This window comes from Notamacropus eugenii, chromosome 4, assembly GCF_028372415.1.
Source record: "Notamacropus eugenii isolate mMacEug1 chromosome 4, mMacEug1.pri_v2, whole genome shotgun sequence".
NCBI lineage: Eukaryota > Metazoa > Chordata > Mammalia > Diprotodontia > Macropodidae > Notamacropus > Notamacropus eugenii.
The window spans coordinates 24,218,271-24,340,166 of record NC_092875.1 but is presented as its reverse complement, the minus strand read 5'-3'; the positions used below and the strand labels follow the sequence as shown (position 1 = coordinate 24,340,166).

General features: G+C 43.5%; 5 protein-coding genes and 1 long non-coding RNA gene across 10 annotated transcripts; 1 reads left to right on the top strand and 5 right to left on the bottom strand.

Moving 5' to 3' along the window:
- Positions 1 to 17,942: 17,942 nt before the first annotated feature.
- On the bottom strand, positions 17,943 to 28,976 carry LOC140499165 (uncharacterized). 3 transcript variants are annotated; one of them, XR_011965292.1, is made up of 4 exons: positions 28,785 to 28,976; positions 27,914 to 28,071; positions 26,518 to 26,659; positions 24,648 to 25,875 (listed from the first exon to the last, which is right to left on the bottom strand). It is a non-coding gene; the product is annotated as an uncharacterized lncRNA (long non-coding RNA). The 3 variants fall into 3 exon arrangements; XR_011965293.1 differs by lacking the exons at positions 24,648 to 25,875; positions 27,914 to 28,071 and adding an exon at positions 17,943 to 22,384 and having other exon boundaries at positions 28,785 to 28,975; XR_011965291.1 differs by lacking the exon at positions 27,914 to 28,071 and having other exon boundaries at positions 28,785 to 28,974.
- On the top strand, positions 23,327 to 50,131 carry HNF1A (HNF1 homeobox A). 2 transcript variants are annotated; one of them, XM_072600241.1, is made up of 10 exons: positions 23,327 to 24,656; positions 39,973 to 40,172; positions 41,475 to 41,661; positions 42,488 to 42,723; positions 42,883 to 43,046; positions 44,853 to 45,054; positions 46,649 to 46,840; positions 47,293 to 47,414; positions 47,514 to 47,607; positions 48,880 to 50,131. In XM_072600241.1, the coding sequence occupies exons 1-10, from the start codon at positions 24,340 to 24,342 to the stop codon at positions 49,005 to 49,007; spliced, it is 1,842 nt and encodes a 613-aa protein (XP_072456342.1). In that variant the 5' UTR covers positions 23,327 to 24,339; the 3' UTR covers positions 49,008 to 50,131. The 2 variants fall into 2 exon arrangements, with proteins under 2 accessions (XP_072456342.1, XP_072456343.1); XM_072600242.1 differs by having other exon boundaries at positions 47,514 to 47,661.
- Positions 50,132 to 51,088: 957 nt separating this feature from the next.
- On the bottom strand, positions 51,089 to 56,218 carry C4H12orf43 (chromosome 4 C12orf43 homolog). 2 transcript variants are annotated; one of them, XM_072600244.1, is made up of 6 exons: positions 55,942 to 56,218; positions 53,682 to 53,727; positions 53,439 to 53,537; positions 52,609 to 52,682; positions 52,415 to 52,505; positions 51,089 to 52,022 (listed from the first exon to the last, which is right to left on the bottom strand). In XM_072600244.1, the coding sequence occupies exons 1-6, from the start codon at positions 56,117 to 56,119 to the stop codon at positions 51,647 to 51,649; spliced, it is 864 nt and encodes a 287-aa protein (XP_072456345.1). In that variant the 5' UTR covers positions 56,120 to 56,218; the 3' UTR covers positions 51,089 to 51,646. The 2 variants fall into 2 exon arrangements, with proteins under 2 accessions (XP_072456345.1, XP_072456346.1); XM_072600245.1 differs by having other exon boundaries at positions 51,089 to 52,019; positions 55,942 to 56,131.
- Positions 56,219 to 62,919: 6,701 nt separating this feature from the next.
- On the bottom strand, positions 62,920 to 77,519 carry LOC140499162 (2'-5'-oligoadenylate synthase-like protein 1). Its single transcript, XM_072600240.1, has 6 exons — positions 76,676 to 77,519; positions 73,691 to 73,967; positions 68,939 to 69,114; positions 65,405 to 65,646; positions 64,443 to 64,590; positions 62,920 to 63,461 (listed from the first exon to the last, which is right to left on the bottom strand). The coding sequence occupies exons 1-6, from the start codon at positions 76,856 to 76,858 to the stop codon at positions 62,928 to 62,930; spliced, it is 1,560 nt and encodes a 519-aa protein (XP_072456341.1). The 5' UTR covers positions 76,859 to 77,519; the 3' UTR covers positions 62,920 to 62,927.
- Positions 77,520 to 80,078: 2,559 nt separating this feature from the next.
- On the bottom strand, positions 80,079 to 97,750 carry LOC140499160 (2'-5'-oligoadenylate synthase-like protein 2). The gene is made up of 6 exons (XM_072600238.1): positions 97,471 to 97,750; positions 95,906 to 96,203; positions 93,729 to 93,940; positions 90,761 to 91,011; positions 85,278 to 85,425; positions 80,079 to 81,310 (listed from the first exon to the last, which is right to left on the bottom strand). The coding sequence occupies exons 1-6, from the start codon at positions 97,666 to 97,668 to the stop codon at positions 80,780 to 80,782; spliced, it is 1,638 nt and encodes a 545-aa protein (XP_072456339.1). The 5' UTR covers positions 97,669 to 97,750; the 3' UTR covers positions 80,079 to 80,779.
- A 2,095-nt stretch (positions 97,751 to 99,845) lies between these two features.
- Positions 99,846 to 117,502, bottom strand: LOC140499161 (2'-5'-oligoadenylate synthase-like protein 2). The gene is made up of 6 exons (XM_072600239.1): positions 116,930 to 117,502; positions 114,546 to 114,843; positions 112,921 to 113,096; positions 106,798 to 107,039; positions 105,367 to 105,514; positions 99,846 to 103,730 (listed from the first exon to the last, which is right to left on the bottom strand). The coding sequence occupies exons 1-6, from the start codon at positions 117,125 to 117,127 to the stop codon at positions 103,260 to 103,262; spliced, it is 1,533 nt and encodes a 510-aa protein (XP_072456340.1). The 5' UTR covers positions 117,128 to 117,502; the 3' UTR covers positions 99,846 to 103,259.
- Between the last annotated feature and the right edge of the window lie 4,394 nt (positions 117,503 to 121,896).

Below are 121,896 nucleotides of genomic sequence, written 5' to 3'. Positions count from 1 at the left end.
ATATGGCATAGGCCAGCAAAGTATGAATTAAAGAGACGTTCCATGTGGACAGTGAAGCCATCTTTATGTTCCTTTGTTTTGGATGACATTGTCCCAGTTACATCAAACCCTGGAATACAGCAGAGTCTCCTAAATGAGATGCTAATCACTCAAAAGAATTTCATCTCACTGTTCACTCATGAGAAAGCCCAAGTGAATAAAGAATTGTCCAGATAATCAATCAATGAGCATTGAGCAAACGCTATTTGCCAGATACTGGGAAGATCAAGAATAAAGGAAATCAGTTTCTGCCCTCTAGGAACTTATATTCCAGTGGTGTATGTAGTACCATGATATGCAATAATATAGGAGGTGGCTTTTTAAAGGAGTTCTGTGGTGAATCCCATAAGAAAAGGATCCTTCTAAAGCATGAATAACCCTCCAGTGATACGTTTATTTAGGTTTTTATGTGTCTATACTGCTTAAAATAGACATAACTTGGTGAGGTATGCAGAGAAATTTGGGGAAAGTCCTAAGGAATTTAGGCTTTGAAGTCAGGAAAAAAATTCCTGACAGAACTATCCAAGACTGGACAGGGTTACCTAGAGAGATGGTGAGTGATTCATCCATAGGAGTCTTTGAGGAGAAGTTGGACAGTCACTTGTCGGGTGTGTCAGAGTGGGGATGGACTCCTTTTGTGTATGAGTTGGACTGAATCACCTTCCAACTCTGAAATTCTGATTAGAATGTGGAAAAATACACAGCAACTATAATAATATGAGCTTCAAAGTGAAAAGGAATGCTCCCTATTGCCTATAGGATCAAATATAAAATTATCTGTGATATATGAAAAGTTCAAGAGATATAGTTTCTGGGAAATTAATAACTTTATTAATTATGGCTAGCAGATAATTAATAAAATGGTCACTTGGCTTTCTCTGGAAACCAAAAACTCTTCAGGGAGACTTTTTGATGCTTATATGCTCTTGGAAGAGTGAGTATTCCTGACAGGAGGCAATCAAGTCTGTTTGGTCAACAATTAATGAGAAAATGAATATTATAATGAGAGGTGGACCTATTCTAATAAAGGGCTGGTACTTGACTCTGAACAAGTCACTCATGGACAAAGGGAGATTTATCTCAAGTGACATCACTCCCCTACCCTTGCTTTAGGCAATCCACAAAAGGATTTATCCTTTACCCAGTGAGTGAACAATGACGGTGGCATGAGACTTTCCTTGTTAGGTCTTTTAGTTGGGTAGGACAAGAAGCATAAAGTCAGAGGATTTAGATAATCTTATCTATCAGCAATATCCTTCACAAAGATTTTTTGAATAAATCACAGGGGTTTATTTATGAATAAGAAAATAGAAAAAAACCCAACAACCTGGTTCACCTAAACCCTGATATTAATTGGTTATTAATATATGAGAAGGAAATAATAATTTATCTCACTTGTTTCTTATTTCAAAAATATTTTACTTTTTCTTAATTACATGTAAAAACAATTTTGAACATTCGTTAAAAAATTTTTGAGTTTCAAATTCTCTTCCTCCCTCCCTCCCCTCTGCCTTTCTGATGCAATAAGCAATTTGACATAGATTGTACCTGTGCAATCATGCAAAACGTATTTCCATATTAGTCATGTTGTGAAAGACACAGAACAAAAAACAAAAAGTCCATGAAAAAAATAATGAAAGTGAAAAATATTCTGCTTTGACCTGCATTCAGACTCTGTCAGCTCTCTCACTGGAGATGGATAACATTTTTCATCATCAGTCCTTTGGAATTATCTTGAATGATTTTATTGCTGAGAAAAGCTAAGTCATTCACAGTTGATCACCATACAATATTGCTGTTACTGTGTACGATCTTCTCCTGGTTCTGCTTACTTTACTTTACATCAGTTCATGTAAGTCTTTCCAGGTTTTTCTGCAGTTATCCTGCTAGTTATTTCTTATAAAACAATAGTATTTCATCACAGTCGTATACCATAACTTGTTCAGCCATTCCCCAACTGATGGGCATTCCCTCAGTTTTCAGTTCTTTGCTGCCACAAAAAGAGCTGCTAGAAAAATTTTTGTACAAATAGTGTCCCCCTCCACCCTTTCAAAATTTTGATCTCTTTGGGATACAGATGTAGTAGTGTTATTGCTGGGTGAAAGGCTATATACAGTTTCATAGCTCTTTGAGCATAGTTCCAAATTGCTCTCTAGAATGGTTGGATTGGTCTATTTCTTCTTTAAAAGCCTTTTGTAACTGGCACCCCCTCCTACCTTTCCAGGCTTCTCATACTTTACTCTCCTCCATATGTTCTATGAGACAGTGTCACTGACCGCCATACTGTTTCTTGATCAAGACACTCCATTTCCCAACCCTTGTGCTTTTTCATTGGCTGTCTCCCCTGCTAGAATTCTCTCCTTCCCCATCTCTGCCTCCTGGCTTCCATCATGCTTCAGGTACAATCTTATATTTTACAAGAAACCTTTCCTTATCCCCTTAAAAAGTAGTGCCTTCTCTTTGAGATTATCCCCATTTATCCTACGTATATCTTTGGTATATAGTTGTTTGTATATGTCTGTATATTTCTGTTTGTATATAGTTGTTTGCATATTGTTTGCTTCATGAATCTGTGAGGTCCTTGAGAACAGGGACTGTCTTTTGCCTTTCCTGCTATTCTTAGCACTTAACACAGTGCCTGGAACATAGTAAATACCTTAAGAATGTTTATTGATGACTTGTAAGATGAATCAACAAACCAAGAATCCTGAAGAGTGACCAAAAAATTGATATGGTGCTTTACCCACTGAAATTAATTAACCTAAATGTTAATGTTCAGTTCTAGCCAACAAATTTCTTTTTTTGTCCTGTTCTGTAATTTATTCAGAATAAGGAACTCCTGATAAGGAAAATGACTTTACCAAAGCAGATTGGCATCAACTTATACCCTTAGGGAGCTGAGTAAATGAATTGCCCAGGATCACCTAGTCAAAATGGGTTGGAGCCAGGTCTTTCTGGCTTAGAGGTTATTTCTCTTACCACCAGATCACACTGCTTCTCAATCTTAATTTTTTTAAAATTAAATTTATTTATTTAACTTTTAACATTCATTTTCACAAAATTTTGGGTTACAAATTTTCTCCCCTTTTTTCCCCTCCCCCCCCAAAACCCCAAGCATTCTAATTGCCCCTATGACCAATCTGCTCTCTCCTCTATCCTCCCTCTCTGCCCTTGTCTCCGTCTTCTCTTTTGTCCTGTAGGACCAGATAGCTTTCTATACCCCTTTACCTGTATTTCTTATTTCCTAGTGGCAAGAACATTACTCGACAGTTGATCCTAATACTTTGAGTTCCAACTTCTTTACCTCCCTCCTTCTCCACCCCTTCCCTTTGGAAGGGAAGCAATTCAATATAGGCCAAATCTGTGTAGTTTTGCAAATGACTTCCATAATAGTTGTGTTGTATAAGACTAACTATATTTCCCTCCATCCTATCCTGTCCCCCATTGCTTCTATTCTCTTTTGATCCTATCCCTCCCCATGAGTGTCGACCTCAAATTGCACCCTCCTCCCCATGCCCTCCCTTCTATCATCCCCCCCACCCCGCTTATCCCCTTATTCCCCACTTTCCTGTATTGTAAGATAGGTTTTCATACCAAAATGAGTGTGTATTTTATTCTTTCCTTTAGTGGAATGTGATGAGAGTAGACTTCATGTTTTTCTCTCACCTCCCCTCTTTATCCCTCCACTAATGAATCTTTTGCTTGCCTCTTTTATGAGAGATAATTTGCCCCATTCCATTTCTCCCTTTCTCTCAATCTTAATTTTTTAAAAAAAGGCCTTAAAAATGCACTCAACCTTTATTATTCTCACATGAGGGAAATGATTATTTCTCTCTTATTTTAATAACCATTTACTACTGAGGAGATTCCCTTCCTATTTCCTCACATTCCACTGGGTCAAATCAGCCCCTGAAGAATAGGGCTGATAAAGAGATAGGATTAATATTCTCTTCCATCTTGTTCCTCACCCAAGTGGGTTTGGGGTAGAACTTTTGTCTAGATTACCTGGGACTGGAGATGGTCTGGGGAAAAGTGATATAATCAAAGTCACATTCCCCTATCCCTCATTGGAATATCTCTTTTATAATATTCATTATTCTTATTAATTGTTAACCATCCATACGTGGAACCATCGGTTACAACAAATGGAGAAATTTTGAATGCTGTGGATAAGTTCAGTTACCTTGGTAGTGTACTTGCCAGGGATGTACACATTGACAATGAGGTTGACCCATGCATTGCCAGAACTAGCTCAATGTTTGGGAGGCTTCGAAGGGAAAGTTTGGGAGAGAAGAGGTATTAGACTGACTACCAGATTGAAGGTCTACAGAGCCGTTGTGCTGACCTCATTGTTGTATGCCTGTGAAACACGGACAGTCTACCAGCACCATGCCAGGAAACTGAATCGCTTCCACTTGAACTGTCTTAGGAAGATCCTGAAGATCACCTGGCAGAATAAGTTACCAGACATTGAGGTTCTTGCTCGAACTAAACTGCCGAGCATTCAAACTATGCTTCAGAGAGTGCAACTCTGGTGGGCTGGTCACGTTGTCCGAATGCAAAATGCCAAAAAAGACTTGCCAAAAAGACTATTTTATGAAGAACTCACAAGGGGCAGGCAATCACATGGTGGCCAGAAGAAGCAATACAAAGACTCTCAAGGTCTCTCTCCAGAACTTTGGATTTGATTGTGTGACATGGGATACACTGGCACAGGACTGCTCAGCATGGTGTGCCCACATCAGAAAGGGTGCTATGCTCTATGAGCAAAACAGAATTGAAACAGCACAAAGTAAACGTAGGATGTGCAAATTTGGAGTAACCACCCCAAATGTTCACTCGGACTACCTGTGCCCAATCTGTGGTAGAGCATTCTGAGCTCATATTGGTCTGATCAGCCACAGTCACACTGAAACTTGGCTTTGGTCCTCTTCGAAAATGAAGGACAACCACCACCACCAGTCAGAATTAATTGCCATCAGGAATACCCATTCTTCCAACGGCACATAAACACCAGTAGGCCACCATGATCCCTTTTTGATACACAAGAGATAGTCAAATGACCATTTTTTTCAAAAAATACTCATTAGCATAATTAAGAAAATGATTAACTACTCAGAAAATTACTCATTAACATAATTAAGAAAATGATTAACTACTCAGAAATTATGTCTCTTGAACGCACCTAAGTTATTACTCTAGCACATCTATGATAGGTGGACCCTGTAGAATGAATACAGTACTTCTGAAAAATGAAGAAGTGTGCAGATATGAGGGGAAAGGGAGCAAGTGGGTACAAGTCTCCATCGGTCCCTGTTGATCCTCATTCCTTCAATGTGTGACCACAGGATGGTACCTTGATTTCTGGTACCTCCTAAACACCTCTGGCTTGTGGAAGTGTTCAGAGGGGAGCAGGGAAAGGGAGCAGGGGACAAGTGTGTGAAAGAAATTTGATAAGGAGCAAGAGACCACATGGCATAGTGGATAACGCACTGAATATGGAGTCAGGAAGACTGGAGTTTAAATCTCACCTCAAGTGTTTATTAGCTTTGTGACCCTAGCCAAACCATTGAAACTTTCTCAGCCTCATTTTTCTCAGCTGTGAAATGGGGGTAATAATAACACCTAAAGTCACAGAGTGGTTGTTAGGATCAGTGAGATTATGTTACATGCTCTGAGAACCTTCACAGAATCATAGAATTTGACAGTTGGAAGGGACCTCATAGGCTGCCTTGTCCAGGACATACTTTAAAGGAATCCCTGCTATAATGCCCCTGACAAGGGGTCATTTAGCCAATGCTTGAAGCCATGTAGCATTTACATAAACTTTGAACATCTTTCTCCCAACTCCCAAATTCGAATTCTTTTTTAGTCCTATCAGCTAAGTCTTTTGGGGATTACTTCAGACCCAGCGTGTTGCTTATGTTCAATCAAGGTTCTTATTGTCTCTTGTTAACACTCGCCAGGAAGGGAACTCACCACCTCCCAAAGGCAGCCTATTTCAATTTTATACAGTTCTGCTTAGGAAGTTCTTTTTTAAATTAAATTTTTTTCCATGTGATCAAACTTTACCTTTTCTCCCACTGCCCCTCATATTCCCAACTGAAAGAGAAAGAAAAACAAGACCTTTGTAACCAATATGTAAAGTTAGGCAGAACAAATACCTGTACTGTCATATTCCACACCCTCCTCCTCTTCCAAAAAAATCAAGTTTAAATTTGTCTCTGAGAGCTGCAACATTGCTTCCTTTATGCTCGATATGTCTTGCCCCGTGGAAGACGCAAGTATTGGTAAATATTGTGTTCTTCCTCTGGTTCCTTGAGACTTCTGAATTCAAGTTGCAGTTAGCTAGTGCAGTACATAAAGCGCTGGATCTGGAGTCAAGAAGACTTGACCTCAGACACTTCCTTTGTGATGTTGGCAAGTCACATTTGTGTCTCAGTTTCCTTCTCTGTAAAATGGAAGTACTAATAGCTTCTACCTCCCAAGGTTGCTGAGAAGATGAAATGAGATCATATCTGTAGAGTGCTTTGCAAACTTTAAAGCGCTATATAAATCATCATCATCATCATCATCATCATCATCATCATCATCGTCATCATCATCATCATCATCGTCATCATCATCATCATCATCGTCATCGTCATCATCATCATCATCATCATCGTCATCATCATCATCATCATCATCATCATCATCGTCATCATCCTTTTCTTCCTCCTCCTTATGAGCCTTTTTCAGCCTCCATCTTTCCTTCTTGTTCATTAAGAATTTTATTCTCAGTGGGTCCAAATGATAATTGGATATCATCAGAGAAAGATTACAGGAGATGAAGGGAATGTTTAATTTGTTTTTTGATGGAGTCATAGTTTGGGGTCATTCATACATTAAGAGCCCAGCTAGGTGGTGCAGTGCTAGTGTCAGGCCTGAAGTCAGGAAGACTCATCTTCATGTGTTCAAATATGACCTCAGATACTTGCTAGCTATGTGACCCTTATAATTAACCCCCATTTTAAAGATGGAGAAATTGAGACAAATCACTTAATTCTGTTTGCCTCAGTGTCCTCATCTATAAAAAAATGATCTGGAGAAGGAAATGACAAACCACTTCAGTATCTTTGCCAGGAAAACCCCAAATGGGGACAACAGAGTGGGACATGACTTTATGTGACTAATAACGTGTTTTGAGTTGACTCTTTTAATTTGGACTCCATACTAAGCTCTTTTTAGAAGAGGTGATAGTGGACTTGAGGCTAGGTGGAAACTCAATGGACTAAAATAGTCTCCTTGAAAAGTGCTACATTTCATATTAATTTTTTGGCATTATTGGCTCCATGTTTTAAATGGAGAACAATTTTCCATGTGGATATAAAATACTTGAGGGTACCCACTATACTTGGGTCTGTTTTATACATTTATTGTATGTGAATATACCATGAGGGTAGAAGCGAGTCAAAGGCTTTGTGATAATTTCCAAAGGTGTTACATACATCATGGGGCTTTTGGTTAGCTTGTATAATAATTTGCTGTTCAGTTGTTTTCAGTATATCTAACTCTCTGTGACCCCATTTGGGATTTTCTTGCAAAGATACTGGAGGGGTTCACCATTTCCTTCTCCAGTTCATTTTACAAATGAGGAAACTGAGGCAAAAAGGGTAAAGTGATTTGTCCAGGGCCACATAGCTAGGAATTATCTGAGGCCAGATTTGAACTTGGGAAGATGAGACTTCCTGGCTCTTTGGTCTTGGTGCTCTGCACTGCCACTTGTACCACCTAAATTTTCCATTGTTGTAAATATTCCACATATTATTCTCCCAAAATCTTCCTGCACTCCTCCGTATTAAGCCCATTTCTTAATTCTTCCAGCACAATAATATTCTGTGATGTTCTTGTACCATCCCAATTGATGGACATCCACTCTGTTCCCACTTTGCTACTTCAAGAAGTAATGCTACAGAGCTTGTTTACTGAGCCTTTCTTTAGGTCTTTGATCTCCTTGCGGTGTATTGAATTCCTAAAATGTTCTAACATTCTCTATCATCTATGGGTTGGGAGGGAGGAGAACAGTCCTTGAAGCTTTGCTGAAGCTACCAAATGTTTTAAAAGATTTTATTTCCCTGGATTTAATGCCTTTTTTATGTGAAAACAAGCATCTGGCTTTTTTTTTTTTTTACTGGACTGCAAGGTAAATAAAAATTAATTAATCAATAAACATTTATTAAGTGCCCAGCATGGCTAGACACTGTGCTAAGTGCTAGGGATCCTCTCTCAGGGAACTTACATTCTAATGCGGGAGACAACAGGGATATGTGTAACATAAATACAGGAATGGATGGTTGTGAATAGAATGGCTACACATTTCAGGGAGACTGGGGTTCCATTCTAGTGAAGACTGGGCTTCTCTGGAGCAAGGGATGATTTTGGCTAAGCAATCCCTCTCTCATTCTCCTACCTTTAAGAAATAAATTGAGTGTGGAATGATATCTCTCACAATCAGATGTTTGTAATCTAGGGATATCACCCTTTTTGGCGTTGAGTATAAATAGCCACTTTCCTTGCAGTAGACCTCAAACCTGGAAGGTAACAGTTAGCTTAATCTCAGTCTGTTTAACTCCACTTCCACTAAACACTAAACACACAAAAGACAATTATGGAGAGCAAGCACGCATATTTATCAAAGCTAGCAAGCAAAACAGTAATTGAGAAAGCTATCCAGGTAAGTTTAGGCAATGAAATACAGAAGATTAAAGGAAGGCTTTGTGACCTGGGATGGAGCTGAAATCTCAGCTCAACTGGGTAGACAATGATACTTAATACACCAAAGACAAACTTGGAGAGCAAGCAAACAGATTTTTCAAAGCTAGAAAGCAAAACAATAATTGAGGAAGCTATCCAGATGAATTTAGGCACTAGAAAACACAAGATTAAAAAGATGTCTTTGTGGTTTGGGCATGAGATGAAATCTTAGCTCAGCCAGGTAGAAAATGATCTCATCTGAGAAGTCTTTTCTTGGTAGTCTCTGGAGGTACGGGCATTTCAAGGGACATGCTAGGGTGCAAGTTTTCCTCCTATTCCAGGAGCTCCAGGAATCTCCAATTCATGATTCCAGTGGTTCTCGTTCTCTCTCTCTCCCTCTCCCCCTCTCTCTCCCTCTCCCCCTCTCTTTCTCTCCTCTCTCTGTGTTTTTTATTTTTCCTCTCTCTCTGTCACTTTGTCTCTCTGTCACTTTGTCTCTCTCTCTCTCTCTCTCTCTCTCTCTCTCTCTCTCTCTCTCTCTCTCTCTCTCTCTCTCTCTCTCACTCTGTCTCTGTGTGTCTTCTCTGTCTCTGTCTGTGTGTCTCTGTCTGCTTGTCTGTCTCTCTCAGAAGCTCTCAAAGAATCAGGAGTCACATTTCCCTACATGTATACAGCTATTCTTTAGGTAAGTGGTATCAAATAGAGATGGATTCTTGAGGGTCACATGTTGACTTAGAAAACCACAAATAAACATTATCTATGCTGGGTTTTAATTTATTCTTTAAACATTTTCCAATTAGATTTTAACCTGGTTCTTGCAGTGCTCGGAAGTTTGTTGGTCCTGAAGTTGGCATCTCTGCCTTAGGGGACCACCAAACCCATCTGTCTGGGGTGTTAATGATACATATGCATATTCAGAATAAATATAAAAAGAATAAATGCAAATAAATATAATGTAGTTCTGGAGGGAGGGTAATAAGAATAGTGGGCACCAGGGAAAGCTTCATGGGTTTCCTACTCTGCGTCTTGAAGGAAGGGAGGGACACCATGAGGCATTTATAAGGGTGGAGGATGAGGGAAGGGCATTGCAAAGGCATGAAGACTAAAAAATGGAGTATTGTATGTATGAAACAGAAAAAAAAGGTTTAGTTGGACTGGATCACAGAATGTGGAAAAGAGTTCAGTTGTTCAGTCACATCTGAGCTTTCATGACCCCATTTGAGGATTTTTTGGCAAAGAGACTGGTGTGGTTTGCCATTTCCTTCTCCAGCTCATTTGACAGATGAGGAAAATGAGGCAAATGGTTAAGTGACTTACCCAGGGTCACACAGTAAGTGTCTGAGGCCAGCTTTGAACTGAGGAAGATGAGTCTTCCTGATTTTAAGTCCAGTGCTCAATCTATCATGCCACCTAGCTGCCCACGGGAAGGAGAGTAATGTCCAACGAGACTTGAAAGAGGCTTGGATCAGATTGCATGGATCTTTAAAAGCTAAAGAGAGGTATTTGTATTTTACCCTAAGGTAAATTGGGAGCTGCTGAAGTTTACTGAGTAGAGGAATGACATGGTCAGTCCTGTGCTTTAGGGAAATTGCTTTGGTAGCTGCATGGAGGGTGGGCTGGCATGGGAAGACCAAATAGCAGGCTATTACAAAAATCTAAAGTGTTATGGCGCGGCAAAGGCAATGATATCTCTGGGCGTGTTGAAACACATAGTGTCCAGGGTGAGGAGGAGGATGGACCCAATGTACTCTGCTCTGGTCAATTAACCAACCAATCAATAAGCATTTATTAAGCTACTACTATGTACTAGGCACTCTGCTAACTGCTGGGGACACAAAGAGGCAAAAGACAGTCTCTACCCTCAAGGAGCTTATATTCTAATGGGAGCATGGTGTGTTCTGGATGAGACATTTTAAGAAGGACCTTGACAAGCTGGAGATCATTTAGATGAATGTGACTGGGAAGGTAAGGGACTGGATGATCATGCCACATAAGGATCAGCTGAAGAAACTGGGGACATTTAGCCTGGAGAAGAGAAGACTTACAGAGACTATAGCTATCTTTATGTCAATAAGCATTTATTAAGTGCTTACTGTGTACTGGGCACTGTGCAAATCTTTTAAGTATTTGAAAGGTCTTCAAGGGAAGAGAGATTAGATTTATTCTCCTTGGCTCTGGAAGAAAGATCTAAGAAGCAGTAGTAGAAGGGGGTAGAGAGGTAAGTGCTCAGCTCCCTCCTCCTTGGAGATCTTTCAGCAGAGTGAGAGCATGGACAAGCTCTTGTTGGGTATTTTGGGGAGGGTCCCAAACAACTCTGAGATTTTGCGAGAGTTCTTGCCCAGGCTTTCTTCATTCACCCTCCTATTCAACCCTCTGCTTCATCACAATAAGTGTTGTCGTGGGCATCTGAGTGAGATCTCAGGATGTTATCCCTATAATGTGCACACTCAGCTTTTTAGACTGGAGATTTGCAGTGTGTGTGAGTATGTGCATGTGTGGGGACATGCCAGAGAGAGAGAGACAGAGATAGACATGCACAGAGACAGAGAAACATGGAGAGAGAGACAGACAGAATGAGAGAGAGAGAGAGAGAAAGACAGAGACAGAGATAGAGAGAAACAGAGAGATGGAAAGATATGGAGAGAGATGGAGAGAGAGAGAGAGAGAGAAAGAGAGAGAGAGGGAGGGAGGGAGGGAGGGAGGGAGGGAGAGAGAGGGAGGGAGAAGGAGGGAGGGAGGGAGGGAGGGAGAGAGAGAGAAAGAGAGAGAGAGAGAGAGAGAGAGAGAGAGAGAGAGAGAGAGAGAGAGCATTTCACTTTTATTGTTAGATTAAGACATTTGTATAACTGTAGAATTAGAGCTTGGTCAGGCACCAAAGACCCCAAAGTCATCCACTGCTCCTGGGCTATCACCAGTCATCTTGACTTTGGCTTGCCAATGGACTTCAATGACTTCAGAAGAGAGTGAAGCTGAAGATTTTGTGCAACTCTATCCCTTAAACCCAATTCACCCATGAGTCAGAACATTATCCTGTGATGTCATTGGTCCTCTTTAAAAACAAAGGACAAAAACAACAGCGACGATTGTAAAATGTTATTGACACGTGCCCCATTATTATCACAACTCATGCTTGGTGACTCTGGCCATTTTCTCTGGCTGGCCTCCTTGCCTGGAATTTTCTCTCTCTTCATCTCCACTTTCTGCCTTCCCTGGCTTCCTTCAGGTCCCAGCTAAAATTCCTCCAGCTGCAAGAAACCTTTCCTGATCCTCTTGTTGCTGGTACCTTCCCTCTGTTGCTTATCTCTAATTTATTTTGTACATGTCTTGTTTGGACAGAGTTGTTATCATGTTGTCTCCTCCTCTAGGCTGTGAGTTCCTTGAGAACAGAGACTGTTTTTTGCCTTCCTTTGTATTTCTAGTGTTTAGGACAGTGCCAGACACATAATAGGTATCTAAGAAATGCTTGTTGAATGGCTGCCATCCCATTGAAAGTATACTAATCCCATTGATTTATGTTGGGGATACATGACTCTTTTGGAGAGAGAGATGATAATGTAGCGCCCTCTGCTGTCTGATAGGCTTAAAAATTTGGATTCTGGGAGCTGAGCTGGAAGAAGGTCATCTAACTCAAACCCCTTTTTTTACGGAGGAGGAAACTGAGATTAAGTTCTTGGTCCAAGGTTACAAAAGCCCCTCTGGGATGACTCTCTACATAGCCCCAACCTTACTTTGGTGCTCCCAATCAGTATTTATCTAATAACTAGAGGATAACTGACCTTGCCAACTCTGGTATTGGCACCATTCAGTCTGCCATGTTCAAAACTTTGGTGTTAATTTTGACCCTTCTCTCCTTATACGCTACAATCACCATGACTACCTGTAGTAGAGTGTCGGGTTGGTTTATTGGATAGTGTGTTGTACTTAGGGTCCAGAGGACTTGGGTTGTAACCCTGTCTCAGATGTCTACTAGATATGTAACCCTGGACAAGCCAGTTTCATTAACTGTAAAATAGGGGCAGTAATATTTCCACAGGGTTCTTGTGAGGATCAAGTGAGACAATATGTAAAAAGCACTGTATAAATGTTAGCTCTTTTACCTTTCTCTATGAAACTCTAGGATTTTAAGGTTTGCAAAGCTCTTCTTTTCCAGCAACCCTGTGAGTTAGGTGTGCAGCGGATTGGGTGCTGGACCTTAAAAAAGACCAGAGTTCAAATCCAGCCTCAGACACTTAGTAACTATGTGATGCTGGGGAAGGTAGTTAACCCCTCCTAACCTTAATTTCTTATCTGAAAAATGGAAATGTAAGAGCACCTACCCTTCCAGTGCTGTTGTGAGGATAAAATGAGGTAATAATTGCACTTTGTAAGTCATAAAACATTATATAAATGCTATTACTATTACTGTTGTTACAGATGAGGGCACTGAAATCCAAAGAATTACCAAGTCTCGTTGATACCACCTTCATCATACCCTCACCAGGTATGTTTCTATGTAATTTCTCTAGGATCAACAATATTCATTATGTAGTTGGGTGTCTGATACAGGAACAGAGTACCTTGATGGTGTCTCCTCCTGTGGACAGACTAAGGAGGGAGGCTTCTCCTGGGATAGTTATGAGGACATGTAATAGAAGTGCTTTGGAGAGACATTGGACCATGTTTAGACATAGTTCAATCTGCTAACTGCATAGTTAATAGGGGGCTCTTTGACTGGCTGTGGAGGCATTGAAGAAGGACTAGGCACCAGAGCCCTGGACATTTTCTCTTCAGCTGTTACATTTTCTCTTGGGTTTTCTGTTCTTCATTGGACTCCTTTGCTGTTAGCATCTGTTGAAATACAATGTTATAAGATGAGAAGTCTTGAGCCTTCCCCACTGAGGTCACTATATGACTCCATGGAAATGGGTCTTACTCCTTTTGCATCAGCACTAGCTCTTTTCCATTTTAGGACAAGGGGATTGGAAACTTCAACTTCCCAGTGAACATGTATCTGGCTCTTTCAGTCAGCTTGGCATTGGTTCCCTGAGGAGTGAGGAGTTTCCTTTGGGATCCAACCCAATGGTAGCTGAGATAAGGACTCATCTGGCAGTCATGCCACATCAGGATGTGAACTTTGTGGGATCAATGTTATGTAGGAAACAAATTAAATTTGTGCCCTATCTCGAGACCAAGATAGAATAGGAGAGAGTGTGACTTTGAAGGACTGGGTGGAAATGTTCATACTTTCCCCCCCTTTCTCTTTGAAGAAAATATCCCTTTGTAAAAATTAATGGACGTTAAGAAGTTAAAAGAACTGGCCGGCTAGTCACTGGCAGCTAATATTGGAAGGAACACAACTAGCGGGGTCTTGCACCAATGACAGTAGAGAAGAGACACCACTAAACCCTTTAATATACCCCTAGAACCTTGAGGTTCTATAGATGGAGTTAGTTCTAGATGGAGTCAGTTTCATGCTAGGAGAGTGAGTTAGAATATATTTCCTAGAGTTAGAATTCATCAGGTCTTTACTGTTTAATGATAGATTATTCTAGTTATTGTCCTCCATTTTGTTTTCATCAGTCTGTGTCACTTTATACAAGTTTAAAAAATGTTTCTATGAGTTCCTTATATTTGTCATTTTCTCCTTCTCTTCTCCCACTATCACCCTAATGCAGACATTCAATATTGTGGCTTAGACTGTTATATTTCACGTCTTCCCCCTTCTACTTCCTTTTGCTATGAATCGTTCCCTCAGACCACTGCCAGTTTGATTTTGTTGGTAGTGGTGGGACAGCAATTTGTGGCACAATGGAGGAGTTCCAGAACAAGCAGTGGAATCATGGGACTGAGTTTCCTGGACGTAGAGCAGGAGCTCCTGTATAGCAGCAAGTTCTAGGACCAAGTGGGAAACTGGAGCAAGGGCTTGAGCCCTTGGAATCAGTCAATTATTCAGTCTTCAAGTATCTATTAAACATTTACTTGGGTGCCAGGCACTGTGCTAAAAGGTGGTTTCTCCTCTTATGGTTCTCACAGACTAACAGGGAAGACTACATGCAAGCATCTAGGTACAAACATGATAGAGACAGGATATACTGGGGACAATTGACAGAGGGAAGGAAGAAGCCAGCAATGAGGGGCACTGGGAAGAATAAATAAGAATGTAGATGGTGAGTTTTTGACTAGGATTGGAAGGAAACCAGGAAAAGTGGGAGGCAAGGAAGAAGAGGGAGAGAGTTTTAGGAATGGGAAGGATAGTCTGTGAAAATGCTCAGAGTTGCAACAGCTAGGTGGTCTTGAGTCAGGAGGACCTGAGTTCAAATATGACCTTAGACACATCTTTGTGTGATCCTGGGGAAGTCACTTTATCCTGTTCACCTCAGTTTCCTCATCTGTAAAATGAGCTGGAGAAGGAAGTGGCAAACCACTCTAGTGTCTCTGCCAAGAAAACCCCAAATGAGGTCACAAAGAGTTGGACACAACTAAAAAATGACTGAATAATAAAACTCTTCCTTGATACGCAATCTGGAGCTAATTCCCTCGTAGATTTCACTCATAGTATTTCACAGGTTTTGAGCATTCTCTCTCTCTCTCTCTCTCTCTCTCTCTCTCTCTCTCTCTCTCTCTCTCTCTCTCTCTCTCTGTCTCTGTTTCTCTGCCTCTCTGTCTCTGCCTCTCTCTCTCTCGCTCGCTCTTTCTCTCTCTCTCTCTCCAGCTAAATGATGCAGTTGATAGATCACTGGATCTGGAGTCAAGGAGTCCTGAGTTCATTTTTTGTCTCAGACACTTACTAGCCGATCCTGGGCAAGTCACTTAACTGCTATTTGCTTCAGTTTCCTCACCTGTAAAGTGGGGATGATAATAACACCTACCTCTCAGATCAAATGAGGTAAATTATTTGTAAAGTGCTTTAGAAAATTTCTGGCAGATAGTAATTCCTTATATAAATTCTCCTCCCTTCCTTCCTTCCTTCCCTCCTTCCCTCCTTCCCTCCCTCCCTCCCTCCCTCCCTCCTTCCTTCCTTCCTTCCTTCCTTCCTTCCTTCCTTCCTTCCTTCCTTCCTTCCTTCCTTCCTTCCTTCCTTCCCTCCCTCCCTCCCTCCCTCCCTCCTTCCTTCCTTCCTTCCTTCCTTCCTTCCTTCCTTCCTTCCTTCCTTCCTTCCTTCCTTCCTTCCTTCCTTCCTTCCTTCCCTCCTTCCTTCCTTTTGAATTCTTTCAAGTTCTTTAAGGTAAAACTCAAATGTGACATTTTTTGTGTGTGTTTCTTCTCCATCTTAGTCATGACCATTTATGTCCCTTCCCCAATCTTACATAATTATTTTGGTCTTTAATTAATTATCTGAGTATACTGCATCTAGGGTATAGAGTGCTGACTTGGAGTCAGGAAGACCTGATCAAATCTGGCCTCAGCCACTTACCAGCTGTGTGTAACCTCTATTTGCCTCAGTGTCAACATTTGTAAAATAGGGATAGTAATAGCACCTAACTCCCAGGGTTGTAGGGAAGATCAAATGAGACGGTACTTATAAATTGCTTTGCAAATCTTGAACAGCTATACAAATACTAGCTATAAGAATAATTATTATAATGCCATTATTAATTATTAATATACCATCACATTAATACACATGTATTAATATACTCTTGTCAATATTATATTAATATTGACATTAGTATAATAATATAATACAATATGATAGTCGCAGTATATTAATGTGTCATTACTATTATTTCTTCATTCTCAAGAGACAAAGGAAAGGTTCAAAGTGGACATGAGTTGGTTGCAGCACATAATCAGTCGAGATCTGAGCAAAGGAGATGGCATAAAGGATGTCATTAAGGGAGGGTTTTGAGCAGTAAGGTAAGTGGGTCATAAGATGAGAGGTGACCAATACACATTCGATCCAGCTCCACTGATACCTGTACAATATGAGCAGAACTAGGGAGAGGCCCTCAGATTACTGGGTGGAAGATTTACAGCTAGACATAGACAGAATTTAAAAAGGTTATAAATGGGATATGATATGCCCTGTTGGAGGGGGTATGACACTGAGGAGCTCCTATATCCATCCCAGTGTATGTATCTTATTCATTTGCTGGACTCTAAGTTCAGTAAGGGAAAGGACCCTGCCTTATTTAAATCCTCCATCTATGCCAGGCTCCTGGGCTGTGTTTGGGGCTCTGATGATTCTTAAGAAACGTTCATTTCATGTAAATTGTCTTCAAAGGCTTACACTGTAATGAGGGAGATGGCACATTAGCTGTCTAACTTGGCACATACAAAACACAGTAGTACATGGAAAGAAATCTAGGAGGGGAAGGCACTAGTGGCCCAAAGGGACTGGGAATGTCTCTTGAAGAAGGTGAGATTTGAGCTGAGGCTTATAGGAAGCTAATAAGTGGTTATGAGGAGGGAGGGCCTCTGGGCACGAGGAGTAGCCACTTCAAGGTGGGGACACATAAACAGAGGGTGGTGTTTGAGGAATTACAAGCAGGCTGGCATGACTTGAGTGTAGATGGCATGGACAGGAGGAAAATGTAAGAAGATTAAAAACGGTAGGGAGGAGCAGGTTGTGAGAGACTTTAAATACCAAACACACCAAAACTTTTCATTCTTGGGTAATACGTGCACACATACATATATGCATACATGTGTGTATACATATATTTCTTTTTTTGAATCTGTTTTCAGTTTTCTACACTCACTTCCATAAGTCTTAGATTTTCTCCCCCTCCTTTCCCCCTCCCTCCCCAAGAAAACATGTAATCTTATATGGGTTCTACACATACATGCTTATTAAATACATTTTCTCATTGGTCATGTTGCGTGGAATAATTTTTTTAGCTTCACTGTCACCTTCCAATACCTGTCCTCCAATGTCTACCCCAACTACCAAAACTATGCTTTGTAAAAAATATCTAGTTAAGCAAGATTGGCTAACACATTGCCCAGGTCTGGAAATGTATGCCTCATTCCACACTTGTAGCCCACCACCTCTCTACCAAGTGGAAGAGAGTGTGCCTCATCATCTGTCTTCTGAAGTCAAGATTGGTCCCCATGTTCTTCAAAGCTCTATGGTTTTTCTGTGTGGTTTGCACAACAAGCCTAAGTACCAAGTACTGAGATTTCCTTCATTGAATCTTCTACTCATTGTTACCTGGAATTGACTCACTCAACAAATGCCTACTGTATTACAAGTCAATAGGCATTTATTAAATGCCTACTGTATTACAAGTCCACAAGCATTTATTAACTGCTTACTGTATTACAAGTCAGTAAACATTTATTGCATATCTACTGTACACATCATATGATATACATACACTGTACTATCCCTGGGGGATACAGAGATAGGCAAAAGCAGTCCCTGCCCTCAAGGAGCTCACAATCTAATGAGGTAGATCATAAATACATGCCAGATCCATCCAGAGTAGATGGAAAGAACCTTAGGGAGGAAGGCTCTAACCCGTCCTCCTCACCTCCTTCCGGTAAGATTCCTTCCTCCTTTCAAGACTCAGCTCAAGTACCAGCCTCTACATGGAATATTTCCTGATGCTACCAGATGCAAATGCTTCCCCCCAATTACTTTATATTCACTTTGATATAATTTTTATTGACTAGACAACATGACCTTGAGCTGGCTCAGGTCCCTACTGTGACAGACTGGTTGGATGGTCCTGGTCAAATCTCTCACTCTCCATGTCTCCAGAGACTCTCCAAGACTATGTTTCAGAGAGGGTGCTGACCTGCATTGGTAGAGGGAGTCTCCTTACTAGACAGTTCTGTGTATATGTATGTGTATGTGCATATGCACATGCATGTGTACAGGTACATGTGTTTTAAGTACACATACACACATATATGTATACGTACACGTATGCATAAATAGGCACCATAATGCATGAGCTGGAGAAGGCCCCCAAAACTCCCAAACAGAGTCACGCAGAGCCAGACACGACTGAAATATGTATATGTCTATGTGTGCATATGTTTATGTGTATACGTATAGGTTTATATGTATACCATAGTTCAGATGTGTCTGACTCTTCATGACCTTGTGGGTCATAGCACATCACATACTGTTCATGGTATTTTCTTGGCAAAGCCACTGGAGTGGAGTAAGGAGCCAGTAAGATAAGGAACCATTTTCTTCTTCAGTAGATTAAGGTAAAGTGACTTGTTCAGGGTGACACAGCTAAGTGTCTGAGGCTGCATTTGAACTCAGGTCTTGCTGACTCTAGGCCCAGCGCTTGATCCACTGAACCATCTTGTTGCCTATTATATAATTATATATTATAAACTATTGTTATAATCCTCATTTTACAAATAAGGAAACTGAGTCTCTGAGAGTTTGTGATCTGTCCATAATCATATCTTTAGACCTATAAGGGACTTTGGAGGATATCAGGTCTGATTCTCATTTTGCAAATGAAGAAACAGAGGCACAGAGGTTAAATGACTTGCCACACAGAGAAGAAATGAGCCTGAGGCAAGATTCAAACCCTGGGCTCCCCAGTCCAAGTTGAAGTCTCTTTCCACTACTCTATGCTCTATACTTGGCACCACCATATGTGCTGGTAAAAACTGCTACAGAGTTGCTAGGAAGGAATGATGACTATAGGCTGGAGTGGAAGATGGAGATCTTCATGGAGGAGAAGAGATTTTAACTGGATTTTAAAGGATAGAAGAAGTTTGGCGATGCAGAAAGAATTTGAATCAGAGGATCTGGATTTAAATATCCCTTTGTAGTTATTATGTCAGTATGACCTTGGGAAAGTCACTTCAAGTATCTGGAATATAGTTTCCTCATTTGTAACATGACTGAGGTGAATCCAGTCCTCTCTAAGGTTCCCTCCACCTGCTGTGATCCTTTCTAGGAACTAGATAGATTTGGAGATTGGAGGTCTGGAGTTTGAAGGCTGGCTTTGCCATTCACTTACCATGTGAGTCCCGCAGGTCACTTCCCCTCCCATTTTCCCATCTGCAAAATGATTAAAATCCTACAATGGGAAGAAGGAGGGAATTCCAGGCAAGACAGTAGCATGAACCAAGATCCAGAAGCAGGAAGGAGTCTGGTGTGCTTGGAGGATGCTGGTCGAAGTGAACTAAGTTCCAAGAGATAGGAGGAGACAGGAATTTATGCATCAAATTCCAACCCCAACAGGGTTGCCAGGTGCCAAATTCCAAGTACCAGTACCTTCAACCAGTAGGGTTGCCTTTAGAGTTCCTTTGTGCAGGGGGAGGGCACTCCCATTACAAGGGTGAAGCTGTGACTCTGAGAGATGGTCTCTAGAGCCTTTGCCTGCTCATTGGTGGCTTGGATGGCAAGATGGAGTCCTAGTTCCTTATGCAAAGAGGTAGAGAGCTAGTTAAACTTTCTAGGAGGTCCCATTTCTTCTGACCTTTCTGAAGATGCTTTTTCACATTGATCAACTGCAGGAGCCCCACTATCCCTCATCCCTCATTACCTGAATATGGTAGTTCCAGCTGACTACTTTCTACAGATCCAGAGACACTAGATGAGCCAAATGAGTCCAAAAATCCCTGTGAGTCTTTTACCTCTTGTGGCCCTTTCCCTACCCCTCACCCCAAAGATCTCCACCAGTGAGGAGAGGGCAATCAATATAAGTGAAAGATTGAATGCAGTTTTATTATACTGCTTTATACAGTATAATATACTATATATTATATTCCCTATCTGTTATTCCCCATACTAAATTCCCTATACAGGAGGGAATTTTGCTACCTGGTGCAGGGATCATGGAATAACTGAAAGCCAGCAACAGAAAAAGTTAAAACATCTACCAACTCCCTCAACTCCAAGCTAATAATGACCCAGTACCAGAAGCCATTGATTAGGCATGGGCAAGAGAATTGTATCTTAAGACATAGGACTCACCTCTATTACATGCCTGCCTGTGTACAAAAAATAAGTGATAAATTTCTTTTTCTTGTTACCCTAGACCAGAGATTTTAATGGTGAGGGGGAATTCTTGGTAGGGAAATTCCTTTCACTGATGAATATTATAAACTCATCTGTAACGCAGAGTCTTTAAAAAATTTTTTTTATTGAACTGCTTTTAAAAATATCATGTCACTTCCCAATAGTCAGTAGATAGAGTTCTGGACTTGAAGTCAGGAAGACTCATTTTCCTGAGTTCAAATCCAGCCTCAGACACATACTAGCTGTGTGACCCTAGGCAAGTCACTTAATGCTGTTTGCCTCAGTTTCCTCATCCATAAAATGAGCTGGAAAAAAAATGGCAAACCACTCCAGCATCTTTGCCAAGAAAACCCCAAGTGGAGTCACAAAGAGTTGGACATGACTGAAATGGCTGAACACCAAAACCCCTCCAGAAACACCTTCCTTTGTAAACAAAGGAGTGAGATTCAGCAAAACAAATCAGTCCATCGACTATGTCTGAAGATGTACCCCTCGTTCTGTACACCACCTCTGCTCAGAGATTGAAGCATGTTTCACCATTAGTCTGCTGATAAATACGTATCACAGCTGGTTTGGCCGGCATCCCATGGGGAAGCATCTCTATTGACCTGATCCATTCCACCTCTGTGGACATCTGTGCTCTTGTCATGTTTGGCTACCACATTGATGAATAATAATAACTATTGAGGCCCATAGATGTAGCACACTGCATATATTTAAGGATTTTTTTTTGTAAATAGTATTTTATTTTTTCCAATTACATGTAAAGACAACTTTCAACATTCGTTTTTTGGTAAGATTTTGAGTTCCAAATTTTTGTCCTTCCCTCCCTCCCCAAGATGGAAAGCAACCTGATATTTTTTCAGGGTATTGATCAGTTTTGCTGACTTTCCACCCCCCATCTCTAAGCAAATACTATTTGTCATATGGGATGGTTCCAGAGGAAGGGTGGGGGCAGAAACACATGGGAGACTATGGTGATGTAAGAAACAGAAGACACCAATCATAGCTACCATTTACACAGTACTTTTGGGTTTTTCAAAATGCTTTACAATATCTCTTTTTATTCTTAATGTAACCCTGGGAAGTAAGTGTTACGATTATTTTCTCCCTTCCCCCTGTTCACAGATGAGGAAGCTGAGACTGACACAGGTTGTGATTTGCCCAGGGTCACGAAGCTAAGTGTCTGAGGCTGGATTTGAGCTGAGATCTTCCTCACTCCAGAGTCACTTCTTCATCCATTGTACTAGCAATTGTACTAGCAGCCTCCAATTAGATTTCTGAAGTTTTTCATTGCTTTTCTTTATATTTTTTTTCACCAGCCGATCAGTTCATACAAGTCTTCTTATAACTTAGAGGTCTTCCTATAACTTTCAGAGAGCATTGAATGCTTGGAGAAATGCCTGAAGCATTGAATACCTAGAACATTGCTTGGGGCATTGAAAGGTTGAGTGAGTTGTTCTTGGTCGCCAATGATTTCAATGGGCTACTTGTAACTAACACAGCCTTAGAGAGTTCGTAGTGAGCCGTTAAGCATTGCGCCTTGTCTCAAAGGCAGCCTGTGTCAGAGACAGGATTAAAGCTCAGTTCTTTCTGATTCCAAGGTCCATCACTTAATCCGGTGGCCTCAGTTTCCTCATCTGTAAAATGAGCTAGAGAAGGACATGGCAAACCACTCCAAGAAATCCTCTAAAATGGGATCATAGAGAGTCAGACATGATTTGAAAATGACTGAACAACAACACAGTGCCTGGCACAAATTGAAATTTGACTCTTTGGGACTAGGGGTTCAGCAGAGCAGATAAAGGCCCAGGCTTTAAGTCAGGAAAACCTGGGTTCAAGGCATTCCCAAATCTGACACATTGTCTGTGAGACCCAGGGCAAGTCACATAATCTTTTTTTGTTCTTAAGCAACTCTCTTAAGAGTATAAATTGCAGATGAGTTGCTGATCTATATCTGTGGAGGAAGTCTTAACATTAGGAGATCCTTACACTGATGAACTCATGGATACATATGTGAGAGAAGGAGGTAGGGAGAAATGCAGACAGAGAGAGAGAGGAGAGAGACAGAGACAGAAAGAGAGACCCACAGAGAAAGAGAGAGAGAGAAGGAGAGAGATAGAGAGAGAAGGGGAGAGATAGAATGAAAGACACAAAGAGACAGAGAGAGAGACAGAGAGACAGAGAGACAAAGAGAAGAAGAGAGGAGAGGAGAGAGACAGAGATGGAAAGGGGGAGAGAGAGAGAGAGAGAGAGAGAGAGAGAGAGAGAGAGAGAGATGGAGAGGGATACACACACACAGCACACTTTAAAAAATCACAGTGAGAAAATTCTCTTGGTGGCAGGCATTAAATAAGACTTCACAGATTCTGAGAAGTATCTTAAATATCATTTATTTCAACTGCTTCATTTTACAGGTGAGGAAACTTGGTGCCAGAGAGGAGAAATATCTTTTCCAATGTCACTGGGTGATAGAGCACCTGTAATAAGTGGGTTGGCATTTGAACCCAGGTTCTTTGTGAGAGCTACTTCTCCCATGCCTGAGTCCTCTCCTCTGGCTTCAGGCCACTCCTCTTTCTTTCCTTTCCTCCTATCAGTCACCCTCTGGCACTGTCCTCCATTGCTGAAGATTACCCAGCTGGGTAGAGCAGGTGGATCCAGTGATTAGAAAGGGGAAGAGTGAGGGTCTAGCTCTAGAGACTGGTGAGGTGGAGAAGGAAAGGCCTTGGGAGGAAGAGAGGCTTTGGGAAGCCTGGCATGGCTTCTCTGCTGCCCAGATTTGCATTCTTTCCCAGAGGGCAGGGCTCTTCTAGCCCCAACCCAAGCAGAAGACACAGCTCCTGCTTTCCATGAATATCCTAATATTTTTCTCTGCTAAGACCACAGGATTTAGGGACCTAGGGATCTCTAGTCTAACTCTCACTTTATAAAGGGGGAAACTGAGGCCCAGAGAAGGATCATAGTTTAGCCCTGGAAGGGATCTTACAGACCATCTAGCCCACCCCCCTCCATTTCACAGAAGAGGAAACTGAGGCTTGGAGAGGTGAGTGGCTTGTTCAGAATGACCCAGTGAGTGTCAGAGATACAGTTGGATACTTCTTTGGATCTGAATTGAGGTGCTCTGAATTCAGAACCAAGTCTCTTTGGACACTTATATTACCTCTCCTCCCACCTGCGCCCTCCCCACTGGATCTTCTAACAGCCCCTAGTCCAACCTTCCCCTTCTCCCGCCCAGCTCCCAGCTTTCCATCCTCCCACCCTCACCCTCCCACCTTGTCCACCCACTCCCATCCAGCCGCATCCCTTGTTCCCCTCTCCTAGCCTGGTGCACTTTGCGCGCTGCAGTAGGGCTGAAGTCCAAAGTTCAGTAGCTTGCTAAGCACAGGGATAAATATGAACCTTGGAGAATTTCCCTAGCTCCAATGTAAACAGAGAGCCAAGGGGCCCTGAATCACTGGCGGGCTAGGACAGGGGTGTGGGTGGGGGGGCACAGGGCTTGGTAAGTGTGGTTTTGGGGGGAATTGGAAGGGAGGACAGGAGGCTTGTCTGCTCTCCGGATGACGCGCTGGCTGGCCATGCTTTGAGGAAGCCTAGGGATCTGGGTGTGTGGAGGAGCGTGGCCCATTGGCCTCCAACCTGAAGCCATGGTCTCCCAGCTAAGTCAGTTACAGACAGAGCTCTTGGCTGCCCTGTTGGAATCAGGACTGACCAAGGAAACCCTGATCCGGGCCTTGGGTGAGACAGGACCCTATGACTTGACGGGAGAGACCTCTCTGGACAAGAGGGAGCCCTGTAGCAGTGAGCTGACTGAGCTCCCCAATGGGTTGGGAGAGCCACGGGGCTCTGAGGATGAGACGGACGATGAAGGGGAGGACTTCACGCCCCCCATCCTGAAGGAGCTGGAGAACCTGAGCCCAGAAGAGGCAGCCCACCAGAAGGCTGTGGTGGAGACTCTCTTACAGTAAGGCACCTTTCCCTGCTCTGGTATGGTCCTGGGATCACCTTCCTCCAACCTGCTTGCCCTGCCTTAGTGTTGTACCTGTTCACTGCCTATTCTCTTCCCAGCAGTGAGACAGGATCTGCTCTGGCTTAGAACTGTTATACATGGTCTTCATTGGCTCGATGATGGGGTTTTGTAGGGAGTTGGAGGGTGGGAGCTTGGAACCAGAGCTCCAAGTTTAGAGGGGAATTAGCAAATGGAGGTGGGAAATCTCATTGAGAGAGCTGGGCAGGGAAAATGTGTGTGTAAGGGATGGGTATTTCTAGGCACTGAAACCCTTTGATCATGAAATCTAAAAAAATTCCTTGGGGGCATCCCCTAACCTGAATCCCCATGGTCATAAGTTAAGTGAACCGCTGAGGTCTAGAAAGGGAAGCCTGGGACGAGGAGGGGGATAGTGGTGTTGGTTGGGGTTTGAGAGACTCTTCTGAGTGTCAGGTTTGGAAAGGGGGTCTAGTACCCCACCAGTCAAGGAAAGATCTGAGTAGTTCATTCTTACCTTGGGGCAAATGGATTCCTAGGATCAAAGTTGATTCCTCTTTCCTGCCTCATCTTCCCTTAAAGGACCCCTTGCCCCGACTAATGGCCGACATGCTGTTCCTCTTTTCTCTGCCATCCCTACCTGATCAGCTTCCTTCATCTGCTTGATCCCATCTCTCTGGCTCCCCATTCCTGGGACTGTGTGGGACCTGGGGCTGGGCTGCTCCCCCTTCCCCAGCCAGGTTTGCCTGGTTACTAATTATCTAGGGGCTTTATTATTTCTCTTTTGTTTTTTATAAATTTATAAACTGAAAAGTTCCTGATAAGCCATGTGATCATTAACTTCTGATGATTGTGTCCTGGGGAAGACATGGCCAGCCACCTGGCTCCAAAGGCCTTGGGCAGGTTTCCCAGAGGGAAGGAAAGAGGGGGTGGGTATAGGTGGAGGGGGCTGCTGGGGGCTATAGAAGTCTACTGCTAGGACTCCAGCTTTTTTCTATTTGAGGAGCACAGGGTCCAGGGACTGGAGTGGGGGGTGGTGGGGTGAAATCCAGCTTCGGTCAGCTGAGGCTTTTCAATGTTCTCTCTAAACTGGTTCCAACAGGAATAGGTGATTGAAATGTCCAAGGTGCTGAATCAGGGCAGGGGCTGTGGAGATGGAGGGTTATAGCTGGACAAGGACCCTCCATTTACAATGTTCCTGGATGGAAGATGGATAGGTTGGGAATCAGGGTCAGGCCCAGAGATATTTGCTCTGTGTGTGTGGTCTTTTTCTCTCTCTCAGCACACACACATATATACCTTTATATACACACATACATGCATACACATGGTGGTAGATATCTCTGGCAGGCACACCTTTTTCTATGTGCCCAAAGAGCTGACTTTACGAGTCTAAGCTAAAGAATCTTGGGGCTTCTGAGGAGTGCTAGGGGTGGGGAACAGGAACATAACTTCACAAGGAGGGAAGAGAACAGGGGTAGGCACCTGGAAACCTGACTTCTAGTTTCAGCCCTACCATTCATTCCCCCCACCCCAACCTCCATAAAATACAAGGGTTGGACTAGATGATCTCTCAGCTGTCTCCCAGATCTGACTCTTGATTCCTGTAAGGGGCCCCCGATCTTGGCAGGGAAGCTGTGGGGCAAAGGGTAGATTCTACTTCGGGGGGAGGGGCAGAGGCTAAGGCACAATGTCCAGGCCTAGGGAGAGGGTGGAAAGGGAGGGGGAAGAGTGGGGAGTGGAGCTCCTGATTTGAGGCTAGGCCAAACCTTCTGGGGAGTCTGGGGTGGATCTCAAGGACCTAAAGAAGGCACCATTCTTCCCCCCCTCCCATTCTTACCTGCCTTGGTGGGGCCTCGGCCAGTCAGCAGCCTGGTGGGGGGTTTCAGTGGAGGGCCCCATGAAAGGAGAGCCATCTGAAAACATCAAGAGTTGAAGTCCAACTACGGGGTCATCTCTGAATGGAGCAAGGGGCCTGAGGTCTGAGAGGGACAAGAAAGGAAGATGTAGGCAGATGTTGGAGATAAAGAGAAAGGAAAAGGAGGCAAGAAGGGAAAGGGGGAAGAAGGCCAAAAGGAAGAAGGAGAGAGGAGGTGAGCAAGGCCCAGAGACAGGAGCAGAAGGAACTGAGGAGCCCAGTTGAGGCCCAAGTGCACCAGCCAGGCTCCGGGATTGGGCTTTCTTTAATGCTAACAGGTTGTTATTTGCTTTCCATTTAAATTTGAGATGTTGCTATAAATTATCAACCAGACTCTTGTTCCTGCTGGAGTTTATAACTAACTACCCGGGTTACTTATTGTTCAGGTAACAAAAGGGAGGTGAAAAACGCCCTGTTAAAAAAGGGGGGCCTCCAACCTGAGGGAAGGGGGAGGTGGGGGGGCGGGAGGAGAAGGAAGGGCAGCCTTAGGTGGAGGGCAGAGGCCAAGGGCCAGGGCCAGGAGGATGCAAGGCCAAGATGATCCAGGGAAGACCCAGACCCCATGGATACGGATCATCTGGATTCCCTGGGGCCAGGTCACTTTCTCGACTTGAGTATGGTCCTACTCATTAGTTCAGGGTGGACCCCCCCCATTGGGAAAATCATCTGGAATCTACTGGGGAGGATGCCAGAGTCAAGGGGGCAGTTTGGGGCAAAGTCCAACCTCTCTGAGGCTGGCTGCTATAGTGGGGAGCCAGGCCCTCCCTTTCTAGGAGTCCTCAGCTGGAATTAGAGAATCTCAGATTTGGAAGAGACTTCAGGGCTCATCTAGTCCAGAGGATCTCAATTATTTCAAGGATGAGTACTCATTGTTTTCATGTCCAAAATTCCATAGACCTTAGCATGATAGTGGCAGGTTTTCTTTTCTTTTCTTTTAATCAATAAGCATTTATTTTTCCCCCTCTTCCTCTCAATATATAAGAAAAACAAAGTCTTTGTAATGAATCTTCCCAGTCAAGCAAAATGAATTTCCCTCATTGTGATGCCCTCATTTAATAAATGCATGTTGATTCCACTTGAATTTATCACCTGTCAGAAGGTGGTAGTTTAGACCATTGTCAGTCGTCTGAAGACATGAGTAGTGGTTCTACTACAGTGTAAGCTGCTTGAGGGTAAAGGCTGTGAGGTTTTTGTATCTCCAGTGCCTGGCACATGGGATTTCATCATTACAGTGAGCCTGGCACATTTCAGTAGACCTTAATAAAGGACTTAGGGAATTGAATGGAATCTCATCAACCTGGCTAAATTTGAACCATACCTGAATGCAAGAATCTACTCTGCAACATTCTTGACAAAAGGTCATTCATCTTCTGTTCAAATCAATGAATTATCATTCATTTATTAAGCTCTTGTTCCCCTGCTAATTCATTGTCTGAGTTTAAACAGGTGACCTCAGTTGGATCTTAGTTTCTTTACCTGTAAAAGGAGAGAGAGGGGCCATCTCCAGTCATCCTGATCTATATCTGGCCAATGGACCCAGATGGCTACAGAGGAGAAAGTGAGACTGGTGATTTTGCACAGCCCTCCCTCACTTAAATCCAATTCACTTGAATGTCATGGCATCACCTCCCTAACGTCATGGTCCTCTTTGAGAACAAAGACAACCAGCAAAAGGAGGGAGGTGTGTTTCTTCGGTCTCCCCCAGCTGTAACATTGTAGGTTCTAATTATAGCTAGCATTTATATATTATTTTTTTTTTAACAAAGTGCTTTACAAATATTGAGTTAGCTGGTGGCTCTGTGGTTTGTCTCAGGTTCCTCAACTGTAAAATGGGGATAATAATACCAGCGACATTGTAGGGGGATTTGAGGATCAAATTAGATAATGCACCCAGTAGGTGCTATAGAAATGCTTATTCCCTCCCTCCCCCATCTCATTTGATCCTTACAACCACCCTAGATGCTAATATTTCCCCCATTTTACAAATGAGGAAACTGAGACTGATAAAAATTAAGTGACTTGCCCAATACCTAGAAAGTGTCTGAGACAGGATTGGAACGTTATTCCTCGTGACTCCATGCTTGCCTTGTTTGAGGTTGATTTGGGATGTAACCCAACGAGAAGCCAAGCTTATTAGTGTTTCTCTTGTCCTTTCCCCTTTTCTAAGCAGCATCAAATCTGGCACATACCTGTGTAGCCCGAGAAGCAGGACCTCAGCTGGCCAGGCAGATGGAAGCAGAGAGAGGGTCAGCAGGTGGATTCCAGAGCAGCTAAACTGAGACCCAAATCTAAAATCTTTTGTTCTGGAGAGTTGTTCCTTGGGATGTCTTCTCCAGCTTCTCTTAAGAGCCTTTCTTCCCTAATAAAAATCATAGAATAGGAGGGCTAGAGCTGGGATCAGTCAATTATTAATCATTTTTTTTAGTGATAATAATCATTAACATTTACATAGTGTTTCAAGGTTTGCAAAGTGCTTTATACAGATTATTTTAAGTACCTACTATGGTCTAGCAATGTGTTAAGTAGTAGGAAGAAAGGTACAAAAGTGAAATCAACCCTGTCCTCAGGGTTGGGGAGACAACTTGTACACACATGGCTATAGAACTGAGAGCTACAGGGTAATTCTGGAGGCAGGAAAAGCACTGGCAGATGGGAAGTCTTCCTGCAGAAATGAAGGTTTCCCCAAGGCATGGTGAGGAAGCAGTGTATTTCAGGTACAGGGGATAGCCAGTGGAAAGGCAGGCATGGACATGGAAATAATCTAGTTCAAACTCTTATTTCCCTGATGTGGAAACCACAACCCAGGGAAGTGAAATGACTTGCTTCCACAGCTGGTAAATGTTGGAGGTGGGATTTGAACCCAGCTGCTTAGATCAAGGAACCAGTAGGAGCCAGTAACTCTTGCTACCAAACCATACTGCTGGTCCAAAGTTAAGAGTCAATCTCTTGAGCCTGTTGGACTATGGAGGGCTGACCTGCCCTGGTATCCCCTTTCCCTTCATAGGACAACAGGAGGTATAGGGCTCTCTGCTTTGGGCAGTAGGTATTTGTGGACCCATAGTGTGGTTGGAGTGGAAGACAAGAGAGTAACAGTCTTCTAATTCATTCTCAGCTATGGTCTAAGATTTGTAATCAGTAAGTGGTAATTGGCCTGGTTCGGCGTCAGGCAGCAAGCCCCCATCAATCCTTTTCTATGAATCTTAGGCTAGCCATCATCTTTTTAGGGTGATATCTCCCCTTCTTGGCAATTCAGTATTCTTTTTAGAAACTTGTTTAATATTTTATTTCTACATAACTTTTATTTTGTAATATATATTTCCCTACCCAACAAGTCAACCTTTATAAAAAAGAAAGATGAAAAGAAGTCAGTAAAACCAAACAAAACATCACCTGTATCCAGGTGTATTCTGGGGTTTGACCTGGTTCAGAGAATCTATTGCTAAATTTTCAGTGTGAGCACTGACACCTTGGAAATCAGCAAAATTCTACAAATTAGGACTTGATTTGTGGTTTTCTTGGTTGTTTAGCTTTAACAAAGTAATGGAAAAAATGTTAATGTTGCAGATTAAATTTAAAAGTGTGTCTGCTGCAGGATGTTAAACATTTACCAGCACACCCTTGACTGTATCTAAGATTGTATGACAAATTCCACACTGATTGTCTCTCCCCTTCTGCAAAGAGGTGAGGGAGGCCCATTTTCAGAGCTCTTCTCTAGGACCAAACTTGGTCAGGGTCAAAATTACATAGCACAGGAGGCTTAATTTTTTTTTGTGGGGTTCCTTTCCATTTACTCTGTTTCATTCATTGTGTATTTCGTTTTCCTGGTTCTGCATATTTAAGTTTGCATTAATTCACATAGGGCTTTACATACTCTTCTGAATTGTTCATATTTGTCATTTCTTATAGCACACTAATATTACATGAATGAATAAATGAAAAAGCACATATCTGTCAGGGCTATGTTAAGCTTTGGAAATACAAAGATTCAAAAAAGAGATTAGATTGTCCTCAAATTGTTTATATTCCAATTGTTTTAGGAGCGTGGCAAGGGGAAAGAAGAGGGTCACACATGCTGGCAGAAGATAGTGAGAGGGCCTTGTATATGGCTGGAGGTAGAGCTTCATGTACCACTATTTGTTTAGTGAATATTTTACAATCCACAGGAACTTCCTTTGTTTCCAATTCTTGAGTAGTTATCAATCCTCATTATGACTTCATTTCATAGAATTTGTTGATTTACAAGATGTCAGAGCTGGGAGGGTCATTAGAACAGGGAATATTGGAGATGGGAGGGACTTTAGGACAGCGAATGTTGGAGCTGAGAGGGGTCTTAGAAAAGGGAATGTTGGAGCTGGGAGGGACCTTAGAACAGAGTATATTAGGACTGGATAAATCACCTAGCAACAATGTGTTTTTCTTATGATACTAATTTTAAATAGATTTTATTCTCAAAGACAAGAATTGTGCTTCCCCTTGGTTACAGCCTTGGAGAAGTGCCGTATTGTTTGGTTCTCCCATATGCACACTCAGAAGACCCTGAATTTACACATTTTAGGTTGCCTTTGGTAGTGCCCTTCTTTTCTTCATCACCAGTTTTGCCTTGAAGTTTCTCATCCTCCACTGCAGTCTTCATGTTGAATTCTTTTGGTAGAAATGAGTTGTTGGAAGACACCATGTCTCTCTGTTGCTCAGTCTTGTATTTCTGAGCTTTCTGGACTTTGTGCTCAATATTAGTCAGGCAATAGGCATTTATGCATATTCTGGGCTAGGCATTGGGCTAAGCACTCAGGATACAAAGAAAGCTCAAGGAGTTTCCTGTCTGCTTTGTTCAGGGGTCTTTTGTCCTTGTGGACAGGGACCTTACTTTCCTGCCTGTGCTCTTCTCTCCAGTAGATACATCGAGGAAGCCATTTGCTTTGATGTCAAAGTCATTTCAATCCAAGGAGCACCTTGGGGAGGAGGGGGAACCCTATGAGCTCAAACTTGCCAAGGAGGTTGTTAGCTTTTATCATAGCTTTCTCACTTTCATAAGCCTAAGTGAGCACTCCACACTACAGGTCTCAATAAGTGATGAAGGCCAGTGTCTGTTTGGATGATATTGTATTGATTTGATGAGAACCAAGAGTTTTGATACCAAGGAAGAACACCAACAGAGCAAGTCCTGAACTTCTCAGATTTTTTCCCAGACAAGATGGCGGCCTGGAAAGCTGCACCATAAATAACAACCTCATCAGCCTTGCCCTTGACGATGTCCTTTGGGAGCTACTGGGTCTTAGGGATATGAGTGGGACCAGCTATGAAGATGATGTCATAGATCTGTGACTTATCTATATCCCATAGTACCTTTTCTATGGTGTCCACTGTGCCATGGAATAGTTTGCCATTTAGCTCTTTAAAGAGGGGATGAGTGAAAGAATTATAGAAGTCAATACCATGACGAAATTAGTCAATTTTAATACTGGTCTGAACACTGGAAGAGAGAGTGCACTTTGCCTGTGCACAAACTGTATGGAAGTGGTGGACAGCCCTCTTGTTCTCACTGATGTCTTATGATTTCACTTGTACCCAGCAATGAAATGGTTGAAGAATTCTTACCAATGTACCACTTGTATGTCAAATATTCTGGTTTCCAGTTTCATAATCAAATAATTCAAGCTGGTTTATAAGAAGAATCTTTGTTAATGATGTCTATATTTGGTCATTGATCAGTATAAATTTCTCCCCTCCTGTGATCTGGCCTCAGCAGGTCATAGATCTATAGAGGTGCCATGGTGAATGCAAAGAACACTGTAGAGAGATCTGAACTGAGATCCCAGCTGTTTCTGCTAATGTGAGGTTGGCCAAATGACTAAATTTCTCTGGGCTTTGGTTTCTTCTTCGGTAAGTTAAGAAGCATTTTTAAACACCTAGCACTGAGATTCAAAGGAAGGCAAAAATCCAGTCTTTGATCCCAAGGACCTCACAGTCTGTTGGGGAAGAAAATATGCAAACAACTGTGTACAAATGAGATCTAGACAGAATAAATTGGGAATAGTCTCAGAGAGAAGGAATTATGATTAAGGAGGATTGGGAAAGATTTCTTGCAGAAGATGGGGCTTTAGTTGAGATTTGAATGAAGTCAGGGAAACCAGGAAATAGAGAGGAAGAGGGACAGTTCCAGGTATGGTGAACAGTCAGTGAAAAGCTAGTAGTTGGAAGATGGAGGGTCATAGGCAAGGAACAGTCAGGAGGCTGGTGTCACTGGATAGATGGGGGTATGTATGGTGTAAGAAGACCTAAAAGGTAGATAGGAAGGGGCCAGTTGGCCAAAGAGAGGATTTTGCGTTTCATCATGGAGGTGAGAGAGAGCCAATGAAGCTTATTGAGTAGGGGGGTGATGTAGTCAGGTCTGACTTTGGCAAGCAAATGGAAGATGGATTGGAGTGGGGAGAGACTTACTTGAGGCAGACCTACCAACAGATTGTTGCAGTAATCAAAGCATGAGAGGATGAGGACTTGCACCACAGTTGGGGCAGTGTCAGAGGGGAGAGGGAGTGAATATGAGAGATGTTCATCTATAAAATAAGGTTTTTGTAACAATAGGGTGTAGGTAACCATAACCATAATAGTAAACCTATATATAGAGCTTCAAGGTTTTCAAGGTATTTTATATAACCTCATTTGATCCTCATAATACACCTGTGAAACAGGTGCTATTATTACCCCCCACTCCATTTCATAGATAAGGAGATTGAGGCTGAGAGCTCAAGTGATTTGCCCTAGACTCACCCAGCTAGTAAGGGACTTCAACTCTAGTACTATGATAGAGAAAAGGTGAAAGTCAGATGGATAGAGGAGAGCCATAAATGAGCTTTTTTTAACCTAGGAAAAAGGCACTTTTAGGGGGGAGTAGGTAGTTGTTAGACTCATAGAAGTGATTTCTTTGGTCCCATATTGACGTAGAAAACCCCAAACTAACATTATTTATGTTGCATTGCTTGCTAATTTATTTTGTTGAACATTTCCTGGTTACATTTCAATCTGGTACAAGCTTTTCTCTAGAGTTGTGCAGGCAGCTTATACCTGGGGACCATGAGTTTGACACTTCTGGTTTAGAGGAAAGTCAAACCAAGGGTGTGTTGTGCTAGAAGAGGGTGTAGTCCATCCCACAAAGAGTTCATTGTAGGAGGATCTCAAGGTAAAACTGTGGCAGTCACTGAAGGAAGGAAGGGTGACACCTGCCTCTCTCCTACCAGGTGTCAGGGCCCTGGAACAAAGCCCTTTTCATTCTGAGTCAGAAAGGATTGTGGGATAGGGAAAGAAAGCTAGTTCTTTGACCTGAGACCCCAGAATGGCATGTCCAAAGAAGAAAGCATTCCATACCTCCTAAGCTAAGAGCTCTGTTCTTTCAGAAAGATGGGAAAGGACAAAGGGGGAGGAAAGGACAAGACTGTAGAATACAAAAGATTTCTTGGTCCTAGGCAGGGACTGGGACTGAAGGCAGCTGGCTTTGGGGTGGAGAGGAGATAAAGGTGTTTGCCTGACCTGGAGCACAGAAATGGACTTTGTCCCTTTCTTATCATCTCGCCTTCCCTGGCAACTGCAGAGTCAACACTGCCAGTATGGGAAGGAGGGGAGGCAGGGTGGCCTCAGAGGACAGAAGTTAGAGGACAGGTTTGAAGAGACATAGAAAGGTGGAGAGCTGGAGGCTCTGGCACCTCAGAGAAGACTTTTTGGGGGAGTTATTTTTAAAATTAGTAATTTATTAATCATAGACAAACACTCAAGCACTCCTAAACTGAGATCATACATAAAGCTCTAAATTCCAACGTATCCGTAATTTGATTTTGTCAAAGTATGCTAACTTTGACAAAAACCAAACCTTGAATAAGTATATTCTGTTTGTGTCTGAGTCCCTTCCAATCTTTTTATTCCATGTGTTTTTCCATATTTTGTTGCTGTTATTATGACTATTTTTAAAATACAAAGCCAGCACCTTGATTTTGATTCTGCGAAAGGATCTTTACTCTCCTTGCTTCAAATAAGTTTTCCCATAATTTTTTGTCTCTTCTTCATCCTTGTCATCTTTCAGGGAGTCATAGTAGATACAGAACTGATCTCAGTCTTCCTCAGACTTTCATCTTTGACATATACAAGCTGTATGACCCTGGGCAAATCACTTGACCACTCAACCTCAGTTGCCTCATCTGTAAAATGGGGTTAAGAATAATATCTACCTCATAGGGTTGCTCTGGGGAGCAAATGAAATATGCAAAGTGCTGTGAAAATCCTAAATCACTGTATAAATTATTATGAATATAAATATTTCATAATTTTATAACTAATAAATTTAATATAAATATACATTATTATGAACATAGGTTGCTGATAAGTTGCCTATTGGTAGAAGGAGATTACTTACCCAGAGTTCCCTGTTCCCATGAAATTACAGATTTGGACCAAAAACAGAGAAAACAAAATGAAATGAAAACAGTACATTAACATTTCAGAGCAAGAGCTAGCTCTGTGATACTGGGAAAGGAATTTAACTTTTGTGAGCCTCAGTTGTTTAATTTGTAAAATGGGGAGAATGATACTGATATCCTAAGGTTACAGTGAAGATAGCACTTCACAAGCTTTAAAAAAATAAAATGTTCTTGACATCGTTTGTTTTTCCATTACTTCTATTTTCCCTCTGAATTTCCCTTCTTTCCCTTCCCAAACTGCCATCCATTATAACAAAGAATAAAAAGAAAAGAAAAGAAAAGAAAAATAAAAAAGGGAGAAATGCAAGTAAAAATAACCCTGAGGTCTGACCTAGCAAATTGGCAAAAAAATAACTCAAGATTGGAATAGCTAACATCTGAAGGATTGTGGAAGGACATGAACACTAATACGTTGTTGGTGGATTAGTCCAACCATTCTGGAAAGCAATTTGGGATTCTGCAAATATGATTAAGATACAACACATCCACAGACAATTGAAAAAAGAATCTGTATGGAATGTAATGTTCCATAACTGTGGATTCTACCCTCCACCCCACATTTACCAAGAAGTGGGGGGAGGGAGATGTTTTTCTCATATGTCTTCTTGGGTACCAGAATAGTTCCCTGTAATTCAGTAATATTCATTTTTGATTGTTCTGTTGTTGTCCTTTCCATTTACATTGTTGTGGTCATTACGTATATTGTTTTCTTGGCTCTGTTTACTTCACTCTGCATCAATTCACGTCTTTCCAGGCTTCTCTCCATTCATTATATTTATCCATTTTTACAGCACAGTCATATTATATTACAGTCATGTACCACAATCGATTTAGTCATTCTCCAATCCATGGGTCTCTACTTTACTTCCAGTTCTTTCTTACCAGAAAAGAAGTACTATAAATATTTTTGTGTAGATGGAGATTTTTTTAAAATCAATAATCTTCTTGGGGTATATGCGTATCAGTGCAATCCCTGGATCAAAGGATATGAACATTTTATCCTCTTTATTTGTATAACATAAATGCTCTGACTTTCTTTCCAAGAATCAGCCAGGCTACATCTTCTTTTGGCATTCCAGAGTACTCTGAAGGGTTGGGATATCTATTTTCTCCATTGTCATCTGCTTGAGCCGCCACCATTTCTCTTCCTGCATCAGGGGCTAACTGCATTAGCAGTCAAAATTATCTACTTTATCTTCTGTAAATTGTTTCTGTCTAATTTTTGTTCAAGAATCAGTTTCTTACTCAAAGCTGTAAAAGCCATATGATCTGCTTCTTTTCCAATTTTAATTTTTATTCAAGCTGTGTATCAATTTAGATTGTACTGTAGAGTATGTTATAAGATGCTTGTCTAAGACTAATTTCTGCCAGACTGCTTTCCAGTTTTCCCAGCAGTACTTATCACATAGAGAGTTCTTTCCTAAGCAATTCATGGGTTCAGGTTTATCAAGCACTGCATTACTGAGATCCCTTGGTTTTGATTCTCCCTTGTCCAGTCTGTTCTAGTCTTTTTTAAATTTTTTAACCAGTACTAAATGTTTTGATAATTGCTGCTTTATAATATAGTTTGAGCCTGGAAAACTCTTTATAAAGTGTTCTTGAAATACTTAGCTTTCAGAAAACCAGAGTTGTTGTTATATACCACAATTTATTTAGCTGTTTAATTATAATAGGGAACACTGACCTTATTAAAATCCAAGGAAAGAAGGATCTAAGAATCAGCCAATTAAAATTGTCCTCTCAGTTTCCCATATCCACTCATCCCTGTCTTCCTCTTAATGGGCCAGTACCTTGGATGTAGAGATAAAAGGAGGAGAGAAAAACAGATTCAATTCAATTCAACAAGCATATATTTATCCTCAGCTGTGCTAAGGTCCTGGGAACATAACCCCCCCTGAAACATAACAGCCCCCTTGCCCTCAGAGAACAGACGTTCTACTGAGAGGGGGATAAAAAATATACACAGGTAAGTAAATATAAAGATTAATTTCAAAAGAAAACAGCCAGGGAACTCAGGGAAAGCCTCAGGAGGTGTGCCACCTGGGATGGACTTGGAAAGAAGCTAGAGATTCTACAAGGCAGATAGATGAAAAATAAAAAGCGGGACAAAGAAGGAAACAAATAGAAAAATACTCCTTTGCTCAGAATCTCTAAAAAGGGATTATCAAAGAGGAAAGGATCTCAAAGTCCTTAAACTATTGCTTCCACTCAGGGGGAAAGAGAAGAGAGAAAAGATAGAAGGAGAAAAAAGATGCTCAAAGATCAGATGACAACATGTTCAGTTGTTTTCAATTGTGTCTGATTGTTTGTGACCCCACTTGGAGTTCTCTTGGCAAAGATACTGGAGTGATTTGCCACTTCCTTCTCCAGCTCATTTTACAGATGAGGAAACTGAGGCAAAAGGGTGAAGTGACTTGCCTAGGGTCACCCTGCTAGGAAGTGTCTGAGGTCAGATTTGAACTCAGGAAGATAAATCCTGAGTCCAGACTTGATAACTTTATTCTCTGTGCCATCTAGTGGTCCATCAGAAAATAACATATTCTAAATTTAATATGCCTGTACCTAAGTGTACATTAGTGTATATAGGTTTGTGCATGTATGTATATATACACACAACATACATATTTACCTATATACATATATTTATAGATGAAACACATAAATATACACATAGATACATTTATCTATAAAAATCAAACCTCAGTTAATCAAATAACCCAAACACTGGGGTTGAACAGGGGTCAGGATCCAAACAGATCTTGGCAACTAGAACGATGGATTAAATCCAATAAAATGAAATGTAATAAGCATGTCAATTCTTTCATGTGGGTTCAAAGAATTCACTGGAAAAGTATAAGACAGGAGATAGATGGCTCGATAGTAGTACATGTAAAAAAATATCTTGGGGTTTTTAATAGACTGCAAAGTCAATTTAAGTCAATACTGTGGTAGGACAGGAACTGGACAAAAAGTTTCTACGTGAGCAAACTCCAAAGAAAAGGCAATGGATAAAGACCTGAACCTGGAGTAGGGAAGACCTGAGGTCAAAGGCTTTTTCAGATATTTACTAATTGTATGACCCTGCACAAGTCACTTCACCTCTGCCTGCCTTGGTGTCCTCATGTCTAAAATGAGAATAAGAATGACATTATCTCCTAAGATTATCATGAGGATTAAATGAGATAATATTTGTAAAACTAGGAAAGTTTTAATCTGGAGAAGAGAAAACTTAGGAAAGGACACATGACAACTTTTAAAAAAATTTATAATTTTAAAATTTAATAATTTTATTTAGTTCTTTTGTCATATGACTGTCATTTACTGATAACTCCCCCACCCCATCACCATTAGAACCTTCCTTGGTAGCTAATGGGCCATTAGGCAAAATAAATTAACTTATTGTCCAAGAATAAGAATACATGCCTTATTCTATATCTATCTCTTCACCAAGAGGCAGGAGGCGTGCTATGTGACAACTGAGTATTTGAAAGATTGTCATTTAGAAGAGACTTAATTTGTTCTATTTGACTTCCGAGGGGAGAATCGGGAATGATGCATGAAAGATGTAGAAGAAACTAGGGTGAATGCTAAGGAAAACTCCCTAATAATTAGAGCAGTCCCAAGTGGGACTAGGTTGCCTTGGGAGGTAATGGACTCTTCAAGCAGAAGGATTTGAGCTCTTGGAGGAGTTGTAGAGGGAACTCTTGGGCAGGTGTGGTCTAGAGTGGGTGGCTGCTGAGGTCCCTTCTGATGTTCAGACTTTCTGATTTCATGGGTTTAGAATGAACTTTTTTTTTAAACTTTGAAAATAAAAAATACCTTAACCATGCTCCTGCCTTAGCTGGTCTAATCCTGTGATTATTACTCATGATTCTTTGATGACTGTCTTGCAATCTTGAGTATCAAGAGTCAATGTTGTGAATTGCAATTCTTGGGTTGCAGGACAGACAATGGAGATCTAGGAGCATAGGACATCAGGCTGAAAAGAATTAAGTTCATAGTATGCCCAGGGTATTTTGCCCCCGTTTTAGCTCATTTTATAAATTTCTAATGGTTGTGTGAGCACATACCTGCCTACCACAATGATCGAGGGAACAAAGGGTTGAGTTTCTGAACATTTTGATTTTTTAAACATTGCATAGCAATTGCCTAACAAACCAGGCTTAGGTCTGGACCCTAAATACAGGAGGGAGAGATTTTTATATATTAAAAGCAATTAATCAAATAAGGCTAATTAATTAAAAAAACAATTAACCAGCATACATTAGGTAATTTGATTTTTAATTAGAGGAAAGACAAGGGACTTTCTACATTGGGAGGGGGAGAATGAACATGTGCAGTTCCCTGAAATCAGAAAAAGAGGAGTCCCACTTCCCCTAAGTGTCTGTAAACAATCAAGGAAACATGAAAACAATAACTGAGTGCTCAATACGGGGCCAGTTTTCGGATATGGATTGCTTGAGATATATAATCGTGAGAAATTCCTTGCCTCAATCTTTGGGTCTGACTGGGTTTCTGGTCAGCGTAACTGAGCTCCTTAGTTAATGGTCTCTAAGCAGCAGGTAGAAGGGGTCCAGCTTCCCAGCCATGCAGAGTTGGGTTAAAACAATACAATAAAGTTTGCTCCTAATTCCCACAATTGAATAAAGTTTTCTCGTAAGACAGAAGTTGGGCTGGACCATAATTGGATAGAAAGGGAACTGAGTTAGCTCCCGAATGTCACAAGATGAAGTCAGTGTGGTTCACTCAATTTTTACCATTAACCACTTGCTGTCCTAATTCCATCAATTTCCTCACTTCCCAGGATAAGCGGGCCCCAAGGGACCCCAGTAAAGACTTAGAGGTTGCCAGGGATAGCCTTCCTGGAGTCCATCTCCCCAAGCCTGCTATATTAATTTTCTACCCTTTCCAGGGAGGACCCATGGCGTGTGGCAAAGATGGTCAAATCCTACCTTCAACAGCACAACATTCCCCAGAGGGAGGTTGTGGACACCACTGGCCTCAACCAGTCCCACCTATCCCAGCACCTCAACAAAGGCACCCCCATGAAGACTCAAAAGCGGGCTGCCCTGTATACCTGGTATGTCCGCAAGCAGCGGGAGGTGGCCCAGCGTAAGTAACAACCACTGGCATCTTCATGTTTGTATGATGCCCTGAACTTTTTGCTTACATTATGTATGTGTGTGAGGGGGGCAGAGGGGAGAAAGTAGAGAGAGATAATATCCAACATTAACCAAATCAATGAGTGTTTATTAAGTACCTACTATGTGCCAGAAATTGTGTTAGGTGTTGAGGATATGACCAAAAGGAAGCAGTCCCTGCTTTCAAGGAGATTTTATTTGATGGGAGTGGGGTGGTGGTGAGGAGACAACATGTATACATATAATTATAGTTATCCCTTCCACACATAGGGATTAGGGGGTACAGTGCCCCCATGACCTGGAAAATCTGCATAAAATTTTTTGGCTCTCCTTTCGTACCAGAGAAGGAGTCTGAATTATTATGGTATTAAAAGATAAAATATGCTGATATTATACAGTACTATACATATATTTTATGCATTTCTGAGTTTCTAAACTTTTTTGGTTATCTGCTGGCCTTCACATGTCATCTGTGCCTTCTACAAAACTCCTCCCAAATTTCCGTTTAATTTCTTATGCTGACCTGTGATATATTGAATCCACGATGGAAAAGTTATGATATGGAAGAGATAACTATATATAATAATACCAGGTAGCACTTATAATAGAGCTTTAAGATTCACAAAGTGCTTTAATATGTTTTTCAATTTGATCCTCACAACAATCTTATGAGGCAGGTGCTATTATTATCTTCATTTTACAGATGAGGAAACTGAGACTGAGATGTTTAATGACCCGTCCAGGGTCACATAGCTAAATGTCTGAGGCAGGATCTGAACTCAGATGTTCCTGACTCCAAGCCCAGAGTTCTATCTACTATGCCACCTAGTTGCCTGGCACATGGTACAAATAAATGTGAAGTACTTGGCCGGAGAGGCCAGCAAATGAAACAATGGGGAGTGGAGGGGCAGGATATTTGGAGACTGGGAGCTCTTTCTTGTCCTTCAAGTGAATATTGCCCATTCTCTTTCCCTAGGGCAGTTTGGGAGATAGGGGCTAAGAATCAATAGGCCTCAGGGCATGGCTCTGTGTCCCTACAGCCCAAACCCACTGTCCAGAAACTATTTATAGTACTCTTAACTGGTGGTTGCTTATCCCTCTTCTAGGGGGGAGCAGAAGAGTTAGGTCCTCTCTCTAGAGGTGGCCTATCCAGTCTCCTGGGCTTTCAGGAAAAGGGTGGGCAGATATCCACTTTATTCAAATGACCACAGGTAGTGGAGGGCAAATAGAGACCCAGGGCCCATGGTCTAGGGTCTGCTCCATATACCCACAGAATTCACTCATGCGGGACAAGGCGTACTAGCTGAAGAGCCCATGGGAGATGAGCTGCCCACCAAGAAGGGGAGGAGAAATCGTTTCAAGTGGGGTCCGGCCTCTCAGCAGATCCTGTTCCAGGCATATGAGAGGCAGAAGAACCCTAGCAAAGAGGAGAGGGAAGCTCTGGTGGAGGAGTGTAACAGGTAAAGCATTGGGTGGCTCAAGGACCTGAAAGCCCTCCCTCTATCTCCTTTCCTGTCCCTGTCCCTGGTGCTGACCCAGATATCATCTGAGCCCTAGGAAGGAACATTTTTCCAGAACATGCCAGGTACAGATTCAAATGAAGTTAATTTCTAATCTTGGGATCTCTCTAGCTTTGTTCCTGTCTCTCCCTGTCTCCTTTTCCCCACCCCCAAACTCAGCATGGAGTATTGACACTGTTTGATAGCCTGCCTGTTTGTCTTCTGGGGAGAAAGCAGGGCTTCCTCCTACTCCTCTGAGGGGTACCCTGGAGTTAGCCAACAATTTTCCTGTCCCTGGATGGGAACTTGTTGGTGGATAGTCCTAGGCTGTAGCTGCCCTGATGATCTAAGGTTAAGACTGCTCTGTTTGGCCCCAGAGACAGAACCTGGAGCATTGGGAGGAAGTTATTAAAATATAGTTGTTGTCTTACTATAAAAGAAAACTTCCTGACCATGAGAGCAATCCTGGTCTTCCTTAGGAAGCAATGGATTTTCCTCCTCACTCTGGATTTTCTTCCCAAGGCTACACATTTTGTGTGTGTGTGTGTGTGTGTGGGTAGGGGGGGGCGGGGCACTTCCTGATTGGATTAGGGTTAGATGAGATGACCTCTGAGGTTCTCTCCCATGCTAAACTTTGACGATTCTGAGAATCTCCAGAAGTGAAAGGAGTGAGGGGCTCCAGCAATGAGGCTTCTATCTAAGGACAGCTTGGTGGGGGGGGATGACCCCTCTTCTCCTGCCCTTCCCTCCTGCCAAGCTCACCAAAGTCTGGGTGATGACCCCACAGGGCTGAGTGTATCCAGAGAGGGGTCTCTCCATCACAGGCCCAGGGCTTGGGCTCTAACCTGGTCACTGAGGTGCGTGTCTACAACTGGTTTGCCAATCGTCGGAAGGAAGAGGCCTTCCGCCATAAATTAGCCATGGACACGTTTAGTGGGCCCCAGCCTGGTCCTGGTCCTTCACTGTCAGCACACGGCTCCCCTGGCCTCCCCCCACCTTCTATCTCCCCCAGCAAAGTCCATGGTAAGTGCTGACTGGTGGTGATGCAGGGGTGGGGTGTCGGGGGACTTACCTTTGTATAGAGGAAGTGGGCACGAGTGGGGGGAAGGATGAATGAATTGGGAAAGGACATAGGGAAGGGTGGTGACGAAGGGGGTTTTATCTTCACCCTTTCTGCCCCAGCTCCAGGTGTACGCTACAGCCAACAGCCAACTAGCGAGGCAGAATCATCAGGGGGCAGTGGCCACGGAGGGGGCAGCATGGTAACAGCTCCCACAGTCCTGCACCAGATATCCCCCCCAGGCCTGGAGCCCAGCCACAGCCTGCTCAGCACTGATGCTAAGCTGGTGAGTCCCGGCTCATCTGGGGCCCTTTTTCTAGCCTCTCTGGTCGCCAGGACCACTGCCTTCCCCTTCCCCTCCTCCAGGAATAAATAAGGTCAGTTGGTGTGCCCATGATACTGCTTTGAGGTAGGTTTCATCATTTTACAGATGAGAAAACTGAGGCTCAGAGAGGGGAGCTGGCGCAGTTCTGTGCCAGTATCTCATTCTTTCCCTTAGATCATGATGATCCTTATGGAAGGAAGCCTTTTTCCAGTCCTGGATAACCTCCTTGGCAGATTATCAGTTCAATTCAATTGGACAAACATTTAAGAGCCTAGTGTGTGCAAGTCACTATGTGTGCAATCCAGTACTTACTCTTAAGGAACTTCCATTCTACTGGGGTCTGTAGATCCAGTTATCAACAGCAACAATCAATCATTCATTTACTTAGTCATTCAATGAATCAACAAGCTTTGTTAAGTGGTATTCTAGCTGTGCTAAGGGAAAAAAAGATAACAAATGAAACAGTACAAGCCCAAAGAGCTTACTCGAATCTATTGGCTTGTGCCCAGGTGGGACCATTCCTATGTTCGGCAACCTGTTCCTGCTCTCTGAAAGAAGCAAAGAGGCTGGGGGCTGAGTCTCCTCAGCTGCCCTACATGGGGGCTGCCACCAAAGCAATAATAATTATGGAAGACAAATTTAAAAATTATAATTTTTAATATAAGTATAAATATATAAACATAAAAACAAATAAATGATAGAATAGAAATAGCTTCAAGAGAAGCAGATTATCTGACTGGTGAATGCATCCCCATAGAGAGCTTCTGGTGAGGGCTTCCCTCCGGTAACACAGACTGAGCACCTACGCTGCAACATAGCAGCACGGAGAGTGACTGATCCGGTGTCACATGGGCAGTATGCGGCAGAAGTGGGACTTGAACACACACTGTGTCTCCCAAAAATGTCCTTTCTAATTTGAAAGAGCACCTTCCTCCCAACGGCCCTGGGAAGGGTGAGGTGAAAAGGATGATCATTCTCATATTAGAGATAATGACACAGAAGTCCAGAGAACTGAAATGACTTGGCTACAGTCGCAAAGCTAGTGAGCGTCAACAACAGGAATCAGGACGAAGCAAGTCATTGTTTCATAAGGTTGTGAGATAGAAGGGATTCTAAGGTACACAGAGGGCAACTAGGGGGCACCATAGTGCACAGAGCACTGGAACTGGAGTCAGAAAGACTCATCTTTGTGAGTTCAAATCCAGTCTTGCTAGCTGTGTGACCCTGGGCAAGTCATTTGACTGTTTGCCTCAGTTTCCTCACCTGTAAAATGAGCTGGAGAAGGAAATGACAAACCACTCTAGTATCTCTGTCAAGAAAACCTCAGATGGGGTCATTGAGAGGCAGTATGACTGAACAACAAGAACACAGAATCTAACTCCTCACAGATAAGGAAACTGAGGCCTAGAGGGGAGTGATTCATCCAGCGTCACATGGGTAGTTAGCATTTAGGGTTAGGAGTTTGAACTCAAGTCTCATGACTCCAAATCTAGTGCTCTTTCTACTGGACCCTTCTTCCCTTCAAGAGAAACCCCATTAAAGGGTGGGGTAGACCCAGACTAGGGCTAGAGACCTGCATTGAGCCAGCGCCCCTGGGAGAAACCACACTCTTGTAGGCACACTGTCTTCCAAATGAAGGAGGAAGGGATGATGGGGAGATGGTGGCAGGTGTACCTCCTTGGGGTTTTCTGAGCTGGCCCCTCCCAGCTCCCATCTTGGTGGTTCCCCATATTGATTGTAATGCTGACTCTTTCTCCTCCTGTGCAGGTCTCAGCATCTGGGGGGACCCTTCCCCCTGTCAGCACCCTGACTGCCCTGCACAATTTAGAATCAATGCCCCCAGGGATCAATCAGCAGCCCCAGAACCTGATCATGGCCTCACTCCCTGGGGTCATGGCCATTGGGGCAGGCGAGCCTTCTTCCTTGGGACCCACCTTCACCAACACAGGAGCTTCTACTTTGGTCATTGGTAAGCTGGGGTCAGGGTGAGCGGAATGGAGCAGGAGAGACATGGTCTCAAGGGTCTAGCTAGCTAAATGTAGACTATCATAACTGGGGGGCCCTTAGAACAGGGAAATGCCAGAGTTGGGAGGGGACTTAGAACAGGAGATGTCAGTGCTGGGAGGGGTTGTAGAGACCAAGTTCTCTTCTTAAAGATGATGCAATGGAAGCCCATGGATTAGAAGTGACTTTTCCCAAGTCACACAGGAAGCTAACAGAAGAGCTGGGACCCCTCATTCCCAGGCCAATGTGCTTTCCATTACTCCATAAAAACTCTCGTTTCTGATACCTGGGAGGAAGGAAATGCTTGGAAAGGGTGATTTCCTCAAATAGGGAATCCACCATTGTCCTCCCCAGTCTTCCAGAGGTCCTAGGACACAAGGTTCCGATGTAAATTCTCAGAAAACAGGGATGGTGGAGTACTGTGGGTCAGACGTTAGTGGGCCTGAGTTAGAATCCTGACTCTGTTTCCCCATCTGTAAAATGAGGGAGTCCTTGGAGGCCTTTGAGCAAAGGTTGGATGATGATTTGTTGGGAAGCTGAGGTTCTTACTCAAATCTGGACTGGACTCAATGGACACAAATTCTGTAATTATCCATGAGAAATCTAGATAAAGGGCCTTAGAGACATCTTGAGAGAGGAGACTCCCAGCAGACTTCAGGGAAGAGCTTTTCATGCTGACCTCGGTAGAGAAGGACAGCCAGGTGTGATATGGGCCAGCCAAGCTGGTGAGAACTTGAGCTGCATCCAAAATGTCCTGGTGTCCAAGAATGAAGAGGTACCTATTCTTCTGGATGCTGCCTGGACCAGCTTGTATATGGAGGACCATTGAGTCCTGGTCTTCATGGTTTAGGGAGAAAGGAGTCAAAAGGCCTTGAATTTCTCATGTCACGTGGGGGTCAGTTAGAGAATCTGTAGAAGAAGGCAGTCTTCCAGGATCCGAAAAGCTGCCATGTCCTTGTTGGGTATGAGGCAGATGATACTCTTCCTCAGGTGGGCATCAGGCTGTCGTAAGTGGTCTCGGAGGTTGTCTCCAAACTCTAAAATTCTATGATTTCAATAGGCAGAGATGAAAGAGGATGCCTTCAAGGAGCGCTGCCTCAGCAAACTACTCTAAGGACAGTTGAGGGACAGCAATGAAAGGGGGTAATGAGAGAAAAGACTGGAAAAAAAAGAGGTTGTGTCTGTACTGTGGAGTGTCTTACATGTCAGACTAGAGCGTTTGGATTTATCCTAGGAGACATAGGGAGCCATTTCAGATAGTTAAGCAGGGGAGTGACCTAGTCTGGTTTATGCCTTACGAAAACAATTTTGGCAGCTATATGAAGGACAATTTGGAAAGTGGAGAGAGTGGAGGGAGACTAGTACTGATGCCTAAATTTTATAGATGATATTAGATTATATTACCTAAATTAACAAGAGTCGAGCCCCAAACCCTGCAGGGCCCCTTGGGTTCTAGCCTCTGACCCAGAGTGCTTGGATGCACCTGGACCTCCTGCTGGACATGAGGGCAGAAGGGGAATGGGGAAACGGGTTCTAGTTTCTTCCCATCTGTGTTCTAGGCTTAGCCTCCAGCCAGGCCCAGAGCGTACCTGTCATCAACAGTATGGGCAGCAGCTTGACCACTCTGCAGCCTGTCCAGTTCTCCCAGCCATTGCATCCCTCCTATCAACAGCCACTCATGCAACAGGTGCAGGGCCACATGGCCCAGAGCCCTTTCATGGCTACCATGGCTCAGCTGCAGAGTCCTCATGGTAAGGGGCCTGGTCCTGTCCCTCCACCCTGCAGAGTCCACTCCACTTCCTTTCTACACTCCCCAGCTTGAGCCCCATAGTGATGGTTGTGGGAGAGGGTTGGACAATCCCAGCCCTCATGAGTCTCAGGGATGAGAGGTGCCCTTTCCCACTTAGGTCAGTCCTCTGCTCTGACACTGGGATACTGGACTCTTAGTTGCAGACCAAGTTTGAAGCACTACAAATGACCACATTGCTAATTTACTTTAGGCATGGTCATTCACACATCAAAGCATCGTGCTTTGCAGTTTATCTACACCTCCATCTCTCTGTAAGCAGAAACCTCTTTGGGCCATTGCTTGGATCTGCTCAGAAAAGACACGGAGTCTCCAGCTAAGTGTGGCCCAGATAAATTAGGGTCCCTGGTTCCTGTGTTTTATGTAACTTCTCTTTTCACTTATATTCTTCCACAGCCCTCTACAGTCACAAACCTGATGTTACTCAGTACACACACACTGGCCTCCTCCCCCAGACCATGCTCATCACTGATACTGCCAATCTCAGTGCACTTGCCAGCCTGACGCCCACCAAGCAGGTAAAGCTGAGAGGGGAGGGCAGCCTATGGTCACTGTCCAAAGTTCTCCGGCCTTAGCTGCCCTCAAACTCCTATGACTCGGTGTCTCTTCTGCCTTAGGTCTTCAGCTCAGACTCTGAGACCCCTAGCGAGTCCGGGTTACACACGCCAGTATCTCAGGCTTCGACCATCCACATCCCCAGCCAGGACCCAGGTATCCAGGACCTGCAGCAGGGACATTGCCTCAGCACCAGTCCAGCTAGAGGGGGCTGGCCCACCTCTCCACCCTAGTCCCTGTGGTGGGATCACCTAGTGTGCAGATGTTTGCTGGGAAGGAAGAGGCAGTCTAGGGTTGGGGAGAGTCAGAAGACCTGGATTCAGATTCTTACTCTGATTTCCTTCCCAACAAGATAACGTTGGGCAAGTCAGTTATTCATCCATAAAAGGAGAAGGCTGGACTGGTGGTCTCTCAGGTCCAGTCTGGCTCCAAATCCCAGGAAACCTAGAGAAGAAAGGGAAAAAAACAGGAATTAGGAGGGATCTCAGAGACCACAGGCCAAACTGTCCATTTTACAGATGGGGAAACTGAGGCTGGGAGAGGTCATATGATTTGTGTAGGGTCACACAGCTAGTCTTTTGACTCCAGCCCTCTATCTACTGAGCCACCTCAGGTAGGGGCGGGGGAAGGGGAGCAGAGGAGAGAACAACCTTCCCCAAATGGGGGTCTAAGCGGGGGCAGGCTGGGTCACAGATTCTGAGCTAGAAGGGACCCTAGACATCATCTAATTTAACCCATTGATACTGCAGACGTGCAAACTGAGGCCCTGGGAGACTGTCCTAGCATTTGCTAGGTGCTATTCACATAGTGCTTAAAGGTTTATAAAGCACCTTTCACAATCACCCTGGGAGGTACGTGTCATTATTATTCATCTCCTCATTTTGCAGATGAGAAACTGGGGCCGACAAGCATTAGGTGACTTGTGCAAGGTCACGTTGCTAGTTAGTGTCCGTGGCTGGATTTGAACTGAGATCCTCCTGTTTCCCACTCCAGCACTCTATCCACTGCCCCACTGGGCTGCCTACCTCAGGAAGTACTTCATAGCCCATCAGGCAAATGGTTGCCCTCAGAGGAAGTGGATTCTGGGCTTGGCATCAGAAGCTCCGAGTTCAAATCCAGCCTCAGATATTTAATAACTGTGTGACCTTGGACAAGTCAGTTCCCTCATCTGTAAAATAAGGATAATCATACCTATTTCCCAGGGTTATTGTGAGGATCAAACAGTATACAAGTGCCTGGCTCTATATAAGGTGTTATCACCTTCCCCATCAGTGCCATCATTAAGTTCTGGCGCTGTCATTTATACTGTGTCCCTTTGGGGAGGTTGCTTCACTGGGTATCAGTCTCCCCATCTGTGTGATGGGGGAGGGGCCGTACTAGATCCTGCCTGGGAGGCCCAGCTCACTGGCCTTCTCCTCTCCTCCGCAGTCTCCTCCAGCAGCCTGGTGCTGTACCAGGGCTCAGAGTCCACCAGCAGTCATAGCCAGCTCCTGTCCTCCAACCATGGCGTCATAGAGACCTTCATCTCCACACACATGGCATCTTCCTCTCAGTAACCATGGCAACCAGCCTCTGGGGCCAGGGCTCTGTCGGGTAGGGGCACTGCCTGCTGAAAGGAGTGAGGGGAGCCAGAGCCCTCTTGGCCTCCTCAGACCTCTGCTGCCACAGCAGGACAAGGACCCTTGGGAAAACTCCAATCCCAGAAGGAATCCTGGGGACCTCAACTCCCCAACTCTCCTCTGCCAGCTTCGAAGGGTGACCAGGGCCTTGAGACAACACCTAAGTCATAGAATGTTAGTGCTAGAAGGGACCTGGAAGTCATCATTTTACAGAGGAGGAAACTGAGGCCCAGGGGATGAAGATGTCAGTGCTCCTTGGGCCACTGTGGACGGCAGAGCTGGGACCCCAGCAAGACCCCCTGCCTCAGCCTGGAGCTCTCCTTTCCCCTTGCCCCACTACCTGAATCTAGGGTTCTCGGGGCTCACCCAATTTCCCCAAGCTCAGCCTCACTGGCCAGCATCAGTCAAACCAAAGGCATGGGGAAGGGCAGGATGCAGCTCTCACGCATCACAGGTGCCCTCCTGTTCACCCCTTGGCCAGTAAACTTTGCTCTGGCCCCTCTAGGGAGAGTTCCCAGCAGCAAGCAAAAGGATGGCCATTCAGGACCCCCTCCTCAGCCCCATTGCTTGGCCATCTTGTCTGCTGTAACTGAGCTGCCAGTGGTTGGTCTGGTAGCAGGCTTTTGGAGGGCTTCTCTTCCAGCTGAGTTTTCCTCTCTCCTTTGGGCCACAGTATTTTGTACTGGGCACTTCTGTAGATGTCAACCTGCTGACCTGGCTCACCTGGGGGAGGGTGGCCCTGCTTCCCCATCTCCCCCATCCACTATCTGTAGCTCTGCCAGATGCCCTGGGGCCCTGGTGACATCCTATGGGGGAGACCTCTGGGGGTTCCTAAGGGTGGGGGGTAGCGATGGTGGTGGTGGAAACCGGACTGGCCTGGGGAGGCAGCGCCAGTCAGGCAGAGTGGGCACCAGTCCAGAGACTTCAGCTGTCCATCCTCTCCAGGCAGAGGGCTCTGCTGGTAGGGATGCCTGGGTCTCTGACTCCTGAACAGGACATAAATCTGCTGCTTGCTCCCAAGCAGGGGGTGAGCCTATAAATACATATATATTTAACTTTCAGCCAAATGCTTTGCTCCTTCACCTGGCCTTGTGGTGGGGGTAGGAGGCAGGGCTGCAAGGGGTTTCTGGGGGTGAGGGCCAGACTCAGAGGGAGACCATCTCAGGTCTTAGTAAAGACAACATCCTGATTTCTGGTTTCCCAGGTACCTGGGAAGGAAACAAGAATTTATTAACCACCTACTAGGTGCCAGGCACTACGCTGGGCGCTTTACAAATACAATAACCCTGGAAAGTAGAGAAGTGACTTGCCCAGGGTCACACAGCTAGCAAGGATCAGGCTGGATTTGAACTCAGACTTTCCCTACCCTGGGCCTAGCATTCCTTATAGTACACTGTCTCTCCAGGCTGAACATTCCCACCCCCTCACCCGGCCCTCCCAGAGCATAAGCCCACAGGGTTCTTCACTAACACCTGCTGCTTGCTTCCGAATGTCTCTGGGGGGCTAAAATGCACCACACAGTGCCTTCGATGCTGCCTGCTGGGGCACAGGACAGGGGGACAGAGTCCTCCCTAGCTGGGCACTCGATGCCTCTCTCAATGCAGCTTAAAGGTTTATCAACATTTCTTTTGTCTCCCTAGGGATGCTACATTTCCACAAGTTCTAAGTCACAGAAACAACTCTTTAAACGTTTTTTAAGGTGGGGGAAAAGGAGGGCCACTGAGAGAATAAGGGAAATAGAAGGAAAACCAGAAGCAGACTCCCAGACCAGGAGGGGGGTTCAGAGGTCAGCAGGGGCCAGCCCCCCACAATGTCCATGTGAAGTGCTCAGCAGAGCACAGTGGAGAGAACACACGTAAAAGGAGGGGCCTGGACTGGACCCCTCGCCTCTCTTCCCAGCGATCCTTTGCTCTAATAGTTAGGGTGACAGGGAACTCACCACTTTAAGGGCAGCTGTTACTTTGCAATATTTCTAGTCTTTACAGTATTAAACATCGCAAGAAATGAAAAGCTGAAAGTTTTCAGGAAAATATGATATTTTGTTTTCAGAAAACAAATAAAGCCCTCAGGGGCTCATGGGGCCGGGGAGTGGAGAGGGAAAGGGGACAAGGGGGGAAGGGAATGCACATGAAGGACCTCCCCAGGGGTTCAGAGGGTCCTGTCCCAGGCCCAGCGGGGTCTCTCCAGCTGCTAGACCAGGGACAGCTTCAGGGACAAAAAGGGCTCCCAGTCAGGTCCCCTGCCCGATGGAACGGGGGCCAGTGGAGGGGTCGTTTTGGGGTCATAGCACCAGGGCTCCACCGGCCACGAGCTTTATTAGGTTCCCACCCTCAAGTGGCTAGGGCTCCCCAGGAGCCCAGTCTGCCTTCCAGGCCATGCCCAAGGCATGGGCACAACGGGAGGCCAGAGGGCATGGGGGAAGGGCCCCCATGGCTCCCAGGAACCCACAGCTCTGGCTCATCTGGGTGTGGGCGGCCATCCCTCTGCTCCTGGGAGGGTTGTCCTCCTCCTTTCACAGACCCAGGGCTGGGGGTGGCAGTGGCCACTGGAAGCAGGTGCTGGCCCCACTGATGGAGTCACACAGTGGCACTGGTCACTCGGCCTTTCTGCGTTGGGGATGGTGGGGCCTCGTTTTTCTCTGTCCGTTTTTTCTTCCTTCTTTTCTTTCTCTTTGCAGTGAGCGGTGCGTGGTCCCCATTGTACTGGGTCCCTCCCGCTTCTAGCTCCTTGTGAAGGGACAGGGGCCGAGCCTGCTTCTCCGGGCTCCCTCTGGGACCAGCTTCCTTCCCCTGTCCAACCTGTGACTGCGCCTTCTTCTTCTTCTTTTTCTTGGGTACCTGCTGCTCTATGGGGGCCTCCTGGGCAGGCAGGGCTCCAGGCTGCAGAATGTCTGTCGCAGACACAGCTGCCTCCTGGCATCTTCTCCACTGCTCATCGCTGTCTGAGTCACTGCTATGAGACAAATGAAGTTGGTCTTCCCAGACCCTGGCCCACCACCCCCTTGGACCAAGCTGTACCTTCTCAAATTCCTGACAGGGCAGGGCAGATCAGTGGGCAGAGTGCTGAATTTGAACAGAGCAGCAGTTGGGATGGAAGCTGGGTTCACTAGCTGGGTGAACCTGGGCCAATCACCTAACCCCTCTGACCCTCCATTTCTTCATCTGGGACATGGAGATGCCACCTGTCACCCATCCTATACAAGTCTGTGTGAGGATCCCAGTGTCACACAAATGGGGACTGTCAGGATGACAGATCTGGGTAGGGTCTGCTGTGGGGGCCATGGAGGGGACTGGTCAAGGCAGTAAGCCAGGAGCACATGGCTCTGGGTCCAGCTGCTCCCTTACCTGGAACTGGGCGGAAGCCGCTTTCTGGTCCTGGCGGGAGGCGCTGCATCCTTTGGGCTGCCTGGGATGGACGTGAAGAAGAGGCGGAAGCCTGGGACATTAAAGAGCCAAACACAGGAGTGTGAGCCCCAGGGCGGGCTGGACCCCCTGCACCCAGAGGGGCCGAGCTCAGAAAAGGGGGGATGGACACTCACCATCATCCTCTTCGGGGCCTGTCTGCACAGGAGCCTGCACGGGTGTGGAGCTGGAGTCCGAAAGGGTGATACAGCTAAAGGGGAGACAACAGCAGCGACTGAGCTGGATGTTGTCAGCTAAGGCCCAGACTGCCGGAAAGGATGGGGTTAGACAGAGGCCAGACGGAGCAGGAAGAACGATGATGACGATGACGATGATGACGATGATGATGATGATGATGAGCTAATCTGTCTCAGGCTGGGGCTGAGTCCTTCCTCTGACACAGTCTGTGACCCCGGGCAGGGCCCCTCCCTGCTTGAGGACATGGGGGACTGCTAAGACTAGGAGCTCTGGACACACTGCCTTATACTGATGAGATGACAGTTCCAATATGACCATTGATGCACCCACTGTAGAACACAGCTGAGTTCTCGGCGGGGTGAAGTACAGGGAAAGCAGCTGAGGGAATTGGCTGGGACTTCCCCCAAGCTGATCAACACATATCCTGCCACCTACAATCCTGGAGAGTTTATAGTCTCTGAAGTTCAGTGACTTGTCCAGGATCACGCAGTCGGTGAGCGTCAGAGACTGGGCCTTAGCCTAGGTCACCCTTGCCTCGCAGCCTGCTCTTTACCCACTACGTCATGGACATCCACCAGGAAACATTTGTCAAGAGCCTACTATGTGCCAGGTGCCATGATAAGTGTCACCTTTTGTGAAACTGCTTCCATTCTACGGCACTGTGCCTGCGCACAGTTGGGGCTTTATAAACACTGCCTGACTGCTCTTATCTGGCTTTCTTCCTCACCCACTCTGGAGTTGGGGGCTCAGGGGGTATGGTTTTCCTTACCTGTCCAATAAGGCTCCCAGTTTTTTTGCTACATGAACCCGGAACTCCGGAGTGGTCTGCAGCTCATTCCCATCCTGCTCATGCTCATCCACCTTGTGTCTGCAACGAAAACAAAGGCACTAACTCACCCAGGGGCTCGGGAGACCCTTGTCCCAGACAGCGCAGAAAACCCTGGGCTGACCCACCACATTGTGGATTCTGCTTCTTGGAGCTGGAGACCCCAGGCTGAAAATGCCAAAGTACCTGAGGCTTGGACGGGCAGCTGGCCGATTGTCCTTAGCTGTGACCTCTGCAGAAAGAAAGGGAAATGGAGGCTTTGGGGACAAGATCTTACTGGAGTCATTTCCTGTCTGGGTAAAACTTTCTCATTTTCAAGAGGAAGAGTTTGGACCAAGTGTCCACTGAGGCCCCTCCTAGCCCTGACATCCCCTGTTCTAAGGCTCCTCCCAGCCCTGACATCCCCTGTTCTAAGAGCCCTCCCAGCCCTGACATCCCCTATTCTAAAGCCCCTCCCAGCCCTGACATCCCCTGTTCTAAGGCTCCTCTCAGTCCTGACACTCCCTGTTCTAAGGCTCCTCCTAGGTCTGACATCCCCTGTTCTAAGAGCCCTCCTAGCCCTGACATCCCCTGTTCTAAGGCTCCTCCCAGCCCTGACATCCTCTGTTCTAAGAGCCCTCCTAGCCCTGACATCCCCTGTTCTGAGGCCCCTCCCAGCTCTGACATCCCCTATTCTCAGGCCCCTCCCAGCCCTGACATCCCCTGTTCTCAGGCCCCTCCCAGCCCTGACATCCCCTGTTCTCAGGCCCCTCCCAGCCCTGACATCCCCTGTTCTAAGGCTCCTCCCAGCCTCGACATCCCCTGTTCTGAGGTCCCTCCCAGCTCTGACATCCCCTGTTCTGAGGTCCCTCCCAGCTCTGACATCCCCTGTTCTGAGGTCCCTCCCAGCTCTGACACTCCCTGTTCTAAGGTCCCTCCCAGCCCTGACATCCCCTGTTCTCAGGCCCCTCCCAGACCAGACATCCCCTGTTCTAAGGCTCCTCCCAGCCTTGATATCCTCTGTTCTAAGGCTCCTCCCAGCCCTGACATCCCCTGTTCTAAGGCTCCTCCCAGCTCTGACATCCCCTGTTTTAAGAGCCCTCTTAGACCTCACATCCCCTGTCCTAAGGCTCCTCCCAGCCCTGACATCCCCTGTTCTAAGGCCCCTCCCAGCTCTGACATCCTAAGTTCTAAGCTCTGATGTTCTAGGACCTGCGAACCATCTATTTTCTCCTCTAACAAGGACTACTTCCTGAAGGCCTATTTCAGGTCTGGCTGTGCACTAGACTGTAGCAGGACACGCAAGCACAAGATAAGGTTCTTGCCCCTGAAAAGGTTATGATCCTGTGACCTACAGAGACTTGGAAAGTGTCTGCTGTTGTGGGAGGACAAGACCCGTAGAGATCACCCTGGGGGGCTGAGAGGATGTGGGTGCTGGGGGGGGGGTTTCCAAGGTTTTGCAGTTGGGGGGGCAGAGCTGCCCCCAAGGGGTCCGACCATGACAGCCCAGAATCTTAGGATTGTTAAGAGCTTTGGAGTCCCATGGATCCACGCTGCACCTCGGGGGGAAGATACAAGCCACCTTGGCTGGGCTCGGGGCGTGGGTTCCAATCCTGCCCTGGCTGCTCAAGCACGTCCCTTCACCTCCCGAGGCTCCAGGCACTGAGACCACGTGGTCTCAACGTTAAAAGAGGTTAGAACCAGGTGGTCTCTATGTAAAAAGAGGTCTGGGACCACGCGGTCTCTACGTAAAAAGAGGTTCGAACCAGGTGGTCTCTACGTAAAAAGAGGTCTGGGACCACGCGGTCTCTACGTAAAAAGAGGTTCGAACCAGGTGGTCTCTACGTAAAAAGGGGTGTGGGACCACGTGGTCTCTACGTAAAAAGAAGTTCGAACCAGGTGGTCTCTACGTAAAAAGAGGTCTGGGACCACGTGGTCTCTACGTAAAAAGAGGTTCGAACCAGGTGGTCTCTACGTAAAAAGAGGTCTGGGACCACGCGGTCTCAACGTTAAAAGAGGTTCGAACCAGGTGGTCTCTACGTCAAATGAGGTCTGGGACCACGTGGTCTCTACGTAAAAAGAGGTTCGAACCAGGTGGTCTCTACGTAAAAAGGGGTGTGGGACCACGTGGTCTCTACGTAAAAAGAGGTTCGAACCAGGTGGTCTCTACGTCAAAAGAGGTCTGGGACCACGCGGTCTCAACACAGAATGAGGAGCGGGGACCCTCTTCCAGCTCTGGAGCTTTGATCTCCCGAAGGACTCGGGGCAGTCCTGGGTTCGAGTCTTGCCTCTGCTGGGGGTCAAGTTCCTTCCAAGAGGCTTCCCTGCCCCCAGGTCTGTTACCGCCCTCGGTAACCCCCGGGGTCCCAATTCCGCCTCCCCCTCCCCTCTGACGTGACTCATCCTGCGCAGGCGCACCGGGCCCCTACTCCTCTTCCTTCCCCCGCCCGTCCTTGGGGCTCCCTACCTTGTCCCCCCTCAGGGCGCGACCCCCAGCCCCAGGCCGGCACGGCCGCCTCCCGGCAGCGCTGCAGTTCCTCGGCGTCGTTATCCTCGCTGCTCTCGCCGTCGCTCACGCTACCCCTGGGCGCGGCCATCTTGGTCCGCGACGGTGCATTGTGGGTCGTCCTTCCGCTTCCCTTCATTCCCTCCCAGGGGCCGCACGTGAGCGGGGCGCAGCGCAGGGTATTGTGGGGCTTGTAGTTCCGCGATCAGCAGAGCATCCCAGAGGCTGGCTCAGCCCTGAATCAGAACCTCCTCCCTGACATGCGCGTCCAGCCTCTTCTCAAAGACCTCCACTTAGGGAGAGAGCACCCCCTCCCAAGGGGGACCCCGCCTCCCTTTGGTTCAGCTCCCCACGCGAGCGAGTGTTTGCAGAGCTCCCAGTGCTCCCTTACGTCTTGGGGGGCCAAGAGGATGTGGCTTACCCTCCCCCACCTGAAAACCCCCAAACGCTTCGAGTTAGCCACGAGGTTCCGCTGAGTCATGTCATTTTCTAGGCTAAGTGTAACCACTTCCTTTGACCAGGGCAGGAGGTTTTCCCCTTAATTTAATTTATTATTATTTTTTAAATGCGAATCCTGCCCCTGGTTCTTCCCCCTGGGGTCAGGCAGAGAGTTTAATTTGCTGTAGAGACGATGGAACAAGCAGCAGCCTTTCCTTGGTGTTCAAGGTCCCTGCAGAGCTTGCAGAAATAAGTGGAGAACATAGTGATCATTTTTAGGGAGTGGGATGAAATGACTTTCCCAGAGTCTCCTAGCTGGCCAGATTCGCACTCAGGTCCTTCTGAGTGGATACAAAAAAAGGCAAAAGACAGTCCCTGTCCTCAGTGAGCTTATGGTGTAATATATATATACGTATAAATATATATAGAAAGGCTGGATAAAGGAGAAATAATTGACAGAGAGAAGTCCCTAGAATTAAAAGAGGCTTCCTGGAGAAGGTAGGATCTTCGTTGGGATTCAAAGGAAGCCAGGCAGGTGTAGCTAAGTCATTCTTGTCACAATGTTGCTGTTACGTGTACAATGTTCTCCTATGTTTGCCCATTTCGTTTTGTATCAGTTCATATCCAGGTTTTTCTGAAATCATCCTGTTCCTCATTTCATATATCATAATAACATTCCACACACTCACATATCACAACTTGTTCAGTCATTCCTCAACGGATGAGCTTTCCTTCAGTTTTCAGTTCTTTGCCAACACAAAAAGAGCTGCTGTAAATATTTTTGTACAAAAAGGCTCTATTCCCTTTTTCTTGATTTCTTTGGGATACAATCCTTAGTATGGAAATTGCTAGGGTAAAGGGTATACCCCATTTTATAGGCCTTTGGGTATTGTTTCAAACTGTTCTCCAAAAAGACTGGACCAGTTTACAACTCCACCAGCAGTGTATTAGTGGCCCTATTTTCTACATTCCCTCCAGTATTTGCCATTTTCCTTTTCTGTCATGTTAACCAACCTGATAGGTGTGAGGTTTTAATTTGCATTTCTCTAATCAATAATGATTTAGAGCATTTTTATATAACCATAAATAGCTTTGATTTCTTCATCTGCAAACTGCCTGTTCATATCTTTTGACAATTTATCAATTGGGAAATGGCTCTTATTTTTGTAATTAGACTCAGTTCCCAAATATTTGAGAAATGAGGTCTTTATCAGAGAAACTTGTGTAAATTGTCCTTCTTCGCTCAGTTTCTTGATTTCTGAAGGATGCTTTAATCCTCCTCTTGGAAGGGCTTATCATCAAGGATTCTGTGACTGACATACTTTTCAATATGATATGCTATTCCATTTGATCTGGGTGACCCTGGTAAAGTAAGTGAACAGGTATTATCATCCCCATTTCACAGATGAGGAAACTGAGGCTCAGAGAAGGGAAGAGACTTGATCATGATCATACAACTAGCAGTTGGCAAAGCCAGGATTCAAATCCAGGTCCACTACCCTGAACTACCTTCCTGATAGAAATGAGGAAGGGCCATTGCCTTTGTGGTTATGTGAACTGAGTGTGGATCAGTCAGTTAGGCAGTTGAAAATCATTTATTAATTGCTTACTATGTACTGTTTAAAGGAAAATTCTTCATTTGGGCTTTCACCCTGATTAATTAGGGAAAATTCAGGATAAAGAGAATTAAAAGAATTTTATTATATGTACGTATTGATGGCTGATCATCATGACTTCAAGATGGGGACAACTTTTATTGGTAACTTTAAGACAATCCAGATAGGCCTACCTCAGCCAAAGAGGTTGGGCCCTTGAATCTCAGTCCTTCCCCACGGTAGTAGGAACGTGACAATTTGCAGGCAAGGATATGTACCAGTGAATTTGTAAATTATATTAACTACCTCAGCTTGCTTGAACTTCCCAACTATTCAGGTAATTGAGAAGAGCTGTATGAGGACTGGATGTATTAACTAAGACACAGAGTAGCTTGACATACCCACAATCCTTTGTGGTGATCAAGAGTAAATCTCCCTGCACATGAAGAAAATCAGCCTCTCTGAAAGCCAATGAAATTCATACCAGTCTTGAAGCAGACCTTGAGCCATTTGGTGATTTATGGGCCTTCAAGAAACTTTCCTATCTTCAGAGACTGTCTTAACTATGGGTTATGAGGCTCTCAGACACATCTTGTTCTATGGTTTTTGGAGACATTCGCTTTTCTTATTGTTTACGCTCAAGTCTTGAACTGCCAGGCTTGCTTTATCACCAAGAATGTCTTGTGATTTGTGTATCAAAAGGCTATGGCTCTGACACCTGGAATTTCTCGTTTTCCAGATCTCCCCATCTCCTTGGGAGTGGGGCTCCCTGTCTCATTGCTTTCTAGGATTTACCTGATTCCCACCTTTCTCCCCAGTTCTCTACTTTCCCTTGTTTGAAAAGTATCTATACACTCCATATCCATCAGTTAGTTGAGCTGGTCAGTATTAGGCTAACTGTTCCCATGTGCATATTTTAGTTCCCTGCTTAATAAAAATCTTCTTCAATCTCACAGGTATTATCTTCCTCTGATATTCTTCCCTTTAGGGAAAAGGGGGATTAGGATCTTTAGAACTAGCCTTTATGTTCTTCAGGTATTTTCCTGCTTTGGGAGAAATGGAGATCCAGATTCTCTAGAGAGAGCGTCTGCCTTGGTTTACAGGTGCAGACAGAGTATGTAATACAAAAAGCTGTGGACATAGTATCTCCTTCCCCACTAAAGCCTTCCCCAACTCTGATTGATAAACAGGCCTAGGAACAATGAAATGTTGAGTCAACAGTGCCAGGTGCTGTGTTTTGAGCCCAGGGTATCCAAAGAAAGGCCCAGAGTGCTTATGCCCTAACAGGGGAGAGAAACTCGGATTGTAGGGATTTGAGTTTCAGAGTTAGTTTTTTTTTCCATACCAAGTTGAGGAAGGTCTCCCTCTTTGTGTGTCTCCCCACATCTCTCTACCAGCTGCTTCCATGAATCCCTGCTCCTTTGCCAGCCATTGCAAGTAGCCCGGCCCTTACCCAAATTTAGGAGTCAATAAGATTGCTCCAATTTGCCAGCTGCACTCTGCTTTGGTGAGAAGAGTGAAAATTATGAATTGAATCAGTAGGCAGATTTTCCCTGCTCCCTGCTCAGGTAATATCCAAAGCACCAGAGAAAAGTGGGGTTGATGATGAACTGTGTTTGGGAAATGCTGAGTATGGGATACCTACATGATGCACAGTTACAAAAACAAAAGTGAAACAATCTGGAAGCCTCCGCTGTAGTTCCAACCTTCATCACCTCTATTGTAGCCTCCTCATTGGCTTCCTTTCCAGTGGTCTTTCTCCTTTTCAGTCCATCCTCCATATAAGCTGCCAGTGTGGAAACATAAGTATCTCATGCCTCTGCTCAAAGAAGGAGGGGCAAATAGATCTGGTCTGGCATCTTCTCTCTGAGGACAGCAGAGTGGGCCAGCCTTGTGACCTTAATCCCCTGCTTTGCTGCAGGGAGGAATCAATCTTTCTTGGAGAACAGCAGAGAAACAGAAATAATCTATTCATGTTTTCCTTGCCATCACATCTAGATAAACACATGTAGATAGCATACATGCTCTGCTTATATGTATATGTACATACCATGCATATTTGTACATGCTGCTCCTCTTTCCCTGCCTCCAGCCCCTAACCTCACTCCATATGAGGGACCTGAAGGCGAGGATTTTTTATTCCCAGTACTTAGCAGAGGGCCTGGTAGTATTAGGTGCTTAATACGTGTTTGTTGGTTAACTGTCTGATGTTTGATGATAGGAAGAAAGCACAGGATAAACAGACCATGAGTAAGGGACCATGATAGCAGAGGGCATTACACTGGGTAATGGGAGAAGGAGATCAAAATCCTGCCTCTGGCATTTATTTCTTTGGGTTCATCATTACTCCTTTTCCAGTCTTCTTTCTTTGAAATGCACATTCCTTTGAGAGGGCAGGAAGGAAGGAAGCAAGTATTTATTAAGCACCTACTATGTGCCAAGCATTTTACAAATATTATCTCCTTTGATCCTCACAACAACCTTGTCAAGGAAGGAGCATCAAGTCCTTCACATTTCCAGTGTGAATGAATTCAACAAATCCCCAATATTCTCCTTATAAAAGCAGGTGGTTACTGAGAGGGCCACAGGCATGGAGAAGTGAGGTCAAGGTACTGAAGACATATGTTACAGTTATCCCTTCTACATCACAGGAGTTAGGGGTGCCATGATCTGGAAAACCTGCATAAAAGTTTTTGAGTCTCCCTTTGTACCAGAGAAGAAGTCTGAATTTTTCTTTTTTTTTATGGAGTGTTTACAATACCTTGTTAGGAAATTTGGGTTAACTATTTGGTAATAGGCTTTATGTAGGTTGATAGTAAGTAGAAATAATGTCTGAAAAAGAACTTTTTCCCTGTTGTTTGTTGGCCTTTGCATGTTGTCTGTGACTTCCGCAAAACTCCCCCCCAAATTCCCATTTAATTTCTTATGCTGACCCATGATATATTGAAATCTCAATGGGAAAAGTCGCAATGTGGAAAGATAACTCTATTGACTTCTCAGTTTTGCTCAGAATAGGCAGCTGGGTCAGAGCCACACCTAGGCTGCTGTGACTTAGGGCTTTATCGCTGGACATTGAAATTTAAAGCTTCCCCAAATTTAACACATTCCCTTCTTCAGGAGTGTAGAAACCACTCTAGTAACTAACTCTCTCCTCCTGCTCAATTGAATTTGTTGCAATAATTTTCAGCTTTTTCACAGGATGATTTTCAAAGTGGATTTGGAGGCAGTTTATGTGACTTTACCCCATAATCATTAGTTATAGCTCTGAATGAAGCCAATGCAAGACTGAATGGATTCCTATGAAAGGCAATGGAAAATAAAAACAATCTCTGTCTGCTGGTCCCCAGGCTTACCTCAAGCTGAGCTACTCTTACTTGCATGACCATGTGTTCACTCAACCTCTTTAGTTCAGCGTGTGTAACTTGAAAGCTAATTTGTACTACAGGATATCTGACTGGAGTCACAGATACAGAATCTGTATTCCTACCAAAGCAGCATGGAATTAACATTAAACTTAAATAAAACAGAGAGAGAGAGAAAGAGAGAGAGAGAGAGAGAGAGAGAGAGAGAGAGAGAGAGAGAGAGAGAGAGAGAGAGAGAGAGAGAGAGATATTGAGGGAGAGACAGGGAGGGAGAGACAGGGAGGGAGAGACAGACAGAGACAAAGACAGAGAGAGACAGAGATAGAGAGCCAGCATGGGGGGAGTCCCTTTTTCCAGCAGAGAATTGTTATAATTTATATGGAACAACAAAGATTTAAGGTTAGATCATTGTTAAAATGGCTGGAGTATACTGGGAAAATATTTTTATTTTTAAAATTTTTTCCAATTATTTTTAGTTTTCAACATTCATTTCCACAAGATTTTGAGTTTCAAATTTTCTCCCCATCTCTCCCCTCCCCCCACCTCCAATCTACCCTCCCTTCTATCACATCCCCTCCTTCCCTTATCCCCATCTTCTCTCTTTTCTTGTAGGGCAAGATAGATTTCTATACCCCATTACCCATTCCCCAGTTACGTGCAAAAACAGTTCTCAACAGGTGTTCCTAAAACTTTGAGTTCCACCTTCTTTCCCGTCCTCTCTCCCCACCCATCCCCACTGAGAAGGCAAGCAATTCAATATAGACTATACATCTGTAGTTTTGCTAAAGACTTCTATAATAGTCATGTTGTGTAAGACTAACTACATTTCCCTACATCCTATCCTGCTACCCATTTATTCTATTCTCTCTTTTGACCTTATCCCTCCCCAAAAGTGTTTACTTCTAATTACCCCCCTCCGCTCATTTGCCCTCCCTTCTATCATCCCCCCCACCTCACTTATCCCCTTTTCCCCTACTTTTCTGTACTGTAAGATAGATTTTCATACCAAATTGAGTGTGCATGTTATTCCCTCCTTAAGCCAGATGTGATGAGAGTAAGCTTCACTTTTTCCCTTTCACTTCCTCCTTTTCCCCTCCGTTGAAAAAGCTTTTATTTGCCTTTTTTATGAGATGTAATTTGTCCCATTCCATTTCTCCCTTTCTCCTCCCAATATATTCCTCTCTCACTCCTTAATTTTATTTTTTCAGATATCATCCCTTCCTATTCAACTCCCACTCCAGTACTGTCCTTGCCACAGTGCGGCCAAGGCCAAATCTCTTTCCTCTGTCGTTTTGTGACTTTTGCTGCTCTAGAATTTGATTAGAATCATTTTTACAGGTATTTTATGGGCTTTGTGGGGAGAGCTTCTAGAGATGTGTCCTTCTACTCTGCCATCTTGGCTCCATCCCTGGGGAAAATATTTTTAAAATAATATTTTATTTCCCCACCAATTACATGTAAAAAACAATTTTTAGCATTCGCTGTTTTTTTAAAAATTTTGAAATCCAAATTCTTTCCCTCCCTCCCTCCCTTCCTCTCCTCCCTTCTCCCCTCACTGGAAAAAAAATCTCATGTGTTTTCTAACCTCTTTTCTGTGGGAGAATGAATAGGATTCTCTCTCTGAGAGAACAAGGATGTCATCCTCTTGTATATCGTAATATGCCAGGGGAAGCTCCATCTGCAGGTGCTGTCCCTGGAACATCAGAATATGCTGTCCAGGGAGTAGCCCTCCTCTTTCCTCAATCATACACATCAGTTTTCCTATGAGGTCATTGGAGCCCATGGAGTAATACTCAGGAATCCTGTTTCTGGGGTGCTTCACGCAGAGGCGGATCTTGGAGCTGACTCTTTCCACCAGAGAGATGCTGACATCGGAGAAGATCCCATAATCTGCTAAGGAGTAGTGGCACCTGAGTACGTATTGCCCACTGCCAGATTCTCCACAGAACAGATAGTGCTGGTTGTAGAAGAGAGGGGCCAGCTTTGGCTGCATCTTCATTTGCTGGATGGGCTCAAAGGGATCTGCCCAGATGGTGAGGTTCTTTCCTCTTTGTCTTTTCACTGCCACTTGGATAGATCTTACTCTCTGGGAGAGGGAGAGGAAGGGAAATTAAGTTTAAACTCTGTTAGTTGGCTCTTTGGTCCCTCCATACATTATCTGCCTCTACTTTGCCTGTTCACCCTTATTTACTGCTGTTCCAGGTTGGTATAGACAGGTATAGAGGTATAGACAGTTGGCTTGGGGGAACTGGTCAGTCATGCTTGAGGAAAGGGGGAAAAGGGGAGGAGAAGGGAGAAGACAGGAAGGGAGGAAGAGAGGAAAGGAGAAAGGAGAAAGGAGGGGAAAGAGGAGGAAAGAAACAGAAGGAATGAAAGGTGAAGGGAGAGAAAAGGAGAGAGGAGGGGAAGAAACAGAGGAGAAGAGGAGAAGAGGTGAGGGGAGAGGAGAGAATGGAAGGGGTGCCTAGTTTCAAAGTCAACTCAGAAAAGGACAGAATAAAGGTGCATTGCAGAGTCAGCTTTCCTATTTCCTCATTTTATCCAGATGTGATTTATCTAGAAGAGGGGTTAATAACTCGTGTGTGTGTGTGTGTGTGTGTGTGTGTGTGTGTGTGTGTGTGTGTGTGATGGACTCCTTTGGCAATCTTATAAAGTCTGTGAATGCATTTTTTCAAAATAAGGTTTTGTTGCCTACATTAATTGAAGGAATGCTAAACTTCAGTTAGAGATTAGTGAAAATAAAGATTTCCCACCCAAATTCATGAACCCTTTGCAATTTATTGACAGATGCCTGATTTAGGAGGTGGGTGGATCACATAGGGAGAATGGAATTATCTACCCAATGTCAAGGGATCTAGAGGGAGGTCTCTACTCTCAAGAAAACACCCCCCTCTTCCCCCCACAAGGACTTAGGGAAAGGCCTGGACTGGAAGGGTCCAGGATGGGAGGATCTGAATGCAGGGAGGAAGGGAATAACAACGTGAAAAACCCATCTACCCAGAAGTGCTGACTCAACAGATATCTGGATTTCAAGTCCAGGGGCAGATTTGAGGGGCATGATCAGTACCTTTACATTCCAGGCTGGGATCGGGCAGTTGTACTTGTCCAGACAACATATCTTTTTCAGGCACTGGGCAGCTCTCTGGGCCACCAGGTCCCATCGCTTTCCCTCTCCTACATTGTGGGTGGGATCCACCGGGTCCAAGATGACAGGTCTGTAGGAAAAAAAGGGGTTTGTTCTCTGAGTCCTCTATGTAAAACAAAACAAACCACCACTATCCTGCAGTTGGGAACCACAAGAGAGAAAAGGGTTCTTGATGAAGTCTAAAATCCTGGTACCAGTCTTTCAGCCCCTTTCCTATAGTTCTCTTCCTTTCCCTCTTTCCTCTTTTCTCTCCTTCCCTTCTTTATCCCCTTCTCTCATTTCTTTCAACTCCTATTTCCTCCTTATTTCTCTTCCCCTCAACCCTTCCCATTTCTCCTCCCTTTTCTTTAACCCCTTTTCTTCCCTCTTCTTTCCTCTCCCCTTTTTACTTTTACCTCTCTCCTAATCTTCTTTCTCCCCCCTTCCTTTCTCTTCTTCTCTTTTCTCCCTCCTTTTCCCTTCCCTGGTTCCCTTTCATCTTTATTCCACTCTATTCTGCTCCCCACTTTAAAAAAATACCGAGTCTGTCTTGTCCAATGGCAGTGGACATTCAGTGGCAGCCCCTGCTGCTGATAGGCACCAAAGCTTTGATGTGGTCTGTTTTTCACACCCTCGTAAGCATCCTGGTGGGATTTGCCATATTGGTGCAGACACCAGATTGACTTTAGCCCAGCTGTAGCTCAGGACTCCTGAGCTCATACAATCCACCAGCTTCAGACCCGCTGGAAGCAAGGATAGTAAGATATGCACCACCATGTCTGATTCTCCTCCATTGCTAAAGGTGCTTTAGACATGGGAGCTGTTGCCATGAGCAGACCTCCCTCTTCATCCTTCCTCCCATTGCCTTTCTGTGCCTCTCATTGGTGCAGGGAGAGGTCTACTACCTTTTCCTCTTCAGCTGCTGCTTCACAGAGTTCCTGATGACATGATCTTGGAGGCTGTAGTATTTAGTCCAGTAGATGCAGATATCTTTGTGGTCCTGGAGGAGTGCCATAACACTCACAAAGCCACTGGCCATGTTGAAGTTTTGTGCTTGAGAGGTCCCTGTCTCCCAGGCATAGATGGTCAGCAGTTCCAGGGCATACACTGCGGGGAGAGCAGCTTTGGGGCAACTGAATTTCAGGTGCTATGGGGAAAGGCAGAGGGAGGGAGAGGATGAGTGGGATAGAGTGATCTGAACAACAGTGGGTATCTTTTTTCTCATCAGAACCTCACATATTTCTCTATTAATTACCTTCCTGGATTGTAAGGAATGTTTTGTAAGCCACAGAGTACTTGGAGCTCATGTTCCCTCTCTGACACTAACTAGCTCTATGGCCTTTACCAATTTTCTTAATCTCTGTAAATCTCAGTTTCTTCATTTGTAAAATGGGATGAGAGATGGGCCAGTCTTGGAGTCAGAAAGACTTGGATTCAAGATTAGTCTTTGACATATGTAAGCTATGTAACCAGGGGTAAGTCATTTAACTGTGGAGTGGTCCAGATACCACTCTCTGGCTGTTTTCATACCAGACTGCCTGCTCTCTGGCCTCTTCTTTTACTTCTCATCCTCCTCCTAACAGAACCTTGAACTTTGGGACACTGGGATCTGAGAGATGATCTTTTGCCTAATTTTTTTTCTGCCAAATATAGGGCCTCCTTTTCCTTCTCTCTTTTCTCCTTCATTTTCTACCTATGGCATTCCTTGGAATTGGACTCCCCCATCATCATATTTCCAGGACACCTCTCCACCACTAAACTTATTGTTCTGTGTCCTTGCATCAACTTTGATACATCCCTCTTCAGTCCCTTCTTCCCCCTCCGATGGGAGGATGGAGCAAAGAACTCCCAAAGCTTCCATTTAAACAGGGCTCACAGAGCATCCCACTCTTCATTTCCCATCAGCCTCCACCATGACTAGCTGGATACCTTCTTAACACTCCCCCCCCTCCCGGGTTCCTTTCCTGTGTTTTCTTTCCCCATGAGAGGGTAAGCTCCCTGAAGGCAGAGACTAGCTTTCTTTTGAAAATTACAACCTTAGCACTGTGCTTGGCCTCAGTAGGTGCTTCATAAGTATTTATTGCCTGACTGATTCCCTTTATTTCTCCTCCCTTTGTCCCCCTTTCTTTCTCTTCTATTTCCCTCCTCCCTTTTTTTGAGACAGACTATCTCGATCTCCCTCAGGCTCGAAGTTCAGTGGCTGCTCACGGACTCCCTTGCTGGCTTGTCTTTTCTACGTACTGGACTCCTTGGACTTGGACTCAACCATCATCATGCTCCCAGGAAACCTCTTCATGTCAGCCCTGATGCATTGGGCATGCTTAATAAAAGTTTTGTCCTTCGTTCATCATAAATGGCAGCATGACTATATAAGAACAAGGAAAATTTCAGATTTGCCTCCATTCTCTCTTCTCTCAGCATCCTCCTTGGCCCCAGTGATGATGCCCATCTAAGATGGTTGGGAGGAAAGTATTTTGTTCACCTTAAAGCAGTTACATGAAGGAATGAAGAAAGCATTTGTTAAGTACTTATGTGCCAGGTACTGGGCTAGATACTGGAGATACAAATACAAAAATGTGGGTAAGCTATTAGAATTATTTATTCTTCTTGGATCAGTCTGGGTCTACATAGTCCAGCTTCCCTGTCCCCTGAGGAGATCAGTAGAGTAGGCTGGAATGTTTCTCTCTTTCCAGCATCTTTCTGCCTCTCTCCTTGTTCCTCTCCTTCTTCTTCCCTTCTTTCTCTTTCCTTCCTTCCTTCCTTCCTTCCTTCCTTCCTTCCTTCCTTCCTTCCTTCCTTCCTTCCTTCCTTCCTTCCTTCCTTCCTTCCTTCCACCCTCCCTTCTCTCTCTCTTTCTCTTTCTCTCACCCCATCCCATTCCCAATTACTCTACATTAATTTGTTGGTGATTATGTTATGTTCCTCCAAAAAAGTGACTGTTTCCATTTTGTTATCACCACCTAACATCTTTCAGTCTGGCTTTTGAACCCATCATTCTATTGAAATTATTCTCTGAGAGCTCACCATTGATATATTAATTGGTAAGTCTGATGGCTTTCTTCCATTCTCCATCTTCCTAGATGTCTGCAACTTTGAACCCTGTCAGACAGCTTCTTCTGGATGTGCTTTTTGCACTTGGAGACAAGAAGACCTGGGTTTAAATTCTGCTTCAGATACTGATTAGCAGTGTGACCCTGGGTATGTTACTTAACCTCTCTGGACCTCGCTGTTTCCTCACTTATCCCATGAGAGGATTGGCCCTAATAGGTTTTTCCAAGATTTTTTTCCAGCTCTGAATCTTTGTTCTTCTGATTCTCTCATGGCTTCTATGACAGCCCCCTCTTCTCTCTGTCTGGCTGATCACTCTTAGTTTCTTTTTCTGGATTATCATAGCTCTTCTGACCCTTGTTCCACAAGACTGTAACCTGCCTTCCTCTTAGTGATCTGAAATAACCTTCTAGGTTCAATTGCCTTCTCCATGAAAATGATAACCAAATTTACATTCTTAATCTTAGTTTTTTTTCTGAATTCTAATTCCAGTCACACACGGTCCCAAAGAATGACAGCTCCTTGAAAAAAGGGACACGGTACCTCTTAACAAATGTTTGTTAAACTGAATTGGATTGATTAACTTCCTGCTTGATGTGTCCTCAAGGTCCCATTGGCATCTAAAACTCAACATGTCAGAAATGTAACTCATTTTTTTCCCCCAAGCCCACCCTTTTTTCTGATTTCCCTATTGCTGTTGAGGGCACCACCATCGTCCCAGTCACCAAGGTTCTCATATCCAGTTAATGCCAAGTCCCATTCCCTCTGTCTCCACAATGTCTTTGGAATCCCTCCAGTGCTCCTTTCTGGTGCTCACCCTGGTTATTAGCCCAGTCTCTCTTTGTATTCTTTGTATTTATTTATCTGTGCATATGTTGTATTCCCCCAGTAGATTGGAATCCCTTTGTGGGCAGGAACTTTTTCTTTGTCTTTGTACGTTCAACACCTGAGACAGCTCCTTTCACACAGTATGAGATAAATCAATGTGTGGTGAACTGACTTGACTTGCCCATCTCTATCTGTTTTTTTGGGTCTTTTCCTACTTGTTTGTCTCTTTCTATCTGCCTGTATCTTTCTCCTTGTTGCTTTTCTATCTCTCTGATTGTTTCCATCTCAATTTGTCTCTCTGTCTCTTTGCTTGTCTTTGTCTCTATAGCTCTTTCTGTCTCCTTGCCTATTTCTATGTCTCTGCCTACCTGTCCTCCTGTCTAGAGTCCTTCTTGTCTGACTCTCTCTTTCCTTGTTCTGGCAGCCTCTCTGTCTCTGCCTCTCTGTCTGTCTTTCTCTCTATCTCTGTGTCTTTCTCTATCTCTCCACAACTCTCCATTTTAGCTTGGTTCAGTTGGCTCCCTCCCTGTTCCTGTCCCTCAGGAGCTCCACTTGCCCCTTACCTGCAGGTACCAATGCTTCACCAGCCTCAGAAGATTTTTCAGCTTAGTGGGAAGACTTTTTATAAAACTTTTCTGAAGTTTTATGAAGGTCGATGAGAATTGCCCAGGGAGGCGTTTGGCCTTAATTAGTTCCACGTAGGTCTCAGGGGGTGGTGGACAAGTAGGATGAAAAGATCCTGGGAAGAAAAGAATTGAGGGAGAGATTCTTGAGGTAGTTCTAGGAGGAGGGAAGCAATATAGTCCAGGAGGAGGAGCATGGGATTAGAAGTCAGAGAGCCTGGGTTCAGATCCTAGTTGTGATCTTGGGGGTCTGTGCTGGTTTGGGGACTGGATGCTCACGTTATGCTCACTCTACAACCCCCTGTTTTATCTGTCAGCATGAGAAAAATGAAGGACAAAACTGTAGATTGGCACAATCTACTATTAAAATGTGACACTCTCAATAATATGGAGCTTTCTGTTGCAAACAAAAGGGCAGCAAGGTGGTACCATGGTTAGAATGTTGGGCCTGGAGTCAGGAAGATCCAAGTTCAAATCTGGCCTCAGACACTTACTAGCTATGTGACCCTGGACAAGTCACAACCCTGTTTGCCTCAGTTTCTCATGTGTAAAATGATCTGGAGAAGGAAATGGCAAATTGCTCCAGTACCTTGGCCAAGAAAACTCCCAGTGGGGTCACAAAGAGTCAGACAGGACTCAACAACAACACCAATTACACAATCAAAGAAGGCAAGAACATTGCCATGAGCTGTCATTCTCAAAAAGCGCATCCAGAACATAATGAGGAGCCTGAGATGCTGGTCAAGGCACAGCATGACACCTTGGGAAACTTGGCCAAGGTAAGGGAACAGTGGAAAAGTTAACATCGGCCACCAGAAGAATTTGGAACCTAGAAAATCACCATCGTGGAAATGGAAATTACATAGATATAATTATATACATGTACAAAATTATATGTAATATGTCACACAATTGCCATGATGTGTAAAATATAATATGAAACATGTATGATACATATGTATTCTACATAGTAGTATAATACGGAGAAAATATGTATGAATATGTACACATATGCCAACACAACACACATGCAATTATATACAGGTACATATATGCATATATGATGCACATGTACACATGTACAAAACATACTGATTTTCTGCCAAGCAGCACAATTTTTCAAATCAGAAGGGTCATGGTTTTAACAGTAATTATGAATGAATTATTAGTATCAACTTAAAAAGTTAACATGTTAAGACACATAACATATAATATGATATATGTAATATACTATTTGTTATATCTAATATGTAATATAATAAATATATGTATTATATACTGTGCATAACATATAGTGTAACAATGTATTGTTTGTGTTGTATATAACATTATTAGAGATAATACATTCATCTTATGATACATCTTATGTAATGTATAACAATATATTATGTTATATATACTATATACTATGTTATATATACACGTATACCAGAATGAATCTTTCTCTCCCATCAAAACTAATCCTCAGTATTCTCAGCTTCTAATATCTGTCCATTGCTATGTTGAACATTATACTCCATGGTCAAAACTATTCCTTTCTCCATTTGTAGACTGAATTGATTCAAATCCACCATCTGAATCTTTTAATAGCCCTCTTTTATTAACTTTTAAAGTTGATGATAGTTATTCACTTAATTCTGGCTGATAAAACCATTATCTTTCATATCTGATAAAAATATAACTGCTAGGAAAACTGGTAGTCTGTACACATTTCATCATTAAGTTCCAAATGAAAACTTAATATAAATCTAAATCTAAATCATGAAAAAAAAATCAGGAGAATGGAAGGAGGGTACCTTTCACAATTATGGTTAGGAGGAGAATTCTGGACCAAAGGACAGATATGCTCATGGAAGATAAAACAGATGATTTGAATTGTACAAAATTGAAAAGCATTCGTGTGAACTATAGTGAAAGAAGAATTGAGATAACATAAAGTAAAAATAGGATGTGCAAATATGGAGTATCCACTCCCAAAATTCATATGGACTATCTGTGCCCGACCTGTGGTAGAGCATTCCGAGCTTGTATTAGTCTGATCCGCCACAGCTGGACTCACTGAAACTTCACTTTATCATGGTGATGTCATTTTGGTTCTCTTTGAAAATAAAGGACAACAGCCAACCAAGTGAAGTGACCTTGGGCAAGTCATTTTAACTCTAGGAACCTTAATTTTTTTTCCAGAAACAGAGGTTGGATTGATGGCCCCTAGATCTTTGCTCCAAAGAGGGGAGACAGGAATCTATTATCTAAGGCATCTCCTCTTGGCTATGGTCTTCCTGGTGAGATCTTCCACTACCATGGGATGCTGTTAGCATTTATGAAAGGTCTGCTATGTTCCAGGAACTATGCTAAGTGCTAGTAAGCTCCCAGATACACCTTAGGGCCTTTCTCCACTGAAGTCAAAGGTTTGATTTCTCTTCTGTGATTCAGGCTCTTAGACAAACCAACTTCATGAGTATAGTGCATTAGAAATATTGCCAATTAGCCTCGTGCTTTTTTGTGGCCAAAATTAGAATTTTTATGCTTAGGATAAGTTGTATTTATGCTTTGTACTTGAAGAGGACCATGACATCAAGATGGTGGTGACATGACTTGCAGTTGACTTTGTTTTGAGTGAGGGAGGGCTGTGCAAGGTCACCAGCCTCACTTTCTCCTCCAGAGCCATCTGGGTCCAGTGGCTAGATATTCATGAGGACAACTGGAGATGGCCCAGGATGCAGTGTGAGACTCTAACCATATTAGGCTACGGTTTTATCACATTTTCACTTTGAATGAGATACAACCATTCAATGAATAGGCCTCTTTAAGTAGTTACTCAAGGGATGACTCTTTTAATAAAAAAAATTTTTTTAAATTTAAAAATTTTAAAAAATCAAACCTGAGTTCCTGGGTAAAAGAGAAACAGTTACCATTTAGTATTTACTATTTGACATGGCTCAGGAGAAGAAAGTGAGGCTGGTGCCCTTACACAGTCCTCCCTCACTCAAAACAAAGTCAAGTATAAGTCATGTCATCATTTCTCTGATGTTAGGATCCTCTTTGAAAACGAAGGACAAACATATCCTGTGAGTAGACAGCCTGAATGGGGACCCAGCTGGTTGGGGAACTCAGTTCATCCTCTCCCATCTGTCCCCCCCTCCCCTTCCTTTTCCCCTCCAAAGAAAGGTAAATTTGGATGGCCAGACATACCCCGTTAACTTGGGGCTTCCTGGCCAGCTTTGCTTTGCTTTCCTCTCTGGTCCTCTCCTGCCCTCTCCTACCCTCTCCTGTCCTGTCCTCTCCTGTCATCTCCTCAACTGTCCTTTCCCCTCCTACCCTTAAACCTACTGCTCTCTGAAACCCATAGACTGGGTCTCTGCCCAAACTCCACTTAAGGGGTATTTCCTGGACCCCTCCTGGCTAAAGAGTGATTATCAATTGTAACTGTTTCCCTTCCCTTCCAGCTTGATTTAGTTATTTTTCTTTTGCTTATTAAAGGGGCCACTCGCTGACAACTTCTTAAATCAGCATATTCACTGTATGGGTATTACCTCACCCTAAGTGAGTACCTGAATGGGCCCAAGGCCAAAGAGGCCAAGGTCTCCTAGTGCATCCTGGGCCATCTCCAGTCATCCTGATGAATATCTGGTCACTGGATGCAGATGGTTCAGGAGAAGAAAGTGAGGCTGGTGACCTGCACAGCCCTCCCTCACTCAAATCAAAGTCAAGTGCAAGTCATGTCATCATACGTCTGATGTCATGGTCCTCTTTGAAAATGAAGGACAAACCAAATAACAAGTATTTACTATTTAGTATTTTTAAAAATTAATTAATTAATAATTCTTGTTAAATTGGTCCTAAATTCTGTTGTTTCTACCATGCATATGAACTCCAAGTATGTTCAAGGGCCCTAGTGGGCCACAGGCCTTCTCTCTTCATCTGGTCCAGAACTCTTTGCCTGATGGGAATACTGCAGGACCATTGGTGATCTGGTTGTCCTTCCTGAGGTAGTACTCAGTATATTAGGTAGAGGTCTCAGATATTACTAATTTTTATGAATAAATATTATGAATCTATCATCCATGTCAGTGGATAGAGCACTGGACCTAGAATCAGAAAAACCTCAGTTCAAATTTGGCCTCAGACACTTGCTAGCTGTGTGACCCTGGACAAGTCACTTAATCTCTGTTTGCCATAATCCACTGGAGAAGGAAATGGCAAGCCACTCCAGTATCTTTGCCATGAAAACCCCACGGGTCACGAAGAGTCAGACGTGATTGAAAATCATCCATGAATTTATCCAAAGTATTCCTCAGTCAGTGCAGGGGAAATTTCCTTGTAATTGTATAATGCTATTGCTCAAGCTCTCTAGTGACTGAGGGGACCCTGGAAATGAATATCTAAGAAGAGGCCATGGGATAGAGAGTTCCCTCAGCTAGCTAGCTAGCACTTACAGAGACAGCATTTAGCAATTGCAAAGTGCTTCATAATTCAAGAAGTAGACGTTATGACCCCAATTTTACATTTGAGGAAATTGAGGTAAACAGAGATTCAGTGACTTGCTTAGCATTTCACAGCCAGTAAGTGTCTGCGGCTAGATTTAAACTCAAATTTTCCACTCTAGGCTCAGTGTTCCACCTATTGCCCCACCCTCAGAAGTACAATCAGGAAACCAAGGTGTCTGGAATGGGGAATCCATGTCTACTTTACCCAGATCATCGTGGGCAGTCAAGATGACCACATCGATGGGCTCTGATGTCATCGTGGATTGAATTGTAAAGAAGAGTGAGCTGGGGACTTCAGGATCCACACAGATGTCACTGATATAGGCCAGGTTCTTCCAGTAGTGGTGCAGTCTCTCCTTTATGAGCATTAGCATGTCATGGTGGTGTGAGACTTCCATACTATAGTTGTAGCAGCTAAGGAACACAACAACATGGACTTCTCCTTTGTGCTTAAGCATTGTTCCATCCATCACAGACCCTGCCTGCCAAGCATAGAATAACAGTCATGGAGCTGGGATGGGCCTCAGAGACTATCTGATCCAAGTATTATGTGTACAACATTCCCACTGAAATGTCCCCAGTGGGATATGTGTGTGTGTGTGTGTGTGTGTTTACAGTACCTGATACATAGTAGGTTCTCAAAATTTCTTTTTCCTACAAACCATTCTCCAATGAATAAGTGGTCAAAGAACATGAAAAGTCAGTTTTCAGATGAAGAAATCAAAGTTATCTATAATCATATGAAGTTCTCTAAGTAATTTTTGATGAAAGAAATGCAAATTAAAACAACTTTGAGGTATCACCTCACACCTATCAGATTGGCTAATATGACAGAAAAGGAATGTGATAAATGTAGGAGAGGATGTGGGAAAATTGTGACACCAATGCATGGTTGGTAGAGTTGTGAACTGATCCAACAATTTGGAAAGCAATTTGGAACTGTATCCAAAGGGCAATCAAACTGTGTGTACCCTTTGATTCAGAAATACCACAACTAGGTCTATATTCCAAAGAAATCATTAAAAAAGGGAAAAGGACCTACATGCACAAAAATATTTATACCAACTCTTTTTGTGATGGCAAAAAAGTTGGAAATTGAGGGAATGCCCATTAATCAGGGAATGGTTGAACAAGTTGTGGTCTATGAATGTAATGGGAATACTATTGTTCTATAAGAAATGATTAGCAGGTGGATTTCAGAAAAACCTGATTATATGAACTGATGCAGAGTGAAGTGAGCAGGTTCAGGAGAACATTGTGCACAGTAACAGTCACATTGTGTGATGACCTGCTATAATGAACTTAGCTCCTCTCAGTAATATAATGATCCAAGACAATTCCAAAAGACTCATGAGGGAAATCCAGAGAGAGAACTATGGTGTCTGAGTGCAGATTAAAGCAGACTATTTTCTTTTTCATTTTGTGTGTGTGTTTTCCTTTTAGTTTATTTCTTCTTTCATAGCATGACTAACATGGAAATATATTTTACAAGATCACACATGTATAACCTGTGTCAAATTGCTTACTATTTTAGGAAGAGGGGAGGGAGAAAAATTTAGAGCTCAAAATTTTATAAAAATGACTACTAAAAATTGTATTTACATATAATTGGAAAAAATACTATAAAAATGGCAGGATAAAAAAAGTAAATGCCTGTTCCATCTGTCCCCCAAAATATTTTTTTCCTTTCTCTTTTCATCCTCTTCTGAGCCTCAATTTCCTCATCTGTAGCATGGAATGAGAGGCAGAATGGTCCAGTGTTTTCAGAGCTGGCCTTGGAATCAGGAGGACTTAGATTCCATTGACTTCTGACACATACTAGCTACTTAACTCCTTACTGTTCATTTTTGTGACCTTCCTCTGTAAAATTCAGACATTGAACTAGATGACTCTGAAGGCGACCCTAAGTTTGTGAACCTGTGATTCTCTCATCGCTGTCCAGCAGCTGAGCTGGGATTGCAAGCAGCTCTCCTGACTCCTTGGGTCAAAATAACCCTATGGATTGGGTGATTTTTTGTTGTTATTGTTTTATATTTTGTATTCACTTATATGTGTCTGTGTTGTTTCTTTGTGATAGAGCAGAAACTTTTTAGGGCAGGGATTGTTCATTTTGTATCTCTTTTCCTAGCCTAGAATAGTGTCTGGCACAAAGTAGATCCAATCATCACCTTTTGAAGGACTTAGTAAAGAGAGCAGGGAGTGTGCTTCTGTCTCTATGGTCAAGAACCATAGATTTGGAACAGAAAGGCTCTGACTCGGTTATTTAGTGCAACCCTCTCATCTTCCAGAGAACAGAACAGATACCTATGGAGGTTGAAGACTTGACCAAAGACTTGACCATTTGTTTACTTAAACAAATTGGCACAGTTATGTAAATTGGTGTTGCTTATTTAGCTAGTCAGGAGCCTATTAATGAGCTGGGTACATGTTTGCTGTGAACAAACTGAGTGCATAAAAGTTTAATATGTTGGGCACACAGTAGCTTAGTAAGTTGGTGCCAATTAGATTAGAAAGTTAGGGGCTTGGGGTTAAAGAGCCATTTATCAAAGAAACCAGATAATCACGGGTTGGGATGGGGAGGTAGGAAGAGGCAGTTGGTGTAGCAAATGGACCAAGGCTTGACTATGACAGGACATAAAGAATCAATCACTCTTAAGATTTGATTTTGCCCAAGTCCTAGAAGGCAGGAGGGCAAGTAGAGCCCAGAGATGTTGATGAAGACAAGTGGGGAATAGGGAGTTTGGGACAAAAGAGACCTGTGTTCTTACAAAATCCTAAGCCAGATGCGCCCCCTATTCCTCCTCATTTCTGCCCTGTGGAATCACTGCTTTCTTCTTTCAGACCTCAGATAAGATCCCACCTTCTGAAATAAGCCTTTCCAAATCCCCTTTCTTCTGTGATGTCTCCATTCTGGATATCTCTTGTTTGTATGTGTTGTTTGCATGTCGTTTCTCCTACTAGATTGTAAAATCCTTTAGGAAAAGGATTTCTTTTTGCTCTTCTGTATTATCTCTATCCCTTAGCACAATGCCCAGCACATAGTAGGCACTTAATAAATGCTTGTTGACTTGATTTGACCAACTGACTACTGGGCTATATTTGTGGCTCTCTTGGCAGGGAGAGCAAGAGAAGAGGCATTGATTCCTGAGCACATCACTATAGACCACCACACCCCTGGGTAGGCTCTCACCTTCAGCACCTTCATCACCCTGGCCTCTTGGTCCGTGAAACAGGAACCTCGAAGGAATCTCTGGATCATGTGGAAGGCGTCATGGACCTCCTTTTTGCATTCTTTGTTAGGCAAGAGTTCATTTGCTATAAAGGCGTCCAACCTCTCTGAAGGAGTATCAAACAGGCTCAGAGGTGGCTCCATCTGTGCTTAGAGCTGGATATGGCTACAGATAAATAGTTGTCCAGCCTCTCCCTGCCCTCCTTCTTAAGGTGGATCTGCTTCTTCTTACTCTGCTTTGACAGGATAAGAGCCAAGAAAGTGAGGAGATTTTATGTGATCAGGTCACAGGCAGGGCTTCTCTTCTCAGAATCAAAGGCTAGAGCAAAGGGTGTCTTCCAAGTCAGGGCCCCTGGCTGGATGTCCTCTGCACCGCCTTATGGGTGTGGCCTCTTACTAATCCCCAAACAGTTTAGTTTCATTTCTCTGCTTTCTCAGTTTCCTTTCTCTCATGTTTGGAAACAAGCTATTTGAATTTTGACCCTTTTCTTCCTAGGTTGGCTGCTAAAGATACTTTCTCTTTGGAAATGTCCTTGATGCTCCAGTTTCTTCAAGCACCTTCTCTGGGTTGAATCAAACATTTCGAGTTTTTATGATTCCCATTTTACAGTTGAGGAGACTGAGGCAGACAGAAATTAAGTGACTTGCCAGGGGTCAAATATCTCTGTGTACCCAATCTTGTTCTCCTTTCACAACCCTCTCATTCTTGCCTCAATTCTTCTCTATTTCCTCTATCCCTTCCTTTGTTTTTCTTTCCACCCAGTCTAAATCTGTCTTGTTACCCATGTTCATTCATTGCTTCAAGTTCTACCCTTTGAGATCAAGCTGAGAAAGCACTCCAGCAGAGGTTTGGATAACAGAAGTCCTCCATCACTACTATATCAGTCTTTGGATATGGGTTTCCCAACTCCTCAGTGGTCTGTGGTATACTCTCAATTTAAAAAAACACACCACATTTTTCCTGTGATCTTTACCCAAATGCTCCCCACCTTTCTCCATTTCCCCCACCCTCTCCTCCCAACCCCTACTGCTTAATTCTCAGAATTCTTTATGCTAGTAAGCCTTCTTAACATAAGTTTCTCTCTCTCTCTGTCTCTCTGTCTCTGTCTCTGTCTCTGTCTCTCTGTCTCTCTGTCTCTCTCCTTTGCTTCTTAATTCTTTTGAATGAGGTATATCCTGCCAGCGTTCCCATGCCCGGGGCAGTCTGGGTCTCATTTTTACCAAGTCAATGTGCTACTTATGAGTTCAAATTTGAATTTTCCTGTTGGGAATTCTGGTCTGTACTGCTATTGTCTAGAGTTTGTGCATTGCACTTAAATGTTGGAGACCATGAATTTTTACTGCTTTTTTCTTTTGTGATATTTTTAGCCTCAGTGTTTCTGGGTGTCTCAATAGCTATTTGCTCTTAGTCTCATTTTTCTCTGTATTATCTAGATTGGGGATGGATCCATTGACAGTTTTCTCCCTCCTCAATCCAATGATCTCTGCTGAAAACTTTCCAGCTTATCAATGTCCTTTCTAAAAATGGGACATCCAGAAGTTTCTATAATACTCTGGCTGCAGCTCATGTTATGGTTCATCTTCAATGTTTCAAAGAGGACCTATGACATCATGGGATAACATCTTAATGTGAGCATGAATAGGATTCTAGTGAGGCAGAGCTGAACAAAGTTATCAGCCTCACTTTCTCTCCCAGAGTCATTACAGTCCAGTGACAGAAAAAGTCAAGATGACTGAGATGCAGTGGATGACTTTGGTGTCTTCCATATCTGACCAAACTCTAAGTGCTCCATTGGAATGAATTGTTCTCATCTGCCCATTCCAATGAGGGAAGTCTTCATATGCTTGGGGTAGACTTCCCCTTCACTCACTGACAACTCTGAGGCCTGCTGGTTACCCTCAACCTGGTTTAGCCTGCCTGCTGAGATGATTTTCCCCAGGTGTGTCTGCTGAGCATTCTAAAACTTCTTGGAGCCACGGGTAGGAGTTGGGTGACAAGTGGATACCAAGGGTGGATGATCAGTCCTGAAAAGGGCTCCCCATCCCTCACACCAGAGATGCTGGTCCTCCTGAACACCCCATGCAAGGTAGAGAACAACAGGGCCCTAGTCATGGACACCATATTTCTTTTAATTCATTTTCAGATTACCCTAGTTTTGCATTGGGCTATTGGGAGGAGAAATGATAGAGAATTTCAATTGTTGCTTCTTCACTAGCTGGAGGCTGATCCCTGGATCTGGACAAATTGATTCCATAGGAGTAACCTTTTATCAGTTTCCCATTCCCATGGAGGTGACTTCCTATCAATCAATCATTCAAAAATCATTTATTAAAGTCTATCACATGCTACACTCTGGGGACACAGATTCAAGGAATGAAAACAATCTTACTTCCAAGGTGTTTATACTCTAATGGGGGAGACAACAAAGATATGTATCAGTGCACGTAGAATAAGTATACAAGAACAGGACACGGATAGGGACTGGGCTGGAGATTTCTCTGGCATAGGGAATTCCCAGGTGAGAAAATTCCATATACTGATGTAGGTCAGCACCAGCTCTGCAATTTACTTTCTTAAAGTGTTTCAGTGATTCAATGACTTGCCCAGGGTCACATAAACAGTCCATAGGAGCAGGCTCCAATTCATCCCTTTGAGAAAACACTGGAGTTTATGGAATGGCCAGAGGGGAGGAAAATAGGGAGGGGAAGAGTTGATATGAACAGATCTGTGCTTTGACAGTAGAGTGGGGGACGAATTGGAGTGAAGAGAGACTTGTGGCAGGGAGATCAACCAGCATAGTTGATATTGTTACAGTAGTCCAGGCATCCAGGGATGCTCATATTACTTGAATTAGCAGGGAGTCACCAACCATAACCTCTTCAGTAAGATGGAGGGCAGATAGGCTTTGCTGTCTGCCCTGCTATAGCATCTTCTTGACCTCTAGGCACTGCCATCTGACTGGTTGATAAACCTCAAAGACCCATGGGTCTTGTCCTCCACCCCTTTGATGCACCTTTAAGACTTCTGGGGCTTTCTGTCAGCATTGTAATTAACTCTCTGATGTGTTTTCTCCTCCAATTAGAGTGTGAGCCCTGGAAGGCAGGGACTGTGGCTACTCAGTGCTTACTATATAGTAAGCATTTAATAGATGCTTATTCATTCATTCACGCATCACAACCCTCTTGAATCTTCCCCAAGAATTCATCATGGAGTGAAGTGTGTATACATCAAGCTATATATGGTCCTGTGGATCAGAGATCTCCCACATGCGAGCCTATCTGTTCCCTGGGTCTGTAACGCATCCTCCCTGCTTGATGCCTTCTGTAATACACAAGGAACCAGAGACACCCATAGGAAGGCAAGTCTGAAACAAGACAATTTTTATTGATCTGTAGAATTTACAATTGTCTGGGACCACTCGGAAGACAAAGAACAGCCTATCAATCCAGGTCCTCCCTAGAGGCATCCCTTCCTTGTGTAAGATCAGGGTGGAAAAGGATGACAAAGATGGAGAGAAGAGGCACTGAAGGACTTCCTGGAGGGGCAGCCTAAGAGGGAAGGTCCAGGCCCACCATCCCTGGCTCCTTTCCCTGTATTCTGAGCCAGGCCTAAGTGAGTTCCTTTTAGGAATTTCAGGCTTGAGGATAAAAATGCAATAAAAAGTATTTATGAAGTATAAAATGCAATTAAAAACTCAATTTAAGAAGAGGACAAGAATCAGTTTGAAAAGATACCAGGTCAAAATTGAACACACCTCCTTTCCTCTGCTCCTCCAGAATCATCACAGCAGCTAGGCAGGTACTTCCTGGAGGGCATTGAGATCCCAGGGTGTTGCTGCTAACACAAATTCTCTCTTAGCTGGGCATTTTGATACTTTTGAGTGGCAAAGCAATGACATAGTCTCCCCATCCCTTTAAAGAATGATCCCCATCCAACACTCGGTGGAGCCACTGTCTGGCCCACTTCTGATATGAAAGGGAGAGTGAGAGGGTGGAGCAGGAAGATGAAGAGTTGGAGTCAGGGCTTGCTTCAGTGATGGGAGCATGAGGATGTTCCCATGACTGCTAAGCTCTTACCAACACCTCCTTTTTTTTCTTTTTCTCTGACTTGCGTTTTTGTTTCCTGGTCAACTGGAACTCCAGGGTGTCACCATCTTTAATGCCATAGTCTTTGAGATTTTTTCCCTCTGAAAGGAGTTGACCTTGGAATCTCAGGAGCTGCCCCATCACGGGAAGCCCTTTGTGATCTTCAATCTGTTGTTTCACCATCAGGATGGTGTCTTTGCTTTCATAGGGGTAAGTGTGGTATGTATCATCAGGAAATTTCACATGGATTTTGCATCTAGCAGAATTGATGTCCAGCACTTGGATTTGTATTTGGTAGGAGACACGATACTTTGCCAGGTTTTTGTGTCCCATCAATACCTTGGGTTTTCTCCTGGGTTCCTCAAAGGAGAGGCGCTGATCAGCTATGGGGATCTTTTTAACCCTTTCAATTTCCTTTTTCATCTGTTGGATGGGATCATAGGCATTCACATAGAATTTCAACTCCCATAAACCAGGATATGTGAGAATCACCCATATATTTCTTGCTCCCTGCAGGGAAAAAGAGAGTGACAGGGAGAGAGAGAGAGATGGGGTGGGGGGAGAAGGAGAGAGAATCATTTGTTATCTGTGGGTCTCTACTGTCCCTCTACTCACCCATACCATTTTACTATTATGACTCAAACTCCTGCAGCAACATGCAAGTGATAAAGCAGCAGGAGCAGATACACTGGGAGCTGTAGTCTTAACCTGTACATAGGTGGGCCAGGCCATAGGGTCGTTTCTCACTGGAAGCAGTGGTGGGACTTGGCAGTCTCCTGGGTGTCTGAGAAACCTTTTAAGGGTCACACTGTTCACCTCTTGGTGAGAGGAAGGGGGCTAGAAAAGGAGCCCTCAAAACTGTCTGCTTACCCAGCCCTGGCCTGATTACTGCAGGAGGCAGGGAATCCCACTCTGTGGTCAAAACACACAAAAAAATATACGAAATATACAAAAACATCTGCAAAGATGATTCCACTCACCATCGGCACATGGAACATGTGCACACTTATAGAAAACACAAAATCCAGTAGACCTGAAAGAAGAACTGCTCTTGTTGCCAGAGAACTCAACAGGTATTGCATCCAAATAGCAGCCCTGAGTGAAACAAGGCTGGCAAATAAAAGCCAACTTACTGAAGTTGGAGCTGGATACACATTTTTCAGGAGTGACTGCAGTGAACGGAAGTGCTGTGAAGCTGGCGTAGGTTTCACAATCAAAACTAATCTAGTCAGCAATCTTTTATGCTTGCCAAAAGGAGTGAATGACAGTCTTATAACAATGTGATTGTCATCTGCAAGAAAACTCCATGCCACCCTCATCAGTGTCTATGCTCCCATCATGATGAGCCATGATAAGGTCAAAGAAAACTTTTATGAAGACCTAGAGACCCTTATCATCAATGTGCCAAAAGAGGACAAGCTTATAATTCTGGGTGACTTTAATGCTACAGTAGGCTGAGACTGCTAGGCTTGGCATGGAGTCCCAGGGAGAAATGAAGTTGGAAATAGCAACAGCCATGGTCATTTACTGCTGAAGACTTGGGCATGGCATGACCTTCTCATCACTAACACTGTTTTCCATTTACCTAAATGCAATAAAACTTCATGGATGCACCCTTGCAGGAAACATTGGCATCTAACAGTCTATGTGATTGTAAGGAGAAGAGACAGACAATATGTGAGAGTGACAAAGGCAATGTGTGATGTAGAGTGCTGGACTGATCATAGACTTATCCTTTCAAAGCTAAATATTCGCATTAATCAAAAGCATTGTTCCCAAGGCAAAATGACTACCAGGAGAATCAATGTCAACAAATTAGAGCTCTTCTCTGAGTGTGAACAATTTGTTGCTAAGTTGTAGGGAAAGTTGAGGCAACACAGAGTTGGCAACGGTGGAAGAGAAAAGGAGTGGGCAGCTTTCAGAGATTTGCTGTACAGCACTGCATTTGCTCATCTGGGTCAGAACACTCGCAAACACCAAGACTGGTTTGATGAAAATGATGGGGAAATCCAGAAGCTGCTAAATGAAAAATGAGAACTCCACAGGATTTACCCGCAGGATAGTTCATCCACCTCTAAGAAGGCAGCATTTAATTCCATCAAAAGTAAAGTACAAGTAAAGCTTAGAGAGATGCAGGATTCCTGGCTCAGTAAGAAGGCAGATGAAATTCAGTTTTATGCTGATGGTAACAATCCAAAGTGCTTTTATGATTCCATAAAAGCTATTTATGGACCAAAAACCTATGGTGCATCGCAGTTACTCAGTGCTGATGGAGCCACATTGATTAGTGATAAGGGCTGATCCTAGAGAGATGGGCTGAACACTTCCATAGTGTTCTCAACAGACCATCATCAATCAATGCTGAGACCACTAGCCATTTACCTCAGATGGAAGTCAATCCCTCCTTAGCTAAACTTCCAGCTGAAAAAGAAGTTTTGAGTGTCATTAGGCTCCTTTCAGGCAAAGCACCTGGTGGTGATTCTGTTCCAGCTGAGATTTATAAGGTAGGGGGACCATTGTTCATATAAAAGCTGACTGAAATTTTCCAGGTTATATGTCAAGAGGAGGTTATCCCCCAGGAGTTCAAGGATGCCCCCACTGTCCATCTTTATAAAAGGAATAGATTGTTCTGAAGCAATTATGGTTGGGGCAGCGGAGTCTCTCTCTTAGTCATTGTTGGAAAGGTTCTTGCCAGAATCCTCCTTAATAGGCTGCTCCTTCAAAAGTTGGTCATATACCTGAGAGCCAGTGTGGCTTTAGAAAGGGCCGAGGGACAGTCTGTATGATGTTTGCTGCCCGACAACTTCAGGAGAAATGCCAGGAGCAGAACAGAGGTCTGTACACAACGTTTGTAGATCTGACCAAGGCCTTTGACACTGTTAGTCGTGAGGGATTATGGAAAACTATGTCAAAATTTGTTGGCCTAGAGAAATTCATCAGCATTGTATGTCAATTTCATGATGGTATGTTTGTCCAGATTCTGGATAGTGGACAATGTTCCTGTGCCTTCCCAGTCATCAATGGAGTGAAACAGGGCTGTGTCCTTTCTCTCATGCTTTTTAGCATGATGTTTTCAGCCATGTTGTCAAATGCTTTCAATGAGGATAAACACGGCATCAAGGTCAACTACTGTATTGATGAGAAGTTCTTCAATTTGAAAAGGGTACAAGACAAGACCAAAGTGGAGGGAGTGTTGGTGCATGATTTTCTGTTTGCAGATGATTGTGCACTCAATGCAGCCTCTGAAGCTGAGTTGCAACAAAGTATGGATCAATTTTCTGTTGCCTGTGCTGATTTTGGCATAATAGTCACAGGTGTGCCATCAACCTTTACCACATCATCCATACATGGAGCCATCGGTTACAACAAATGTAGAAGTTTTGAATGCTATGGAGAAGTTCACTTACCTTAGTAGTGTACTTTCCAGGGATGTACACATTGACAATGAGGTTGATGCTTGGATTGGCAGAGCTAGCTTAGTGTTTGGGAGGCACTGAAGAAAAGTTTAGGAAAGAAGAGGCCTTAGGCTGACTACCAAACTGAAGGTCTACAGGGCCGTTGTGCTGACCTCATTGTTATATGCCTGTGAAACATGGATAGTCTACCAGCGCCATACCAGGAAACTGAATCACTCCCATCTGAAGTGTCTTAGGAAAATTCTGAGGATCACCTGGCAGGATAAGGTACCAGACACTGAGGACCTTGCTCAAACTAAACTGCCAGGCATACAAACTATGGTTCAGAGAGTGCAACTCCGATGGACTGACCATGTTGCTTGAATGCAGAGATGTACATTTGCCAAAAAGACTATTTTATGGAGAACTTACATGGGTCAGACAGTTACATGGTGGTCAGAAGAAGAGATACAAGAGCACTTTCAAGGGCTTTCTCAAGAACTTTGGGTTTGATTGTGGGACATGGGAGACACTGGCACAGGACCACTCACCGTGGCATGCCTACATCAGAGAAGGTGCTGTGCTCTAAGAGCAAAGCAGAATTGAAACAGCACAAAGGAAACATAGGATGCACAAATTTGCAGTACCATCGCAAATGTTCACACGGACTATCTGTGCCCAATCTGTGGTAGAGCATTCTGAGTTTGTATTGGTCTGATCAGCTATACTCATACACATTGAAACTTCACTTTATCATGGTGATGTCATTTTGGTCCTGTTTGAGAACGAAGGGCAACAACCACCTGCCCTAGGTCACAAGAGCCCCCTCCCCTCCTGAGAAGTGCACTTGAGTATTCTTTGTTACCAGTTTCTGTTCCCTTGACTACAGAGACCCTGTACTTAGAGAAGAATGACTCCAGTCCCAGGAAGAGTCAATTCTGGGCATGGAATAGTTCCTCTAGGCCGAATCTCATTCAAAGGGAGAATTTATTGGACGTAAAAGATCCCACAGTCACATTAGAGGCTATGAGGGGGGCAGAAAATAGATAGAGTTCTCTGGATCCCAAAGGAAGGGTCATTACCTTTTTTCTCCAGCTTGAGATGTGCCTTCCATCTTTCATTTGAGAGCAGGTCTGTCTAAGGCAATAGGAAGCCTCCTTGGCTACCATGTACCACTCACACTTATATCCTACTTTGTTGGTAGGGTCTGCTGGGTCCAAGATCACTGGCCTATAAAATCAAAGAAGATTGTCACTTTTGTTCAGGCTCCTCAACCATTCTGGTGGAACCATTTGGGCTAGGCTAGAGAATTCTTCCTCTCCTAGCTCAGGATCACAGAATTTAAAAGTGAAAAATAATTATAATATCATAGGATCATAGATTTTGAGCTGAAAGAGACCTTGGAGGTCATCTAAGTAGCTAGGTGACACAGAATGCGAGGTCTGAAGTTAGGAAGACCTGAGTTCAAATCCAGCATCAGACACTTACTAGCTGTGTGACCCTGGGCAAGTCACTTAACTTCTGTTTTGTTTCAATTTCCCCAACGATAAGGTTGGGATGATAGCTCCTACCTTCCATCGTCATTGTGAGGATCAAATAAGGTAATAAATGTACATAGTAAGTGCAATAGAAATGATGACTGTTATTATCATCATCATTATATCCAACCCCTTCATTTTATAGATAAGGAAATGGAAGCTGTTGGGCAGCCTGTCAGCCTCTTGAGTGAGGCATACCTATCAGTGGGGGTCCACTGACCATGGGTCAAAAACAGGAGGCCAAATTAAAAGCAAAGAGATTTATTAGCATGATGAGGAATCTTCTCTTGATAAGAGCAAATTGGGATTTCAGAAAATCTTGTTTTTTACAACCTTTTAGGCCCACTTAGACTACACAGGCAATCAGCAACATTCTGTAGCAATTTAGGATAGTAAAGCATTTCCCAGGTAAGAGAGAAGTAGAGAAATATGGGGATCAGTCAAGAGAGAAAAAAGGAGGCCATTTAGATTGTGACAGGATATACTTCAGAGTAAGAAAATATTACACGTTCAAGGGCAAGGGGAAAGGGGAAATGACCCAAATACTTTTACAATCGTGAAAGAAATCCTTTTAGACAAAACGGCAATCTCTTATCCAAGGACAGCAAGTAGTTGTTACAACAGTGGATGAGCCCATCCAGTTTACTATGTATTTTATGAGGGTTCTCATATTAGGTGATTAGGTGGTTGGGTAATTACTACATTGTTAGTCCGTGAAGATGTTGAAAAAACAGTTGTGATTCTCATTTTCCTCCCCACAAGACTCAGAGAGGGAAATGACTTGCTTGATTATTATTTTCATCAAAAAGCATTCCATTAAATTGAGGGGATGCCTGTCAATTGGGGAGTGAGTGAACAAGTTCTGGATGGAATACTATTGTGCTAAAAGAAATGGTGAGCAAAATGGTTTCCGAAAAACCTGGGAAGGTTTTTTGAACTGATGCAAAATGAAGTGAGCAGAATGAGGAGAACATTGTATACAGTAAAAACAATATTGTAATAATGATCAGATATGAAAGACTTAGCTATTCTCAGCAATACAAATGACCCAAGACAATTCCAAAGGACTCTTGATGAAAAATGCTTTCCACCTCAGGAGAAAGAACTCATGAATTCTGAATGCAGATTGAAGCATATTCTTTTCCCTTTCTTCATTTTTCTTGTGTTTTCTTTTGCAATATGGCTAATATGGAAATGTTTTGCAAGACTATCATAATTAATTTCTTTCTTAATCATTAAGGGAGAGACTGGAGGGAGAAAGAGAATTTGGAACTCAAAATTTAAAAAAAGTGAATATTAAAAATGGCTTACAATGTAATTGGAAAATATTTAATGAAATAAATAAATATCATTTTAAAAAGTATTTCATCTCTTGTCTCTCCGTTTTCACAGGATGTCTCCCATTACTGGAATATAACTTCTCATTTCCATCTATTTGGAGCTTTATCTAACTTGGATGAGCTTGTGGGTTCTGGAGTACTATAGCTACTTTTCATTCTTTACCCAGTTATGTAGTTTGGACCAAATTCAGTGCTGGAGAGGCTGGTCTCTATTGAAATGTGGCAAGGTTCCCTATTCTAACAGCCCTCAGCTCACTAGATTCTAGTTCTCCAGGACAACTTTGCTTATAAGAAGGGCAATGATTCACATGTATGATTTCCTCAAAAAGGGAAAATAAAAAGATACTCAATAATATATAATATAAACAGAGGTGATAATTGATTTCTATATTCCAAAGAAATGCTAAACATTCCTGATTTGCAAGTTTTCATTTGACCAAAATTGAACTTAAAACAGAATGCAACAATTTGGCTTATAATTGTTGCTACAATCCTCTGGAAGGCTGATACTGTTACGAGAATGTAACATGGTCTATAGGATTATTCATTAAGTATTTTATATTTCACCTCGACTTTGTACCGTTCAAACAACTCTTGGCATGTAGCAGCTGATTCAGCAGCCAGGCTTTGGCCAGTTCTCTTGTCTTTGATGCTAATTAAGTCACTTAACCTCTTGGTGGTCCAGGCAAGTCCCTAACATCATGAGTTTCAGAGAAAATGCTGATCTGTGCTGGTAGAAGGAGTTTTTCATAAGAAGTTCCATTCAGAGATGGAATCAAAGACCTGGTCCACCCCAAAATGTACATACTTTTTTTGGGTAGGGGAAGTTCTTATTTATGTCTGTGTTTACCCTTGGGAGAATGAAAGGTCCTTGAGGAAAACTTATTTGGCTTTGTCTTTGTATTCTTTGCATCTAAAGCATGCCTGGCCCATAACAGGTGTTCACACAATGCTTGCTCCATTGAGTTGATTCAGCCTACCAAAATATAATACAGCTAGTGAACGCCAGAGCTGGTATTTGAAGACAGAGCTTTTGGTCTGGACATGGAGTTGTGTCCACTAAGTGATGCTTCCACTGCCCACATTGTTATTATTCTTTGGTCCTTTCAGTTGTGTCTGACTCTCTGTGACCCCATTTGGGGTTTTCTTGGCAAAAACACTGGAGTGGTTTGCCATTTCTTCTCCAGCTCATTTTAGAGATGAAGAAAGTCAGGCAAACAGGGCTAAATGGTTTGTCCAGGGTCACACAACTAGGAAGTGTCTAAAGCCAGATTTGAACTCAGGAAGATAAGTCTTCTTGATTCCAAGTCTGACAGTTTATCTACTGCACAACTCAGCTGTCCTTGAACCCTGAACACCTTCTGCAATATCTTTGACCAGTGTTTATCTAGCCTCTTGGAGAGTTCCATTCAGAGAGAATTCACTACCTCCTGAAACAACCCTTGGGGGTATGAAGAAGGGAGAAAAAGAGGAAATTTTCAGTCAGAAAGTGAGGTCTTCTCCAAACCTTATGTCCCTGATACCTAGAGGTGATAGGGCTTTTGGGGGTGAGATATTTGATGCAATTGACTCATTCCTTGGTCATCCCAACCCTTTTCTCCCTTTTAACCTACAAGAGCCTTCTACTATCATAGCTCTTCTTATGTTAGAGACAACATGGTACAATGTAGCTTCTTAGAGACAGCATTGGGCACTGGACTTTGAATCAGGAAGACCTGGGATCCCACCTACCTCAGATACTCCCTGTATTACCCTGGACAAGTTACCTAATCTCTCTGGGCCTCAGTTTCCTCATCTATAAAATGAAGGGGTCTGACTTGTTGGCAGCTCTAAGGTTCCGTCTAGCTCTAAGTCAGTGATCTCAGGATTAGTAACAGGGTCACAGATTTTTGAATTAATAAAGACTGTAGAGGTACTAGGTCGAGCTTCCATCTGACATTGGCATGATGTGTCATGGCTGCTGTTGTGGAGATGAGAGACTGTAGCAGACGTCATCCCAGGGTAGTGATAGGTTTTGGACTTGGCTCTCTGTAACAATGTTTTGGAGGGAGGGAGGGAGAGAGAGAGAGAGAGAGAGAGAGAAAGAGAGAGAGAGAGAGAGAGAGAGAGACAGCGACAGAGAGAGAGAGAGAGAGAGAGAGAGAGAGAGAGAGAGAGAGAGAGAGAGAGAGAGAGAAAAGAAGAAGAAGAAGAAGAAGAAGAAGAAGAAGAAGAAGAAGAGGCACTATCCCTCTTGGGGCTTCTGTCTGCCAACTTCTTGATGTGTGCTGCTCTCCTTCCCATTTTTCCCCTTCCTCCAGGACCTTGTGAATTTCTGAGGTAGAGGCTGAGGATTGGCCAAATGACCCTCTTGCTCAGAAATGATGGATTGTGCTGATGAAACTGTAGAGTAGTTGTAGATGGAGGGAATGCTACTTTTGTCCTCACTTGATTATTAAAGAGAGGCCAGCTTAAACTTTGGAGCACCATTAAGTGGGACAATTTTAGTAGATTTAAGGGGTGGCGACACTCACTTATAAAGAGTACAAGGAAATTTTGTGGTACCCTCATGTGATGGCACTGACTGCTGCTTTCTATAAGGATTCTCCCATCAGGATAGAATTGAACTGAGGGGAAGGTCATCCAATTTCCCATTGAAACCAGTTCAAGGAACTGTTTCCTTGTATATTTAGTGGTTGGAGAACAGATTGGTTCCTGGGGTTTTCAGTTCAGAGGAACATGCATTCTTTCTCCACCCTTTAAGCAATCCTGTGCTATCAGAATCTATGAGCCAGAAGATGTACTGGAGTCATACCCAGACATTCTTAAAGAGAGCCACACAATTTGCCAGAGATCAGACTGAAAAGAGTGGGGAGCCCATCAGTTGAGCAGTGGCAAGGGTAGATGGCAAGTCCCACCTGGCTCTTACCAAGCTGTTCTGGAAAGAATGAGCAACACAAAGGGGTGATTAGAAGGAGAGCTGAGCCCTGGCAGAGAAGGGAGAGGCTGAGGGAGGTCATGAGACCCTTGAAACCATCTTGGAACACAGAACTCAGACAGAATCTCCTAGTTGTTATCACCTCTTGGAGCATCAAAATCAGTTCTCTGAGTTCTACCCTTTCCCTGGTTTCCCTTCCAAATTCAGACACAAATACTCCAATATACTTACATACTCTTGTCTAAGAGTTTCCCATGCCCTGATTTTGCCCCAAATTCAAGAACCCCAGGTCTTAGCTGGAAAATTAAGTTCTTAGAATCTCTATTTCCTCATCTGTAAAAATGCCGTAAATAATCATAACACTTTACAAGGTTGTTGTATGAGAGAGAGAGCACTTTTATAGAACACCTACTGTGTGCCAGGCCCTGTGCTAAGCACTTTCTAAATACTGTCTCATTGGATCCTCACTACACCCCCAGGGGACAAGTGCTATCATTATCCCCATTTTACAGTTTAGGAAACTGAGGCAGACAAAAGTTGAGTGCCTTGCTCAAGGTCACAGAGTCATTAAGTGCCTGAGGCTGGATTTGAACTCGGGTCTTTTGGACTCCAGGTCCAGAACTCTATGTGCTACATCACCCAGCATGTAAAGTGCTTTTTAAATCTTAAAGCATTACACAATGGCCAGCTCTTGCTATGTGACTGTTCATTCTTAGTCTCCACTGACAATCACCCATAGAGAGCAGTGGCAAGGAGAGGAAGCTACTCACCTCTTTTTCCTCCCGGTCGTCAGCTGCCTTTTCACAAAGTGTCCAACCACATGGTTTTCGAAATTATAATAGTCGGTCCAGCAGATACAGATTCTTCTGTAATACATTAGCAACTTCATCACAGTCACAAATCCTTTAGCTAGACTGAAGTCTTCTGCTTTTTGGGTTCCTGTCTCCCAGGCATAGATAGTCAGCAGCTCCAGGGCATATTTGGGAGGGCAACGTTTTCCTGGGTATTTGTTTTTCACATACTATTAAAAGAGATAGAAATATTTGAAGATCGAGGAGTTTTAGGATTTCACATTGGGAATGCTGCTCGGTAAAATCCAAGGTCTTCTCCATCTTGCTTTTCTCTATGTTTATCACCCACCTGAATTCTCCAAGACAGCCAGGCCCTTAAGCACATTTTAGAGACTTAACCAGTCCTATAATTTCAAGGCTCCCAAGAATTTCAATTTCAATCTTTTCCAAGACCTCTGAGTATTGACAAGAAATCTGAATCTCACTTTCACCATGGCCTACCTTTATCTATACCTCACCTTACACTGAAAAGGGAGAAGATGAGAAGGGAGGAAACATTTAGTAGGCTCTTACTCTGTGTCAGGTCCGTTAAGCATTTTACAAATATCTCATTTGATAATAACATTGTCCTTACATCATGGTGTAGCAAGAATGGTTTTAATGTCCAAAGATCCATTAGGTCATAGAAGCAGCATGTGGTAAGGTCTTCATCTTGCTCTTGGGTCATCAGTGGGGGGCAGAATTTAGGCTTGGAAAGGCTTGCTGAGATATGAAAGACAGTCCTGTAGAAATGGCCTGAGGGAAATACTTCATACCTTTTCTGGGTTTTAGGGAATACTGTGAAGGCAACCTCTTGTAAGCAACAAGTATATTTTAGTTACAATGCGATTCCAACTTAATTTTCTTATACATTGGTTAGCTCCTTTTGTGTGTTTGTTGGTCCAGCCAAACTGGTCTTCTTATGCCTTACACATGGCTCTATCTCCCATCTCTGTGCTTTTGTACAGAATGTTTCCCATGCCTGGAATGGTCTTCCATCTCACTTATGTCTTTTAGAATCTCTACTGTTCTTCATAAACTTAGCACAGACACCCACCTTCTACATGAAGCCTTTCCATTTTGCCCTGTTCACTTTATTTAATTCAAGGACATCACCAGCCTCCTAATTACTTAGGTTTGTAATTTCAGCATTATCCTCAACTGTTCACTCTCACCTGAACCACATATCCAATCATATCTTACAGTTTCTATCTGGAACACTTCTCACCTATATCCCATCCTTTCCACTCACATAGCCATTCCCCTAAGTCAGGACCCTATCATCTCACATCTAGGTTATAGAAATAGACTTTAATTGGTCTTCTTGCCTCAAATCTCCTCCACTTACCTGCTAAGGTGATTTCTTCCCCTAAAACACAGGACTGACCATATCATTCTCTTAATAAACTTCAGGGCCTCCTTACTACTTCTAGGATGAATTACAAACTCCTTTACTTGACATTTGTAGACCTAGCTCTTCACAGCTGAGCTCTTCTCTACATTTCCAGCTTTTTTTCCATTTCATGGTCCAACCAACCCAACACTTCTTGCTGCCCTCAAACACAATGTTCCATTTGCTGTCTCTCCACTGGCTGTTCCCCTTGCCTGGTACATGCTTCCTCCTCGCTTCTGTCTCTCAGAACCTCTTCAAAATTTAGAGCTCCAATGCCACATTCTGAAGGAGACATTTTGCTCTCACCACCCAGCTCCTAGGGCCTTTGTCTCTCAAGCGACCTTGTATCTACTCTATGTATCTTGAATAGACCAATCTATCTATGTGCACGTCCTCCCCTCAAAATTGTCTATTCAGATTTATAAAACCTTTTACAGAGATCTCATCTTAACAATGATTCTAGGAGATTGCTAGGTAATAGTTATCCCCATTTTACGAAGGAGGAAACTGGGATAATTTCACGAGAAATTAAATGATGTCCCCAGGACCTCAGAGCCAGGAAATGTCTGAGGCTAGATCTGAATTCAGGTCTGCCTGATTCCAGGTCTAGTACTTCATCTACTATGCTACCTAACTGTCATTTTGAAGCCAAGCACTCCCACTTTGTATCTTCATTGTGGACACAGTTCTTGGTATATGGCAGGCACTTAAAAATGCTTATTGATTGTTTAATATAGACCTTATACCAGGGGTTCTTCATTCTTTTTGTGTCCTGGACCCCTTTGGGAGCCCATTGAAGCCTATGGAGTTTTCTAATGCATAAAATAAAATACATAGAATTACAAAGGAAACTAGTTGTAAAGAAATATGATTATAAAATTATTTTCCATATCCAAACTCACAGACCACCACAAATCTTTCCCAAGACCCACAGATTAAGAACCCCTGTTCTATATTTACTTTATTTCTACTTAATAGCAAATATCTTGCTATTTTGGGCATACATTTGAATATGTACATGTTATCTCCCCTGAGAGAATGCCAGCTTCTTGAGGTCAGGGACTATTTCATTTGTAAATCATTCTTTCTCCAGCACTCAGGACAGCACCTACCAAGTATTTGCTAATTGCTTTAGCAATGGGACCTAGCAGTGTTGATATCTGTGTGGATATCTCGCAAGACCATAAGATTTATGGTTGGAAGGGACCTTGGAGATTCTCTAGTCCACCCCTATCATTTTGGAAATGAGGAACCAGCAATTTGGAGAAATGAAGTGCTTTGCCCAATGTCTCCCTAGTCATAAATAGGAGAGCCAGCATTCAAACCTGGAAGAAAACACCCAATGATCTTGTCAGAGGAATGTTGTAAGTCTTCCAAAGGCATCTTTACAGTCACATGCTTCTCTTTGTCACAAACACACTTCCCTTTCCCTTGGTCACACTAGTTCTTCTAGACTGTCTGTCCCCTGACCCCTTGGAGCCAAGGTGAAGCTTGTGGATGCCCCACCCATCTTACCTCTCTGTACCAGTACTTCACTAGCCGAAGAAGACTTTTCAGCTTGGTAGGACGATGTTTCACAAAACTTCTTTGTAGTTCACTGAAGGATGGAGTGAACTCTCCATGCCTCCTTCCACTCTTTAGTAGTTTTTCATAAACCTCTTGCTGTACAGTAAGTCTTGGATTCAGAGCTGGGTAATTCTCTTGCCTCAAGGGTGGATTTTCTTCCCCTGACAATGGGAGAGACATTGTCTGGAGATAATAACCATCTTCAAGCAAAATCTAGCTAGATCACTCCTTTGCTCATGAATACTCAGTGGCTCTCTCTTGTCTCTGGGATAAAATGACTTGACATTGATAACCTGGCTCCAATCTATCTTTTCAGACTTATTAGTCTTATTGATATCCATTTATTGTATTATCATTACTTTAAACTTATTTTTAATGTAATTTTTATTGATGTTTTCTCTTTCTTATATCACCATGGTATCCCATGCACCTTCCTCTTCCCTGAGAGCCATCCCATATGAGAAATAGTCCAAGTATTTTTTTAGAGAGGAAAACATCAGAATAACTGATTGATACACTGAGGAAGTTCAAAATATGTGCAATGTGTAACACCTGTGCATTTCCCACCTCCACCAAAGGGTGGGTTGGGGTATCTTCTTATATCTTTCCATTCACATCATTCTCTGTAACATAAGATGTGTTCTAGCCAAACTGACCATTCTATTGATGCTCACATCCAACCCTCCATGTGCCATCTCTGTTTTTACACCAAGCTGTCCCTTATCCCTTGTCACCTCTACCTCTATAGTCAAGGGTCTCTTCTTTCAAGCTCAACTCACTTGGTAGCTTCCTTGGAATGCTTTTCCTGATCCACCTCGTAGTCATTCAGTCAAAAAATATTTTTTGAGACCTTTCAGGTGTCAGGTACTTGTGCTCAGCATGAAGTTGTTACTCCTCTTTCCCTCGTCCTCAATTTTCCTGTGTATGCTTATCTTATTAGATGTTGCATCCTCCAAAGGAAAATGTAAGCTCACTGGGGGCAGGAACACTTTTTCATTTTGTCTTTTTGTCTATCCTTAGCACCAAGCTGATAGTAGTTGCACAATACTTGTTTACTGAATTGGAACTTAGAACTCATAAACAATTAATTCATCATACTTCAACCCACCAGATAAACCTCAGGCTCCTTCTCCCTGACAAACAGGAACTCTCAGCAATATAGACAAGGAGACAAAAAGACCAGGAAAGAGAAGGTACAAATGAACTTTAAAAATAAGCTTCAATGGATGACTCTCTCTCCACCATGTTTTGCCAAATCATCCTCCATATGCTTCCCAGAAGGATCTGCATCTCGGACAATTACCCTTACACAAGAGTTCTTATGCTTTCTTTCCCATGTCCTGGAGCCCTTTGGCAGTCTGGGAAAGCCTACAGAACCCTTCTCAAAATATAATTTTTAAATGCATAGAATAAAACACGTAGGATTACCATGTTGAGCTCTGAATTCTATAAACTCCAGATTTTTTTCTATTTCTATTTCCTATTACCGCTAAGATGAAATTTTAAAGTCCTCTGGATGTGAAAGCCCTTCAGAACTCAGACTCTTTATTGCCAGTCTTGTACCTTGCTTCCCTCCAGGAGTGCTTTGATCCATGACACTGGAGCCCTGGCTGTTCCTCACACAAGTCATCCCATCTCCCGACTCTGGTCATTTTCACTGACTGTCCCCAAGATTCAAACTCTCTCTTTTCTTGTCACCTCTTCTTGGTTTCCCTGGCTTCCTTTAAATAGAAACTGAAATCTTAGCTTCTGAAAGAAGCCTTCCTCAGTTCCCTTTAAAGCTAATGCCCTCTTTCTGATATTACTCTCAATTTATCCTGTCTTTATCTTATTTGTACGTACTTGTTTGTATTTTGTCTCCCCCATTAGAACGTGAGCTCTTTGAAAGGACTAGGCTTTGCCTTTCTTTATATTCCCAGGGTTTAACAAAGTGCTGGGCATATAGTGGCCAAAATGTTTGTTGACTTCATTGGTCTGATATGAAATAAAGATGTAATTTTTGTGTGGAAACCAACCCACAGCTCTCTACCCCCTATGAAAACTGTCCAGTCCCTTTGTGGACCTCAGGTTAAGACCTTTGGTCCTAGAAAGACTGTCCTCTCATGTAGGCATTAGTGTGTTTTTACCTAGAGCATTGAAGACTGGTAGTACATCCAGATGGATTGGTTTCTTCCACTTCCTTGACTGGACAGTGAAGTTGAAGGATCGAGGGGGCACAGACTTTTTTGAGGACTCTTGTTTTGAGATGTTGGTAATGTCATAAGCTAGGCTTTTTTGGCACTTCTCAAGTTTCTCCATCATGAATTCAATGATGGGATCTCGGAGTTTGTACTGGTCTTCATAGCTGGAGAAACAACTCAGGAAAACGAGCACATCCACATCAGAAGTGTGTTTTAGGTCTACACCCTTGGAACAGGAGCCTCCCTGCCAAAGACAGACAAAATTCATTATCACGCAGGGTGGGATTGACATAGAGTTGCCTTTGTTACCAAAGTGAAACTCTCTAAGACTTGTAAGCTGGAACATTTATAACTCACAGCAGATTCAGAACTCAAAGGGATGTTGGAAGTCATTGAGTCCAACACCATAATTTTACAAATAAAGAAACTGAGGCCCAAGAGAGAAGACAAAGCTTTTTCCAAGAAATTGCTGTTTAGGACTTTTTTTCACTGAGGACAGTCAAAGTGCATTCTGATGGGAACAAAAGATGTGTTGTCTACAACGTTGTCACAAAGTTGAATGCAAAGGAAAGTCGCTAATTACCTTAGGTTTTTTAAAAGCCATGCACAAGAAATGGAAGTAAGTATAGGCAACAGAAGAAAAGTGCAAAAGTATAGCACAGTCCTAAGAGAACTGTGTGGAAGAGAGTCCAGTGAAAAGTGAGAACTGAGGATATGAGAGGGAGAAAGAAGGAGGATTTTTATCAAAGAGCCAGAGGAGTTGGCACTAGAGGAGAGAGTGGAAAACCTTAGCTTGTTCCATAAGATTCAGATAGTCTGCTCAAACTTTTCTGAAGGTGTTCCCATTTTCCCACAGAGGAAACTGAGTGGCTGGGCAGGGGGAGAGAATGGATCATGGGTTCTGGCCTTCATTTATCAAGCATCTCTGTGCTACTTGATGGAGAGGAATCAGAAAGTGGCCCTAGGGTAGTTCCTCGACAGACCTCTCCTTGTTACCTAGATCCAGCAGGAGTGGATAGAGGAGAGAGGGAATATGGACAGAACTGGCCATAGTGGCCATGTCCTATTGGGGAAAATAGTGGCTGGCCTGAGAGTTCAGGATAATATCTACCTGTGAAGTAAAGAGCTTGTGAACTTAGGTCTTCATGTCTCTTCTCTCTCCTCCCACCCAAGGTGAACCTCAAACACTTTTCTTCTTCCTGCTTCCCTCCCTGGCCATCACTGATTCTCATGTTCTTTGAAAAGTCTAAGTGACTTTAGGATCATTGATCTGTAATGGAAGGGACCTCAGAGACCATCTACTCCAACCCTCTAATTTTATGGAGAAAGAAACAGAAGTCTAGGAGACTGACTTGTCCAAAATCACACAGCCAGTCATCCTCAAAGATGAGATTTGAACCCAGGGTCTCTGACTTTAGAGCCCGGGTTCTTTTTCCCGGAAGCATCACACTTCCTCCTGTTCCTAGGTGAGGTTGAGTTCCTTTGCTCTAAAGAAATTAATTTGTCCTTACCTTCAGCACCTTTATCACCTTGACCTTTTTGCCTCTCATAGTATAGTCCTGGAAGCATTGCTCTCGAAAGAATCCTGCAGTCCTCTCAAAGACATCTTTGACCTCATCCTTCCACTCCTTGTCTGGCTGTAACATATGAGCCACAAAGACATCGAGCTCCTCCGCAGAGGTGGTGTACAAATCCTTGCATGTCTCCATGTCTACCAGGCTGGGGGAGAAACTCCAGCAGAATGCTCACAGACCTCTCCCTGCCTGAGCTCACTGTTTACTGGTGGCTCCACCTTGCCTGCCCCGCCCTCCTTCTCCACCCTCTTAGATTGTTGGCCAGGATGACTACTTTCACTTTCCTTCTCAGTTTCCAGTTTGCTGGGAACTTGAAACTGTTGTGGTTTTTCTCAATATAGCCCTGTCTCAGAACCTCAGGATTGCCCCTCCCAGCACACAGTTGTCCTGGAAAGACTTAACCCCTTTTCCTCAACTGAAGGATAGGGACGATGGCTTTGGTAAGATCTTTTGACACTTGAATGAAAGCATGAAGTGAATAAGAAAAAAAAAAACACATTTAAGGGCTTCTATGTACCAAGCACTGAATAACTGAGGATCCAAAAAGAAAAAAAATCCTGACAACTTTTGCTCTCTAGGAGTTCACACTGCCTGAGTGCATGTAATGGTTGAACTTTAGGGTGAATGATAGTGCCCTGAGGTCCTAAGGGTGCAGAGAGAGGGTAGAGAGCAAGACCCAGGAGAACTACTGCATGCATTGGCAGATCAGTTGATGGTGCCCAGGTGTGACAGGGCAGATGGTAAGGGCCTTAGGACAAAATGGCCTTGTAGATGGTGTCTGGATGGTTCTCCAAGTTAGTAGAAGGAGTTGATGACTTCCAGTTCATCCAGGCAGAATGGGTATACATGTCTATTCTGCATGTTAGAAAGCCTTGATGGGCCTGGCCCACCACCATGGAGCAGCAGAGAGCAGGACTAAGAGGGACATGAAATGGGTATTCTGCATTCTGTTCTTTTGGCATGTGGATGGGATGTTTAGTGTCCATCTATAAGGGTTGAGGCAGTCATTGGCAGGAAGGTTTGGGGAAAGAGATCCTTTTGCCAGCAGACCCATGGGTCCCTGATGGTCTGGGATCAGACAGGTGGGGTGGGAGAGGCAGAGAAGGCATCCCCATTCATGACTGTCCCTGCCTAGTCATTACCAAGAAGTTCCTCTCTTCTCCAAACTATTCATCCCTTTTTAATGAAGGGAAACCCTACAGTTCCTTGTTAATTTTCTCCTAAGACATATTACAGTAGTGAACGGGATTTATCAGGGCCGTTCACCCCGAGTCGACAGGTTTACCTGACCAGCAGGGCCTGTCGACCCTGAAGGAGCTCGCTGTGAGTAACGGATGAGGCGGGAGGCAAAGATGTGAGGCAACTCTGTTTATTCAAACTAGCTCAGGCACTTATATAGTATCATGTACACCTTAGTTACGTAAGCAGCACAAGCAAGATTAAACCAGTTTAAGCAGGTTTTGCTACTACTTTCCAGCCATGTTTCAGGAAGTATCTGGTGGTAAACCGGGGTGGAACCCTTCCTCTCAGCGCCATCTTGTTCATGCCTTACCAATCTCCCCTCAGATTACCTGAGCCGTGATTGGTGTACGCCGTCCAAGAGAGCTGAGGGTTGGCAATTCCCTTACACAGTAGTAGCAAGAACTTTGGATTTGAATCTGGGGACCTGGGTTGGAATCCTCCCAAGTATCATCTACTATATGACCCTGTGTGAGTCACTTCTGCCAGGGCCTCAGTCACCTTATCTGTTAAATGGAATTGCATCATATGACTAAAGCTAAATAGATGGTGGTATGATGTGATGAGGTCACCTTGGAGTCAGTTCTATTGGAAGAGCAGTTCAGAAAAAAGGATTAGGCACCCATTTGGTCTAAGATGCCAGGTCCATCATTAGATATCCCACCTGAGGCTGTGGTACTCTCAGCATCAACCTCATTATTCCATGGATGGTCTGGGCAGAGCAGAGCAGAGCACAACATTTCTTCCTTATTTCTGCATGCTCTCTTGTCATTCAACCTAAGGTCACTTCAACATCTGTATTTGCTGTCAATTGCTACATCACACTGGTGACTCATAGTGACCTTGGGGTTCACTGAAACCTCCAGATCTTTTTTTTAGCGGAACTGCCGTTTAGCTATGCCTTGCCCCTCTTGTGTTTGTGAGTCTGATCTATTTTTAACCCAGATGTAAGACTCTAAATTTATTCTTGTTCAATTTCATCTCAGATTCAGATCAATGTCCTACCTTGTCAATGATTTGGCATGTGATGAGATAGTTATTTCTCCTAGTTTTGCATTATCCACACATCTGACTGGCATATCATGTAAACCTTTATTCAACACTAATAACAAACAAACAAAGCAAAGCTGAAACCATGCCAAGCCAAGTACCAGGAACACTCCCCTGGTGACTTACTTTCAAGTTGACATTGAATCAATCAACCAATCCACAAACATTTATTATTCACCTTCTATGTGTCACAGCTAAAAAACAACGTAATAACAAATTGTGCTTGCTTAACTCAAGGTATTCTGCTCACATATGTACAGAATTATTGACCCATCTCTAAATTGGAGGAAGAGACTTTGAACCTTTCTTAGTGTTCTCAGCATTTGGGACAGTGCTTGGTATATAGAAAACTCCTAATTGATGATTGCTAACTGAGTGATGTTTGGAAACGAAAATGACATGAAAGGCAAGTGTTATGAGCATTGTGCTGTTGGGGCCTATGACTTCTGACCCTGAGGATTCATAAATCATGGCATGATGAGAAAAATGCGAATGAAACCTTTGTGTAGCCTTTGAACTTTGAACTGTAGGTTTTGAAGACATTTCCTCATTTGGACTCCCCAACAGATCAGTTTTGTAATTGGTTTTGTTTCTTGTTGAGGTTCCATTTTCTTTTCATGACCACAGCAACCCTGAACCCATTTCTGCCACTTGCTGCCTGTGTGACCTTAGGCAATTCACCATACCTCCCTGGGTCTCAGTTTCCTCATCTATAACAGGAGAGAGTTGGACTAGTGGTCTCTGACATCCCTTCCCATTCTAGAAAGTAAGGGGGAAAGTCTTCCTCTGAAGGCTGTCTACTTCCCTTTAGGATAGCTTTAATTGTGAGGATCAGGCCAAAATTGGACTTTTTGGTAGTTCTATCCATTTCTCCCATTTCTTTCTTCTGGAGCCAAAGAGAACAAACTGAATTTCTCCTTCATACCCATATGAAAGTTCCTCATATAAATCAAAATACTTTACTAGTTATCCCCAGGAAGTCAAGGATGCCTCCATTGTCCATCTCTATAAAGGTAAAGGGAACAGATTGTTCTGAGACAATCACAAGGGGGTCTCTCTCTGCATCATTGCTGGTAAGATTCTTGCTAGAGTCCTCCTTAATAAACTGATCCTTCACCTGGAAGAGCAGGGAAATACATATATCAAGAATGTATCTGGAAAAAACCAAGAGCCAGCATTATATAGCAAGGCAAAAAGCATTTTTAAAAGTGCTAACTACATGCCAGACAGTGTGCTAAGTGGTAGGGTACAGATACAAGCCCTTCATGTGCTTATATTCTAATGGGGGAAGACATAACACTAAAGGAGCTTTAAAAACACATTGGGAGTGGGGGAACTGGGGAATTGTTGAGGGTACCCAGTGTGGGCACGTGTTTTTGAAGTCCAAAAAGTCAGGATCAGATCTGGAAGGGGAATGAATTATATGTGATGGGGATACCTTAGAACCTTTTCAAATAAGATCAAGAGAGAAGCAAAGGTGTCTGTGATCACCACTTCTATTTAACATAATGCTAGAAATACTAGCTATGGCAGTGTCAATAAAAAGAAACTGAGAGAATGAGGATAGACAAAGAAAAAAATAAAATGATCACTTTTTGCACATGATGGTGTGCTTGGAAATATTAGAGAGTAAATGAAACAATTGGACAATGAACAATTTCAGAGAAGTGGCAGCATACAGAATAAGTGTATCTAGGTAATTAATATTTCTGTATAATACCAATAAAACTCAGAAGGAAGAGTTAGAAAGAGAAATTCTATTGACAATGACTAGTATGTATAATAATGTATAATCTACTGGAGTCTACCTATGGAGATATAGACAAGAACTTATAGGACTACAAGAACAAATTACTATTTTCAGAAATAAAGCTGGTTCTAACTTTATAAAAGAATTTATCTGTTAAGCTATTTGGTGCCTATGAATCAATTATTGTTATTTTTTGTTGATTTTATGCTTTTTAATTATTAACTTGTCAGAGATAATGATTACAACTCTTAGTTTTTTGGAATCACATAAAACATGAAAGATTTTGTTTTACTCCTTCATTTTCACTGAGTGTATGTGTCTGTAAATTTAAAATCTTTCTTGTATGCAGCCAATTGTGTGTTTTTCAAAAATCCATTCTTCATCTCTTTTTTTTTATTGGGGAATTTAACCCAGTTTCCCCATTGTTATATATAACTGTCAACTGTTGACCTGAAAGTTTGGTTAAAGGAGGCAAACAGCCTAGATGACATGTAAATTCGTATTGTTTATTCCCTTAAAGCTAGCCAAAGCTAGCAAGTTTGTACATACAAGGAGCCAGAGCCTAAGTTCTGACTGAGTGATAAAAGAACAACCAGGCTTAAATATGTTTTAGGACAATTCCCGATTGTCTGTGTCCCTCAGATTTATGGTCTCTATAGTTTTTATATACAATGAGAAAGGAAGTTTCTTAGCTAAATAAGTTGTAAATACAAAGTGACAAGACAATTGACAGAGTAGCGTCCATTGGAAATTACCATCCTAGGATATCTGTTTTTCCCTGTACAGCATGTGCCTCTGGGATACTAAAATAAGTCCCACCACTCTGCTTGCAGGCATCCTGTTATAAACAGGTCTTTAATTTGCTGACACAGGAAAGGGAATTTTTAGAACAAAGCAAAGCAGTCTGATAGATTAGTTCAGGCTTTGATCCTGATTGGGGGCTCAAAATGGTTTGGGGAGTGGTCTACACAGTGGCTCTTATTTTTCCATTCACTACACTGTATACTCACCTACTCACCTACCTCCACACACACATCTCATAAACTTTCATCCTTTTAAGTCTACATTTGGTCTTTGTTTTGCTTACGTTAATCTGACCCTAGTCTTCCCCATCTAACTTTCCTTCTCTCAAGATATCTTGCTCGATCCCAGATTTCACGAGATTATTTTTATTGTTCTCTCTCTCTGTCTGTCTCTGTCTCTCTTTCTGTCTCTCTTTCTCTGTCTCTCTCTTTTGTTGTTCAACACTTCTCATGCCCAGCTCAGAATGTGGTACATAACCCTCTCTCCTTCTCTCTCTCCACCGCATCCATTCTTTCCTTCCAGTGATATTAATTTATGAAGATCCTTTTTTAAGAAGTGTTATTTTGCATTGACTTGGAATCAAGGGCACATGGGTTCAAACTTGAATTAGTGTTCCAACTCTCCTACATTCTCTCCAACATTTATCATTTTCCTGTTCTATCATGTTTGCCAATCTAATAGGTGTGATGTGGTATCTCAGAGTTGTTTTGATTTGCATTTCTCTAATCAAAAGTGATTTAGAGCATTTTTTCATATGGTTATAGATATCTTTAATTTCTTCCTCTGAAAATTGCCTGTCCATATCTTTTGACCATTTATCAATTGGGGAAATAATTGATTATTAATATGAGAGAAATAACCATTTCTCTCAGTTCTTTGGAGGTCACCATTTACTCATGATGATGGTGTCACTGTCCTGGATCCCATAATGTCTGAGGCTCTTGTAATCTTCAAGTATTTGACCTTGGAACTCTAGGAGCTGAGACTCCACTGGAAGCCCCCTTGCCTCTTCAATCTTCTCCTTCAAGTCCTGGATGTAGTTGTCAGGGTCAGCAGCAAAAGCCTTGGTGTGGTTATTGAGACCCTTCACAAAGATCTGGATCTCAGGACTGAAGGTTTCCAATAGGAAGAGAACAATTCGGTAGAAGATCCCATATTGGGCTAATGTGTCACTACCTCTGAGGAGCTGCCTTTCACCCCTTGAATCCTGGAAGGATAGACGTAGCTGACCTGTGAGTTCTCGATCCTGTCTAATTTTGTTTTTCATCTTCCAACTTGGGTCATAAGGATTCACCCACAATCTCCAGTCTTCCCAGCCAGACTGTCTCAGCACCACCTGAATATTTCTGGTTCCCTGGAAAGGAGGGAGATAAAAGTGATGGGGTGATGGGACTTGGACCCCTAAAAGTAAGAGACCCCCCCAAACTGCATCAAAAGGACATCCATCAATGACTCTTGGTGAGACAGAAAACACCACCATCCTCTGCTTCTAGGGATGGGAACAGGGGCATTTGGTGGTTCACCAAACCAACCACTCTTCATAATGACAGCCTTATAGTAACCACAACTGGCTACAGATCTAATAACAACAACAGTTAGCATTTATATAGCACCTACTATGTGCTAAACACTCTGCTGTCTTTTATATCTCATCTGGTCCTCACAACAAAAGTAGGTGCTATTATTAAATCCATATTACAGTTGAGGAAATTGAGGCAGACAGTGGTTAATTCACTTTGTCTAAGATCACACAGCTAGGAAGTGTCTGAGGCTGGATTTGAACTCAGGACTTTTTGAGTCCAAATCCAGAGCTTCACCGAACTGCCATCTAACAATTCCTCATATTTTCAGAATATTTAGTACTTAGACAAGTGTGTTTCTATCCACAACAGTGGGAATGGGAAGATCTCTGGGACTGAAATTAGAGGATCCAGAGGAGTGGAGTTCAAACCTTGCCTTTGCTGTGTTTAAGCTCTTAAACACTCTTTAGGCTTCAGTTTTGGGCTTGGAGAATCAGATACCTGATGTCTACAGAGAAGCTCAGATATCTACAGTATACATACGCAGTCTCACTAGAAGTTCACCTCAGACCCAGGGAGCAGGTGTTGCAGACATTATTATTATCAGTGACATTTACATATAGATAAACTAAGATTCAGAGAAGATCAGGGACTGATTACGGTAGTACATGGTAGGGACAGGAGTCAGACACTGTTCCTCTTGACTGTATTCCAACATATTGCCTCTCAAAAACTTCTTAGGTAATCTCTTAGTTTCCATTAGCTGTAAAGGATGGGGCCACGAGGGCATTTGCACAGAGTGTTGAGATTTTGGGGGGCATGAGCATCTCTTGGTATAATCCCTTCCCTTCCTCTCCTCCTTCACCCTGTCCCAGACTATAACTATGCACATCCCCTCCCCATTCCCATACCAGAGTCCTGATGCCATCATGGGGCCTCCTTGGACTTTTCACACAGCCACCCAGGAGTGACTCTTCCCAAAGAGGGTAGCTGGGCCTATCCGCACCTCTGGACCCAAATGGGAGCTTAAGATTAGCAGCAAAATTGACCCAGTAGGCTCCACTGGATTTGCCCCTGATGCTGGAATTCCTGCTTATGGGACTGCCCTCCATTCCATACATCCAGTAATTCTAGAATCCTAGCTGACTCTCTGTTCTGAGGGAGTGGCAGACCAGTGGCTGTTACTGGGATTACTGTTGGAGAGTCAGCACAATACAGTGGAAAGAACTCTGACTCTGGATTCAGAGGACTCAAGTTCAAATTCCTACCTTGATCTCTCTGTCAGATTTTTTTGTCCTACTAAGCCCACTCCAGACTGTCCATTTGGGGCATGGAGGTGATCAAATAGCCAATCCTGCTCAGATTCTTCCTTAGGAGGATCCTAGGACCCTGGCGATGTTAGAGGGGCTGAGGAACAGACTGGAGGTAGAGAGGGTGAGGAGGTCCAGCCATGGGCAGTGAGGCTTGTACCTGGACATCCCAGCTTTGGATTTCTTCATCATTTTCATCATAGCAGCAGTCTTGTTTCAGGCAGTGGGCAGCCTCCCGGGCCACCACATCCCATCTCTTTCCCTCTCCCACATTGTTGGTAGGGTCAGCTGGGTCCAAGATAATGGGTCTAGAACAGAGAGGTAGATTCAGGATGGTGCTTTGCCCCATCACCTAGCCCTCTCACCTCTTTTACATTGAGCTTAAATCTGTTGCTTTGCAAGTTCATCCCACTGCTTCCAGTACTGTCTTGTTGGGCAAAGCAGAACTAGTAGAATTCTTGTTCCATAGACAATGAACTAGTACTCTAGAAAAACCACTGTGCCTGGAGTCAGGACGACTTGACTTCAGATCTAGCCTCAGACACTTTCATTTTCTTACCCTTGTTTGCAGCATGGCCTGAGGAGAAGAGAGGACTGCCGGCTAGGTTATGAGCATTGTTTGAAGGAATTGAGGAGGTGGAAGAACAATCTTACTTATTCCACTTGGTCTTAGACAGCAGAAGAAAGGGAGGAGAGGAGAGAGAGAGAGACAGACAGAGACAGAGACAGAGATAGAGACAGAGACACAGAGACAGAGAGAGACAGAGAGATTTCAGTTTTTCCAAAATGGAAGGGGTTCCTTGAATGAAGACTGATGCATTTCCCCTTAATGTAATTCTTTAAGCCAAGGCTGGGTGACCTCTTGTTAGGAATGTCAGAGAGGGAATTCTTTTGGGGTAAGGATTTCCTTTGATGGCTCTTGAGGTCCCTTCTAACCTGAGCTCTCTTTACTCCTCTTTGAAAGAGAAGCAAACATCATTTCTAGGACTGCACAAGATGCTGCTGCCACTTGGGCTCTCCCTACATCTCATGCCATAGAGTCTTTGGGACCTCAGAGTTCATCTAACCTCAGCCCCTTCCAGAAACCTACACTCACCCCACAACCTCTCTGACCTGTGGGCACTCAGATGTTTCCCGTTAGGGTAAGAGGAAAACCAGAGGGTGGGAGAAGGGATGGGGGAAGCAGATGACCATTCAAATGCCTACTATGTGCTGAGTACTTTACCAATATTATGCCATTTGATTCTCACCACAACCCTGGGAAGTAGGTGTTATTATTACAAGTATGGGAGGTGGTACCCATCTTGCCGAAAACTAAAGAGGTCTTCTCTAAACCCCAGGGCCCAGGAGCAGCTGGGTTTGTTGGAGAAGGGGTGGGAGTGAGAGGTGAGGTACTTGATATAAGTAATTCAGTCCTACTCACATCAGTCCCATTTTCCCTGTTCACTTTACAGAAGCCTTCACCTACTCATCTCCTACATGGTTCCCCAATCTTACTCTTTTCCCTATGAGAAAAGAAGCACTCCTTTCCCCTTCCTTCTCATGTTCCCCACCCCAAGAGAGCAGAGGCAGGGAGAAAGGAGCTGGGTACCTATTTTCCTTTAGTTTCTGTTTCACAAAGTCTCGAACGACAGGATTTTCGAAATTGTAATTTGTGGTCCAATAGATGCATATATTATCATAATCCTTGAGCAGTTCCATCACAGTCACGAAGCCTTCTTCAGTGTTGAAATTCTCAGCTTCCTCAGTTCCAGTCTCCCAAGCATAGATGGTCAGCAGTTCCAGGGCATATTTGGAGGGCAGAAAGGTTCGGGGGCACTTAGCTTTCACTTTCTATGAAAAAAAAGCAAGACCATCCTTCATGAGTTAGAGTCAATCAATCATTCGGTCAACACACATTTATTGATGAATGAAAAAGCATCAAGAATTAGCACTTTCTTGATGTCAGGCACTGTGCTAGGTCTCAGGGATGATTTGGCAAAAGTGAAAACAATCTCTGCCCCTGAGGAGATTACATTCTAGTGGAGGAGACAAAATTTACATAGATTTTAGATTCCTAATAAATACAAGTTAATTTTAGGGACAGCAGCACTAGCAACTGGGCGATGGTGCTTGAATTGAGTTTTGAAGGAGATTTCAACAGGTAGAGGAGAAAGTGCAGTCCAGGCACAGGGTACAGCCTATGCAAAGGCATAGAGATTGGAGATGGAGCATCATATGTGTGCAATGACAAGAAGGCTCATTTGGTTGGACTATAGAATATGGGAAAGTGAGTAATATATTACTTGGAAAGGTAGATTGGAGCTAAATTATGAAAGGCTTGCCCCCTGGATATCATTGAGCCTGGGGTTGTCATGATTTGTCCTATCATTTCTACAACTGTATGGAGGATGGAACTGGGAGGGGATAGCCTAAAGATAAGGGAACCAATAGAGAGCTATTGGAATAATTCAGGTGAGAGGTGATAAAGGCCTGAATTAGTGGAGTGCCTATGTGAGAAGAGAGGACGGACAGTGCAGAGATAGAAGCAAGACTTGGTAACTGATTGGACGTGTGGAGTGAGAAAAAGTAAGGGAATGAAGATGATGCTGAGCTAGTGAACACGGGTTAATAGAAAGAACTGATGAAAATCCAGAAAGAACTCCTAGTATCATGGTTTTCAATACTGCTCAGTGTCTAGGGTTTACCAGGTCACCTTGAATGCTCTTGTTTATTTATTTTTTGATTTCGTTCATTGGTCAAAATGTGAGGTTTTAATGATTACAAGGCACTTGACAAATACTATCTTTTTTGAGGCTTTCTAGTATCCCTGACAAAGGGTCAGCCCTGTGAAATAAATGTTATTATCACCCCCATTTCACAACTGAGAAAACTGAGGCTGATAAAAGTTGAGTTGATTTGTCCTGCTAGTGTGTGTTTGAAGCAGCATTTGAACTCAGGTCTTCCTGATTCCAGGTCTAGCACTCTAACCTCTGTACCCCTTAACTGACAATGCACTAAATTGTCTGGCACAAGACCAAAGATTTGGCCAGCAGCAAGTGAGGCTGGCCTTAGGGAAAGCTGCCTCTGCTCTGGGAAATGTAAAAATTTCAATAAAAAGGGAAATCTTTGGTCCAACTGGCCACTCTTGATCAGGTGAGGTGTCCTACTTCTCATGTGGACTTTTCTATGTAGCTAGCATCTCAAGAACTAAGAGGTGGGAGGGATCCAGGGGGCCATCAAGTGAATTCAATCCATACTTGGCCAAGGTTGTCTTCCCTGCTATCCCTGACAAAAGGTTATCTAGCCTCTGCTTAAAGATCTCCCTTGAATCTGTTCCACTTTGGGACACCTGTCATTGATAGGAAATTTCTCCTGGTTCCAAGATGGCTCCTCTACAGCTTCCCTCTTGCATTGTTCTTGGTTCTAGAAAAGTCTCTCCTACCAGGTTAGCCTTTCAAATACTTGAGGATAGCTCTGGTGTCTCTCTGAGCATTCCTTCTTCAGACTAACTATTCTTCACTCTTTCAACCAGTGTCCATGTAGCATGGTCTCTGGTCTTCACACAATCTTGTAAACCTCTTTTGGGCAAACCATAACTTAACTTTCCTGCAATGTCATATTTAGCACTGTGCTCCAGATGTGACTGGACCAGGGAAACCTACAGCATAAATGCCAACTCTGATGTTCTAGGCCCTGTGTCTCAATGCAACCTAGGATGGTTTTAGATTTTGTGGGATACCATGTTATACCACTGGCACACTGACCTTGTAGGATAGGACCATGGATCCTTGAATTCTAGGCTGAAAGGGGCTCCAGGGACCATCTAATCCAATCTCCTCATTTTATAGATGAGGAAACTGAGGCCCAGGGAACCAAAAGTGAGTAATCCAAGGTCACAAAGTTAGTAAGAGGTGAGTCCAAATTCAGCCTCAGACACTAACTAATTGTGGGACCATGGCCAGGTCCTCAACTCTCTGCAATCTGGCTTCTGATCTCATTTCATTTCACTGAAATGGCTCTCTTCAAAGTTACCATTGATCTCTTAGTTGCCAAATCCAGTAGCCTTTTTCTCAATGCTCATTCTCCCTTGCCCTCTCTGCAGCCTTTGACACTGTTGATCACTCTCTCCTCCTCAATACTCTCTTCTTTCTAGGTTTTCAGGACACTCCTTTCTTCTGGTTCTCCTCCTACCTGTTTGACCTCTTTTTCTGTCTCCTTCGCTAGATCTTCCTCCAGGTCAAAGTCTTGTACGTGCCTTCAAGGCTCTGTCCTGGACCCTCTTGTCTTCTATACTACCTTACTTGGTAATCTCATCAGCTCCCATGAAATCAATTACCATCTGTATATCCAAAATGGTACTCATTATCTTTCCCTCTAAACCCTTCCCTCCCTTCCTTATGGAACCACCATCCTCCCAATCCCTTAGGTTCACAATCTAGGTATCATCCTGGATGCTTTAACTCTTTCTCAACCTCCAGATCCAATATGGTGCCAAGATCTGTCAATTTCACCTCTGCATCATCTCTCATCAATTTCAGATCTGTAGCATCTCTGGTTGATTTCATCTCTGCAGCATCTCTTGAATATGACACCACTCCCATCCTGGTACAGACCTTCATCCCCTCACACCTGAACTATTACATTAGATGCTGAGGGGTCTGCCTGCCTCAAGGCTCTCCTCATTTCAGTCCATCCTCCATTCAGTCACTAAAGTGAGCAAGTCTGATCATTTCACCCTCCTCACACCCACCTCCAACTCAGTAAACCCTAGTCTGGAGAAAATACAAAGTCCTCTATTTGTCATTTAAAACCCTTCCTAACCTGCCTCCTCCTACCTTTCCAGTCTCCTTCTACCTTACCTCACACTTTCTTTTTTCCCTTTCTCATATTTTTCCTTCCCTGCCCCCACTCCTATCCCCAGGGTTCTCTAAGATCTGGTGTCACACTGGCCTCTTGGCTGTTCCTCAAACAAGACTCTCCATCTCTTGACTCTGGGCATTTTCTCTGTCTTTCTCAGTTCTGTCCCCTGGCTTCCTTCAAGTCCCAGCTAAAATCCCACCTTCTACAGGAAACCTTTCCCTGAACCCCTTTAGTTTGAGTGTCTCCTCTTTGGTAACTATTTCCAGTTTGTTCTGTCCATAGTTGATTGCACATAGTTGCTTGCATATTTAAATCCCCCATTAGACGGAGCTTCTCTAGAGCAGGGATTGTTTAGACTTTCTTTGCATCTGTAGAGTTTAGTACAGTTCCTGGCACATGGAAGGTTTAGTAAAGGTTTATTGAATGTCTGATTGATCTCTTTCTACTTTAGTTTAAGTGTTAAGATAGCTTCTGTTTGCTTCAGTTTTCACAACTGTAAAGTGAGGATAATTATAACATCTACCTCTCAGGCTTGTTGCGCAAACCAAATGCCACAATCTTTGAGAACTGCTAGCTATTATCCTTCCTGTGATTTACCAGTACAATAACTGTTCAAAAAGGAAGTGGGAGGAGCCTAGAATGACCTGGTCCTTATTCGGTCTGATTGGTTCTTTTGTGATCTCTGTTAACCTTTCTAAGGGTTTACATGCCACTCTTCAATGGAGGAATTAAGGGCGTCTCTTGTGGACTTCTGTGTCAAGATAGGATCTCAAGAACTTCATATGCCATTCCCATGGGTCACCCAGATAGAAGCCAGAGACAGATACTCATTGATATTAGGCCAACATTAGCCTATTCTGCTTAGCATAGTATTCAGTACATTATAGGAATTTAATAAATATTTTATTTATCTCTTTTTCTACATAGATATAAGAAGGGGATAGGAGGAAAAAGGCATTAATTACGTACCCACTAGGTACCAAACACCTTGCCAACATCATTTGATATTCACAACAACTTTGGGAGGTAGGTGCTGTTTTTATTCTTATTTTACAGATGAAGAAACTGAGACTGAGAGAGATAAAGCAACTTGCCTAAAGGTCATAGTTGGTGTCTGAGTCTGGATTTGAACTCAGGTCTTCTTGACTCCAGGTCCTGTGCTCTATCCCATGCACCAGCTACCTACTAAAATGTGTATGTACGTGTAATACTTACATACATATTTCTAGATTTGTTCACTATCTTTTTGTTTATCTATCCATCTGTCTATTTATGCACTCATCTATCCATCTATATCCACCTATCCATCCACCCATCCATCCATTCATTCATCTATCTATGTACTGATCTAGCCATCATCTACTATCTATGCACTCATCCATCTATCCATCCATCATCTATCCATCCGCTCTATCTATCATCTATCTATCTATCTATCTATCTATCTATCTATCTATCTATCTATCTATCATTTATCCACTCATCTATCTGTCTCTCTCTTTGTCTGTCTGTTTTTCTATCTATCTATCTATCATTTATCCACTCATCTATCTGTCTCTCTCTTTGTCTGTCTGTTTTTCTGTCTATCTATCTATCTATCATTTATCCACTCATCTATCTGTCTCTCTCTTTGTCTGTTTATCTATCTATCTATCTATCTATCTATCTATCTATCTATCTATCTATCTATCTATCTATCTATCTACCTATTTATCTGTCTACCCATCCATGTTAGTCTGTCTATCTGTCTGTTTGTTTTCACATCTCTGTTCAGGACATCTTGCTATCATGGGGCTTATTTAATCTGGATTCCTCTGGGTCAGTCACTTTTCCTCTGTGGACCTTTTCCTCATCTTCAAAATAAGAGTGGTCCTGCTAGACTAAATTATCTTTAATGTCCCTTTTCTCTCTAATAAAACAAGCAACTGATGTTCATTCATCTCTCTGAAATTTACAAAGCTCTTAGTGAACATAGTTTTCTTTGAGATTCACAAAAGCTCTGTGAAGTATGTTCTCTTTCTAGCCTTATTTTAAAGATGAAACTGAGGTGTGTAGAAGTTAGATGACTTGATGAGGGTCACACAGCTCATAAGCTATGCCCATGAGGGTTAAAGCTTTGAACCTGGATCTTCCTCAAGCCAAGGAGGACAGGCTATAGCATTTCCTTGTTGACTTTTCATCAACAAGGCCCTGAGAAATGGTGACCTAACACATATTTTTTAACATTGCATTTCTCTTAGGCATAGGGATTTGAGTCAGAAAGTCATTGTGGCCTAATGGGTGGAGCCTGGGCCTCTGAATCAGGACGACTGGTTAAAGTACCCTGTGGGGACCCTATAGGATATATCCTGTTCTTCATTGGTAGAGACCCCTGCCTTACCATGGGTCATACTCTAAAAGTTTAGAGTTGTGTCATGGGTCACCAGAGAGTCTAACAGTGGGCAAGCAGGAGGTCCTGTTGAGACCAGAGAGGGTCCTGTGGATACAACTATCCAGACCTCTTCTAGGAGATAGAAGCTGCAGTCAGGGAAATCTCTTACAAGCAGTGGTGATGTAACAATCCCACCCAGAATTCTGCTTATCTGCATGTACATTTCTAGAAGCCTAGATTTAGAACAGGAAAGGACCTCAGAGGACGTCTAGTCTGACCCCCAAATTTGTAGAGAAGGAAACTGAGGTTCAGAGAACAGCTTGTCTAAAGTCACATAGGCAGTTAGTAGCAGGGGCAGGAGTAGAACCCAGATCCTCTGACTCTAGTCTTTCCAAAGGAGTACTGTGGGGGTGTCCTTTCCCTGTCCCTTGCTCATCTGACCTCCCTGACCCCTGCCAGTGAGGAGCCCCTCACCCACCTTTCTTCTACCATGGTGCTCACCTTCAGGTACCAGTGCTTCACCAGTCGAAGGAGGCTCTTCAGCTTGGCTGGCCTCTGCTTTAAAAAATTCCTCTGTAATTCAGTGAAGGATGTAGAGAACTCACCAGCCTTGCTTCCACTCTTTATGAGATTTTCATAGACTGCTGAAGGTGGCTTCTCATCTGGAGCAAGATTTCCTGTAGGGAGGGGACACAGAGCAAATCCTGGATTTGGGTAAAGGAAGATTTCTCTGGAGAAAAGTTGGAGGATTCCTTTTCTTGGGAAGTGGAGCTGGCATTATCTGGGGGGGATTGGATTCCCCAAAGCCCAGTCCCCCAGATACTCAGAATCATAATATCAGAAGTCGAAGAGACCTCAAATGCCATCTATTTCCACCAGGAGTGAGCTGATAAATATTTAATAACTGGTTCTCTGAAAAAAATGATGCCTGACACTCTTTCAACATTTCCTTTATAACTTATTATTATGTTATTATCATGCTAATCCATGTGAATAATTTCATGTGAGTAACATGAAAATGTTTTTCTCCATCACTTTCTTAAGTCTAGAAAAGCTACAAAACAATAAATCAAACCTTGATTTGTAGCTTGAGATTTCCAAAACATAAATGCTCACCCTGAAAATTTAACAATTGACTTCCCAGAGTGGATTCTAGCTGGCTTTAATCCACCCTTGCATGCCACCCACACCTGAATAAGATGTTTCCCTACAAGCTGTCCACCAAACAGGGGGGCCATTCAACTTCAGTAAAACAGAACTTAACATCTACTCTTCTGTTCTCCAAGTTCATGTCTCCCTAATTACCTTATAGTTGTCCAAATGAAAAAACATGTGTAAACCTTGGGGAGATATGTATGTATGTATATACACACATCTGCACACACAACACACACATGCACACACACATGTAGGTACAGAACACACATGTATATGCACACACATGTGTGTATATGCACACACATCATATGCATGTGCACACACATATACAAACACAATATACACATACACATGTATATATTTATACACACATATCCATGTGCATACAGGCATACACACATGTACACACATATACACAATATATGTGTATGTACATGTGTACACACATGCACAAATACTCATGTTTATATGTATACACACATGTATATGCACACAGACACACATGCACACACAATATGTATACGCATACAATGCACATACACACATTCACATGTATGTGTATATGTGTGTATGTACGTGTGTGTGATGATTGTCATCATTATCATTATTTCCATTCAGGACACTACCATTTCCCCTGGAGTGGTTTACCATTTTCTTCTCCAGCTCATTTTACAGATGAGGAAACTGAGGTAAACAGGGTGAAGTGACTTGTCCAAGGTCACACAGCTAGTAAGTGTCTGGGGTTGGATTTGATCCACGGTCCCTTTCTATGTTGTCTCTCCCCCACCCCCCCACCCCCCATTATACTGTGAGTTCCTTAGGGCAGAAACTTTCTTTGTGTCTCCAGCACTTAGCTCAGTGTCTGGCTAACAAAGGGTTTACTTTGACTTTGCTTAAGAGGTTTTTGAGCACCGCCCCCCAGATCTCTTGTCTCCAGCCTGGCATGGGAGACACCGCTCTTCCCTTACCCAGGGCATCGAAGGCTGGCAGCACATTTATTTCAATAGGCTCGCTCATCCTTCTTGCCTGGATATAGAAGTACAGAGATCGAGGAGTCACCCCTCGATGCAATGGCTGTTTCACAGTAATGTCCTGGATGTCAAAGGCCAGGCTCTCACGACACTTGTTGAGCATCTCCACCACATGTGTGATGATTTGACCTCGGAGCTTGGTCTGCTGTCGGAAGCTGGAGAAGCAACTCAGAAAGATGACCAGGTCCACATCAGAGCCATGGTTTAGGGTTGTCCCTTTCCCAGTGGAGCCTCCCTGACAAAGACAGAAGAGGTTAATTGTCAGCCCAAGCAATGTTGACCTTGAGCTGCCCTTGACCCACGAATGAAACTCCTGAGGGCTCGGAGGTGGAGTATTTGTGGACAGACGCCTTGGACCCTGTCACCTAGTTTATCCATTTGTTGCATTTTGTTTCCCCTTCAATAGAATGGAAGCTTCTGGAGGGCAGGAATTATTTTATTTTTCTTTGTATCCTTAACACCTAGCACGGTACCTGGTACCCAGTAGGTGCTTAATAAGTGTTGAATAAATGAACAATGTAAGATGCTTTTTGAACTACCTCAGTCTTAAGAGTAAGAGAAGTTGGGGGCTAGGTAAAGGCAACCCTTCATGCTGATTTTCAGTAAATGCCTACAATTAGGAGAAATACAAAGCTCCTACATGTTTGATTGGGGAGCCTTTGACTTCAGACCACCCCTGAACATTTGAATATTTAGAACTAACAAGCTGTGTGATCTTGGGCAAGTCACTGGACCTTTCGAAGTCCCAGTTTATTATCTATAAAATAAGGGGATTAGACTGCTTGGGCTTAGAGATCCTTCCTCATTCTACATGTAGCGTCATGTCATTCCAAAGTGGAATGGGCCATCTTGAGTGGCATTCTCTCTTACTGGGGAGTCTTCAAGTTACTTTCCCATTTCAGGCTACTGAAGCACTAAGACTTTTCCGTCTGCTACTGGTTGACCCTGGGCACTGCCATGTCCCAACATCAGTCAGCACAGTTAATAACTCTCCTCAAATCCTCTTTCCCAATTCTGACCACAATATCTCATGGAGCTCCCCACACTGCCACGTCCCAGCCCTGGCTGGGCCTGGGCTGCTCCTCACACTGCCACATTCTGTCTCCTGACTGGGCTCCCAGGGTCTCCTGCCTACACTTCCTCTTGCTTCTACATATTGTAAGGAGGACCTTGATGGCAAATTAGGCCATCTCTTGTATCAATTCTTATCTAGCCCTTATTCATTGAAAGGTATCCTGAAGCCTGGGAAAGACTTTAATTTAGAAAGGCCAAAGTCATCCATTGCATCCTGGGCCATCATTAATCATCCTGACTTTTGTCCTGGACTCTGATGACTCTGAAGGAGAGAGGGAGGCTGATGACTTTGTTCAGCTCTGCCTCACTTAAATACAATTCACTCCCAAGTCAATACACCACCCTCGAGCACAAAGGACCACAACCATTCTATGCCAGTCAATGTGCTAAGCACTTCACAAATTTTATCTCATATGATCCTCACAAAAACCTTGGGAAGTAGGTACTATTGTTATCTTTATTCTAAAGTTAAAGAAACTGAGGCAAGCAGAGGTTAAAGATGTGCTCAGGATCACACAGGTAGTAAAAGTGTCTAAGGTTGAATTTGAACTCAGGTCTTCCTGGTGCCAAGCTCTGCCCTCTATCCAGTGGGCCACATAGCTTCCTCTTATTTGCATGTATTTTGAATATTACTGCTTCCAGAGGAAACTTGTACCACTTCCTCCCCTTCCATCCCCCCTCCCCCACCAAAGTAATGAAAGACTTTGCTTCAAGGATTCTGTCCTCTAGTCAGCCATAGGCCTGAGGAGACAGGGAGGGACCCAGGGTAGTCATGGGGACACTGGCAAAAGCTAGTGACTTGGGTACATCCCATCAGAGAAAACTGAATAGGGGAGAGAACAAGCATTTATTAAATACCTACTATGTGCCAGGCACTTTACAAATTTTATTTCACTTAGAGAACTGGGAACCTCAGATCATCCTCTCTTTATGATAGTATAATAGTTCTAGAACTGGAAGACCTGACACCAAACAGTCAGGGAGAAAGTGAAGACAGGGAGGTGAAATCACTTGTCCAGTCATCCAGGTAGCCCATGACAGAGGGACCATTGGAATCCCTATAATTTCTCCTGCTACAGACTGCCTTCTCCTCCCCACCCCTCCCCCGACTTCCCCACCGAGGGCAGCCTCTGGCCTCTTCTTGGGTCCTCAGGCAGTCCAGCTGGCTCCCCAGCCTCTGACCTTTACCCACACTGGATGGAGAGCAGATGAAAGGCCCCTCCCCAGAACTTCTTTGTTCTTCTCACCTTGACCACCTTTTTCACCCTAATTTCTTCATCCAGGAAGTTCTGGGTGTGGAAGCACCGGTCCCTCAGGAACCTTTCGACCCTCTTAAAGGCATCATCAACCTCTTCCTTCCACTCCACGTCTGGTTGGAGGTTCTGAGTCACAAAAGCATCCAGCCTCTGGGCTGGGGTTTGGTACAGATCAAGAAAGAACTCCATCAAGATCCGTGGCTGCAGGGTGTTGTTGTTGGTGGTTCTTCGTTCTTGGAGGACCAATGACCTCACTAGGGTGATGTTGTCAGCTTTATTCTCTCCTCCAGAATCATTAAAATTCAGTTAGGACTCTGAGGAATGCCCATTCAATGACTAAGGGCTAGGTGAGAGCTGGAACAAACTACCATCGCCAAAAGATCTGTGTGAGTGAGGAGGTGCAGAAATAACCCAGGAGTGGGGTGGATCCTGCCCAGAGGCCCGCCTTCCTCCTTAAGGAGGCTCATCCTCACCTGGTTTCAGGGGACACTGGGAAGGATGATGGTGAAGGTCTGAGGAGCGGGGCAAGCCGGGGCTCTTAGCTGCCTGTTCTGAGGCAAGGTGAGCCCACAGGGTTCTGGGGGGCCGCATAGGGCCCATTTCCTTCCTGTGCCACCTTAAGAAATCTGGTTAGAAACTAACGAGAAGAAACGAAAAGGATCCTAGACTGCCGTTGTTTCCCCATCCCAGTAAGTTTCATTTCTTTCCTTTTTGAGGAAACTGAAACTGCCCTGGTCCTTTCTATTGTGGAACAGTAGGGGTCACTGTTTGACCGGCCACTGTCCCCTTAGGGTGTTGGGAGTGATTGGTCCTGAACTGGGTCTTTTAAATTCATGGGAAAGTAGCTTTATTTATTTATTTATTTATTTATTTATTTATTTATTTATTTTCTCAAACTTTATGGTCCTAGGTGGAGGCAGAGAGAGGAAGGGGAAAGAGAAAGGGTTGGAAGAGAGAGGGATAGGGGAAGAGAGAGAGAGAGAGACAGACAGACAGAGAGAGACAGACAGACAGAGACAGAGACAGACAGAGACAGACAGAGACAGACAGAAAGACAGACAGACAGAGACAGACGGAGGGACAGAGAGAGACAAAGGGACAGGCAGAGAGAGAGAGAGAGAGAGAGAGAGAGAGAGAGAGAGAGAGAGAGAGAGAGAGAGAGAGAGAGATTTCATATTGGACCAGGGATTGGCATCTGGGATGAAAATGACTTTCTATTCAGAATGCCTTTAGCATCAAAGATCTGGAAGATACCTTGGAAGTCCCTTCCAAATCTCTTCATTTTACAGATGAGGAAACTGAGGTACAGAGCAGTTATGAGATTTTTCCAGGGATTCACAGATTAAGTACCTGAGGCAGAATTCCAACTCAGGTCTTTATGTCTAAAACCATGAGAGGCATCCCAGTCTCGGATATGTATACTCAGCCTGTGAACCAAAGGATGAAAGAAATTGTACTCTTCTGGGTTAACAACAAGTGATTGTGAGAAGACAGATTAGGATGGCAAGATACAATTTATAGCAGAATAAAAGAACACATTTAAGGAGGAGTATCAGTCCTGACTCCCTAAAACTGAGAAGTTAAAGTTCATTCCTTCCCATTCTCCGCCACATACCTGTTTTTCACCAATGTCCCAATTCCCTTTGTGGTTCTTATATGTACATGCTTTGTGACTTCCCCCTTTAGCTTCACCTCGCCAGTATCCCAGGACATGTAGAGTTGAAGAGGGGAAACTGCAGAGCTGCTATTACCAAACCTCTCTGCTTTTATTGATGCCTCCATGTGCCTGTGACTGTGGGAGGGATGTCTCTTCTCTCTTCTCTCTCTCTTCCCACCTTTTTTTAACCAGTCCCTGGCACTTAATAAATGCTTGTTGACTTTATTTTTCCTCTCCCTCTCTTTTCTCACACTGAACAAAAAATGAAAAAAATGAAACAACCCCCCCCAGAACAATCATGCATAGTTAAGCACACCCCCTCATTGTCCACTTCCAAAAATGTATGGCTCATCTGTGTCTTGAGTCCTCCCCCTCTCTGTCTGCATGTGGACATGGGGCTTTACCTTTGGTTTTCTAGAATTGTGGCTCATTGCCTTGATCAGAATTTGAAATTTTTTCAGTCACTTTTCTTTATAACGTTTCATTCCATACAAGTTTCATACAAGTCTTCCAGTTTACTCTGAAATTGACCATTCTGTCATTCATCAATGCACAGTTATATTTCATCATATTCATATACCATAATTTGTTTAGTTATTTCCCAATAAAGGGCTAGTTCCTAAGTTTCCTGTTTTTTGCTACTATGAAAAGAGCATCTATAAATATTTTTGTACATGTGTGTTCTTTTTCTTTGTTCTTTTTGGAGCAAAGTAGCGACGTCACTGTCACAGGAAACCCCTTGTGGCAAACTTGTGGGGGAGACATGAACAAGTCAGACAAAATAGATGGACTTATATGTGCTGGGATGTGTCGCATTCATGGAGGCTATGTCTACATCAGTGAGATCATAGATCCATTTGAGCATTCAAGTAAATGTAAAATCTTATACTTAGGTCCCCAAAAAGCAATTTCCCGAGTTCAAGAAAGGGGGAGGCATAATAAAACAGATAACTGTTTGAAAAAGATCTGGGGAGTTTAGTGCTCAGTATGAGTCAATAGGAAGATATGATAGCCAAAAAAAAAAAGAAGAGTTAATTTTGTGTTGCATTGAGTGGCACAAATTTCAGGAATGAGGGAGTCTTACAGTCTTACAGTTCTCTACTCTAGTCAGATCACAGCTGGAGATTCTGTGTTCAGTTCTGGGCACCATAGTTTGAGTAGAATGTTGATAAGTTGGAGAACATTTTGAAGACAAGGAAACCAACATGGTCAATGACCCTGAGCTCATGTCCTATGAGGACAAGCTGAAGAAACTGAGGTGTTTAGCTTACAGAAGAGAAGGTTTAGAAGAGGATAGAGGACTGTCATGTGGAAGAGGGATCAGGCTGATTTTACTTGGATCCACCGGTCAGAACTGGGTGCAGTGTTTGGAGGATATGAAGACTAGTTAGGCTCAAAAACAAACAAACAAACGACAACAAAAATAAAAAACTCCAAACAAACAAAAAGCACTTCACAAAAACTCAGGCTGTCCCATAGTGGACTGACCTGTTTCAGGAGGCAGTGGCTTCCCAAAGAATTCATTCATTACGGGGCTTCAAGAAGAGACTTATCAGATGTGTTGCAATGGAGATTCTTTGTGGGGCTGGCATAGGATTCATGAGGTGGCTGCCAAGGGCTCTTCCAGTTCTGGAATCCTGTGATTTTGTCACAGACAGTTATTAAATCCTGCCCCAAGTGTCCTCTCACTTCTCCCTTCCCATCTCCACCTCTTTCTCCCCCCTCTCTTTTTCTTTCCCTCCTCTCTCCCTCCCTCTTTTTTCCCCTCTCCCTTCTCATTCCCTTTCCCCTTTTTCTCTTTCTCATTTCCTCACCCTCACACTTTCCTTCTCCCTTCCCTTTCTCTCCTCTTCCCTTCCTAATTCCTTTTCCTTCCCTTCCCCTCTCCTCCCCTTCCCCTTCTCTTCACTTTCCTTTTCCAATCCCTTTTCTCTCTCTTCCCCTCCCTATTTCCTTTCTTTCCTTTCTCCCTTCCCTTCCCCACCTCTTTCACTTTCCCACCTTTCCCCCTTTCCTTTGTCTTTCCTTCTCCCTTTACTTTCCATTCCTCTTTCCCTTTCCTTTTCCCGGCCCTGCCTTGCTGTGTACTGGCAAGATCAAACCTCACACCCTGAGTGTTGGCCCTCTCATACCTCTTTCCCTCTCCCTTCACTTTCCCTCTCTTCCTCCTTCCCTTTTGCTTCTCTTCCATTTACTTCTCTTTTCTTCCCCCTTCTCTCTGCCTCTTCTCACCTCCCTCTTTCCTTTCTCTTTCCCTCTCCCTTCCCTTTCCCTTTCCCTTTTTCTTTCTCTTTTTCTCTCCTTTCCCTTCTCCTTTTCTGCCTTACTCTGTGCCAGCAGGATCAATCATCCTGGGTATCTGCCTTCTCATGGCCAACTTCTTTGAGGAAGTAGGATCTCTGCCTCTTCCTCACTGTGTTTCCAAATTCTCCCTTAAGCAGCAATCCCAGTCACTGTAGACTTCATCGGTTCTTCTAGAAGGACATCTCACTCAAAATCTTTCTAGAGGTCAGTGCTAGAGTCCTGACTTGATTTCAGGACAAGCATATCTTTCCTTCATCTCCCATTGGGTCTACCCAATTTCAGCAAAAAAAAAAAAATATTGTCAAGAGCCTCCTCTGTACAGAGCTTTGTATAAGCATTAAGGAGATGCAAAGTTTTAGTCAAGACTTGTTCTCAGGTCTCATGGAGCTTACAGGCCAGTAGAAGGAGACAGATAACTATAATACCTAATATTTCACCAAAAGTGCAAGAGACCTGGATGGGATCTGAGGAAGAATGCAAATATTGACCAGGATGATGAAAGACTTCTTGGAGGAAATGACATTTTAGTTGGTGTCTGATGTCCAGGGAGACTTCCTCAAAAGGGACTTACAGAATATTTTTATAGTATCTCTCTCTCAAATTTTATTTGGGTGTTCCTTGGTCCTAATGTTTGGTGATATGATCAACACCTCCATGTTCACCTTTTCTCTCTCCCTGACCCCAACCCCCATTAGCCTGAATTTTATAGCATTATTTCACTGACAGAGTCTTTAGGAGACAGCTGTTCTTGGGATGGTATGGAGAGGTAGGATAGGCTGAGAACTTGGGGAGTTCCACACCCCAAGTCCACTCAAAGTCCACTCAGTCCACTCAAAAGATTGGAGTGGGAAGGGATGAAGGATGGAAATACGCCACAATGCCCAGAAGAGGGTAGCAGAGGACTGACAAAATATTGACTCATTGCAAAGAACTGAATGTTGAGAGCCAGATGTGCAGCAATGAACAGAGAAATTCTGAGCTTTTGTGCATTAGGCGA

What these genes read in the sequence shown, in the direction of transcription:
- C4H12orf43 (XM_072600244.1), bottom strand. Translation starts at nt 56,119, where the DNA reads ATGAAGGGAAGCGGAAGGACGACCCACAATGCACCGTCGCGGACCAAG. An exon ending in GCGCCCTGAGGGGGGACAAG is followed by an intron (nt 53,728 to 55,941) that starts GTAGGGAGCCCC and finishes TTCTTTCTGCAG; the next exon opens with AGGTCACAGCTAAGGACAAT. An exon ending in GCTGCCCGTCCAAGCCTCAG is followed by an intron (nt 53,538 to 53,681) that starts GTACTTTGGCAT and finishes TTTTCGTTGCAG; the next exon opens with ACACAAGGTGGATGAGCATG.
- LOC140499160 (XM_072600238.1), bottom strand. Translation starts at nt 97,668, where the DNA reads ATGGAGACATGCAAGGATTTGTACACCACCTCTGCGGAGGAGCTCGAT. An exon ending in ACCAGTCTTCAATGCTCTAG is followed by an intron (nt 93,941 to 95,905) that starts GTAAAAACACAC and finishes TCCCATTGTCAG; the next exon opens with GGGAAGAAAATCCACCCTTG. An exon ending in ACGACCGGGAGGAAAAAGAG is followed by an intron (nt 85,426 to 90,760) that starts GTGAGTAGCTTC and finishes TTGATTTTATAG; the next exon opens with GCCAGTGATCTTGGACCCAG.
- LOC140499162 (XM_072600240.1), bottom strand. Translation starts at nt 76,858, where the DNA reads ATGGAGCCACCTCTGAGCCTGTTTGATACTCCTTCAGAGAGGTTGGAC. An exon ending in CAGCAGCTGAAGAGGAAAAG is followed by an intron (nt 64,591 to 65,404) that starts GTAGTAGACCTC and finishes TTTTTCCTACAG; the next exon opens with ACCTGTCATCTTGGACCCGG. An exon ending in TCCCAGCCTGGAATGTAAAG is followed by an intron (nt 63,462 to 64,442) that starts GTACTGATCATG and finishes TCCCTCTCCCAG; the next exon opens with AGAGTAAGATCTATCCAAGT.
- HNF1A (XM_072600242.1), top strand. Translation starts at nt 24,340, where the DNA reads ATGGTCTCCCAGCTAAGTCAGTTACAGACAGAGCTCTTGGCTGCCCTG. An exon ending in GTGGTGGAGACTCTCTTACA is followed by an intron (nt 24,657 to 39,972) that starts GTAAGGCACCTT and finishes TACCCTTTCCAG; the next exon opens with GGAGGACCCATGGCGTGTGG. An exon ending in CTCCCCCAGCAAAGTCCATG is followed by an intron (nt 42,724 to 42,882) that starts GTAAGTGCTGAC and finishes TTTCTGCCCCAG; the next exon opens with CTCCAGGTGTACGCTACAGC.
- LOC140499161 (XM_072600239.1), bottom strand. Translation starts at nt 117,127, where the DNA reads ATGGAGTTCTTTCTTGATCTGTACCAAACCCCAGCCCAGAGGCTGGAT. An exon ending in TGAAGCACTGGTACCTGAAG is followed by an intron (nt 107,040 to 112,920) that starts GTGAGCACCATG and finishes TTTTTTTCATAG; the next exon opens with AAAGTGAAAGCTAAGTGCCC. An exon ending in TCCAAAGCTGGGATGTCCAG is followed by an intron (nt 103,731 to 105,366) that starts GTACAAGCCTCA and finishes CCTCCTTTCCAG; the next exon opens with GGAACCAGAAATATTCAGGT.